Below are 144179 nucleotides of genomic sequence, written 5' to 3'. Positions count from 1 at the left end.
AAATAAGTGTCCAAATTATAGGGGTTTAACAAAACTTTGAACTATTTGATGTTTATCATTAATGTTTCACACATTTCAGTAAAATCAAATCAGACTAATTCATTGTTCATACTCTCAGAAGATACTGGGATCTAAAAATAATTGAATTCTTTGCTTGCAAAGATATTCCCTTATTTATAACTGGAATTACAATGTATAGAAACTCAGTAGAGATAATTAATGGGAGATAAAGGATTCTTTAAAAAAAATGTTCAATTAAGTGGAAATGTCATATAAAAGAAAGGCACAATATGAAAGTAAAAAAAGAAATCTAGCACACTGAGAGAAGACAAGGGACCAAGAAATGTTCAAAGAATGTCTGAGCGCTTAACCTCCCTGACCTCAGCATAGCAGAGAAGAAAATAAAAGTTATTTAACATTTCTTGGGCTTCAGAATGTATTGTAAGTTGAAGGAACAACAAGATAAATTATTTAGACTGTTTCAACTGAGATTGGCAAAATCCCAACCTGTCATAAACAGGGTTTAAAAAGCTTGATACACCATAAATAATTTATAGTTTCTAAACCAGAAAAGTTCTAAATTTGAAACCCTGCATTGAATAGAAGACTCTATACCAACCACAGGGCACTCATCTCCCTTCAGGAGCTGACTGAGATACTTTATAAAAGGTCACTACCATAAAGAAAAGCACAATATTACATCTTTTATTTCCTATTTTCAAAAATATAAACCAAATACAGGATATTTAAGAGAGATGTCACAGCAATTTTTAAGTAAAGAACAACAACATGAATGCCTTTTTATTTTTACAGGAGGATCAGGTAAATTCCATATTTACTCAAGTTCCATATCATAAAATATACCATGATATAATGTGCCTTTAAATTGAACCAAGAATTATAAACCCCTTGTGAAGAAATGAGTGAGAATATTTCTATATTTTTATAAGAATTCTTTATCTTTTACACTTGCTTTCCCACAACTAATTTGACACAGTTTTTTAACAACCTGCCTTTATCAAATGTACGCAAAGCATTCAGCTAGCTTTGCGTACATTTCTCTTTCTTCCCTCATTCAAGTTTCATTGGTTTACATAACAATTCACTTAGATTACATGATAAAAATAACAAGTGTAACTGAGAAACAGGTTTAGAAACAAGCACATTTCATCTTCTGGAAGCATACAACAACACATCAGGACCCCTGGTGAGAGCTGATCTGCACTGGCATAGCCATGGCATCTCACGAGTATCAGTCAAAATGTTTTGCAAGGGAAATAGAGGGCATTGGTCAACGTAGTAAGTCTATTAAATGGAGGTCAGATAAGAACACTTCCACAATATAATAAGCAAACAGCTACTATCTGTGGAGTGTTCGCTAAGGACCCTGGCACGATGCCAAGTGCTTTACCTACCATCCATCTGATTTAAATATTTCAGCAGACAGTGAGACACGCATTCTACATGATAATGTCCCTAACACACAGATTAACTAAATTTTTTTTCAAGAGTGATAAAGTAGACTCTCTAGAGATCCTTTTCATTTCAACCCTTCATAATTTGGCCCCAAATGAACCAACCAATCTTATCTTCCACTACTTTCCCATTTGACCTGCTATTCCAACAAGAACGTCTAGCCATCATCCCCATAACGGAACGGTGCCCTGCAGCAAAATGTTTAATAGAGCTTTGAACTCACTGCGGGGGTTGTCGCCATAACTTAATGCTTACTGGCAATGTGGCCATGGCTAAGTTGCTCATCCTTTTTAACAGTTTCCTTATCTGTAAAGCACCGGGGATAATACAATAATGAGGATAATATAACACCGACCTCATAACAGATATCACCTATAAGGTAGCTCAATGGCTGATACATAGTGTTCAATAAATGTTGCCTATTATTATTGTTTTGTAATAGTATTAATTATAAAGAAGTTTGAGAACTGATAGGCACTTTCTTTTAATATTTTCTGCTACTTAAAATAGGAGGACTGGTCATCAAAAAATCTAGAAACAATAAATGCTGGAGAGGGTGTGGAGAAAAGGGAACACTCTTGCACTGCTGGTGGGAATGTGAATTGGTTCAGCCACTATGGAGAACAGTATGGAGGTTCCTTAAAAAACTACAAATAGAACTACCATATGACCCAGCAATCCCACTACTGGGCATATACCCTGAGAAAACCAAAATTCAAAAAGAGTCATGTACCAAAATGTTCATTGCAGCTCTATGTACAATAGCCCAGAGATGGAAACAACCTAAGTGCCCATCATCGGATGAATGGATAAAGAAGATGTGGCACATATATACAATGGAATATTACTCAGCCATAAAAAGAAACCAAATTGAGCTATTTGTAATGAGGTGGATAGACCTAGAGTCTGTCATACAGAGTGAAGTAAGTCAGAAAGAAAAAGACAAATACCGTATGCTAACACATATATATGGAATTTAAGAAAAAAAAAAATGTCATGAAGAACCTAGGGGTAAAGCAGGAATAAAGACGCAGACCTCCTAGAGAACGGACTTGAGGTTATGGGGAGGGGGAAGGGTGAGCTGTGACAGGGCGAGAGAGAGTCATGGGCATATACACACTAACAAACGTAGTAAGGTAGATAGCTAGTGGGAAGCAGCCGCATGGCACGGGGATATTGGCTCGGTGCTTTGTGACGGCCTGGAGGGGTGGGATGGGGAGGGTGGGAGCGAGGGAGACGCAAGAGGGAGGACATATGGGAACATATGTTTATGTATGACTGATTCACTTTGTTATAAAGCAGAAACTAACACACCATTGTAAAGCAATTATACCCCAATAAAGATGTTAAAAAAAAAAAAAAATAGGAGGACTGGGACTTCCCTGGTGGTGCAGTGGTTAAGAATCTGCCTGCCAATGCAGGGGACACGGATTTGAGCCCTGGTCCAGGAAGATCCCACATGCCGCAGAGCAACTAAGCCCATGTGCCACACCTACTGAGCCTGTGCTCTAGAGCCCGCGAGCCACAACTACTGAAGCCCACGCGCCTAGAGCCGGTGCTCCGCAACAAGAGAAGCCACCGCAATGAGAAGCTCGCGCACCGCAACGAAGAGTAGCCCCCTCTCACCGCAACTAGAGAAAGCCCGTGTGCAGCAACGAAGACCCAATGCAGCCAAAAATAAATAAATAGATAAGTAAATACATTTTATAAAATAAAAATATAGGAGGACTTTGAATGACTACTTAGTGTTTTTCTTTTACGTAATACATATTTTTAAAAATATTTCCAAACCTCAGACTAATTTATAGTACTCCCAGAGATATATAAGATAGATAAGAGATACTAAAGTTAAAATATACATTTTTGGAGTTTGGAGATTTTGGAATCTGACATAAGGCATCAATATTTTGCCTAGTGTCAAGTAAACAATAATCAAAAATAGTCAACAGGGTAAAGTATTTCTATGTGCTTAACACTGTGTTTTATATGGACTACCTCTCTCAATCTCCAGAAAACAATGAAGTAAGCATTACTATTATTATCCTTTTTTCCATGTGAAGAAAACGAAGCTTACAGCACTCAGTAACTTGCCCAAAGTCACAAAGCTGGGGACTGGTGGAGTAAGGATTTGAACTCAGTCTCATGCCAAAGCCAAAGTTTTAAATGTCTGTGCTACACTGCCACAATTCTTCACTGTTGAAGGTCAAAAATGGCAAGGGCTCACAAGGTGAGATTAGAGAACTTCCAGACCACGGTTGAAGGTTGCAGAGTCCTACTGATAATGTTCCCTCTGTCCCTACTCCAAATGCGCTTGTCAGGGATATGGGTGATTCTGCGGTGTACTGGGAGGAGAAAGGACCTGTGAGTACTTGGGAAGTAACTGAAATTTGGGATTTGTACAATCTTTGTGAAAGCTCTTCTCTCTGAGAGAGTATTTTTCAGGACAATGCCTGATTCTCATGGCTTGAGGGATGCTAAGAACTATTAAAATTTCCTAATACTCTGAGAGCAAATATCCTGTACTGTAGCATATAGTGTTGGGGACAGAGGTAGGAAGTGGGTCCTGATTAGCTAACAATTATTAAGTTTTTCATTAAAATTATTATTGTGGTTTTGGTACTACAACTATTGTTCCCACTACCACTCTGGGATCCTTATTCATGCCATCTCTTCCCCACTCCCAATCCCTGACATCTCCTATGACTTAGATAAATCTATCTAAATATACCCAGTCCCACCCCAGGCAATTTTCCTAACCATACTAGCTCATCACGATTGCTCCTGGATGTGAATTCTTACAGCAGTTATTGTCCCCATCACTTTTCACATTACTGGCCATTTTTTATGCACACTTGACTTATCTCTACTTACACAGAGATTATAAATTCTTTGAGAACTACACTATGTCCTGCATGTCTCATGATCCTCAGTGTCTTCCTTGTGAGAGACATTCATCCAAATTACATTGATTTTCTACTTAAAGGAAACATAACCACAGCATAGCAGCACTGAGAAATCAACATACCAAAGAGGAGAAAAGGTGGTTGTACCCCTTGTGACGAACAGGTGAGGAATAGGGGTGAACTTGTTCGCTGGAAGGATCTAGGATATCACTCTGAAGTCCTGAGAGAATAAATGTCAGTTTCCCCATTCTTAACACAAACAACCAATCCCAAAATGAATAAACAGAAGAAACTAAGCCTTGACTATTCTCTAATTTATTAATGCTGGAGACCCTTTGGCACAGTGTGGATCAGGGAGTCCACAGCCTGCATATGAGGCAGGACTCATATTACTGAAGAGCCCCTGTCTGCAAAACACAATGTCAAATAAACCAAGGCTCAAACATGTTCACTTATTTTTCTGGTTAGTATCAGACTTTAATTGAGAATATGAGTCTCATTTCTTGCATTGACTCTCATTAAAGGACATACAAATGATTATCAAAAAAAGGTTCTATTTTCATTGTATAAAACTTGATTCATTATGACAAAATCTAGGGTACCATTAAAGCCAATTTTGAATTATTTAAAATAGAATCAAGCTAATAACGTTCTGCCACATGTCCCCTTTTCCCTTACCTAGGACCTTGATATTTCAATGAAAGATACAGTTTTAAGATATACTTTTTGAAAATAAATATTTTACTGCTTTGTTTTTCCTCTAAACCTTAAAGGAAAAGATTGCTAGGATATTTTAGTTCTCATATGATAGCAAATAAGTTTTTCCCATCTTTTAAAAATTCCAAGATATACTGAAGTATCTGAATAATTTTCTAAATGATGAAATGTGCTGGAAAAGGAAATTATAAGAATTACACCATGGAAAGCATGATAACCAAGAGGAAGAATGGAAAAGAGTAATCCATTTTCGGGACTTCCCTGGTGGTCCAGTAAGACTCCGCACTCCCAATGCAGGGGAACCAGGTTCGATCCCTGGTCGGGGAGCTAGATCTCACATGCATGCCACAACTAAGAGTTCGCATGCCGCAACTAAAGATCCCGTGTGCCGCAACGAAGACCCAGCACAGCCAAATATAAATAATAAATAAGCAATCCATTTTCATGTATAGCAAAAGATACAAATTCCTAATGTCAATGTTTAAGACAGCCATTTCGGTGGTAAACCTATCTTTAAGACAAATTTATTTTAACTATTATCTTTAATTAAGAAAATGTAAATTTTTGGGACTTCCCTCATGGTCCAGCAGTTAAGACTCAGTGCTCCCAATGCAGGGGGCCCAGGTTCGATCCCTGGTCAGGGGACTAGATCCCAAATGCCCAACTAAAGATAAAGAGCCCACATGCCGCAAATAAAAGATCCCACATGCTGCAACTAAAAGATCCCACACGCCACAACTAAGACCCGGTGCAGCCAAATAAATAAAAATAAAATAAATATAAAATATAAAATTTTTTTAAAAAGAAAAATTAAACTTTTCATTGAAAAATATGCACTGAGAACACTCTTAAGGGATTTCTGAGAGGTACTCAGTGAAGGCTCACACAGCTTATATCTTTGAGTCATTCTCAATACCTTTCTTTCCCTCATTGCAGCCCATCAGCCAATCATCAGCAAGCCCGCTGCTCTCCCTACATCCACATCGTCTCTACCCATTTCTCCCCATCTCCACTACCTCTTCCTTATTCCAAGTCACTACCATCCCTTATACTGGACTAATAACATTTCTTCTTTTTAAACATTTTTTTTCTACTTGGCTGTTGGTGTTTATATTTTCTTTTTTTATATTTTCTCTATTTTTAAAATTTTGTGTCTTGAACATATATTATTTAATAACCACAAAACATGAAGAAATTATATATTTAAAATGTATGTTATATAAGACATATTTTATATTTATTATATAAACCTAATATATATTATGAGATAAAGATTTAGCACTGGATGAACACTTTTATATCACCCTAATTTATCCACTCCACCAATACTGTCCTTATCAAGGTCACAAATGACCTCCACATTACCAAATCCAGTGGTCAATTCTCAGGCTTCATCTTACTTGATCTACTGTTAGCATTTAACACTCTCTCTTCCTTGAAACATTTTCTTCTTTTGACTCCCAGCACAGTCTCCCTGATTTTCCTCTTACTTCCCTGGCTGCCTCTTCTCAGACTTCTTCACTGTGTCCTCCTCTCCTCCCTAACCTTCACAGTACCCCAGGACTCAATCCTTCACTGCTTCTTCACTCCCTAAGTGTCACACTTTTAAGATCTGATAGCTTCTTAAAGTAGATCTCCTGCCCAGACCTCTCTCTTCAAAATGCCCTTCTTACAGCCAACTCTCTACCTATCCTCCACACTTAGATGTTTTAGGCATCCCAAACTTTCCACATTCAAAACTGAACCGCGGCTCCGCCCTTTAAAACTGGCTCCTCCCCCTTAACTGTTCATCATCCAAACTGTCAGTAGATACTGCTGACATTACTTTCAAAATGTATCCAGAATCTGGGACATCTTTTTTACCACCTCGATTATTATTATTCTGATCCAAGACAATATCTTCTCTTAATTACTGATTATCCTCCTAACACATGCAGAGTTTTAAAAGTTAGATTAGACTTACAACAAAAACCAGCAGTCTACTATCCCCACTATCAACTGCCACACTGAAGAGGCAATTGCTTTCAGTCCGTTTAATTTTTCCTTCTAGTATTTGTTGTCATATTTTTAAACAATGCACTTCTTGTTTGTTAGCTTTAGCTATCTATTTACTTACTAGAAGAAAATTATTTTAATCATTTATAAGTCACTTCTATTTCCCATGCCATATTATAAATATAGTTTTTGGTATAAATACTGTGTTTATGCTATTGTGATTTTGTAAATCTTGTCCACAACTGAGCCATGTTGTGAACTACGATGATGTTTCCTTTCTTGAATACCTTGTTCACCCTGAGTCAGTTGACTCACTTTATCAGTGGATATTTGCATTAATTAATCTCTAAACGCACAGCCCAAAATGTGAATTTCCCTTCCAACAGATTCAAACACATCAGATCATCTCCGAATTTCCTTTTGTCTTTCTTGGAGAGATTACTCCTGAAACCTTTTATTTAGCACTTATCCAGTCTGGCCGCTCCCTACGCTGGCAGCACATCTGTCTGTGATCCATTGGTTTTCTATCACCTTCATCCAGGGAACTACCTTAGCCTCATATCAAATTTGGAACCCTTGTTTCCAGGACCCCATACCATCTTCCTGGTTTACACCTTTATTTGTTTTGGTGAAAATTTCCTAGTAAATTTCTAAGAAAGAATGCATCAGAGGCAAATGTTTTGAGACCCTGCCTTCAGAAATATCTTTATTCTACCTTTGTACTTCATTGATAGTTTGACTGAACGTAGAATTCCAAGAAATGTCCTGTCTCTATTTTTGCTCTACTTTCCAGAAATTTCTCAACCCTTCTAATACTCATAATGATTTTTTTAAATTTTTGTTCCAATTTCTTTTCCAAGGGCTCTTTTTATTCTCCAAAAATACTTTATCTCTAGTATCCCTTTGTTTTTGAGATGCAATATCTTCTGTGGCACTTATTGCTAGTTAAATAATATCTGATTCCCCTCTTCTTGCAGACCCAGGGAGGATTTCACTTTCCTGCCTCCTGAAGTTGGCATGGACATAAGTCTTACTTTGGCCAAATGATTTGAGAGAAAATGACTCGTCATTTCTAGATAGAAGTATTTAAATGCTGTGCTCAAATCTCCAGCCTCTCTTTCTTATTATGGTGGAATGTGTATTGATGGTGAAAGCAAGTATTGATAAGAAGACCAAGGCAGCTTGGAATACTGAGCCAATACATAGAAAACAGCAACCCAGGAGAAAAGTGTGGACCTGCAGCAGACATTGCATGAGCAGGGAAAAAAGCTTAGTTGTATTTAGGCACCCAAATTTGGGGGTTTTTTGTTAACAGTGTACATATTTGGTACCACAAGTGGGGCACTACCATAACAATAAATATCTAATATGTAACACTGGCTTAGTGGTTGGATAGCAAGTGGTAAAGAAACTGGTATCAGAGGCAATAAAGATGGTGATTCATGCTATGTGGTTTCAAAATATTTGTACAACTATGAATTGAGAGACAGATTGTGTTATCAATGATCCTGTAGTTCCAAAGGTGGCAGTAGGAAAAAGAGAACTGAATTTTGTGATAGGTTTCTGTGGGCAATGTTTGACAAGATATTATATGAAATAGATGAGATCAGAAAAGAACTGTCCAGGCTTCAAGTAGGAATGAAAAAGATAAAAGAAAATGTGTCCAGAAATTTGAAGACATGTTAGGTTAGAAGAGATAACTGATTGTCAAACACATTCAAATATAAAATTGAGAAAGTCTTAAAATAAGGAAAGCTCATTAAAATTCAATATTAAGCAAGGATCAAAGTAATAATATAGTTGTAATAACCATTAACAAAACCTCTGAGTAGTTTAAATGTTATCAGGTCACCCAGTATATTCTTTCAATTGGATAAAAAGCATAAGAGGATGCTAAATGGTGCCTCTCGCTAAAATCTAATCGACACAAAATCTTGAGCTGCTATATTTCCTCAGAGATGAATGCTCCAATTTCCTGCCTGGGGAGAATAAGCCTGTCTAGGAGTAATCTCCGCTGAGGGAGGAAGGGAGAGGGCTGGAAGCTTTACCATTCAACATGAACACTTTCATTTAATCTCACTGTTCTTCAAGATGACACCCAAAGCTCCAGAGAATAAGCCTCCATTCTCCTGCTCAATACATATAATGTAGCTATTGTCATCTCCCATTCCATTGGGTTTTTTTTCCCTGTCTGAGTTCATTCCTTTTTGTCCCTTCTCTATCATTTTAGTGAAGTTATAGGAGGGAACAAAGGTAAACGTAAGTATCCAATCTACCATATTTAACTGGAAGTTAATGCTACAATCCCCCTTACCTGATCTCCCAACTTCCTCTCCAGTGTCCTATAAATCATTCTCAGTACAGCCAGAATGATCCTTTAAAACATAGTCCATGTTTCCTTATATTAAATCCTCTAATGGATTTCCACTGCATTAGAATAAAATTCAAACCCCTAATCATGGTCCATAAGTCCACACATGATCTGAACCACATCACTTGTCCCCTAATTCTCTATGTTTAAGCCACTCTAGATTTTTGTATGTTCCTTGAACATGCCAAGATCATTTCTACCTTAGGGCCTTTTATTTTGCTGATCCTTATAGGAATCTTCTGTCCCTAAGTTTGCAGAAGGTCAGTTATTTTCATTTAGTTCTCAGCTCAAATATGACCTCTTCAGGGATGTTCCTAACCACAGAGGACTCAACCTACAACAGCCTAACTCCACCTACTCCCAGTCTCTATACATCACATCCCCTTCTTTCATTTTTTCATAATATTTATAATTCTATTAATTATCCCATTAATATATGTTACATATACATTACCTGTGTCTCCCTCCAGTCAAACACTTTCCAAAAGAATATGAACTTAAGAAACCTCATTTGTCTCATTCATCATTTACTTACCTAATATGGAATATTACCTGGCAAGATTAGGGACCCAGTATATTTTTAAATGAATAAATACATGAGTGAACAAATCATTTCTATATTATGTTCTAAATTGGAATTGTTTATGTGCTTCATTCATCATTTAACTCTGTCAATTTGAACTTAAAAAATGTGTCAGAATATTTCTCCTTTATAGATGTGATTTAAAAAGTAGCTTGTGGAAGACTCCTGTTGAGAACAGCAAGAAACATGGGATAAAGTACTACTACTTCTACTACTATCACTATACTACTACTACTAATAATAATAATAATAATCAGAGAGCCATAGAGACAGTAATTGAAGGAGCAAGATCACAGATACAAAAGAACCAGAGGTGAGTAAGCCAACATTCTGTGAGTTAATTTTCCCTTGAAGTATTTGCCAACTGGAGATTAATGATTGCAAAATTAGAGATCAGTATTCCTATCAGAGAAAAAAAAACCTTATAAGTGGTAGAGAAGCCAGCAGAGCTTTTAGCAATACTATTGCAGACAGAAAGAAATGTAGAACACCAGAAACAGTAAGTATGAAGAAAAATATAAATGAATACTGATTGTACTAAACAATAATAATGATGTCTTGTAAAGGTTTAGGTATATGTAGAATTAAAATGACTGACAAAAATAACATAAATGGCAGGAGTAGGGAAGTAAAGTAGTTAAGGTGTTCTAAGTAGTCTACATGTCTGGGAAGTGGAAAATTGCAAATATATTTGATTCTGTTAAGTAATGAATGCATATTTTAAATGCTAGACTAACCACTGAAGGAACATTAAAAAGAATGTATAACTAAAAAGCTGATTGGGAGAAACAGAATAATTTTTAAAACTTGATTAATCCAAAAGAAGATAGGAAAGTAAAAAAATGATAAAAACAAGTAGAAAATTAAAAAATAACTAAGATTGTATATACAAACCCAAGTAAAGCAGTAATCACATAAAGTGTAATTGGACTAACAGTCCAATTAACAGTAATATTATCAGACTGGAATTTTAAAATGCTGATTACAAGAGTCACACTTTAAATATAAGAACACAGAGGTTGAAAAGAAAGGATGGAAAAAACATGCAAACATGAACCAAGGAAAAGTTAGTGTAGCTATTCTAATATGACAAAGTATTCTTGAAGACACTAAGTATTTCTAAAGATAGGGACCAATATTTCATAATGATTAAATGATCAATTTACCCAGAACATGTAGCAATTTTAAATTTATATGCACTCAATAATGCAGCTTCGAATATATAAAAGAAATGTGCATGAGTGGGAGACTTTAATATACATCTTTTAATAACTGATAAATGAATTAGGCAAAAAAACTGTGAAGATTTGACAGGCTATATTATATATATATGTGTATACATATATATATATATACACATATACATATATATACACATATAATATACATACATACATTCCTGCCCCCAAGAATGTCAAAATGTACATTTTTTTTCAAGAATAGTGGGACATTTATCAAAATAAAATGCATGTTGAGCCATAAAGCAAATCTCAACAAAATTAAAGGATTGAGATCTTTCAGAGTATCTTCTCTGGCCACAATGGAATTAAGCAGAATTCAATAACAAAAAGAAACCAGAAAATCTCCACATTCTTAAAAATTAAGGAATAGACTTCTCTAGTCCATGAATCAAAGAAACTAGCAAGACTAATGAGAAAAAAAAAATATTAGGAAGTTTCAAAGAGGCAATATCAGAAATGTGGTGGAGGACACCACCAGAGATCATACAGATATTGAAAGAGATGAGAGGATTTTATTACCAAAAAACCCCACAAAACTCTATATACATCAATTTGAGAATTTAGATGTCGATGGATTCCTAGAAAAGCTTAATTCAGCAAAAAATAGAGAAGTCTGAATTTTCTTGTATTTTTAAATATATTAAGTCTGTAGTTTAAAACCTTCACACAAAGAAATCTCTAGGCTTATATGACATCACCAGAGGAAGAAACAACTTTGTTCTCACACAAACTCTTCCAGAAGTTAAAAAAGAGGAAACACTCTCAACTCATTTCACTAGGTCACTCACTATAAAGCAAAATTTAATGGGCAATACAAGTTAGGAAAATAATAAGCTAACCTCTACTGAGCTTGGATGCAAATTCCCTAAGCAAAATAACAGCAAATCTAACACAGCAACATATAAAAAGGATACTACATATCATGACTCTAGGAATTATTCCAGAAAGATGAGATTATTTAACATTTGAAAATCAGTGTAATTTTCCACAATAACAAAATAAAGGAGAAGAATCATATGAGCGGTTCAATAAATGCACAAAAACATTTGATAGGAGGGAAGTTCTTTAATCTGTTAATAAGCCTCTACAAAAACATTATAGCAAATATTGTTTCTGTTGGTGAATTATTGAAAGTTTTTTCTCTAAGATCAGGAATGAGAAATAGGTGGTCCTATCACTACTTCTATCCAACTTTTATCCTGGAGCTTCTAAAAAATGCAATAGAAAAGAAAATAAATAAGGGTTGGAAAGGAAGAAAAATAACTGTCATTTTAAAATGTTTTAATTGTGCATTTTGGAAATCCAAAAATTTCTACCAACTTTGAGAATTAATAAACGAATTTTGCAAGTCCAAGGATATAACGTCAATATTTAAAACAACTGTATCTTTCTGTACAACAACAAACATAAAAAAATAAAATTTTGAAATTATACTAACAGAATTGCATCAAAAACTAGGACAATTTACATCTGTACTTCCAAAAAAAGGAGTCTTGATACCTTGCTCACACCACATCCAAAAATCTATTACAGATGAATTCAAGATTTAAATGTGAAAGGTAGGCTATAAAACTTCTGGAATAAAGACTAGAAGAAACTCTTCATAAACTTGGGGTAGGCAAAAATTTCTTAAACAGGCCCCCCCAAATGATAACCAGAGAGGAAAAAAATGGTACAATTGTATACATTAAAATTTTAAAAGTTCATTCAACTTAAGACACCAAAAAGAGAATGAAAAGGCAAACCACAACGGGGTGAAGATAATTGCCATACATATTTCTAACAAAGGACGTGTATCCAAAGTATGAAATCTGCATCAGTATCTATACCTATATCTGTATCTCTTCATTCAAATCAGTAATACAAAGGCGCAACTCATTACAAAAATGGGCCCAAAAACTTCATAAAAGAGGTATCTAGGGAATTCCCTGGCGGTCCAGTGGTTAGGGTTCCACACTTCCACTTCAGGGGGCACGAGTTCGATCCCTGATCCCTGGTCAGAAAACCAAGATCAGGTATGCCGCCCTGCGTAGCCAAAGAAAAATAAAACATAAAAAAAGAGGTATCTAAACTGCCAATTAGCGTGAAAAAATGTTGAACTCCATTAATTATCAGGAAAATAAGATTAACCCACAATAGAATAACACTACACAACCACCAGAATGTCTAAAATTCAAAGTGGCAGAACACATTGAGGTTTTAATGAAGATATGGATCATATGTTGCTGTGATGAGTGTAAATTGATATAATCACTTTGGAAAATGGTAGTCTTTACTAAAGCTGAATAGAAACATGACTCCTAGGTGTATACACCTAACAGAAATGCATGCAAATATTCACCAAAAGATATGCAAAAGAGTGTTCATAGCAGCACTACTCACAATAGCTAAAATACAAATCAACCCAAATTTCTATCAACAGTAGAACAGATAAATAGGTTATGGCGTATCATACAATGGAATACTGTACTATATAGTGATGAGAATGAACAAAGAATAGTGGTTATCACTACAGAGGGGTTAATGATTAGAATGGTGCATGAGGGGCTTCTGGGTGCCTTTGGTAGTTTCTTGATGTGGTTAATGGGTCCATTCAAAAACTTTGTGAAAAAGCAAAGTTTACAGATATACACCTATAATTTGTGCACTTTATTATAGTTCAATAAACATTTTACTTTTTTAAAAAGTTTGTGAGATAGCTATATGGGAAGAGTCAACAAATTTCTGGGACTGATCCAGTGCTTTCTGGTACTGATCCAGTGCTTACTGGTTCCAAGGATCCTAAAACACCTCAGTAAATTAAATTATATTAAATTATAAGATTGTTTTAACTCTTTACTTGGGGAATGGACACCACTAGTCCAGATGAGGAAAGGCTGGATTTTCTAGATTAGAACTTTCATCCTGGAAAGTCATTGCAGAATGAGGCTGCACCTAAACTATCTGGTCAGCTGACTCACAAAGCATTACACAAGGTATCAACTGGGTTATAAGTGAGTTAAGTGCTTTGGGCAAGACATAACTGAAGGGGCAGGAAGACACACTGGGAAATTTGAGATTATGACCTAGAATGGGAGAGGATATGTAGATTTTGCTGGTTTTCTTGACATATGTGTTCTTGTGTGTTGTAGAATCCTACCGGCTCTTTCCTGAATAAAGTTACATTTTAGGTGGAAATTAGAAAATAAAGATAGCTTTTAAATTTTTTAAATAGAAAAACTGCATTTTGTTAAGAATTACCCTTAAAAGTCCTTTAAAATGGTGAAACATTGGAGACCCATGGGCCTTCTCTAAATCTAACAGTCTGGGTTTTTTTTCTAGTATTGGAACATATTGTTCTTTCTTTGACTGAGAACCTGATGAATGTACTGGCTACCATGTAGGGGATTATGGTATCTAAAAATTCATAACTTTAAATATTAGAATAATACTATCAAGGCAAGGGGCCCGGAGAAACTGAGCTAGAAGGAAGGAACAGGAGATTAATGGTTCACATAAGACACTCACTCTGGAATAATCTCCAGCTCAGTGCATATGGTTTAATTCATATTAACTAAATGTGCATAATATGAGATTCTACAATATTTGAATATGGAGTAAAATCCTCTTCTCAAGGACATCCTGACAGTTTTTCAAGGTAGGTGGGAATACATTATTATTGGAAAAATTATCTGTTCTTTCTCTTAAGCACAATTATTCTAATTCTCTATAATGTTTTTTCATTTGGTTTGGGAGATACTAGTGCTAAGTGTGACCTTGGCAAGATACTTTACTTCATCACCTGTATAGTACAGATAACAGTTCCTGTTTCAGAGGATTGCTATAGCTTAAAAGGGCACCTAGCAAAGAGTAAGTTCAATGTAAGTATTTATTACATAAATAAGTAAATAAAACTGCTGATTCTTCTGCTATGAATACTTTAAACATGTAACTTGAGAATAAGACATTCACAGTAAGAATTTAAAAACCTTTTACCTCCTCTATATTAATGTCTCCTTATTACTTTATATCATAATAAATCCAATACAATAAGATTTCTTTCTGAACACTCTATTCTTCATCCACATTTGAGCAAATGTCTTAAGCTGCTTTAGCATTCCCCTCTGAAGAACAGGCCTTAGCACAGCTCTAAGAAATTCATCTGGTCCAAGCCCTCAGGCTTGGGACAAAGGCCTTTTCCCAGACTCATCACAATGGAGTGTCCTGCTGAATTAATTGTCCCTGTGAGTCATCTCTGCATGGAACCATGAGACAAAGTCACCTTATTTGTAAAGCACCACCTACCAGGCCCTTCAAAGTACTGAGGAAAATCCATAATAAATAATAAAACACACAGAATAGGCCAAAATTAGCTCTCAACAATATACATTTCCTGCTGATCTGAATAACAAAGGAGGGAAGAAAGCATCTTATAGTATATACCAATACCACATTATTATAGAAATTTCATTAAAAAATTGTATGTATTAAGTTTCACCAAAATTGATGACTTACATTTTATAAATGCAAAGCAAATAGAATTATTCTAAAATAACTTAATGGCTAGATGGTATTCTATAGTTGCTTATGATTGTTTTCTTTTCCCTTTTATTTTGTTTATTCTGTGTTTCTGCTTTGGACTGAACTGTGTCCCCACATACATACACAAATTCATATGTTGAAGCCCTAACTCTCAATGTGATGATATTAGGAATGGGGCCTTTGGGAATTAGGTTTAGATAGTCATGAGGGTGGGGTTCTCATGATGGGATTAGTGCCCTTATAAGAAGAGACACCAAAGAGCTTTCTCTCCCTCTCTCTCTCTCTCCCCCATGTGAAGATTAGGTTCAAGGCAGCCATCTGCAAACCAGGAAGAGAATCCTCACCAGAACCTGACAGTGATGGCACTCTAATCTTGGATTTCTAGCCTCCAGGACTGTGATAAAATACATGTCTGTTGTCTAAGCCACGCAGTCTATGGTATTTTGTATGGCAGCCAGAGCTGCCTACGACACTATGTATTTCTATATTATAGTGTTTCAAAACATTCCCCTTTGAGTCTCAACTCTTTTGTTTCCTGGTTTTAGGACCATGAACAAGGCATCTTAACTTCCTTTAGATTCAATTTTTTTATCTGTTTAACACTGAGTATGTTTGTTCTGCCTTCCCCACAGAGTTTTCAGAATGAAATGAAGTATAAGAAAATGCTTATGAAAACTGAATAAAATGTTTTCTAAAGCTATTTCCAACTCAGAACTAATGCAAATAGGAATAATGTTAAAATAATTTGATTTTTAAAATTTCATTGACATTTGTAGCATTTACTGTAAGATATTAAATTATGTATTTATATAATTTTTAATTGGTATTTTATATGTAATCCGAATAACCCTAGAGTACATCCATCGCAGATCCTGAGAAGGATCGCTTTCACAGTTTACCTCCAAGTTGTTGGACCATTTGTTCTATCTGCATAGGATAGAACACAGGTCCTATGTGGCAGGACCATAGCTCTCCCTCCTGCATCTTTCTAGGAGAGCTGAAAGGGAGTCCTCATCAACTCTTCCTGCCACGGTTGTACTCTGTTCGTACTGCCTGTCTAAACCTCTGGCAACATAATACGGTTGTGGATGTCATACCAAGGTCACTGTCATGTGCTGAATTGCGTTCCTCCCAAATTCATGTTGAAGTCCTAACCCTTGGTATCTCAGAATGTGACTGTTTGAAGACAGGGCCTTTAAAGAGCTAATTAAGCTAAAATGAGGTCATATGGGTGGGCCCTAATCCAATATGACTGGTGTGCTTATAAGAAGTAGAGAGTAGGACACAGACACTGCATACACATAGAGCAAAGACCATGTAAAGACACAGGGAGAAGACGGTCATCCGCAAGCCAAGGAGAAAACAAACCTACCCACACCTTGATCATGGACATCCATGAGAAATAAACTTTGGTTGTTTAAGCCAACCAGTCTGTGTTTTTTCTGTTGTTGTTGTTATGGCAGTCCTAGCAGACTAACATGGTCACCCTCAGTGTGGTCCTGACCCAAGCTTGGTCTCAAGTGTTTTTCTGCACTTTTCCTTCTCCACTTCTGCTGATCTAAACCCCCACCTTCTGCAGCACACTATCTGATCTCTCTCCAACCCTCCGTTCCTAATGCCCAGCTCTTGCAGAGGGCCTCTAAGAACACAATTCCCTCTTTTCAACACCTAGCACACTCCATAGGATACATAGAGGCTTTCAATAGGCAGTCACAGGGGATTGGAGTCAGAGATGTCACAAAGAGCAGCTTCACAATTTATCCTGAATTACAGCTGCTTTTTAACCCTCAGAACCTGTAAAGCTTGATCAGGCTCCTTAGACCCAGGTGTAAGATTCTTCTTTCAGAGTGTCCTTTGCCCTCCCCTGCAATCGGTTTTCTGTCTACTCAGCCTCTTTCACTGGACATGTCTGTAGACAGCTGGATCTCTCTCATGGCCAGGATCCAAGTTTGTTCACATAGAGCTCCTGAACCCCCATGAAAATCAGGGATAAGACTGGGTATCTATTTCAGGGTCTTCAAACGTTCTGATATTTAAGATTGTTTGTCCAGACAATCCCGAAAACCTCTGGGGTAGATTCCTCATAAGGCTCTAGGAGAGACCCAGCTCTGTCTCAGCTGAGAAACCCTATCAGACTAATATTCCATACAAGAATTTTATTGTCACAAGAATTTTACATAGAGAGAGAGAATAAATATGAGAGAGAGAGAGAATAAATATATCTAGAAAATATCTCTATTGGAGAGCTTAAAATTTCATAGAATTATATTTTTATATCTTTTGTGTTTGTGTTTTGTATGGCAGCCAGAGCTGACTACGACACTATGTATTTCTATATTAAAGTGTTTCAAAACATTCCCTGGTCATAGGAAAGATTATGAAAAGAATATATTGGTGCTTAATGTTATTTGAAGAGAACTAACCTTATGAAAACAGAAAATTCACCTCACAAGTTCTAATTTACACTGTCACAGCAGCACCTTGTAAACCTTTTAAAATGTATCTAACATCTCCCAATAAAAATCTCACAGGGAACAAGAATACTGTTCAAAGAAACTATATTTTTAAAATAATTCAAAACATTCTTTGTAATAAGAGGTCATTCCATAGTTTCATGTTAAAAATCTAAGCACCCAAAGAATTTAAGGGAAGAGCAGACTTAAGACCTGAACTCCATAGAGATGCACGCAGAGCAGTGATGGTTTTACACCTGCTATAATAGGATCCAATCTTCTGGGGATGTAGGATCCACAGCCATCTGCTCATCAGAAAGGAGTCTTGTGCACAGAGGTTAACTTCTCTACCCCAGTCTTTATGAATTAATTCTACATCAGCATAAAACTTCCTTTTTTATTTCTTTTTTGGCAGCATCACTCTAATGCACAGTCGGCTGAGGATGGCAAGAAGCCAAAATATTAGTGAAAAGAAAGAAAATTGAGGCCGCCAGGTTCTTTATATTCACAAACACAAAATTTTCCTTAAAAACAATGATACAGAAGAAAAATTGCCAATATGCACATGAATGAGATTGGGATGGAGGGAAGGAAAGGAGAGGAAAAGGAAGAGGAGAGGAGACTTTCCCTATGAATGTCTGACCCAATTTCTTGGGGAAATTTTAATGTAGTCAGTGCAACATACCCCACAGTTACCAGAGGCTATATATATACCAACTGCCTTGAGGGGTATTATCAAACCATGCAAATGTCCAAAGTCAGCTCTTCCTCTAGCCTTTGTCTTCCTGCTTAACATGTCCTGTTTCTAGAAGTTAGATTATAAATTCACACATGAAAGTTCACATGCTTCAAAAAATAATATGTACTCTTCTAGCTTTTTACCCTTAGCATGTCAATTAATAGTGCATTTAGGAGATCAACTAATTGCCATTGGACAAGGTGAGAGCACTTACTCTGACATCCAAGCTACAAAATAGATCTATTATTTTTTTTATTTTTATTTTTTATTTATTTATTTTATTTTTGGCTGTGTTGGGTCTTCATTTCTGTGCGAGGGCTTTCTCTAGTTGTGGCAAATGGGGGCCACTCTTCATCGCGGTGCACAGGCCTCTCGCTATCGCGGCCTCTCTTGTTGCGGAGCACAGGCTCCAGACGCGCAGGCTCAGTAGTTGTGGCTCACGGGCCTAGTTGCTCCGCGGCACGTGGGATCTTCCCAGACCAGGGCGCGAACCCATGTCCCCTGCATTAGCAGGCAGATTCTCAACCACTGCGCCACCAGGGAAGCCCAAAGTAGATATCTTATTAAAGTATGTGTTAACCAAAACACAGAGCTACAGAGAAAGGGAGCTGATACACATAAGGCTTGAGCTGTCAGAAGGTTATCACTGACCTGTATGGGTTGTTAGTGGCAGGTCCCAGTCCAGAAAGTACCTAAAAAAAAAAGATTAAGAACCAATAAGCCAAAAAGAAGGGGGAAAGGGGTAGAGAAGGAGGGTGTGTGTGCACATAAGCATACACATGTGTGTGAGGCATGGAGAGACAGAGGGGGGAAATCCATGTCTGTGCCTACAATAGAGACAGTGAACATAAAATGAGGAGCTGGATATGAAAGACAAATGTCTGTTTTGCAGAGGGGTAGCCCTGATTCTTACTTTCAGAAATAATTTATTATGTGCGTCTGTCACAAATATTCTGGAAAAAAGCCCTAAGCCATAATTTTCACAGAGTAATATTCCCATGGTGGGAGATCTTGGTGAAAACTAAAAGAGCATCAGGTTAATCAATGAAAGGAATAAGGAATTTTACATATTTTTTTTAAAAGATGGTTCCTCTTGTTAAATTTTCTGTACTAGAAGCTGCAGCATGAATTTGTCCTTGGCATTAGAATACATTACAGCTCATCTCTTCCTAGGAGAACTGTATTCCTGTCCACTGTGCTCAGCAGGGGTAAACTGGGAACAGCTTATCAGATTATACAGTATTACAAACTGCACTCTGCTCTCATCTGATTGCTTTTCAATCAGAACCTCGCATCTTCTGCCAGATATAAATTATCTTATATAAAAGAGCTTCTGAATACAAAGTCAATGAGGTTTTTTTTTTTTCTGGAGGTAATGCAATCCTTATTTAATTATGAAACCCAAACTTGCTCACTGTAGTCTGCATGGACAAGTGTATGCCGTGTTTCTGTAATACAAATGATACAAGTACAAAAATATATGACCCTCCTACTGAACAGCAAGATAATCTAATGTAGTTCCGCCCTAAATTGGAATAATGTGCCATAGTGTACTTTTTACCTATTCCAAATCATAGTGTAATTACAAACATAGTTTCTAGCTCAATTCCCAAGAGTGATGGAGAAAATATAATATTGGTGTGTGTATGGGTACATGGAAGGGGAATTGTGTTGGGGAGAGAAAGGAAAAGGGAATGGACAATGGACAACAGAAAATAAAACATTGCTTCCCTAATCTCCAAGCTGTGGTTGGGAAATATCTCCAAGAGTTTTGAAACTGATTCAGTGGTCAAGTAGCCTGGGTTCAAAATCAGCTCTAGGACTAATTTACTCTGAGGTCTCTGGAAAAATAACTTCACATCTTTAAGACTCAAGATTCTCAGCCATAAAAAATAATAAAGGCTGGATTTTGTTATATCCAGGAATTTTATTATTATTTTCAGATAAACTGTGTATATTGTGTACAAGGCACAACTGTGATCTCTACTTGTTTGCCGTATTTTTAAACACTGGCTAAAATGTAAACTTAAATAGAAAGGACAAATTTAATAAAATTAGATGCCTCAAATCATTTTTGAAAAGCATCAGTTTCATTATTCAACAACTACTCATTGAGTGCCTACCATGTGCCAAGCATGGTACAGTACACTAAATTGTAAATAAATGAATAAATGGGTGGTCAGATAAACACCAAGTGGGAAAGAAGGGAGGCAGGAAGTCAGCTAGTTGCTTAGTTGAATTCTCAGGCCTATAACAAATCACAGTATGGAGAGAAAGTGAGCACTGCATTCATTAGAACAGAGCTTCCCCAAATAAGTATAGCACTGATCAAATATGCTGTAATATGACTTTAGGTGACATACAAAGGAATCATTTTATATTAATAATTATAATATTTATAATAGCCATTAAAATTAAAAGTATTTTATATATTATTGATTATATTATTATATAATCTATTATATATATTATTGATTAAGATAAGGTAACATAAAATAAGTGAGTTGAATTAAGGTCAATTTAAAAAATTACTATTTAATACTATAACTGTTAGGTGTAGAAAGCAAAAATCATGAAGATGGCATTAAAATGACTGAACATGAAAAAATATGAGGACAAGATAAACCTCTGATATTTTGCTGCGATTCTCTTGAATTCATAGTCCCTGTTATGATTCTATGATTTTTTAATTATCAGACTAGAGAAGAGCAGCTCATCTCTAGACCAAGGGATTAAAAATTACACACACACACACACACACACACACACACACACACACACCATAGGCCAGTGTTCTCTCAACAGATGGACTCTCAGTTATCAAAGTGTGGACAGCGGAGAACCCTAAGAACTTCATGGGGGCAAAATGGTGCTAAAATAAGGGATATGATAAAAACCACCACCATTTATTGAACATCTTCTCTGTGCTATGCTTTGTACTTAACATTATTTCTAATCTTTATAATGACTCTGAGAGCTAGGGTTTGGGTTTTCTTGTTTTCCAACTTTACCTATAAGAAAACTGAGAGTGATAGATTTTAAGATGTTTTCTTAAGATAGCATTGAGGACACAGTAAATAAATTGACTCAATAAATGAATTAAGCTCTTATCACATTGTTAATAAAATAACTTTTAGTTTCTGTTAGTGGTATACTTTACTACTTTAAATCAACTGTTTATAAAGAACAACATTTCTGTCTAAAATTTGTGTCTGTCTATGAAATAAAGCCAACTTATCAGAGGATATAGAAACATAAGAGCATTTGGCGCTTACAAATGTGAATGGAAGAATGCATGTTCTACTAAAGAGAATATTCTCCCCAGAGATATTTGAGAGGAAAACAGGAAGCTGGAGCAATGAGGCACTGATTTTAGATAACTGGAAAAAGTCCAAGCTCCTTCTTGATCTATCAGGCTCTAGACCATGAAGGACATCTATTCACTAGGGTGCCTCAAGCTCAGAAATGACTCCTGAGAATTCTGTTTTGGATTTCAGGCTGCTTGTCTATTTTACTTATACTTCTAAAATTACTTGGAACACATGTACTTAATCTAGCAAAAATAATTCTTTAAGCATAATGCAAATAGAATTATTGACAATCTGGTCTATAATACCAGATGATCTTAACCTTAGTAATAGCAGGTAGGAGAGAAAACAGGAAACAAAAAGTGTTTAAGTTTTTCTTTAGATTAATTTTAGACTTTGTTAGAAGACAAAGCTTATACATTGATCTTAGGTGTGTGAAAAAAAATTTAGGGTAACTTCCATAAGAAGACAAATGGAGCATGTAACTTTCAAATAGCCGAAGGAAGTTTTTCTAAAAGGTGTAAATAAAACACAATTAATCCACAAAAGGCAGACAGAGAAATAAGAAGGAAAAAAGAAAACAGAAACACAAAATAAGATGACATTAATAAGTCCAAAATGAAAGGACTCAATTCCTTAGATAAAGGGACAGAGACCACATGGGGAAGCCCACATAGACTGGAACTGAGTCTCCACCAGTCTTTAGTCAACATCAACTGGCAGACACGTGAGTGAACAAGCCTGCATATGTTTCTAGCATCTAGCCTTTGAGTCTTCCAGACACCATGAGCAGACATAACTATGTCCACTGTGCCCTATCCAAATTCCTGATCCAGAGGACCCATTTGTATAATAAATGGTGTTTAATGTCACTAAATTTTGGGGAAAAAATGTATTATGTAGCCATAGTAATGAAATACACAGACACATACATAAAGAGAAAGTACTAATGATAAAGCAAATGGGTTCAAATATAAAGTATTAATGAAGCCTGGTAAAGGGTATATGGGAGTGATTTTTACTGTTCTTGTGACTTTCTAGAAATCTGAATTTATATCAAAATTTAAAGTTACTGAGAGAGAAAAAGAGACAGAGAAAGAGAGATAAGAGAGACATACAGAGAAGAAATAGAAGGTATAGATAATAGAAAGAAAAGATGTAGCTTGTGTCTGGAATTTTTTTTTAATGTAGAAGATACAGGTGCAGGAAGGACAACATAGGCAAGGTAAATAAAAAGAAATCCGCTTGACATATTAGAGGGAAACAGCAGAATTAAAGACAAAAAAAAATCTTAAAAGCAGCCAGAAAGAAAAGCACAGAAAGGAATGACAATTAAACTGACAGGAGGTTTCTAAACAGAAGCAATGGAAGTCAGAGATAATGAAATTGTATCTTCAAGGTGTTGGGGGGAAAAAACACAAAACACTTAGCTAGACATTTGTACCCAGTTTAAGAATGAGGGAGAGAACTTCCCTGGTTGCGTGGTGGTTAAGAATCCGCCTGCCAATGCAGGGGACACGAGTTCGAGCCCTGGTCTGGGAAGATCCCACATGCCGCGGAGCAAATGGGCCTGTGAGCCACACTACAGAGCCCGCGCCACACAACTACTGAAGCCTGCATGCTCTAGGGCCCGCGTGCAACAACTACTGAGCCTGTGTGCTGCAACTACGAAAGCCCGTGCGCCTAGAGCCCATGCTCTCAACAAGAGAAGCCACCGCAATGAGAAGCCTGCTCACCGCAACAGAGAGTAGCTCCTGCTCACCGCAACTAGAGAAAGCCCACGCACAGCAACAAAGACCCACCGCAGCCATAAATAAATAAATAAAATTTGGGTTCCCTGTGTTTATTAAAAAAAAAGAATGAGAGAGAAATTAAGTATACCCTTACTAAAGAAAATTCTAAAAGATGTACTTCCAGAAGAAAAATGTTCCCAGACGAAGGTATGAAAGGAATGGTGAACAGAGAAAGTGCTGAGCATGTAGAAGACTGTGGTGGCCATGGTGAAGAACTATACAGCGTCCCTTCCAGAAAAGGGCTGGTTGCTCCAACAGCTGGAGAGCTGTCAGCAGACATCCTTCATCTATCGGCCCCTCCAGGGAGGGTCCCAGTCAAAGAGAAGCACCTTACTCAAGGACAAAGGGCAGCCCACATCTGATGGTTGGTCAAAGCAGGGATATAGAGGCTTAGCCATTTTGGACAAAGTTGGGACAATCCTGGCAGGCTGTTTAACTCCCAGTGGGGTCAACCAAGGCTGTCATTAGAGCTGCACTGCGGCTCAACTGCCCCCTCTTGTCCTTCCTGCTTCCTTTCCCTCCCCCTCCTGCAGGTGTTGATCCTGAGGGCACTTGCTAATAAGGACCCTTCACTCTAAGGGAAGAAGGAGGAAAGGAAGGATGAAAGAAAGGGAGGGAAGGGGAGAGAGAAAAAGAGAGGAAAAGAAAGGAAGGAAGGAAGGAAGGAAGGAAGGAAGGAAGGGAGGGAGGGAGGGAGGGAAGGAGGGAGGGAGGGAGGGAGGGAAGGAGGGAGGGAGGGAGGGAGGGAAGGAGGGAGGGAGGGAGGGAGGGAGGGGAAGGAAGGGAGAAAGAAAGGGAGAAAGGGAGGGTGGGAGGGAGGGAGGAAGAAAGAAAGAAAGAAAGAAGAGAGAGAGGAAGGAAGAAAGAAATAGAGAGGAAGAAAGGAAGCAAGGAAGGAAACAGAAATCATATTTAGAAGTGAATGAAAAATAAGAGCACTGCATATCAAAATCTGTGAGATGTAAGCCAAAGTAATAATATGAGGAAGATACTTAGCCTCACTTGTACTTGTTGGAAATCAAGAAAATGTGGACATATATACACTACCAAATGTAAAATAGATAGCTAGTGGGAAGCAGCCACATAGCACTGGGAGATCAGCTCGGTGCTCTGTGACCACCTAGAGGGGTGGGATAGAGAGGGTGGGAGGGAAACGCAAGAGTGAGGAGATATGGGGATATATGTATATGTATAGCTGATTCACTTTATTATAAAGCAGAAACTAACACACCATTGTAAAGCAATTATACTCCAATAAAGATGTTTAAAAAAAAAAGAAAAATGTGAATTAATATTAAAACTCCAATAGCTACTAACAAGAAGTTCCAACAAAAGTAAAAAATGAATTAATAAATATAAAAATAGAAATAAAAATAATACTTTCACCATTATAACCAAAAGCCACCTTTTTAAAAAGGTGAATAAAATAAAATTTTAAAATCTTTGTAGTTATGATCAAAATAATGGCATAAATGCAAAAGGAAATATAACTACGGATATAGAAAATATACTTGAAATAGTAATAAAATACTTTGTACCATCACTTTATTGTAATCAATTTGATCATCTATGCTTGAATAATTGAATGAATACACATTGTGAAAATTATTCCAACCCAATAAAGAAATTCTGAATAGGCCAATAATCCTAGAATAAACTATAAAAGTGGTCAAATGTCTGTCACTTAAGAAGGATAACATTCAGATAGTTTTACCAAACCTTCAATAAATAATTACTATATATAAGTTTTCCTTTCCAGAGCATAAAATAAATAGATTTTTAAAGCACTTTTTGAGACATTCTACAAAGGAATCATTACTGTGATGCTAAGATCGAACAAGATCAAAAAAGGAAAGCTAACTTAAGGACCTCGGTGCAATGTGATAAATTATTAGGAAATTAAATCCAAAAGTGTAGATTAAAAAAAAAAAAAATCTATCTTGACCATTTGGGTTTTATCCCAGAAATGCTAGGGTGGTTCAACTTAACAAGTCTATTGTTGTAATTCATTATATTATCATATTATAGGGTCCAAAATGTAATCATGAATCATGTAATCATGTCAAGAAAATCATGTCATATACATATATATGAAACTGGAAATGTAATGATAATCATTACAAGCATTCTAATTAAAGTCAAGAATAAAGCATGAATGTCATCTAGCAATCTTGCTTTACAGACTGTACTGGAAGCTGTCAATGCAATAATTTAAAAAAAAAGACACTGTGAAAAAGAGACAAACATCGTTATTTATGGAGGAAATAACTGATTCTCAGAAGGTCAACTGAGAAATAATTAGCACTAATAAGAGTTCTGTAGGGGGCCAATACAAGATCAAAATGCAAACACTAATAATAGATCTCTAATATACCAGCAATGATCAATTATAAAATAACACAGAAAAGTTGATTCTACTAACAAGACAAAATAAGATACCTAAAAAGATTCTAATAAGAAATATAAAGACATATCACATCACTTTTATATTTACCTCTTTATTCCATCTAAAATTTATTTTTTAGTATGATATGAAGTTAACATCTAACTTTTCTTTACAATTGGATATCCAGTTGCATCAAAAACATAAATGGATTGATATGTGCAAAACTGTTAAATGGAAAGACTCATAATGTCTTAAATATGTAATGTCTCACCTAATCAATGTAACAACTGACACAATAGCAATTGACCCAAAGAGAAAGGTTAACATATTTGAATATAAAAATATGTAACTTCTGTCCAAAACAGGACACAAAATTTTTTTACATAGACAAAGAAAATATATATACTATAAAAATATATATACTATATATAAAATGCAAAAAATTAAAATCTAAGTATAAAAAGAATTCCTACAAATCAATAAGTAAAAGACAAAAAAACCCTCAATATATAAAGGGACAAAGAGAGGAATAAGCAATTCTTAGAGGAAAAAAGATAAATAGAAGTTAAGTTTCTGAACCTCACCAGTAATCAGAAAAATATAAATTAAAACTATAAGGAAATAAAAATTTTCACCCAACCAATTGGCATAAAATAAAATATTAATATGATTTGGCTTTGAGAAGAGTGTTGGGAATGGACATGCTTTGTCAAAATACAAACATGTAATGGCTTTTTGGAGGTGATGTTAGCTGCATCTATCAATGCTAAATACATGCATACATTTTGATACAGTGATTCCAATTTTAGGCATCTATTCTAGAAAAAATAGCCATGAATGTGCTCTATTCCTGTATCAGTTGTAACAGTGAAAAACAAGAAAAGTCCTAAAGGGTCACCAATAATGCAATAATTAAATCATAGTAATACCATGAATTGCTTCGCAGGAATTAAAAAGAACGAAGGAAGATCTATACACACTTGTATGTGTGATCTTCAAAATACTTTTAAGTGAAAAAAGCAGTCAACAGAATACTTACAAATGGATCCTACACATGACCTCCGAAAACAATATATTTGTCCATATGCATGCAAATATGTGTAAATGAATAGAAAATAGAATGAAAAAATGTATACCACACTGCTAACAGTGTTTACTTCTGGGGAAGAAAATGGGATTTGGGCAGGGGGAAAAATCCTTAACCCCTTAATTCCTTTTCTCATATTGTTGAAAAATTTAACCATGGGAATTTATTTATTCGTTGTTCAAGTTTTTTAAAAAAAAGCTTTTTAACTATGTAATACTTGATTTGTGTCTTATTTAGCATATTTCATTGGTACATTTCCCTTTGAGTAACTTCTTCAGCTCAAATGATTTCTTTGAACTATAAAATGTACTTCTTCGGGGCTTCCCTGGTGGCGCAGTGGTTGAGAGTCCGCCTGCCGATGCAGGGGACAAGGTTTCGTGCCCCGGTCTGGGAAGATCCCATATGCCGCGGAGCGGCTGGGCCCGTGAGCCATGGCCGCTGAGCCTGCGCGTCCAGACCCTATGCTCCGCAACGGGAGAGGCCACAACAGTGAGAGGCCCGCGTACCACAAAAGAAAAAAAAAGTACTTCTTCCAAGTAAAGAATACAAGCAAACCCATTTGATTTTTTTTCTTATTTTGGCATTCTTTCACAATGCTAACCCACAAATTAAATTTACCAACTGACTTGAATATCAATCTAATGTTGTGTTTCATAAAGCAAAGAGATAAATAAAGAATATGGAGCTATTAAATTACAACAGAACCTCAGTTTGATTAAAGATTTGAAAACACTAGTTCTACAATTTCAGTAGTGTGACTGCTATACTGACTTCATTATTTTTTTTCCCTGCTGCGTTGGGTCTTTGTTGCTGGCTTTCCCTAGTTGCGGCGAGCAGGGGCTACTCTTAGTATCGGTGTGTAGGCTTCTCGTTGCGGTGGCTCCTCTTGTTGCAGAGCACTGGCTCTAGGCGTGTGGGCTTCAGTACTTGTGGTGTACAGGCTCAGTAGTTATGGCTCGTGGGCTCTAGAGCGCAGGCTCAGTAGTTGTGGTGCACAGGCTTGGTTGCTCCATGGCATGTGGGATCTTCCCGGACCAGGGCTCGAACCCATGTCCCCTGCATTGGCAGGCAGATTCTTAACCACTGCGCCACCAGGCAAGCCCCTATACTGACTTTTGAACATCTTAGTAGTCAGTACTTTATAGTAGAAAAGGCTCAGCATTTAAGGTCAGAAGATCTTAATTGTATGAGTTTGAGTACATTAGCTTTCTTTATGTTCTTACCAATTGTACTTCCTAATTGTACTAATATGGGTAAGTTATTCAATATTTCTTATGTTCATTCATTTTATTCTATAAAGTGGGAAGAATAACACTAATATCTCTCCTGACACACTTGATTTGAGGACTAAATGAGGCCCCATGGTCATCTGTAAAGCACTACTACAAACCTATTATTATATAGTAGTATTTCTTCCAGGTGAAATGGTGTGCAAAGACCAAAACAAAAACACAAAGAACTTTCACTATAGATAGATTATAATCATTCTAAAATGCAACATTTGTGCTGCTCCTTGTAATACTATATAAAAGAAATAGTCATCCTGTCTGGTTTTGCTTCTATTACTACTTGCTAATGTGTAAAAAAGTGTTAAACACAACGCACATTATTTAGTGTTCTTTCTAAATGAGATCTGTTGTACTTAAAGAGAATTCAGAGAATTTACAAGATATTCTTAAAATTACCCTCGTTCAGTAGTGTACCACATCACAGCACAAGGGGGCAGTATTTCTTTTTAAAAAATCCCTTTGTCAAATGCATAATGTATGTAATTCACTGAGGTGGTGCCACGGAACATCTTTTAATAATATGTCAAGATTAAAACAATTTAGCATCCATGTCAACTGTAACTCATAGCCATTAGGAAAAAAAAATCATAGTACTGGGACTTCCCTGGTGGCGCAGTGGTTAAGAATCCGCCTGCCAATGCAGGGGGACACGGGTTTTAGCCCTGGTCGGGTAAGATCCCACATGCCACGGAGCAACTAAGCCTGTGCGCCACAACTACTGAGCCAGCACTTTAGAGCCCACGAGCCACAACTACTGAGCCCATGTGCCACAACTACTGAAGCCCACGTGCCTAGAGCCCATGCTCCGCAACAAGAGAAGTCACTGCAATGAGAAGCCCGCACCCTGCAATGAAGAGTAGCCCCTGCTCGCTGCAACTAGAGAAAGTCCACGCGCAGCAACGAGGACCCAACATAGCCAAAAATAAATAAATAAATTTATTTTTTAAAAAAATCATAGGGCTTCCCTGGTGGCGCAGTGGTTGAGAGTCCGCCTGCCGATGCAGGGGACACGGGTTCGTGCCCCGGTCTGGGAAGATCCCACATGCCGCGGAGCGGCTTGTCCCGTGAGCCATGGCCGCTGAGCCTGCGCGTCTGGAGCCTGTGCTCCGCAACGGGAGTACCGCAAAAAAAAAAAAAAAAAAAAAAATCATAGTACTACATTTCCGGAAATACTTGAATAATTCCTAAAACAAAAAGTTCGTGGGTTAACACAGATGTAGAGATGAAGTGTCTGCCAACCAGAGTAGAAAGAACAGATGTGTAGTTCTAGTCCCAGCCACTCAAGCTGCCTTTATTCTAGAAGCAGATTAGAGAGCACATTGCTGTTTTAGCAGCAGCAGCAATTAGTAGGTGCAAAAGAAACAAAATCAAGTGTTACTTATCACCCTAATATGGTCCATTTGGGAAATATCAAGTAAACTAAATGGCTTTTTCCATGGAAACACATAGCAAGAATTATTACAAAGAATTCTCTACCCCATGCTTAAAGAATTGACTTATATGAACTTCAGTTTAATATATACAAGTAGCAAAGATATATAGTCCAGGGCTTCTTTTTATGGTGGGGTCTAATGGCTTTTTATTCATGGGTCAAGTCATAGGTCAATAGGAATAACCTTCCTAATGGGCTGAAAAAGTAAAACATAACACTACAGCATGGGCTGAAACTACTAATGGGCTGAAATGATTCTAAATATAGGTCAAATGGCAGAGGAGACCAGCCTCCTCAAGGCCAGTGGTGTTATTAACATCTGTGGAGTACTCACAGGCCAGGCTATCTTAAACTTCAGTTAGTTCATTTAATCTTCACATCAAGACTGGTACAGGTACTTAGGTTAAATAAATAGCAAGGAGTGGGCTGGAGCCAAAAATAAACCCAGAAGGTCTAAGTCCCCAGCCTGTGCACTTAATCTGCATAATACACTGCTTTTCACAAGGCTGAGTTCTGAACTAGCATTCAGGCTGCCTGAATTTCAGTCTTCCACTGACACTACACCTGTGATACTGGGCCTCCCCCAACCCACCACCACTAACCACCCACTACCTGTCACCTCCATAAATAAAGGAACTAGACTAGGTAATGTACAAGGCTTTTCTTTGGCTCATAATTCATGACAACGTTATGAAAGCAGCTATTAATTTGATGCAAAATGTAGGATCTTGTATTTTTGGTGCCTGCCTTCTGGGATCACTGATAGCAGCAAAGAAAATTTGTTTTTCTAATTTCTCAGTCAAGGGCAAATGATGTTACCAGTTTACTTGTTTAAATAAATTTATGGCTATCTCTTATCTACTCTTTATCTGTAAACAGGTTTTGACACAGAGGGCTATATGTGAACACTGTATATCTATAATTAAATGAGGACTGGGGGGTACTCACATCAAGAATGTAAAAAGGGCACCAAATATCGAAGTTCTGGGCAGTAAATATGAACTTCACCTACTATACTTCACAACTCTGACTTTACCTGGCTCCAGTCCTTCCACTGGGATTTAAACAATGTGACAGCTTTGAGAAGCTAAGCATAACATAACAGAAATCACATGAGCTTTAAAGATCTACTGACTGCAATTGCTGAACTTTTCATTAAAATTCCCAGAAATGTAATGCAAAACACGGAGATCCTATTAGGTAACCTTAAAATCATTTTAAGAGGTCTCTAGATATTCTAATAGAATATCAATTCAGCATTCAATTACGCTGTTTCACAATCATCATAAATATTAAAATTGTTTCTTAAAAGCATAATTTCAAACTGGCCATTTTTATAAATTGAAGGAAATACGTCTTTTAAAGCATTTTTCAACTGTGAGTATCTTAAGTCCTTTGAGATTTTCAAATATGAAGTCAATTTATTTCTGCTATATTCTTGTTCAGGCTGATGTTGCCAGAGGCTTATTGGAAAAAAATATTATTTTCAAATATAAAAAATTTAGAGCTCAAGTGAATATCAAAACTGCTAAATTTTCAGATTTGAAAAAAAATGCCAGAAGCTAAAAAATCCAGAGAGTAGCTTTCTAATAAAATTTAAAATCTTTAGTATTTAGTACTTTACTTATTAAACAGCAATATCATCCTTGGAGACTTTATGATTCCTGATTCATGAATTAATTTTGTCTTTTTCCCCCATAATGTGCGTGCTGTGGAGACAACTATAAATTTGGGGGAATAAGCATCATTAAAGCTGAATAATACTCCCTTTCTATCTTCTTAATAATTCATTTGTTGGGACTTTCCTGGTGGTGCAGTCGTTAAGAATCTGCCTGCTAATACAGGGGACACGGGTTCGAGCCCTGGCCCGGGAAGATCCCACTTGCCGCAGAGCAACTAAGCCTGCGAGCCACAACTACTGAGCCTACGCTCTAGAGACTGCAAGCCACAACTACTGAGCCCACGTGCCACAACTACTGAGGCCTGCGTGCCTAGAGCCTGTGCTCCGCAACAAGAGAAGCCACAACGAGAAGCCTGCCCACCGCAACAAAGAGTAGCCCCTGCTCACCACAATTAGAAAACCTGCACAGCAATGAAGACCCAACGCAGCCAAAAATTAATTAATTCTTTAAAAAAATTCATTTCTTGTTGTCTGGTACCCACACAAATCAGGAACTCAGTTCCTGACAGTTCTAAGGACTAAAAACATTCTTTCAGAGGCTATGCATTGCTGATAGAAATTTTGCCATTCAGCTTACCTTGTATTTTCCTACCTGGAAGTAAAGAAGTTGGCGTGGTATCTATAACATAAAAACTGAAAGAACTTTATATCATTACCATTATAATCTTGTGATAATCCTACAAATGTTTGGGATAGTGAACATAATTCTAATTATCTTAAAGACTTACATATGAATCAATGTATTTTTAAGAGTAATAGAGAACAAAAATAATAGTCAAAACTTCATAGAATTCTTCTTTGAAATCCACTCAAGTCTAATAATTCTCAAAAGGCACATTAGATCAGACCAAAAAGCTTCTTCCAGAGTCGTAAACTAAACTAGAAAACAGGATTTCGGACAGTAATAACATAATGAGCAAACCAGCTCTATTTGTGCCAGAATTAATTGAAAAAGTTGTTTGGATTGATTCTTGATTTAAGCTACATTTAAACAAAAAAAGCAAAACTATATCTAGTCAAGAGTACTCAACTTTAACAAACTTCAAAAGCCATTTTGAATTTTATTACCTTATTCTCAATCTGTAGATTATTGCTATATTTTTTCTTAAGCTGCCATGTTTAAGAGGAGAAGAGGAAACTACCATTTATTATGTTCCAGTAAAGTGTCTTTAGAGACTGTGAATTATCTTATTTAACCCTTGTAATTTCTCTGGAAAGAATACAATATTTTCCAGAGAGTGCAGCCAAGGACCTTCAGATTTGAAAATAATGATGCTATGCTATTTATCAATATGCCCAAAAAGACTGACCTGGGAGCAACAGTCTTTCCACAGCATATTTCTAATCTCTTTATGTGGAAAAATGGTTGAACTAAGTGATTAATTTGGACTTTAGAAGCCACAGGATTGGCCCTCAAGAGCTGGCCGTTCAACAAATGTGTATTGAGGGCTCACAGAGGCCTTGGCTGGAACTGAGTCCCTGATTTTAAAGGGCTGAAAACTTAGGACTTGTATAGAGAGTTACTTAAGAGCTAAGCACTAATTTATGTTTCCATAAAAATCTGCTCTTGTGCTCTTTCTAACCCAAACTTCTCCCAAGTGCCTTGTTAATATAGGTAACTAGAACAAATCCCAGCAATGCTTCTGGTCTTTGATGACATCTACTAGATCTCTTACATACCAATATGAAGGGCCCTCTTTTTGAGCATGGTGCTATGCTTTAATGATTGCAGCAGCTCTTGGACCTCTTCCCCAGTTACAGGATAGCAGGATCCAGTTATATGAAACCTAGCCTAGCCTTTCTGGACTAACTGCAAGAAGGCTTATGCTGCTGCTGGTACTACACAATGTGGAGATTACATGTAATGATGACTCTGCGGTACCATTTGAGGGATACCAGAATAGGTCCCTTTCCAGTTCCCAAAGAACTCCTGGATTTGCTTTTAACAGTGCTTGCAACTGCAGTCATAGTCATTCTTTCACCAGATCCAGAACAGAGATGCCCAATACATGGAAGATGTGTGCCTACTCGTTTCCCCTGTGTAAGAGCAGGCATCAATTATTAATCACAACATCTCTTCAGCACCCTGGGGTGCTTCCCAAAACAGCATTACGATCCATCTACCGAAGAAGGCTCATAGGCACATCCCTCTTTTAGAGACTGTTTCTAGGTGCCACCTACCTAGCAGTCCTGGCTGAAAAAGCCCTCTTAAAATCCAAATATCTAAATTCAAAAGGGAATTGCCATGGTAGATTCCAATAGATTCTGTTGCCAATTAGAGTAAGAGGTCTTTGTTCCAGCTGACCCTGGACCAGCACACACAATAAGCAGAGACCTGAAATGCACTCCCAGACCAGGTCTACTGCCTTCCTCAGGCATCTAGAACTCCAATTTAACTTACTCCTAATTCAGGAGCTTGATGTGAAGACTGGTCCTGGGGCAACTGGGGGTGGGGGGCAAAGGTCAACCTGAGAACAAATTCCAGTGAGCACAATGGAATTCAGCACAAGGAGCAGCAGACCCCACTTGTAAAAGGCAAAGAAAGAAATCTCCTTTGCTATAGAAATTAGGCAATGAATTGTAAACAGTCCCCACCCTCATTCCACCCTACCCTCGAGGCAAGAAAACCTCTAATCCATCTATATAAAAATGTTAAAATTGTAAAATTTCTTCTTTACTTTGTTTAGGACTAAAATTTTGATTAGAAAGCCATGAGATTTTTGCAGAACCACTTGCAATTCCCCCTAATAGAAATCTCCACATAAGGAAAGGCAAACAAAAAAACAGCGTATGAAAATCTGCAGTAAATGAAAATCCAAATTTGCCATTTTGATCACCTCTCCTAATCTTTCCTCCATACTCTCTGCTCCAGCAACATTGTACTCCTTGTTGTGCTTTGAAAATAACAGGACTTCCCTGGTGGTGCAGTGGTTAAGAATCCGCCTGCCAATGCAGGGGACATGGGTTCAAGCCCTGGTCCGGGAAGATTCCCACATGCAGCGGAGCAACTAAGCCCGTGCGCCACAACTACTGAAGCACACGCGCGCGCGTCTAGAGCCCATGCTCCGCAACAAGAGAAGCCACTGCAATGAGAAGCCCGCGCATTGCAACGAAAAGTGGCCCCCGCTCGCTGAAACTAGAGAAAGCTCGCGCAAAGCAACGAAGACCCAACATAGCCAAAAATAAATAAATACATGTATCAAAAAAAAAGAAAAAGAAAAGAAAAGAAACCTTCCTGCTAGGGGGCTTTGCACTCTGGGTGTTCCTCTGCAAGCCAGCTCTCTCTCCAGCTATCCACATGGCCCACTGCTTCACCTCCTTTCTGCCTTTGCTCAAATATATCACCTTCTCAAAGAAGCTTTTTAAAATTGTAATCTATTTGCCAATTGCAGCCCCACCTGGCACCCACAATTCCCCCCTACTCTGCTCTATTTTTTCATGGTATTTATCATGTTATATTAAACTATAAGATTTATTTGTTTACAATTGTGCAGAAAATTGTTCACATAGAACATCTGATGTTTGTCTTCAAAAGGGCCTGCTTAGGGGGCTGGTTTTTGGCTGGGCCTGGGAAGTTGGATTTTAGAATGTTCCCTATTTTACTTACTGATAAGTTTGGTTGCCTAGGCTACAGGCAAACCTCAGAGACATTGCGAGTTAAGTTCCAGACCACAGCAATAAAGTAAGTATCACAAAAAAGTGAGTCACAAGAATATTTTGGTTTGCCAGTGCATACAAAAGTTATGTTTACACTATACTGTACTCTATTAAGTGTGCAATAGCATTATGTCTAAAGAAAAGTGCATACTTTAAAAATTTCTTATTGCTAAAAATGCTAACCATTATCTAAGCCTTCAGCAAGCTATAATCTTTTTGCAATAAAAGCATCAAAGATTACTGACCACAGATCACCATAATAAATATAATAATGAAAAAGTCTGAAATAGTGGATATTTACCAAAATGCGACACAGAGACATGAACTGAACAAATATTGTTGGGAAAATGAGGCTAATAGACTTGTTCCACACAAGGTTGCCACAAACCTTCAATTTGTAAAACACACAATATCTGCAAAGAGCAATAAAGTGAAGCACAATGAAACAAGGTCTGCCTATATTTGTGAAAACAGCATGATTTACAATGAAACACCTTCTTTCCTTCTGGGAGTCTGGAATTTTGGCAATATGCAGCTGGTTTCATAGACAGAGAACGCCTATATGACTGGCCCCTAATTAAAACTCTGGACTCTAAGTCTCAAGCAGGCTTCCCTGAGCAGAAACAATGCCATTGCACACGTGTTGTTTCATTTGATCGCTGGAAGAAGCAAGTTTTCTGTGACATACCAACCCCCGGGTGAGAGAACTTTGGAAGGCTGTGCCTGGACCCCTCCAGACTCTGCCTGATGAGTCTTTCCCCCTACAGAGGGGGGAAAGAGCTGTGAGTACAACTACCTCTGAGTCCAGTGAGTCTTCCCAGCAAGTCACCAAACATGTGAATGATCATGTGACCTTCAAAAAATTATGTTCACTGTTGATCATATGTCCTCTCCCACTAGAATATAAGCTCCCCAAGGCCAGGGATTTAAAAATCCCTTCAGCTCATTGATATATCGTATATCAGTATAAGACCTCTTTAGCACACTAATACATGCCCGGTGCCTAGAACAATGCCTGCCACATAATGGGTATTCAGTAAATACTTGTTGAATGAATGAGGGATAAAGCAAATGTGGTCCTATGAAACAGATTTTTTAAATAACTAAAATATCAATTTATATTGTCAAAGATCTTTAAGAGAACATTGCATCTATAAAGAGAGAACACTCTGCTTGCTATCAGGAAAAACCACTTTTCTATGAAAGGAAGGAGCTGAATTACAAACATTATGTGGACAGCAAACAGCAGACTGCATACTGCAGAAATATCACAATGTGAATAACACTCAAGAAATTCTCCTCAAACTCAGAAGAAAAGGATAAGGAGGTAAACAGGGTAAGTGAAAATGAATTTAAATGTCAACAGTCAAAATTATAAACACCCAAGGAGGAGAAATCAAGTTACCTACACTACATACAGGAGGCTTGCAATAAGTAATTGTTGAATGAATTGAATGAAATAGGAATCATATTGGTATCAATATAACCTTTTCAAATATAAAAATAATTGAAGCATTTTAGGTAAAAGATAGTGACATAATAATTCAACAGACAGTGAGAGATCATATTTAAGGGCAACAAAAAGACATTCCCAGATATCCCTTAATACAGAAAATATAACAAATATTAACTTTTCCTAAAACATTCACTCAAGGAAATAATCCTGGTGACTAAAATCAAACAAATAACAAATTCAAGCAGCAAAATAACCAGCACCATATGAAATCATAAAATTAAAAAATAAGCTTTTCTATTAAATTAAGAATCAAGATAGGGATTTAGTTATCACAACTTTATTTAATAGAGTTTTGGTCACGCTTTCCCTTATCTTTGTGGGTTCTGCGACAAGAGAACAAAATGAGGCCCATGTACCATATGACTTAAATAACTAGAAGTTACAAATCAAGCTATTAATGGACATATATACACTACCAAATGTAAAATAGATAGCTAGTGGGAAGCAGCCACATAGCACAGGGAGATCAGCTCAGTGCTTTGTGACCACCTAGAGGGGTGGGGTAGGGAGGGTGGGAGGGAGACGCAAGAGGGAGGAGATATGGGGATATATGTTTATGTATAGCTGATTCACTTTGTTATAAAGCAGAAACTAACACACCATTGTAAAGCATTTATACTCCAATAAAGATGTTTTTTTAAAAAATCAAGCTATCAGAACACAGTCAGTATATAAAAATCTGTTGCTTTCCTATAATCATAACAAACTACCAGAAAGAGAAATTAAGAAAACAATCCCATTTACAATTGCATCAAAAAGAATTAAATGCCTAGGAATAAATTTAACCAAGGAGGTGAAAGAGCTATATTCTGAAAACTATGAGTCATTGTTGAAAGAAACTGAAGGAGACAAATAAATGGAAAGACATATCATGCTCATGGATTGCAAGAATATTGTTAAGATGCCCATACTACCCAAAGCAATCTACAGATTCAATGCAATCCCTACCAAAATTCTGATGGCATTTTTCACAGAAATAGAACAAATAATCCTAAAATTTGTATGAAACCACACAAGATCCCAAATAGCCAAAGCAATCTTGAGAAAGAAAAACAAAGCTGAAAGCATCACTCTCTGATTTCAAACTGTATTAGAAAGCTGAAGTAATCAAAACAGCATGGTATAAGCATAAAAACAGACACATAGATCAATGGAACAGAATAAAGAACCCAGAAATAAACCCATCCATATATAATCAACTAATTCATGACAATAAAGAAGCCAAGCATACACAATGGAGAAAGAACAGTCTCTTCACTAATGGTGTTCGGAAAAACTGGACAACCAAATGCAAAAGAATGAAACTGGACCACTATCCTACACCATACACAAAAATTAACTCAAAATGGATTAAAGACTTGAATGTTAAGGACCTGAAATCATAAACTCCTAGAAGAAAATATAGGCAGTAAGCTCCTTGACATCAGTCTTGGCAATGATTTTTTTGGATTTGACACCAAAAGCAAAGGCAAAAATGTAAACAAGTGGGACTACATCAAACTAAAAAGCCTTCTTCACATTAAGGAAACCATTAACACAATGAAAAGGTAATCTACTGAATAGGAGAAAAAAATTGCGAATCATGTATCTGATAAGGGGTTAATATCTAAAATATATAAAGAATTCCTAAAAACTGAATAGCAAAAAGAAACAATGCCATTAAAAAGTGGGCAGAGAAGGCTTCCCTGGTGGCGCAGTGGTTGAGAGTCCGCCTGCCAATGCAGCGGACACGGGTTCGTGCCCCGGTCCGGGAAGGTCCCACATGCCGCGGAGCGTCTAGGCCCGTGAGCCATGGCCGCTGAGCCTGCGCGTCCGGAGCCTGTGCTCCGCAATGGGAGAGGCCACAACAGTGAGAGGCCCGCGTACCGCAAAAAAAAAAAAAAAAAGTGTTTAGAGAGATCTTAATAAACATTTTTCCAAATGAGACATATAGATGGTCAACGGGTACATGAAAACATGCTCAGCATCGCTAATCATCAGAGAAATGCAAATCAAAACCACAATGATATAGCACCTCACACCTGTTAGAATAGCTATCATCAAACAGACAAGAAATAACAAGCGTTGGCAAGGATGTGGAGATACAGGCACACTTGTACACTCTTGGTGGGAATGTAAATTGGTGTAGCCACCATGGAAAACAGTATGAAGGTTCCCCAAAAATTAACAATGGAACTACCATATGATCCAGCAATTCTACTTCTGAGTATTTATCTGAAGAAAATTAAAACACTAACTTGAAAAGATATATGCACCTCCATGTTCACTGCAGCATTGTTTACCATAGCCAAGATATGGAAACAAGTGTCCATAGATGGATGAATGGATACAGAAAATGCATTTTATATATATATATATATACATATACACACACACATATATACACAATGGTGTATATACATTCAGCCTTAAAAAAGAAGGAGATCTTGCCATCTGTGACAGCATGGATAGACCTTCAGGGCATTATGTTAAGTGAAATAAGTCAGACAGAAAAAAGACAAATACCATATGATCTCACTTATATATGGAATCAAAAAAAAACCCAAAAAACCCAAGCTCATACATACAGAGAACAGACTGGTGGTTGCCAGAGGAAGGGGGTGGGACAAATGAGAAAAGAGGGTCAAAAGGCACAAAATTCCGTTTATAAAATAAATAAGTCACAGATATGTAATGGACAGCATGGTGACTATACTTAACAATACTGTACTGCATATTTGAAAGTTACTAAGAGAGTAGATCTTAAAACTTATCACAATTTTTTTATAACTATCATGAACTAAGAATGCTGCCTGCCATATCAGTAAACAAAGGCAGACATCCAGCCATCACATTACAGCTGCCCTCACCTCCAGCAGTGAGCCCTGAGGGAACTCAGGACAGAAACAAAGAATGCCGCCATCTAGCAGTCAACTGCTGCAGCCACCACCCCCCCTTATCCTGAGGAGACTCTGGATAAGAAAACATAGGATACAGGCCCCAGGTAGCTAAGGTGCATATCAAAGGAATGATTTCAGTGAACCTAGACTCTCACATCTTCCCATACATAGAAAAGTGCTAAATTCCCTAACTTGAGATATCAGATTTTCTTTTATTAACAGTAATTTTTTGACAGTTCCAGCTACCTGGGGTTTTTTTTTGGTAAAAACTCTTATATATCCTGGCTTCTCCCCCACCCCTTCCTCTTCAGAGCAGTCTCTCAGAATTATCTGAGATGCTGTATCCTGGGCTTAACTTCTCAGTTTTGTCCACTGAATAACAAACATAACTCTCAACTTTTAGGTTGTGCATTTTTTTTTCTGTCGACACTATATATGGTGACAATGATAACTAGACCTATTGTGGTGATCATTTCCCAATGTATAAAAATATAAAATCATTATGTCATACATCTGAAACTAATATGTTATACGTCAATGATATCTCAATAAAAAAAACATTTTTAATAAAAAAATAAAAATCAGGCTAAAAAGCTGTCAATTAAAATTTGTTCTATCCCGTAACTTGACATAGGTGTGTGAGGTCACTGTCTTAGGATGCTTCTGACAGGGACAGAGTAAAGGGACAAAGTAGGTGATTAAATAGTTAATCCCACTAAGGGATCATACGTAAAGAAAAAAGTATTGGAGACCCCTGTAAGTTAATTATCACTCAAGAAAGCAGGTTTGCTTAACCACAAAACCAAGAAGGCTTGCTTAGCAATAAAATCATGCAACAGAAACGTGAGACACGAGCCAAAACAATAAAACAATGGTGGAATGAGACCTACATCCTACGCAGTGAGCTAAGTAAGTTAATGATTGCTAGGACATGCCCCTCTACGCACACTAAAAACAAAAATATACAGAAAAGGTGACTTTATACTGAAACCTAATATGACTTACCATACTTTAGTATATGTTACTGCCTTTTTCCTCATTTCCATTGTGCCATGACAGGCCCAGTTTGACCATGTACAGACAAGAAAACTCCCCTGCCCAATGTGGAGGAGGAACTGATGATGGAAGCTTGACATGTACCCAAGAATGAGGAAGAAGGTGATCTTCTACTCCCCACTTTTCCTTTGATTATAAAACTGTAGCCCACTATGTTCTTGGGGCAGCACCCTCTTGCCTTCCCGCGTGTAAACCTCACAAGCGTCCTATTCTAATAAATCACTTCTTATCTATCACTCTGCCTCTCACTGAATTCTTTCTGTGCTGAGACATAAAGAACCAGAGCTCCTCAGAGCCCTCCGAGATGCATTTCTGCGGTTTCACTTCCCACACAGCATTAGAGTCCATGTATTGAAGGAGACACATGGGTGCATCCATAATCTAGAATCTGTTTCTTGGTTCCACCCATCCACTTACCAGCCCTGATTTCAAAAAATTTTTCAACTATGTAAAGCAATGATTTTATATAACTTAAAAGTCATCAAGGGCTTCCCTGATGGCGCAGTGGTTGAGAGTCCGCCTGCCGACGCAAGGGACGCGGGTTCGTGCCCCGGTCCGGGACGATCCCACATGCCCCGGAGCGGCTTGGCCGTGAGCCGTGGCCGCTGAGCCTGCGCGTCCGGAGCCTGTGCTCCGCAACGGGAGAGGCCACAACAGTGAGAGGCCCGCATACCGCAAAAAAAAAAAGTCATCAAAATATCAAAGACAGCTAGATTTTTATATTAGTGCACCTATCTTAGTATTCTGTCGATGGGATGGAGACATATGAGTAGAAAATAAAAATATACACAATTTATAAATCATTATAGATTTATTCCATAAATCCATTCTCTTAGTTCATTTCAAAGAAATCACAAATTATATTGTTATGGTCAAGACTTTCACATAATTTGTATTCTATTGATAGTAACACAACGTGGACAACCTTCCTTGACTCACTGTAAATTTCAGATAATTTTTTTCACAATTTCAATTTTGAGAAACTTCATTTTGCCATGACAGTAGCAACTGGAAATGTAAATAAAAATCTTAAACCAATGTTTGGATTCAGAAATGTCCATAAAGTCCCTATATTATGTTCCAATATTATAATGGGTTACATATTATAAATTATCATTACAGAAAATATTACAAAATATTTATTTTCATGTCAGTTTATGATACTTATATTGCAATTTTCACCATCATTAAAACAACATCAGATCCACAGAGTAATGTAAAGAATTGTATTCGTTTTCATACATTATATTCATATTTACATATATACAAAATTTAGAGTAATAAGAATTGTTTAATATTGCAAAATATTTCTCAGTTGCCAAGTGTATCTGTGGCAAAGGTTGTGCTAATCTATAAGCACCTCCAGAACTGTGAGTAGAACATGAAGAAAAGCAAGAAAACAGATGCTTACAAAATCCTATTCTATCCATGCTATTATGACAGAAAGGATTTTTTTGAGTTAATGAATATGTCTTTTCTATGACCCAAGCACTTACATGGTTCAAAGATTCCTTGCATTTCAAAACAGAGCCCATCACCAATGTCGGCAGAGGCACAATCCACAAACATTCACACTGGCACAATCTCCAAAATATTTTATTGGTTTTTGTTTCAAGGACACTGGGCAAGAGCTGGGGAGAAGCATTTCTTTTGGATCCTGAACAGTGTTAGTCAGAAAAGTGGATGTTTAAGGTTACAGGCTGTACTATATCAGGATTGAGTATACAATCTCAAACGGCAGTGACACTCATAAGCTCTTTAATAAATTTATTTTTGTATTTTCCTGAGATATGTGGAGCCCTATAAAGTATGAATTTCAATCAGAGGGCCTCCTTGTCAGTGCTAACCAATGTATCCAGTCTTCAAAACATATAAGTTATAAATTTTGGAAAGAAGAAAGTGTAACTCTGAATGTCTTCACCTGATTGTCTACAAAATACAATTGTACTGGTGAAAAGGCTATGGGAACTAATTTTATCAATAACCTGTCCAGTTATAAACATGTTTTGAAAAGCACTACATAAATACTAACATCAACAAAAAATAAGAAAAATACATGCCGCTAAGACAACGAAAAGCTGTTAAGACAATGAAACCTCCCTAAACACATGTGAATAATATGAAGAGACTTATGTGAACAAAACTATAAAACACCACTAAAAGAGGACTTAAATGAATGGAGAAATAAACCATGATCTTAAATAGTGTACTAGATCATTATATTTTCAACTTGGTTAAGCTAGAGCTATGTTCCCAGATGCCTCATCTCTGTACGGTCCTGAGTTAGAATTGGCCAAAGGAAATATTTGAATGGGAATTGGGAGGTAGAAGTGAAGCAGCAGCTATTGCTAATAATGGTTATTTGCAGTGACAGATACAGTGGTTTGAGTTCCAGCTTGTCCTCCCTCTCTTTTGTTCCATGTCCAGCACTTCTTCCTGACTGCTGTCCATGCTAACCAACATGGGTTCCAGCCCATTACCAGACACCATCAAATTCTCCCCTCCCTGGATGTACATGTTGCCCCTTCCACCAAGAGGTGGAATTTGTTTCTCCTCCCCTTGAAACTAGGCTAGACTTGTGACTTGACTTGACTAATAGAATGCAGTAGAAGTGAAACTGTGCAGCCCTGAGCCCAGGTTTTAAGGCACCTGCGGCTTCCACCTTTGCACGCTTAGAAGCATGCTGCCATACTGGAAGGAAGTCCAAGCTATCTACCTGGTGTGAAAGGCGATGTGGAGAAGACCTGAGGCATCCAAGCAACAGGGAGCACTAAGTTTCCAAACATGTGAGAGACCTTCTCAGACTTTCTAGCCCAGTTGCAGCAGATCTCCTAGTTGAATAGGACAACATAAGCAACCTCAACCTATACTACATGGAACGGAAGAACTGCCCAACTCAACCTAATCGACCTACCAAATTGTGAGAAATATTGTTCCTGTTTCAAAGCACTAAGTTTTATGGTGGCTTGTTGCACAGCAATAGGTAACTGAGACAGAGGGGGAAACTTACACTGCAAAGATGACAGTGTTATTCTTTTCTCCTCACCTCCTTCGGGCCTTAATAAAAGCATCTTAAGGTCATCTTTATGAATATTGTGATAATACCCAATAATTTTTTAAAACCTAAAATAATGAGGGAACACTTGCCCTACCAAACATTGAAGTATCCCTAAACTTTAGTAATCAGAAAAGAATAGCAGCTATCATTTACTGAAGGCTTACACTGTCTTAGGCATTGTTCAAAGTATTGTCATGACAAATAAATAATGCTATTATACTTCATGCTTCCAGATGAAAATCTGAAAGTAATTTTCTAAGCTTTTATAGTAATATTTATAGGGCATTAATGTTAAACCAGAATAATAGGAAAGATACACAATAAAGCTACACATGTATTAAGTTAGGCCAGGTCAGACTGTCTGAGGTCATTAAGACGAATTACGTATATAAAAACATTGGGCCTGTCCATGCATTGTATTGAATACATAATCATTGGAACTGAAAACCCTTCAGCCTTCTGAAAATTCTCCTAAGGCATCTGAGACAACCATGACTCTCACCTAAGGGAAAAAGGTCAGGAGAAAAGAATGTATACTCCATGATTTCAGGCACTCTGTCGTCTTGATCTGTACAACTGGGTGTAGCAGGGAAAGAATCATCAGGGGAGGGTCAAGTAAGGTCTCTGCTTAGCACATAAACTTTGCTTTGGGAGGAAAACCCATTACTTGGGGCAAAGAGCAGATCTCCTTCATTTACAAATTAAAGCTGAAAAAAAAAACCAACCTTTGAGATCAAAGAGTAATACCTTCAATTCACAGATGAAGGAACTGACACCCAGTGGCTAATATGATTTGCTCAGGGTCAGGTATTGGTGCCAGAGCTGTTTCCCAGACCCTAAGTCCTACTCTACTCCAGAGTAATTCTTTCCCTGTATCCTTTCCACACCAAATCCACTTGAGAAGCACTCTCTTCAGCTCCAATCCCTTCACTTTTATGAACTGACAGCAACTCAAAGAAGGAAGAGAGCCAAGGCAGTGTCTGTCTTGTTCCCCTGTGTCTCAGCATCTGGCACCATCCCTCTCCACAGAGCACACTGAAGGAGCATTGATCAAGGGAAGAAAGGAAAATGCACACTAGCCAACAGTTATCTCCACCTCTCCTTGGCAAAGGCAAGCTACAGTATTTATAAAAGTAATTTTGTTGAATATATCAATCATCTATTAGCACACAAGTAGTGATTTCTACCTACGTTAATGAGCTCTAAGACAAAATAATCTTATCCTTTGAAACCAAAGATTTATTTTTCCAGCATAATTGTGTTTTGCTTTCATAATGAATATAGTCATTAAATAGGAAGAGTTGATTCTTTTCATTTATCACCAAGAGGGCAAGATGTTTACTTATAATTAATGATCAGGATGCTATAAGGTGGGCAGCCTGCACTTTGCCTGAAGTGCCATTTCATCCGCAGGAATGTGACTCTCAGTTCATGAAGCCACAATAAAACCATATGTTTCTTTATTTAAAGACAATTGCTCACCAAAGGCCATGCCATGATAAAATTGAAATTCAGAAGAGATCAGAATGTATGACTAATGAAAGAGTGCTTCAGGATCATGGGTTTTTACAACATCACATCAAAGAAAATTCGCCCTGAAGCCTTCAGACTGGTTGAAATACATACAATGTCAAAATATTTTCTTCTTCAAATAACTCTTAAACTAAAGAATTCATTGTATGCTGCTCGTGTTTTTAGAAATTGTTCTATCCTCAGCATCCCAGTGTCCTTCCAGTAGAGAGTCATGGATATTCCCTCACCTCCTCAGCATTCTGGGCAGAGATCATCCACCAGTATTTCTCCTCAGTGGCACTTGTACAAATTGGCTGGGAAGATTCTTTGTTATTCAGGAATTTCCCATCAACTGCTGTCCACTAGATATCTACAGCATGTCCAGTCATAGAAACAACTAAAAACATACTCATTTTTCTCCACTTAGTCCACCAGGTTACACCTGGGTTTCCCCTGCCAGCACACCATGGTCTGGGGGCTCTCTCAATGCAGTCAGTTGGGGCCAACATAGGGCTCACCTCATTTATTCCTGTTTCTCAGGGATTAGTGTCCTTCATCATCTGATGTCTTGAAAACCATTGTTTTATATATTTTGTCCAGTTTCTTATTTGTTTCAGCAAAGCAAAAGTCAGCACTCAGTTTTTTTTTTAAGCTTAATGTGGAGGTGAATATGATTCTGACTTTTTCTTTTTTTAACAAGATCCAAACTTTGATGCGGATAAGAAACAAAGGCGATCTGAGGGAGTGTCTGAAGGGAAGACAGCATTGGTGGAAACCAAGAACAGCAAGGCATCAGACATTAATCTACTCTATCTTCCAATGTTTCCTAGGGATGGCCTGGGGAAAAGATTTCAAGAAACTCTAGACTCTAGGGATATGTCTAGGCTTATATTTATGATTCAGCATTTATAACAATAAAAAAGCAACTCCTCACTCTGGCCTATGATTACACAACCTGGCCTATGATACACAAATAAGAAGCTTACATAAAGTCACTTTCCTTATGACTGGTGTTCTGTAAGCTGTCCTTAGGTCTACACTTGCTGATGGGCAGCTCTTTGCAAGGCATCTGTACTCCAACACGGAGATAAGGCCAGCAGCTCCCACAATAGACAGAATCTATAGGCACCCCTGTGTTCTACATCCCTACTATCCCCTCCACCAATCCTCCTCAGTCTCATTCAGTCTCATTCGGAGCACATAATAGCTATCTGACTGAACAAAATCAAGCCCTGAAGGATGTCTGTCATTCTAACCTACACAGTCTTTTACATCTCTTGAAGAATGAGGCAGCTATGTGGATGAGTTTGGGCAAACCTAACAATTTTCAAAAAGATATTCTTCCTTTGCAATGAGCAGAGAAGGCACTTACTGAAGTTTTTAATTCTTGAGAGCAATTTCCCAGTAATAAGAAACATAGTATTATTTGCATGTCCAGTGATGTTTTCTTTATAGAGGTACCAGGACCCTGGCCTAAACACATGGTACGTTAGATGGAAAACCTTTGGTAAAATAATAGTCACCAATTCATTCCAATGAGATGTGAGTCTTCTCTAGTGCCTGCCCATGGTTAAAATGAACCAATCCTTATCTCTTTATCTGAATCAGAACTAGATTTCTGTCATCCTAATGTTAATCCATGCAAACCTCACAGATGTTATTTGAATGAATGGAAACTGTCAGTGTGGCTCCGTTTAAACAGCATGTTGCTTGTACTTTTATGCATGACAGAGCAGGGCTGAAATGTGGCAGGTGTGGATATGCCAGATGACACACTGAGTCAGACTGCGCTCAGAGGGATGAGTCTGATGATGCAAACCATTTAGAGGGAGGAAAAAATACCAAATAATAGATATATTCTCCTAAAAGCACAGCCTCAATTACTGACTTAGAAGAGAAAAAATAAAGTAATGGTTAAGAACTGGGTTGATACAGAAAGTCCACTAGGAAACAACATAATATAATGAGATCTAGTCTGCTGTTCACCCAAGGAGAATGTCAGTGCTTAAGATATCATTTCTATACGAAGGGGCTTTATGTGTGGTCTTGCATGTAAAGGGTTAATGCTACTGCCATACCATCTACATACTTCAGTCCAAGTTCATGTCCAGAATAAAATGTACAGGCACAGTTCACTCTTCACATTCTTAGCCATACCCAACTACAGTCTCTGATAGTGTTTACCCAGAAGTCTGAGTTCAGAAATTACTAAAACAATCATAACCAGGACACGAAGTACAAAAAGAATCTCCTTGATGCTTGTAAATTTAGTTTGATGCTAAAGGTATGGTGTTTGGCAAACCAGTGGACCCTCCAAGTAGCATATACTCTCCAAATCCCTACTGGGTTAGCTAGTCCAAGCTACAAGATGTGCCTCAATTTCTCACTCAGTACTCTACTCTGTTATTAGGGCTGTTTTGTTTAATAAGGATTGTGATCCTGGTTAATTATTTGAAACTGCTCATTTATGGAGACATTGAGCCCTGTCCCCTGTAGTCTCAGCTGCAATCTGGAGTCTGATTTGGAATAATGTGATGATCTGGAGAATTTGTTATGATGCCTCCCTAGCTTTGCATGTCAGCATTGCCTAAATTCTCTTACTTCTATCTACCATCTTCCAGACTGGGCCACCATCGGGCCAAAGTTGACTCTGGGCATTATTGCTGATTATCCAACTTGAAGGCAAACCTTAGAGAAAAGGTTCCTATCACTATGTCCACAGAACTCTGGATAACACATGGATGAGTTTCTGACAATCCATGAACCCTCAACATTAATTTTATTACAGATAGTTTTTGATATATGCAAATGAATTTTCTTCCAAGTTTCAAAGGATCTATAGCCCAGAAGAAGCTTAAGATCCACCATCCAGAAGAGAGGTCCATTCTTCCTCTTCTGGTCCCTCATAGTTTTAGTTTCTTCCTTCTCCCTACCAATAAGCACCACTGAAATCCTGAGAAGTACAATGAATGAGCCAGACAGAACTATAACTACTTCAGAGCAGGTTTTACAGGTCAACTACGGCATTCCAAAATGTCCTCTTTACTCCAATTTTTTATTCACATTTCCCAGTTGTGATTAAGAAAAATTAGCAACTTCTATTACTTAATGATACAATATTCTAAGACAGCTCCTTAATGGATATTTAATTGATTTTCATCCAATTAAAACATTCATTCAAATTGCACAGGATGCCAGTGGAGGGTATCAGTTTCCAAGAATATTCTCTGCCACAAGTTTTATGTTTCTTTTCCTTCGCTTTACCGTTCCTACTGTTTTGATTAAGCTATCATAGTTTAAAGGGGTAAAAATCCAAACTTAATCACAGCTGACACTGAAGAACTTAAACGCATGCTAATTAGCTTCTTTATTTGAATAGCCATTCTCATACTGAGTTTGTGATCTTCTGAAATAAAAGCTCTCCTATCAAATCACAATTCATGGCTTGTCTCATTTTTTACTGATTTCTGTTTTTTTCTGCCACGTTTTTTATTACAGTAAAATACACATAACTAAAATTTACTATCTTGACCATTTTTCAGTTCTTACTGGTTTCTATAGGATATCATTCACAGGTACAAAAAAACACACTATTTTCCATTAGATTTCATTTTCACCTCAAACAATAAAGCTGTTGATTTATTTTTATCTGACATTTTTCTTCAGTCTGTGTCCAGCTCTCCCCCAGTCCTCCCCGGAGATGAAGTTAACACAGCTCCCTGCTTTGTTGATTCTGCAGGGAAATTACCAAGGAAGAGAAAAATTCTTCTTTTTAACCCCTTCTAAGTTCTTTTATTTTCTTTCAGTTTTTGATTCTTTATAGCCAGAGAGTCAAACTATCCACAGAATCTACCAGTAAAATCCAGCAGCGAAAAGAAAATAGACTGCATTGCTAGTAATGAGGCTGAGGTTTGAAATTCCTTACAATAATACTTTTCTGTTTCATCAAAAATTATAGGCAATGCATTAAGGTAAGACATATGTATTTGAAATCCTAATTAATAAATATTGCCTTTTCATTTAAATTAAATTTAAAACTACAACTTTCAACAAATGAATTTCTTCTCAATTGAGCAATTTTTGCTGGAGGAAAAAAAATACAAAGGTCAGGGGTATGTGGTCGCGTGTATCAGAATTTTGCTCTATTTTGTTATTATTGATTTTTCAAAAGAATAATAAATATAGACACATATATTTATACTCCTGTAGGGAACTGTTCAGCATTTTGGCATGAACACTGTCAGTACAGAGCAAAATGGAGGCTTCTGAGGTAAACAGTGGTGGGGAATGCAAGTCTCTGGAGCTAGCTTTAGAAATGAAGCTTTAAAAAAATTAAAAACAAAACAAATAAAACACAGAGCTTCAGAGCAACCCCCTCCCCCTCTCCCCAAGATCTGGCCATAAAAGACCTCACCCTACATAAGTCCTGGGAAGAAGTAAGAACATACCTCCCCATACTCCATTTCCAGCTATGGAATTGTAATGAGGATCATAAATGTCTTCAAGATTGGGCAACTACGTAAGTAACTGAAGGTGTTGTGTATTTAGTAACAGGGAGTGGTGGAAACAGTGGCACACTAAAGACTCCACACCTGAAAGCCTTCAAATTTAAAGAAAAACAGTGAAACACCATGTTGGCCAATGAAAATACATCAACAGAGTAAACTCAGCTGTGGTTCCATCAGTTGGCTCCCTAAGGTTTCTCTTCACACTCCCAAATCCCAGTTTCTGATGCAGTTATCATGGCCTGGGGAGGGGCTCCAACAGAATATAGCCTGATGGGGATTTGGGGAACTGGAGTCAGGGGTTCCTGGGAGTGAGGATAAATAAGGCCACCATCTTGGCCAATGCCCAGTGAACAAAGAGTATCACCTGCCATATCAGTAAACAAAGGATGCTGCGGCCATCAAGCCATTAGTCATTGCAGCCACCCTGCCTGTGAATGCACCCTGAGGGGATTCAGAATGGAGAAAAGCAGGATACTGGCCCTAGATATCAAAGGGTACATATCAAAGGAATGAATTCAATGAGCCCAGACTCTTGCATCTTCCCATATATAGACAGAAAAGCACTAAACTCATTAACTTGAGAGGTCTCTTTTCCGTTAATTAACAGTAATCTTTTGACTTCCGACTAACTGGGTTTTTTTGCAAAAACTCCTATATATGGCTCCTCCCTTACATCTTCAGAGCAGTCCCCCAGAGCTATCTGAGAGGCACAGGGCCTAAGTCCTCAGCAAGTCTCAAATGAAACATAATTCTCAACTTTTAGGTTGTGCTTTTTTTTTTTTTCCGTCAACAGCCCTGTCACCACCTTCCTTACCTCCTAAAAGCCTCAAGAATCAGCCAAGCTACTTCTATTTTAGTACCACATCTTTTGTGTGTGTCTAGGGCCCTTCTCTGGACAAATGAGAAACATAGTGATCTTACAGCATTTACCCTATTCTCTTGGCCTTAAGCAAGTATGGACCTATTTTTGTGGTTTTTCTCACAGTTCTACTTTTAAAGTTAACGACAAAATGTTATTTAAAGATAAAATGTGACTTTCACAATGTATATGTATATCAAATCACCCTGAGGTACACTTTAAATGTCTTACAATTTTATCATTTATACATCAATAAAACTGAAAAAAAAATGAATGAATAAAAATGTGACTTAGAAGATTGATTACTATGTATCCAGTTTTTAAATTCATCCTTCTGCTTCAATTCTGGTAGAAAAGATAGGTACCACCTCTCACGGGTCAGAATGGCCATCATTAAAAAGTCTACAAATAACAAATGCTGGAGAGGGTGTGGCGAAAAAGGGAACCCTCCTACACTGTTGGTGGGAATGTAAATTGGTGCAGCCACTACAGAAAACAGTATGGAGGTTCCTGAAAAAACTAAAAATAGAGTTGCCACATGATCCAGCAATCCCACTCCTGGGCATATATCCAGACAAAACTCTAATTTGAAAAGATACATGCACCCCGATGTTCACTGCAGCACTATTTACAATAGCCAAGACATGAAAGCAACCTAGATGTCCCTCGACAGATGAATGGATAAAGAAGATGTGCCATATATATATATGTGTGTATATATATTATATATATAATGGAATACTACTCAGCCATAAAAAAGAATGAAATAGTGCCATTTGCGGCAACATGGATGGACCTAGAGTTAGAGATTATCATACTAAATGAAGTAAGTCAGAAAGAGAAAGAAAATACCATATGATGTCACTTATATGTGGAATCAAAAATATGACACAAATGAGCTTATCTACAAAACAGAAACAGATTCACAGACATAGAGAACGGACTTGTTGTTGCCAAGGGGTGGGAGGTAGGGGATGGACTGGGAGTTTAGGACTAGCAGATGCAAACTATTATATATAGAATGGATAAACAAGATCCTACTATATAGCACAGGGAACTATATTCAGTATCCTGTGATAAACCATAATGGAAAAGAATATGAAAAAGAATGTGTGTGTGTGTGTGTGTGTGTGTGTGTGTGTATCTGAATCACATTGCTGTACAGTAAAAATTAACACAACATTGTAAAGCAACTATACTTCAATAAAATACATTTTAAAAAGAAAAGATAAAGATGATATAAGTGATAGGGCAGGTTTATGTAGTAAAATTTGCCTTGTGTTCAGAAGAATCCTGAAGCATTTCATAAGAGTACATGGGGCACAGTCTCTTAGTAGGAAGCTGAACAGGGAAAGGGGTATATTGGGGGAAATGGTGGAAAATATTCAAACAATCTGAGATTAGCCCTGAGGCTGAGAGAGGAGAAGGGTAGAAAGGAGAACAGCAGCTGCTCCGTGGCTTATAGCCTTATTCTCCCCACCTCTCTTCAACCTTTACCCTCCTGTTTCTGTAGAATCTATATTAAAAGATAGTGAGAGAATGAGCAGTGGATGAGATGGTTTTGAGGAAGCAAGAGGAAAGGAAACACACAAGGGTGAGAAGATCCTAGGCTGAAGTAGATAGAAGGAAGGGTGCAGCCTGAGGCCGGGGGACCATGTCTGTGTGGCCATTCTGATGAATGGGAGATCCATCATCTGTTTGGGCCAAATGTCAGCCAAGCAAGTCTTTCATGGTCTCTCACCTGTATTCATGGTGGGTGCTCTGTAAACATCATAGCAGTGATGTGAACTAAGCATTTCCAAAGAAATATCCACGGTTAGCCACTATTTTACCGACAGTTTCATCCTACTTCCTGCCTTAATAGCATAATTTCAGTGTCATATAATACTAAACTCAAACAACTGAGAAAAATATTTTAAATATTCACTTGGTTTCAAATACAAGGCTGGGTGTGTGTGTGATTTCTGCCTGGTTTATGTTACTGAAGTCAAGAAGAAAACTTTTCTATATTCTTTAAAACAAAAACAATTAAATAATGAAATTAACTGAAAGGCAAAAATTCTGTTAACCAATGAACAAATGAATCCAGAAAAAAGAAGAGAAAGGGAGGGCAGAAGTTGGTCTCTAGTATTCATTTTTGTAAAACTAACCAAAACATATTAACTGGAATCTGTGACCTTCACTATTTCAATGGGGAAAAAAGAAGTCAACATCTCAAATTGACAATTTTGTTTGGAAGCCTCTCTTAGCAATTTTTAACTTGGTTGGTACAAATGTTTTGTGCCGATTAAAACTGTGCAATACCCTCACAGATTAAAATATTCTCAGCAATTATATCTTCCTGGAAAAAAATTTTTTTTTTCTGTTGGGAAATGTTCCCAAGATTTCTTTCTTTTAACCTGAATCAGACTAACTTCATAAATTATGGTGGGGAAATTCCCTTAGCCACAAGTTTTTAAGAGAATAAATAAAGCATAGAGAATAATAAAGCATAAAATAATAAACTGTTAAGTAGTAGCCATGGTGTAGTGGAAAGAGAACTAGTCCAGTCAGGAAGGTTGAACACTGCCATTTTGAGACCTCAGGCAAGTCTCTTAACCTGGCTGAGACTCAATTTTCTCATATATAACATAATACTACTATGATTTGCTGAAATCATAATATGGGGGAAATATATCACCCCCAAATTGCTGTTTCAACTTCTGAAACAACTTTCTCCTCTCAGTTTCTATGGCAATAGAGATATGGCCTTGCAGAGGCCTCCCTTGATGTCTTCTAAGTCTAAGAAGGGGAAGACCTTCTCTGGATCAGGGCTAAAACCAGATCCTCCAGTATTCAATATTGTCATCATTGTGGGGAAGGGCTGGGAGAGAAGAGAGGGTTGAGAGAGGGAAAAGGGTACGATTTTTAAAGGGGATCAAAGTTCTTTCTCTCCATTTGATCTTTACAAGGAGAAACAAAGGGATTACAAATCAAGCCAGAGGAATCAGGTCTCTCTTTACTCCTCCTGAAAGAACAAAATCAAGAGAGACAATGGGAAGCTTGGGAGTGGGAGATGGAGGAAAGCTCAGGCCTAAATCCATCCTTCACCTTAATCTAGCATAAAAATAAGCCCTCAGATCTTGGATATGGGGAAACAGGAATGAAATATGAGGAGGTGCAGGGGTTGAAGATTTGCCACGACTTGTTCTTGATGTTCTAAGCATGGTCCTAAGTGACTCAAAGGGCATTTGAGATTTTTAGGTTGAAGATTTGGCTCTAATTTGCTCAGTAAAAAGGTTCAAGCTTTGAAGTCATGCAAGATCTGGAATTGGCTCCCTTCTCTCTTCCTTCCTCACTTCTTCTTCCAAAACATACACACATATAATACTATATTTCCACATACACTTCCTGTGATAATCTTGAACTCCTTCAGTCTTAATGTAAGTTAGGACTTCGGGGGCAATGCCCAGGAGCCTGGTCTTTCATTCCTTGGGGCCTCTAGATTTGGGACAACCTGATCTAACAAGAGTTTGGGGCTTTAGGAACAGAGCTCTAAGGATTATTTTTACCTCCATGATGAATACCACCTCTTTGGTGCACTCAGAGTCCCCAAAAGGATACTCCCTTCTAGAACTGTTGCTTCAGTTGGGGCACTAAAAGTGTTTATAAAAAATTATTAAGTTTCTAAAGGCTTATTTCTCAAACCAAGGAGTCCTGTGAGCAACTTAAAGTGAGGGTTCCATAGAATCTCTGCATTCCCAAGCAGTGATTCTGAATAACTCTTGGAATGGTATGGGAGGTACAGGGAGTGCTCACTTGGATCATTAAAAGTGATAAATGCCCACCATTACTTGCTGTAATGGGTTGATGCAATCTGAGAAAGTAATCCCAAAATAATAAATGGTGTTATTTAAAAATTAATTAGCTAATACATAACATTTTGAAAGTTTTCTTTGGAACCCTCCAAATATCATTTACTCTGCACTCTGTCTCTTTATGAAGCCCCCTCAGCACTCAAATTCCCCTTAGTGTCTCCCGGTGGGCTGGGTACTCCCATGTAGTATCCTCCTCTGACTGGCCCATCCCAAGCAGGACCTCATTAACTAGGTCCTTACTTCATACTAGCTTCTAATCAAAACTTAACTTGTCGGGCTTCCCTGGTGGCGCAGTGGTTCAGAGTCTGATGCAGGGGTTCGTGCCCCGGTCTGGGAAGATCCCACATGCCGCGGAGCGGCTAGGCCCATGAGCCATGGCCGCTGAGCCTGCGCGTCTGGAGCCTGTGCTCCGCAACGGGAGAGGCCACAGCAGTGAGAGGCCCGCATACCGCAAAAAAAATAAAAATAAAAAAAATAAAACTTAACTTGTCATATAGTCTACTCTTACTGTACTCTCTTCCTTTTTTAGCTTTAAAAACTGTTTATTACCAAGAACTTAAAGTCTGTTAAGCATTATTAGTCATTGCTTCTAGTTACATTATTAAATGTTAATATATTAAGAATAAATTCATAAGATCCACAGTAATTTTTCCACAAAACCTTTTGCCAGAATTAGTGATGAAGCAATCTTCAGCAATATCCCCACTTCAAATGCCTCAAAGCTTCTGGCTTCATGGCACAATACCTTGGTAAGGGCACACAGTAAGGCCACCATGGAATGATGCCTTGAATTCACCCTTTTTTCCTAGTATAAGCAGATGGAACATTTTATGGATAGAATTAAATGATCACAGAAATATAATTACATTCTGCATTTTTTTCTTCTCTTTCCAAAAACTTCTGGTGATCCAGACTTTTGTTTCAGGCTACCTCTGACTATGGTTATCTAAGGGGACCAGAGTTCTACCCTAAAGACAGAGAAGACTAATCTGGATGCCCAGACTTGGGTCTTGTAGTAATTTTAAAGGATTCTTATAAAAGAGATATCTATATCTAATTCATCTGGGGAGAAAAGTGGGAAAAGATTCAGGATGGAAGCCTTGTCTAGGAATAAAGGGTTCATTCAACCAGGATTGTTTTCATTATTGTATCTCTTGAGAATCTAATTACAGCAAAAGTGACTAGAAGGTATGTGGGTTTGATGGAAGCAAAAAAGGTTTTTGAGTGAAGTACCCTGTTTTTTTTCCCCCTAACTATAAATTACATTGTTCTGTAACTGTTTCTTTCTCCTTTCTTATTTTGTTGCTTCCACACACAATACCTAAGCAAGAAATCAGTCTCTCTTTTTATCCCAGTTCACAAATTGAATTTCTCCTTGTTTTAGTTTTAGATAAGCTAAAAAAAACCTTTCTACTTCTCTTCTTTTTGCAACCAGAATTCTGCCCCCCAAACCTGTGTGACCACGGGAAATAAGATCACTGGAAATCCAGAGGTTCCAGTACCAAATAATCTTCACAAAATAAATTTATAACTGTTGAAACATCCAGACCTTGTCAGTGGAGACCTTTCAGCTTGTGCTATTTCACATAATGGTAAAAGACTAGACCCGTCCCGCTAAGATCAGGAATTAGACAAAAATGGCCTCTTTCAGTACATTTGAGATTGTAGTAGAGGTTCAAGCCTGGACAATTAGGCAAGAAAAAGAAATAAAAGACTCCAGATTGAAAAGGAAGAAGTAAAACTATCTCTATTCACAGATGACTTGATACTGTATACAGGAAATCCTAAGGAATCCACTAAAAAACTATTAGAACTGAAGAATAAATTCAGCAAGATTGCAGGATACAAGGTCAATATATTAAAATTAATTGTATTTCTATACACTAGCAATAAACAGTCTGAAAATAAAAATAAGAAAACTACTCCCCTCACAATAGCATTAAAAAGAATAAAATACTTAGGAATAAAATTAATAAAAGTGCAAAACTTACATATTTGAAACCTACAAAACATTATTGAAAGAAATTAAAGAAGATCTAAATAAATGGAAAAAAATCCATGATCATGGATTGGAAGATTTAATATTGTTAAGAGGCAATACTCCCCAAATTGATCTACAGATTCAACACAATGCCTATAAGAATCTCAACTGACTTTATTGTGGAAATTGACAGACTGATTCTAATATTTATATGGAATTGCATGGGGCCCAGAACAGATAAAACAATCTTGAAAAAAAAAGCAAAGTAAGAGGACTTATACTTCCCTATTTTGAAACTTACTACAAAGCAGAAGTAATCAAGACTGTGTGGTACTGGCAAAAAGATAGATATAAAGGTGAAGGGAATAGCGTTGACAGCCAAGAAATAAAATCACATGTTTATGGCTAACTGCTTTTGCATAAGGGTGCCAAGACCATTTAATGGGGAGTCTTTCAACAGATGGTGCTGAAATTACTGGGTAGACAAATGCAAAAGATAGAGGCTGAACTCTTTCCTTTCTCCACACCATATTAAAAAATTAACTCAAAATAAATCAAAGGCATAATTATAAGAGCTAAAACTATAAAACTCTTAGAAGAAACCAAAGGGTAAGTCTCATGACCTTGGATTTGACAAAAAAATTCTCAGATGTGATAATAAAAGCACAAGCAGCAAAAGGAAAAATAGATAAACTGAAATTCAACAGAATCAGAAACATTTGTGCTTCAAAGGATACCACTGAGAAAATAAAAAGACAAGCTACAAAATAGGGGAAAATATTTGCAAATCATATATCTGATAAGGGACTTGTATCCCAAATACAAAAAGAACTTTTACAACTCAATAATAAAAAGGCAAATTTTTTTAAATAGGCAAAAGATTTGAATAAATATTTCTCCAAGGAAGATATACAAATGTCCAATAAACACATAAAAAGATGCTCAACACCATTAGTCATCAGAGAAATGTAAATTAAAACCACAATGAGATACCACTTCATACCTACTAAGAGGTTAAAATCAAAAGTCAGATAATAACAAGTGTTGACAGGGATGTGGAGAAATTAGAACCCTCATACACTTCTGGTAAGGATGCAAAATGATGCAGCCACTTTGGAAAAGAGTCTAGCAGTTCCTCAAACATTTAAGCACAGAGTTACCATATGACCCAGCAATTCCACTCCTTGTATATACCCAAAAGAATTGAAAATAGGATTCAAATAAATAGTTATACACAAATATTTAAGTAACAATGTTCACAATAGGCAAAAGGCAGAAATAATCCACATGGCCATCAATGGATGAATATAGAAAGACAAAGTTTGATATATCCATACAGTTGATGTATTTATTCAACCACAACAAATGATGAACTGCAGATACATGCTACAATATGGATGACCTTGAATACATTATGCTGAGTAACATCTAGCACTCCAACTTTTAAAACTCCCAGCTGAGGGACAAGCCCCTAAAACACCTAGCTCTGAAAGCCACTAAGGCTAGCATCCATGAGACCCACAAGACTATAGCAAACAAAGAAGCAGTTCGTAACTGGCTGTTCCCCAGGGATCAGCACAGAGGAAGCAGGCAAAAAATGCCCGTCTCCCATTCTTTCCCTGGAAGGGGTTTATCTGCATACTTTAAAAAGCTGTTGCCTGACAGCCAGGCTTCTAATTTATTATGAATCTAGGGGCTGGCTGTGATCATCTCCAGAGACTGGGAAAGCTGGCAGATAGCTCTCCCACTTTCTCTCTCCAGTCTGCTCCAAGTCACCAGTATCTCCCTGGAAGAAGCTTGTACATATGTCTGAATTCCAGCTTTTACAGATGCCACTTGAGGGATGGGTTCCCAGATCACCTGGCACTCATAGCCAATGGGGCTTCCATTCACAAGTTCCATAGAACTGTAGCAAACAAAGAAGAGTTTTTAACTAGCTATCCCCCTAGAGCTCATCTAATCTCCCAGTTTTTCCTGAAAGGGATTTACATACCTAATTTAAAAGCAGTTGCCTGAGGGTCAGGTTTCTAACTTTAGTATAGATCTTAGGCCTGGCTGATCTTAGGCCTTTCCTCAAAGACTGGGGAAGCTGGCAGACATCTCCTGCCTTCTCCCTACATCCTGCTCCAACAATAAAACCAAGTTGCTAGTATCTTCCTGGAAAGAGCTTATACACACATATGGCACCCAAGCTTTTTTATCTGCTGCCGGGAGATGGGCCTCCAGATTGTTTGGCTCTGATAGCCAATGGGGTTTGCATTCACTAGTCCCACAGTAGCAAACAAAGAAATAGTTCTTAATGGGCAGAGGACCACCCCGTCTCCTTGACTATACAACCAGGCCCAGCACAGATAGAGCAGACAAAAACACCTATTTCCCAGTTTCTCCCTGGAAGGGACATAAGTACGTACTTTCCCAGCTGCTGCCTGAAGGTCCATGTTCTAATCAGCCTACATCTAGGTGCCAACTGTGATCCTCCCCTTTGGGACACTGATAGGTCTTGGCACATTTTCAACTACGGGGAGGCAACAAGAATAAAGAAGGCAGCTTGGATAATCAAAATGGTGTGAGAGAAAAACAAGAGCTTGGCTGGACTGATTAATAAGGTTGATCTCCTATACAAGGCCACTACATCAAGACTGGAAGAAAAAGCTATTTTATCTAGTGTACAGAAACCAACACAGAGAGTCAAGGAAAAAGAAGAAACAGAGGAATATGTTCCAAACAAAAGAACATGATAAAACTCCAGAAACAGATCTTAATAAAATGGAGATAAGTGATTAACCAGATAAAGAGTTCAAAACACTGGTCATAAAGCTGCTCCCTAAGGTCAGAAGAACAATTCAGTGAGAATTCAGTAAGTAGATTAAAAAATATAATAGAGTACCAATAAGAAATCACAGAGCTGAAGAATATAATAATTGAATTGAAAATTTCAATAGAGAAGTTCAGTGGCAGACTAGATGAAGCAGAAGAAAGGATCAGCAAAGTCAAAGACAGGGCAGTGGAATTCATCCAATTAGAGGAGCAAACAGATAAAAGAATGTAAAAAATTGACAATAGCTTAAGGGACTTATGCGACACCATCAAGTGGACCAATATTCACATTATAGTGGTAACAGAAGGAGAAGAGGGAGAGATAAAGGGGCAGAAAGCTTATTCAAGGAAATAATGGCCAAAAACTTCCCTAATCTGGGGAAAGAAACAGACATTCAGATCCAGGAAGCTCAGAGAGTTCAAAATAAGAAGAATCCAAAGAGATCCACACTGAGACACATTAGAATTAAAATGTCAAAAGTTAAACAGAAGGAGAGAATCTTAAAAGCAGCAAGAGAAAAGTAAATTGTTATGTACAGGGGACCCCCCCCCCCACCATAAGATAATCGGCAGATTTTTCAGCAGAAACTTTGCAGGTCAGAACAGAGTGAGATGATATATTCAAAGTATTGGAAAAGAAAAAAAACTGTCAACCAAGAATACTCTACCTGGCAAAGTTGTCCTATAGAATTGAAGGAGAAATAATGAGTTCCCCAGACTAACAAAAGGTGACAGAGTTTATCACCACTAGACCAGCCTTACAAGAAATGCTAAAGTGACTTCCTCAAGCTGAAACAAACAGATGCTAATTAGTTACACGAAAACATGAAAGATTAAACTCAATGGTAAGGATACTATTTAGTTATTAAAATATTCTAATATTGTAATAGGTAGGTAAATCATTTATAACTCTAGTATGAAGGTTACAGGACAAAAGTATTTAAAAATGACTGCAACTACAATAATTTGTTAATGGATACAGAATATAAAAAGATCAAAAACATAAAATGGGTGGGTGTAAAAATGTAGAGCTTTCATATGCATTCGAAGCTAAATTGTTATCAGCTTAAAATAGACTGCTAAAAATATAATATTTTAATGTAAGCTTTATGGTAACCACAAAGCAAAAGTCATAGTAAATACACAAAAGATAAAAGAGAAAGAAATCAAAGCATACCATTAGAGAAAATCATCAATCCACAAAGGAAGAGAGGAAGAAAAAAACAAAGGATTTACAAAACAACCAGAAAACAACAACATGGAAATAGTAAGCCCATACCTGTCAACAATTACTTTAAATAAAAATGGACTAATATTCTCCAAGAAAAATATATAGAGTGGCTGAATGAATTGAAAAAAAATAAAATAAGATCCAACTATATGCTGTCTACAAGAGATTCACTTCAGGTTTAAGGACATTCAGAGCCTGAAACTGAAAGGATGGAAAAAGATATTTCAAGAGAAAGCAGGGGTAGCTATTCTCATATCAGACAAACTAGACTTTAAGCCAAAGACTGCAACAAGAGACAAAGAAGGTCATCATATACAGATAAAGGGGTCAATTCATTAGTAAGTATTTATGTACCCAACATAGAAGCATCTAAATATATTAAGCATATATTAACAGATATTAAGGGAGAAATAGACAGTAATAAAATAATAGCAAGGGACATCAATACTCCACTTTCTAAAATGGATAGATCATCCAAACAAAAAATCAACAAGTAAACATTAGAGTTAAACTACACATTAGATCAGATGAACCTAACACACATACACAGAACATTCCAACCACTAACAGTACAATATACCTTCTCTCAAGCACATTTGGAATATTACCTAGGATGGATCATAGGTTAGGCCTATCTAAAAGGTAGACTTACCAAGAAAAAAAGAAAGAGGATTCAAATACATACAATTAGAAATGAAAGAGTACAAATCACAACCAACCACCACAGAAATACAAAGTGTCAGAGGAGTATCAGAAGAGACTACTATGAAAAATTATACACCAACAAATTAGACAACACATTGGAAATGGATTAATTCCAGAATTTACAACCTACCAAGACTGAATCATGAAGAAATAGAAAATCTGAATAAACTGATTACCAGGAAAAAGATTGGATCAGTAATCAAAAACCTCCCAACAAAGACAAATCCAGCACCAGGTGGCTTCACTGGGTGAATTCTACCACATATTTAAAGAACAGCAACAAAGACCCAACACAGCCAAAAATGAATGAATAAATAAATATATATATATATACACACACACACACACACACACATACATATATATATATATATATATATAAATATAATATAAAGGAAACAAAAGAGACATGACAACTGAAAGCAATGTGTTATCTAGGATTTCCTTTTGCCACTGAGGACTCGTAAATTGGCAAAATTTGCCTAAGGTCTGTAGATTAGGTCATAGTATTCCATCAGTGTTAATTTCCTGATTTTAACTGTGCTGTGGTTATGTAAGAGAATGTCTTTGCTTTTAGAAAATAAATGTTAAAGTATTTAAAGGTAAGGAGACATTTTTACTGCTTCCTTACAATCTCGTATGTGTGTATATATATATATAATATATTATATATATATATATATACACACACACACACACTCATGTATGAGAGTGGATATGTGGGGGGAGATTGAGGGGGAGGAAGAGAGACAGAGACAGAGAAAGCGAGAGAAAGAGAATGATAAAGCAGATGTGGTAAAATGTTAAATTCAGGAAATCTTGCTTAAGGGTATAAGAATTCATTGTGTATTCTTATAATTTTCCTGTAAGCCTGAAAGTATATTTACTTAAAATTAAAGTAAAATAAAATTTCAGAATCCATAAATAGCAGCAATAATGAAGATGTTTCTATTAAAATATTCAATTTGCTTAAAATGCATATGTCATTTTTTGGCTACTGCTTCAAGGTTTAATTATTATTTTTGGAATGCATGATTTGATATCTTATAAATATGTGCATGTAAGAAGAACATCAACTATTTAAAATACAAATGCTCTTTTTTTTTCTCAGGAAGCCAGAAAAACAGATACATAGACACAGTCCTAGAGTGTGAAAAGTGAAAATTTTGTGCTTAATTCATGAAATCTGAGGTTTTTAAATATTCCACCCATACTTCCAGAAAATCAACTGAGAGCTTTTTAGAGATAATGTTGACAATTTTAAGAAACCAATCCATTAAAAAAAAAATTCAAATTTCCTAGGACCTAGGGCCCTGCAAATGTGCAAGAGTCTCACCCAGAGCATATTTCCTGGAGGAAATAGAAAGCATAGGGGGGAAAAAAACCCAAAAAACTTGAGACATCATTTCACATTCAGGAGAGAAGAATCTCTTTTGTTGAAGAGAAAAAAGGAACATTTGTTTAGTAATTTTCCTGATACAGTGTCCTAATTTTGTAACTAGTTGGCCATTTTTAGTTAGCACTGGAATGGAATAGTGCCAGCTACTGTTTTAGGTGGTTGTAGTGAACACTGTTGATAACTTGACCATATCCCCTAGTCTCTGCAGAGGTTACCTGCAGTTTGATGGACACTTACCCTAATCGCTCTCTAGCATAAGGATTCTTTGCCTGAAAACTTTCTCTGGCTGCAGGAGCAAGCTTGGCTGGAATGCCAGGCTGGCCATAAGAAGTCAACTTCCCCAGGAGCAGCTCCCAGTCAACGAAGGACCACTGTCCTGTTAGGGGCAATTCCTAGGTATGCTCTCCATGCTGTCCAATATGGCTACTAGCAAATGTAACTACTGAGCACCTGAAAGTAGCTGGTCCAAACAGATACGCATCTTAAGTGAAACATACACATTGCACTGCAAAAACATAGTATGAAAAAAAGGATAAACTATCTCATTAATATTTTTATTGATTATATATTGAAATTATATTTTAGACATATTTTGTTAAGTAAAATATAACATCAAAATTAATTTTATTTAATTTTTAAAATTTTACTTATTAGAAAGTTTAAAATTACATATGTGGCTTACATTACATTTCTGTGGGACAACATTGTATATAGGATCTCCAGCAGAAATGAGCTGCAATTGCCCCCAGGAACAGCCTGATCATTTTGATTCAATATTTTCCTCACTTTCCTCCATCCTAAAAAACATTAATTTAGGAATTGTGAGAGAGATTCTAAAGAGGTTTTTTTGGATGGAATTTGGTGAAGGTAAAATCAGATTGAAATTTGTGCCTGTTGTTCTAGGGGTGGCAGAAAATTTATATTTGGGAAAAGGCAGGTCTTTGGTAAAATACATTTTTATGGACCTTTGTGTTGTACAAAGCAAAGAAGAAAGTGGAAACGGAGATACTTGAGACAACGAGAAAGGAAGTGCTCTGTTTTCTTTGTGGGCATGTTGTTTTCTCTGCAGAGATTATGATGTGTTCGCTGGTTTTTGCTTTCTCTTGAGAAAGTTAGAGATAGAGTGGATGTAGGCCCTGGACCCTGAGAAGAAGGGCAAGATTGAGGGGATATCCACCTGGAGAAAATGAGTCAAGCCCCAGATCATGGTAGCAAGGCAGAGTAAAGGACAGAGTCAGCTTGCCAAGGAGCCCCTTTGGAAGGGCATGACTAACAGATTCCAGGAGAAATGGCACTCAATGCTTTGTCTTAGGCTTTCCTTTTCTAATTGTATTATCTACCCATATATGCGTCAGTGAAGTTTTACAAAATGCCACAGCTGTGCTTTGAACAATTAAGGATTAGGAGCCATGTCTGTCTTTGGGGCATAACTAGAATGGGAAGAAAATAGCAACTAGATGAAGTGCTTATAAGATGGCAATAGTCAGTGAGCAGAAAAGCCTGAAGCAGTCATTTTATGGAGAAAAGTGAACAACAACCACCTAGTAAGAACATGCTCATGTTTATTGAGCCAGACACACTTGGACTAACACGTTCTAAGTATTTTCACAGATTATCTCATTTTGTTCTCACAATAACCATATGACATGAGTCACATTATCACTGCTTCATAGGTAGGAAAACTAAGGTACAGAGATGCTTAAGTAACTTGATTGAGATCCAACAGCTACCAAGTGGCAGAGGCAAGGTACAAATTCTGGCAGTCACCTTTGCTTCAGGGCCAGTCACCTTAACCACTATGATATCCTGTCCCTTGTGACAGGTTTATGGAACAAGGACCTATTCTCTGGGGATTTCCGAAAGTCAGATGGGAAACCTGATAAAAGACACTGTATGTCAGGCCTTTTGCAGAGGTTCTCAACTAGCTTTTAAAAACTCAGCTTTGACAAAAGCTCTCAACTAGATAGAAGATTTGAAAGTAGAGAAAATATTTCACAAACTTCATATTTCTCACAGTACCTCTTACTGTAACCTGTGCTTGGTAATAATTCCTATTTATTGATCAAACATACCAGTATGAGAAATGTCCTTTATTTCTTTTTATCCCTAAATGTCTCAATATGTTGAACACTGACTTTTCAACCATCCAGTCAGCATTTTCCTTAGCACAGGTTTGACTGTATGATAGAATACTTATAGTATTCAAAAATAGTGTTAACTAATTTGCTGACTACAGATATGCAACTTTTAAAATACTGCCAAGTGGTATTAAATACTAACGCAGTCTAAACCTAAACTCCAGGCAGTGAAATCCCCATTATTGCTTTTTCAGGGTACTGTCATTTTATTTAATCCAAGGATTACAGAACACATGCTGCAGGATTCAATAAGATTGTAGAGACCTTCCCTCTGCATAATATAGTCTGGTCATTTTCCTTCACTGAATTGCTTATTCAAATGTCCATAATTTTCACCAGATTGCTTATTCAAAGAATTAGAAAACAAAGACCTTTCTATCGATAACATGTGATGCCTGATTGAAGAAAGAGAAAGCTCAGCACTCGCTCCACTCTTCCTTCCCGGGACCTGCTCTTTCCCTAATGATTTTCCCAGTTATTTGGTCTCCATCCCAAACTTTCTGTTTCCATAAGGTTCTAGGCTTTTGGAAACCAAATTGGGAAGACCAGCAGGCCTCAGCGTCCCATGTGGCCGTATCTCCCTCTGGAGGAATGAGCAAAGGAAACCAATTACTTGCATGGGAGAAAGGAAAAGGAAATCCCTAGGAGGAAAGATGGTCACTATTTCAAAAGTGTGTAAGGCACCACATTTGGCATTTTACATACATTATCTTAGTCATTCTCAAATAACGTAGGCCAAATATATGTTCTTTATTGTATTGTTTAATGTTGTAAATGCTATTATTCATCCTCATTTTAGAGTGAAGGAAACTGAAGGTAGGTTGGGTTACTTAGCAGTATGATAAACCAGCCTCTCAGATGACCTCCTGGTCTTCATGTCCTTGGGTCATCCCCTCCCCCTGAGTGTGGAATGATCCTAGTGACTTGATTCTAACAAAAGGAATAGACAAAATGATGAGATGTCACTTTCAAGATTAGACTGTGCCCTCTCTGATGCCTTCTCACTTGTTCGCTCTGATGGAAGCCAGGTGCCATATTGTGAGCTGCCCTATGGAGAGGTCCACATCAGTGGCAAGGAACTGATGTCTCCGGCCAATGGACAGCAAGGACATGAGGCACCAACAGCTATGTGAGTGAGCATGTAAGTGGATCCTCTCCCAGTTGGCCTCTGAGATGACTGAAGCCCTGACCAGCACCTTGGCTGAAACCTTGTGAGGGACCCTGAACCCCAGGACTAGGCTAAGCTGCCTTGATTCCTAACTCCCAGAAAATGTGAGATAATAAGTGTACTTTTTAAGCACTAAGCTTTAGAGTAATTTGTTATGTGACAATAAATAATACATCTGGTAAATTTAGACTTGGCCGATCTGGCTCTGGACATCATATTTTAGCCAGTATGCTCTACTGCTCCCTGGTACTTGGGATTGGTTCTCTCGGCATCCCTCTCAGAGGCCAGCATTTGCAGCCAGGCTCAGTGTGCTCCTTCCTGCTGCCCAATGGCCCCCAGGTAGTGCTGAGATTCCAGCACAAAGCACAGGCCATAATCAACTCCTTCTCTTAAACTAAAGAAGAGTCTGTGTCCTCTCGCTTGCACCAGAAAGTCATTATCGATCAGTCCTGTTGGGTTATGACTCAAAAATACCCACTCTTATTACCATTTCATGAATTTCTCTGCGTTTCTCTACTTTCTCTTTTTCCACTGCTTCTATGCTACTTTTTGTTCTTCTTTACTCTTAGAACCAATTTTCCTCTGCATCTCCACTTTCTCCTGTAAACAGTTTTCGCCTGCCTCTGCTTTCACTTACAGAAAAAGGCACAATTTGCCTTCTGGAAACTTTAACATTTGTCTAAAAAGGACAGCTTTCTGGAAACATCATCAGAAAGAAAAACACAGGTGGGGGGGTATGGGCAAGAGAACCCTCTTCTTTAGTGGATTTTTGTTCCCACCCACTTCCCATATCAAAACCACCCCTGTGGCAGTTAAAAGCTGTTGGTCACCCCAATTAAAGTGTTTTTGTAGAAACTGTCAGAAATAGTTCCAAGAGCACTTTTAAGTTATTACATGTGGGTTACATAAGCACAAGAGGCTTATTAAAACTTTCAGAATATGATATGAATTGAGTCACACAACAGTGGTTCAAAGCTTTGGCTTTTTAGTGTGACTAACATGATCATCTGAGAATGAGGCACTCTGGACAAAAACATATCTTAAAGAAAATCAGTTAAAGAATATCTTTTGTTCCTTCCACGAATCTATACTCCCACCTTTTAAAAATATGGCTATAATTACTTTGCATTTGGATTAACTCTGTTTTAAGTAGAGCTGTAACAGGACCAATCACGTTACAAATATGGGAAGGAAAAGTAATTCTTTATTTGCTTCAAACTAATCCTACCTTCCTCAAGAGCTCTCCCCACTGGATTGTGTGCAGAAACCAAACCAAACTGTTAAGCCACTCCTCTAAACCCAAACGGATAGTATGATTTAACCTCCCCCTCTCTGTGTTTCTCATGATAACTCAAGTGGTATGCTGGGGAGACAGTTCTTCCTAGAGCTCTGCAAACATTTAGCACCCCTGCCCCTCTTCATCCCTACTTCCTTCTTCTACAAAATGCCAAAGCAGCCTCTCCTGGCACGACAAACTTCACCACCCTTACACATTTCCAAACAGCCCCTTGCAGGTAAGTATGGCCCACGTCCCCCCCCCAAAAAAAAAAAAGAAAGAAAGAAAAAAAAAGAAACCTAAATAATGCTCGTGTATTTAGGTAAATCTTTTAGCATGCCAGATCCATCCCTCCCCAACCTCCTCTCCAAGGTGGCATCTGGTCTTTATAGGAAAAAGGATTAGTGAGGATCCTTAGATTAGTGCAATGTTCCCAGGTTCTCTGGTCTCCAAGACAATGGTCATTACTCAGCTGGCTGGCCTTCACAGCTAAAGTCAACAGCTGGTGCCATTCATGAGCTGATCTTGACATATAAAGTTAACCCTGGTTGATACACAATTAAATGAGACTTATTCTCAAATGTGACACTTCAGGTGTGACTTTTGCACCACTGATTTGTCCAATTACACCCTGGTAAAAAGGAGAAAATATTCTTATTGAAGAAAAGTTATGAAAGTAAGGAGCCTCAGTGAAAATATCTGTTTCTCAATGTTTATGTATCAGTAAGAATCAAATCCCAAAGGCAGAGTTTATTAAATTGAAGATTTGAAATAGCTTCAGAAGAAAAGGAAAAGGCTTTTTCATATATCTACAAAAAATAGAACATTAAAATAATACCAAAAATATTCTGAATAAACTACCACATTAAAATTTCCCTTAATAGTTTCTTAAGTCCACTGAAATTAATTCGTATTTCATTGGGCCTTGGATCAAGTAGTTAGTTTTGTTGAAGTATGTCTGCTTTTGGACAGAAAAGAGTCCTGGGAATCCTGACTTGGTACACTGTACAGTCTAAAAGTTTCCTAAGCAATTTTACCTTGGAAGATTGTACCCAAGACTCTGTTCTTTGAATAACCATAGTTCAGAGTACCTAGTGCAATCTTGAGGGCTCTGAGACAGTTTTTTTTGTTAATGACACAATCACTAGCCTGTTGCCTAAACTAGAGTCTCAGGCAAGCTTCAGAGAGAAGCAGAAACCTGTTTAATAATGAGACTGAATTGCTGTGGTCAATTTAGTACAGTACCAATAATATCAAAATGAAGGAGAGTAAAATTCTCTATTAGCTATTTTGTAAGGATTTAATCAATGTTTCCCATGAACTAAGAACCTACTATGAGGGCAAATTTCCAGGTCTTTCCCTTAAAAGCTACAATCTCTGAAATGCTTACATGAACTTAACTCAGGGAAGGCTGAGATCTCTTCTGATTTGTCAGTTCCTCCAATGCAATTCTTATAATAGCAGTGAGCTAATTAAGAAATACAGAATATGCCAAACAAACCTAATTATTTCTAGTGCTAGTACCTATTGTGGCAGATACAGAAATGCAACCTTCAGATGTTCAGATCCTTCTTCAAGAAAGAACTTGTGGCCTCCAGCTATTAACTCCTTCAGGTCCAATTGGCCTCAGCTTCTGAGTCCAGGTCATGCTCTTCTTGAGGTGGCCTCAGCCAAACACCAAGCAAGATGTGCTACACGATCTAGACTTTCATCCAATGCAAGACTCTTCTAAGAGCTAATCCTCACTCTGGGCCTCTCTGTTGGGCTTTCAGGTACTTTGTCAGATCTGCATTATGGTCTGTTGACTCTTTCTGCTCAATACTTTTTCCTGCTCTTTCCTTTCACAGGTGTTACTCCCCAACAAACCTTTATTCTCCTGTCTCCATCTCAAAGGCCACTTCTCAGAGGACCCAACTGACACAGTGGTTCCAGGAAAGACCCAAAAAAGCAAGTGATAAGTTAGGAGCTTAAAACTGGATCCCTCACTTCTTGACTGGCAAAGAAAAGCCCATCTCAGGTGGTATATGGGGAACAATTAGTACGTGGCACAATATGGGAGTGTGATTGCTAAAACTTTTCACTGATAGAGAGCACTGGCATATAATACTAGATAGGTAGAGTTTACTGACTTTGGGGCACTCTCTTGGAATATAGAATTAAACACTCTGGAAAGAATCTGAGTGGGCAGAGTGAATGTGCTGGTAGGGTGATTCCCAGACATCTGGAGGAAGTAATGGCTCATGGTGAGAGAAATGAAATGCCTGAATTGCCATAGCTGACCCTGGAGAAAAGACACAAAAAGCTCAGGAAAGTGGACATGCTGGGAGTAAATATATTATGTGCAGCCAGAAAACCTACCACAAATTTATTTTGCACAGGAGGACCAGAGGACATATCATTCCTCAAGGCCAACAGGAATGTGCTAGTAAGAGGGGCACCAGCATCACACAGAAAGACATCCAATGCTGACTCCTCAAGGGCTGACTACAGGAGAGCCTGCCATGGAGCTTGGTTTATTAGTAGCAGTGAGGATATTGGGGCCCTGAAGCAATAGAGGATGAGCAACACTTAACCCCCAGAAGCTAGGAGGTCATAATTATAGTGACCAGAATACAGGAGCAGCAGCCCAGAGGGAGTTGTGAAGATGGCTGACAGAATAGGGTGTCACTAGGGGCAAAATATATGGGCAGCCAATGAGACTGTTGCTCACTATACATGATTAAAAGAAGAAGGAATGGATGAGCAGGAGGCTGAAGGTGGTTGCCCCAATAAAAAGTCACCATCTCTTGCCCAGTGCCTGAACCTGTACCAGTTTTCAAACCATTGGCTGAAGACTTAGCTGGGTCTCAGGAAGAAGCACCCTGAAACACCATATCAAGTATATATTGTAGAGATTCTCCTGACCCTTTCCCAAAGGGACCCACTTGCACTTAGTTGAATGACTGTACACAGGGAAAGGGGAGTATCCACATATTTGAGCACTATTAGATGCAAGTCAGAGTTGACATTGATACCTGAAGATCTGAAGCAACATCATGGCTCTGCTATCGGAACAGAGGTATATGGAGGCCAGGTAATAAATGGAGTTATGGCCAGAGTCTGGCCCACAATGGTCCCCTGGATTCACAGATTAACTTGGTAGTCCTTTACCTAGTCTCAAGTGTATAATTGGGATTGACAGACTTCACAGTTGGAGCCATTTCCATATATTGTCCTTGGCCTGTGGAGTGAGAGGTATCATAGTGGGGGAAAGTCAAGCAGAAGTCTTTGAACCTGTCTCTCCCAGACAAGAGAGCAAATCTAAAGCATTAAATCACAATGCCTGGGGTATGGTGGAGATAAAGGATACAGGAGTAATAGTTCCCAGCATATCTCCATTTAATTTGACAGTCTGGTGCCTGCAGAAACCAGATGAATTAGCAGAATGACTGTAGACTACTGCAAGTTCAACCAAGAAGCAGCCCCAGTTGCAGCTGCCATGCCAAGCATAGTATCATGGCTAAAGCAGGATAATAGGACCTCAGGTACATGGTATGTAGCCATTGATTTGGAGTAAGCACTCTTTTCTATCCCAGTCAAGAAAGACAATTAGAAATAGTTAATGTCCACATGAAATAAACTGACAACAACATGCACTGACACTCTAGCCCCAGGGCTATGTTAACTCTCCTCTTTCATAATACAGTCCAGAGAGATCTAGATCATCTGGAAATTTTGTCGAAGGTCATATAGATCCATTATAACAATGACATCATGCTGATCAAACAGGTTGAGCAAGAGGTGGATAGCATGCTGGAGGAAATGTACCCTATGAAAGATCAGGGACCTGTCCCCTCGTTAGAGGTTTTAGAGTGCAGTGCTCTGGGAAGTGATAGAACATCCTCTTCAAAGTAAAAGACAAATTGCTGCCTCTTGCATCCCCTACAAGAAGGAAGAAAGCACACAGCCAAGAGGATGCTTTGGGTTCTGTAAACAACGTACTCCAGACCTAGGAATATATTTCTGGCCTATAATACCAAGTGCAACCTGGCACAAGAAAGGGCTCTGCACCAGGTATGAGCTATAGTGCAAGCAGCCTTGATACTTGGGCTAAAGGATCTGGCAGATCCTATGGTGTTAGAGTTGTCAGTTTTGGGAAAAGATGCAGTATGGAGTTTATGGAAATCTTAGTAGGAGAATCACAGTTCAGGTTCATAGGGTTCTGGATCAAGGTTGTACAACTTTTGAAAAATAGCTCTCGGCATGCTACTGCTAAAAAGGGAACGATTGATCACGAGACACTTAGTGGTACAAAATGAAACGTGTCTTACTGAACCCACCATGTCATAAATTCTGGGGGCCCAGTCACAAGATGAAAGCATTATATTTGAGACAAAGCATGAAGAAGACCAGACATAGTGCAGACCTTGACATCACCCATCACAGTTTTATCGATACTCTTCTCTCAGCTCATATTGATGGCCATGTGGGGTAGGAGGTGGGGTCTTGAACAACAAGCTGAAGGAAGAAAAAAGGGCCAAACGTAGTTCACAGGCGGGTTGGCTAAGTATGTGGATGAAGGCTTAAACTGGACAACAGCTACATTAAAGCCTTAGTCAGGAAGAGCCCTGAAGACAGAGGAGAGGTAAAATCTTCCTAATGGGCAGAGCTTTGGGTGGTATACATGGTATGGAGGGAAAAGTGGCCTGGCTTTCGAATATTATCTAATAGGCAATGGCAAATAGCCTGGCTGGCTGGTCAGAGGTCTGAAAAGAAAGAGATTTAGAAGGTTGCAGACAAGGAGGTCTTAGAGGCTTAGAGATATGTGGATATAAATACTGGTGTGGGCAAAAAGTGTGAAGATCTTTTTGTCGCATGTCAATGTCCACCAGAAAGTATACATTATAGAAGAAGAACTAAACAGCCAAGTAGACAAAATTACTCAGCTAGTTGATGTTAGCCTGTCTTTGTTAGTGGCCACCCCAGTGCTGGCATAATGGACACATGAATGAAATGGCCACGGTGACAAGAATGGAGTCTATGAAATGGGCCTATCAGCATGGAGCCCACTTACCAGAGCTGAGCTGCCTACTGCCTCATCTGAAAATTCAACCTGCCAGCAGGAGAGACCAATGCTGAGCTCCTAATATGTCATCACTCCTACTCAAGTAGCCCTTGGCAGCAAGTTGACTACATTGAGGTCATTCCATCCTGGAAGGTGCAGCATAGGAATAGATTACTTATTTGGGGTATGCATTTGCAGCCCACCAATCTTCACCGAGCACAACCATCTGGGGACTTACACAATGCCTGATCCACAGGGACGGAATACAATACAATACAGCATCCAAACAGGGAAATCAGTTTACAGGAACTGATTTACAGTTTTCAGGTGCAGGAAGGTGCCTGTGGCCATGGGTTCCACTGGTTGCACCACATGCTGCACGTCCCAGAATCTGGTGGCCTAGTATAGCACTGGAATAGTCTGCTCAGGGTGAAGTTCAAGTACTTTCTAAAAGACAATACTCTGCAAGAATGAGGTGCTGTTCCCCAGGATGCAGTAGACCTCGATATGGCTCAGGATCCCAGACAGAAACAATAAGTGGGGCCATAAACAATGGCTTCAAACAGGAATAGCCCCATTTACCATCATTCCCAATGACCCACTAAGGGACATAGTACTTCCCATTCCTGCAACTCTGAACTTTGTGAATTAGAGGTTCTAGTCCCCAAAGGTGGTATATTCTTGCTAGGGGACACAGGAAGGGTCCCACTGAACTAAGCTTCATCTGCTGCCTAGGAACTTTGGAATTCTTGAGTTCAGGAACAAGTAGGCAAGGAGTCAACACCCTGTCAGGGAAGCTAACTCATCACCAGGAGGAGGCAGGCTTGATGTTATTCGACGGAGGCAAGTAGGAATACACTTGGTACTCAGGTGATCCACTTGTACACCTCTACCTTCTCCAATAGTGACTGTAAATGGACAAGTGCAGCAACACCTGCCTGAGAAGGGGATTGTTACCAGGGGCTCAAATTTCTCAGGAATCAGGGTTTTCATACCACAAGTTTAATTATTGAGACCAGCAGAAGTGGTAGCTGAGAGAGAGAGGAAAATTTAGGATGAACTGTGGAGGAGAGAGTCAATGAGTTCAGTTGTGGCTCAAGACCAACTGCAAAGATGGGGACTGTAGTTTGTCCCACTAACTTCTGTCTTTGAAGTTTCTCTTCAGGAAGACAACAGTTCCCTGAATGTGTAGGGAGAGTGAATCTACATGGTGCAATGGGTGGACTGTGACAGACACAGAGATGTGCTGCTCAGATACCTCTTCAATAAATGGCCTTTTGCCTGGTTACAAGGAGTGTGGTTAGGTGACAGCCTTTAACTGTTACCACTTTCAAGTTCACCTCAGGTTTTGAGTTGAGGCCACACGCTTCTCGGGGAGGCTCTGGCCAATGACCAAGCAAGACAGTGTTGTAAAGGTCTCACCATTGTATCCCAGGGAGGGACTTCATCTTTGCTCTGGAGCTACCCCTACCCCATCTAGTTTTCTCCCTTTTCTTTTCATCTTTTTTACATTCTTAATTTTATCACTGTTTACTTCCTTGAGGACCCAAAAGACAAACCTAGTCTCTCCCAGTTCCACCCAGCCCCGCTAGGTTCAACTCCAACTTTCCTATTTCTGTTGACAATTGTAGAGGTGGTATTGTGCTTTTTTCAGGTGTGGATACAAATGCTTACCAGATTCATCTCCTATTATTACAACTAAAATCTATCCACTTAAATATTTTAAGACACCAAAATGCACCTTAAGCTATGGCCAAATATCTTACATATGAAAAAGGATAGATAATGCTATCATATGGTAGGAATTATCACAAATGCACCAAGCATATCAAAACTAATTCAGTCTTAAAACTATTCTGTGGGGTGGGTACTATTATCAGTCCTATCTAACGAATCAGGAAATGGGCACACAGTGTGAAGTAACCTGCCTAAGGTCAATCGTCCATGAATATATCAATAGATTCATGATTTAAACATAAGTTGTGCTCCAGTGTCTTTATCCGTAATCACTTTACTCTTCTGACTCTAGGAAGGGTTTAGCAGTACCCTAACATTGTAATAAATCAGTGTTTCAAGCAACCAGGACTGGTTTATACACTTGTTTTGAGGAACATAAAGATACAGTTGTTTTAGGAAAAGAGTTTCCAAAACAGTAACAAGCAGTTAACTTTTAGGTTTTGTTACTGTTGAAAAGTAATGTTTAAGAAAATACTTCGACGGATTACCTCTGATTTGCGTACAGACTGCTGTTTCCAAGTCGGTCAGGCAATCTCCTTCTCCTCAGCATATCTCGCCAGCTGGTACCTTAACCTAAAATAGAGGCACCATCTTCTCTACAGAATTAGTTTCTCCTCATTACTTCACTCTGTGGTCCAATATTCTCCCATTCACTTGGGCTGGAAATCTTGGAATTTAGTAGGCACTTAACATGTGGTAACATTTTTGCTTTTTTTGGTTCCTGGTTTAACTATTGTAAAAAGTCTGAAGAAGGTGTCTGCTCTCCTTAAGATTTTCACGGAAAAGTGACTACACTAAGGTCTACTTTCTTGCCAACTGCTGAGAAATAATTATAGATTAAAGTAAATTTTAAAAACTCTTAAACACAACCGGGTTTCTCGCGGGCCTCCAGCACGCTCTCTCGGGCGCTTATCCGGAAGAACCACAATTCCCGTCGTGCTTTGCTGCCTTCTCAGCCTACAATTGAGCACGTAATTTCCGTCCTCATTGGCGGTGGGTTCTGGATTTTGTAGTTTGTGTCAACTTCTCTTTTTTCGGCGTCTTGGGAAGGGAAAAATGTGGCCGGATCGACGGCTCTGTATCTGGTATTACAAGATGGTACTTTAAATAAATTAATAGGATAAGGTATCAAAGTCAGTTTAGCGTCAGGTTTTTATGTATTTCACGTTCCGCCTTCCTCTTACCGCCGGGCCGGGAAGGGGAAGTGACGTGCGTCCGGTGTAATGGCGGCGCGGTGGAGCGCCAGGTAATTACCGAACTCCGTAGACTAGCTACAGGCAGCGAACTGAAGTGGGGGTGGTGGGTTGCCAGACCGGGTGGGAAGTGAAGGGGAACCAGGAGTGGGTGCGGACTCGCTGGTACGGCCGTGGGCGACTCTGGGGTGCGCTTGGGTCTCCCGCCGCGCGTTGGCCCATGAGGTTGGGCTGTGAGTGTCGGTCGGGCCGAGGAGTCCCAGCGGGTCGGGTGGGGAGGGGGCAGCGGTGAACTCCCGCCCCGCCTGTGCGGACAGAGTAGCTTCCTCGAGAGGTTCCTGGGCCTGTCTCTCCGCAGTGGCTTTATTGTGGAATCCAGCACCAGCGCTGGTACTCTCGCCTTTCGTGTGCGTGTGTTTTGGGCGCGGATCACTTAGAGCCTCCCGAGTTGTTTGGGCTTCCCAAGGCCCTTTTCTTAGTGCCCCGGCCTCGGGCCACGGTTGTGGGATCCATGAATGGTAGTTAATTTAAAAACAGTGGAAGTTTCACTCTCATTTCTCTTTGCGGCGTAATGTGACTGATTCTTTAAAATTTCATTAGTCGTTTCTTTTTCATTCATTTGCCGCGTAATTTTTGACGCTTACTAGTATTTATTACTGGAGACTGTTCGTTCCTCATTACATGTGTTCTTCCTCTGTCACCCTTTATCCTTCCATAACCTGAACTACCACCAATAAGGTGATAACTCTCAAACTTGGGTCTCCAGTCTCCACATCTCTATCGAGCTCCAATCCTATAGTACGTACATTTGCACGTAACGGTAATATAATATCATAGTTAATTTTACTGACTCCAACTGCAATCATCAGTTTACCGATTTTCGCTTAATTCTTAAAACAATTCTTTGAGATAAATGGAGAACGAAAAAAATGGGGAAAGCCTATTCCAGATGCAAGAATTAAGTGATTGAAAGTGTGGTAAGAGTTTGCTTTTTTAGGTTTCCACAGACTAGGAATAACAGATAGAGAAACAAGCAAACTTGGGCTTCAGAAAACCAGTTAACTGGCCTCCTCCTTATCTGTATTTAAACTTGTTTTAGGATTGTCAGTTCACCTCAGTTAACATCCTACTGTGGAAAAGTGGATTTAGAATTGGCATTAAAAGTGTGATCTTGATTACAAGAAGCGTCTAGTATCTGTAGGAGGAGGAGGAGGCCTACTTGAATTGGTACTGGATGAAAGACTAGTAAACCAAAGATTCCAGTCTTGTTTCAGAACTTATTAGGTCTGTCACTTGGGGCAGATTACCTAACATCTCTAGTCTCAGCTTCTTCGTCTAAAAATTACAGGTTGTTTTGAAGTTGAAGAAAAATAATGCATGTAAGGCACTGAGACTTCAGAGGCCAAGAACCTTTAATATCCTGCCTGACCGAGTGGTTCTGAAAATGTGGTGTCCTGAATCAGGAGAATTAGTAGCGTCAGTATCTCCATGGAACTTGTTAGAAATGTAAATTACTGAGCTTCACCCCAATCCTGTTGAATCAGAAGCTGGGGAATGAGGGACCCTTCACTCTCTTTTTTGCCAGAGCATTTCCAAGATTCTCATGCCAGTTAGTTTGAGAGCCACTGTTCTAGCCCATCTCCTAGGTATCGGCTGTGGTTCACCCCTACTCCCAGAATCAGGTTTGCTGCCTTCTTTGCTCCAAAGTGTTTGATCTGTGGCCAGCCAGTATTTCCCTTATTATGCCGCCACATCCTTCCTCATGTTGCATAGCTTAGTTCCAATCACTTCTGGAGTTCTGACACTTCCTAGATTGCTCAACTGTCTTTCCTAAACCAGTCTTCTTAGCTCTGTCCTTTTTCCCAGCTGCTGCATTGTTAGAGGTTAAGTCTCCTCCCTGATGATTGTGCATTGCCAAGAGTTCTGCAGTGGCTCCTTGTATCTGAGACCACCTAAGAGTGTACAGAGTGATACATTGTGTATTTATAATGCCCATGCCTTAACTTGAACATTATTTTCTGTTTATGGTTCACTTGTATTTGGACTGAATCTTGTACTACCTGGTATATCCTTAACTTGATATAAGTCATGACTGGCCTAGAGCTAGTTCAAGAAAGAAGTGGCTATTGGTAATATAGCTGATCCCACTAATGACTTGGAGGGCTTCCTTGCTGCAGTTCTCTACTTCTCTGTTTAAATCTGAGAATCCTAGCGTGGGAGGATAATGGAACAAAAAGGCCTCTGACGTATTAGCGTTAGCAAACTTCCAGACGTAATAAACCTGTAGCCTGAATATTTTATCTCAGTATATACATTTCCCAAGTGGACATTGGAAGAGACATTTCAAGGCCTACAACAGAGTACAAACTTTCAAAGCATTTTCTTCAGAAATAATATATCTGGAGAGGAAGCAATGATTAAAGTAAGCCTTTGCTATTTGTAACTAAGTTAATAAATCTTTGCCAGTGAACAGATACCAAAAAGATGGTGTGGGCTGCCTTGGCCTGGGGACATAAGGGCTCCTGGAATTATCGAATAGTTTGGCTAATTGGAGGGAGAGACCCAGTGGAGGTTCATGTTTAACTTGACTTTGATCCTAACTCATAAATGGATCAGACTAGAATTCAGTACTTCCATCTCAAAAGCTACTCTCTGAGTCCTTTCCTGAATTAGTTTACCAGGACAGCTTTCTTCTAAACCTGGGGACAGGAGCCTCTGGAGTAGAATGTAGTGCTGTGTGTCTAGGGGATAGTTCATAAACTTCTCTGTGGAGGACACGGCATCCAAGTTTTCTTTAAAACTTAGAATGTGATTTACTAAATGGCGCTTTCATTAAATCTTCAGCAAGCCCACTTATAAAGCTGTGCAGTGAGAGTTGGTGAACATATCCGGCCCATATACTTAGTTAGGCAAGCTGATGAACAGATTTGGGGTGAGGGGAGACAAAGTGGTATGAATGTTTGAAAGCATGCAGCATCCTCAATAATTAGACTTGTTTTGGTAAGTTGAAGTAACTGCACCTCCAGGATCAGATTTCCTCTTGCAGTGCCTTCAAAGGAACTGGGTTTTTTTGTTTTGTTTTTTTTTTTTGTTCTTGTTTCTTTTTTTCATGGCAATAGGGAGGTATATTCAAGCTGCTCTCCAGGTTAATGTGGGATGAAGACAGATAAGGAATGGCACCTGATAGGACTGTCATGACGCAATTGATGACATATAGCTTGGCTGTTCCTAGAAATAGGAGTTGATATGTGGGACAAGGCTGCTGTGGTATTCCTTGGTAAAGAAGTTGTCAAAATATCATTATAGGGAGTTAAGAAATAGGAGCAATAATCAAAAGTCCACACACCTCTTTTTATATTTGATATTAGAATTGGAACCTATTAAGTAGCAGGCACTGTCCTAAGTTCTGGATATATAACAGTGACCAAGAACTTCAAGGATCCAGTGTTCTTCTACAAGGTCTTTCATCTCTCTGAGTCCTTACTGATGCTGTCTCATTGCTGGAATGACCTTTTCTCCCTTTCCTACTTGTCCTTCAAAATTCAGCTTCTAAACCCATTTCTTTCTATATGCCCCAGACCCACCTAGTTGCACTTCCTTTTTTCCAGTAGTATTGAGTTTATAACCTTGCTATAGCACTTCTCTGCTCTGCCTGATGATAGGAACTCTCATCTCTCAGACCTCAATGCCTCCTGTGCAGCTTAACATATATCTCCCCTCACTATACAACAGACAATGCCTTTAACCCTCTATTCTTAATTTGTTTCCGAAGAATAGGGGGTAAGGTAAGAAAGTAGAAAAAGACCATCTGGCTTTTTCTCTTAACCTTATACTTCCTCATTTTCTCAGCAAGTGCTTTTCTGAACCACTTTTTTTTTTTTAGGAGTTTGTAAGCTTTTTGTCTTTTTTAACTTTTATTGGAGTATAGTTGATTTACAGTGTTGTGTTAGTTTCTGCTGTACAGCAAAGTGAATCAGTTATACATATATCCACTCTTTTTAGATTCTGTTCCCATATAGGTCATTACAGAGTGAACCACTTTTTAATATAATTATCAATTATGGCACCAGCCTCATTATTATTATTTTTTTAGTTCTGTTTTCTCATCTGTACAAAATTTTTCAGTTTTTATGACCTCACAAAGGAGACTCCCCTGCACAAATACAAACTTTAAGACAAAATGAAAAAGGAGCTATTCAGTGGGTGATTAGAAGCACTAGAGCTACTTCTTTGCCATAAGATATATATTAAGTAAAGTGGTGAGGGTTGTGATATAGGTTTGAAATGTAAGGTTTTGTCTCTTTGTTATCTTGAAAATGGGTATAAATTGAGCTTAATCACAGACCAGTAAAACCCATAATGGTAATATTTGTCCAGTGAATGAGGTGCTGGGGTTAATGAGGAAAGTTAAAATTCTTTTGCCAGCCAGTTGAGCTGTGAACCAAGTGAAGTGTGGGGAAACTGAGGCGAGACGAGGTGGGCTTGTGGGAGGTGGGGTCAAGTACAAGTGATTGAGGGTACAGTAGCAGTAACGATGTCCCTTAGGATTTATTTTATTCAGCAATTAGAGGGACTGCTACCCCAAGAACTCTTTTCTGTCAAAGAGTAATATAAGGATATAGATTGTTGATACACTGAGACAGAATTTTCATTTTTGAAATTTAGAAGGAAATTTAGAAAGTGTGGAATGGTTGAATATATCATAGTGAGATTTTATTTTTTAACATCTTTTTTTTTGTGTGTGTGGTACGCAGGCCTCTCAGTGTTGTGGCCTCTCCCGTTGTGGAGCACAGGCTCCGGACGCGCAGGCCCAGCGGCCATGGCTCACAGGCCTAGCTGCTCCGCGGCATGTGGGATCTTCCCGGAGCGGGGCATGAACCCGTGTCCCCTGCATTGGCAGGCGGACTCTCAACCACTGCACCACTGAAGCCCTTTTTTTAACATCTTGATTAGAGTATAATTGCTTTAAAGTGTTGTGTTAGTTTCTGCTGTATAACAAAGTGAATCAGCTATATGCATACGTATATCGCCATATCCCCTCCCTCTTGCGTCTCCCTCCCACCCTCCCTATGCCACCCCGCTAGGTGGTCAAAAAGCACCAAACTGATCTCCCTGTGCTATGCAGCTGCTTCTCACTAGCTATCTATTTGACCTTTGGTAGTGTATATATGTCAGTGCTACTCTCTAACTTCATCCCAGCTTACCCTTCCCCCTCCCCGTGTCCTCAAGTCCATTCTCTACGTCTGTGTCTTTATTCCTGTCCTGCCCCAGGTTCATCAGACGCTTTTTTTTTTTTTAGATTCCATATATATGTGTTACCCTACAGTATTTGTTTTTCTCTTTCTGACTTACTTCACTCTGTATGACAGACTCTGGGTCCATCCACCTCACTACAAATAACTCAATTTCGTTTCTTTTGATGGCTGAGTAATATTCCATTGTCTATATGTGCCACATCTTCTTTATCCATTCATCTGTCGATGGACACTTAGGTTGCTTCCGTGTCCTGGCTGTTGTAAAGAGAGCTGCAGTGAACATTGTGATACATGACTCTTTTTGCATTATGGTTTTCTTAGGGTATATGCCCAGTAGTGGGATTGCTGGGTCATATGGTAGTTCTATTTTTAGTTTTTTAAGGACCCTCCATACTGTTCTCCATAATGGCTGTATCAATTTACATTCCCACCAACAGGGCAAGAGGGTTCCCTTTTCTCCACACCCTCTCCAGCGTTTATTGTTTGTAGATTTTTTTTTGATGATGGCCATTCTGACCAGTGTGAGGTGATACCTCATTGTAGTTTTGATTTGTATTTCTCTAGTGATTGGTGATGTTGAGCATCTTTTCATGTGTTTGTTGGCAATCTGTATATCTTTTTTGGAGAAATATCTATTTAGGTCTTCTGCCCATTTTTGGATTGGGTTGTTTGTTTTTCTGATATTGAGCTGTATGAGCTGCTTGTATATTTTGGAGACTAATCCCTTGTCCATTGCTTCGTTTGCAAATATTTTCTCCCAATCTGAGGGTTGTCCTTTCGACTTGTTTATGGTTTCCTTTGCTGTGCAAAAACTTTTAAGTTTCATTAGGCCCCATTTGTTTATTTTTGTTTTTACTTTCATTTCTCTAGGAGGTGGGTCAAAAAGGATCTTGCTGTGATTTATGTCATAGAGTGTTCTGCCTATGTTTTCTTCTAAGAGTTTTATAGTGTCTGGCCTTACATTTAGGTCTTTAATCCATTTTGAGTTTATTTTTGTGTATTATGTTAGAGAGTGTTCTAATTTCATTCTTTTACATGTAGCTGTCCAGTTTTCCCAGCACCACTTATTGAAGAGGCTGTCTTTTCTCCATTGTATACTTTTGCCTCCTTTATCAAAGATAAGGTGACCATATGTGCGTGGGTTTATCTCTGGGCTTTCTGTCCTGTTCCATTGATCTATATTTCTGTTTTTGTGCCAGTACCATACTGTCCTGATTACTGTAGCTTTGTAGTATAGTCTGACGCCTGGGAGCCTGATTCCTACAGTTCTGGTTTTCTTTCTCAAGATTGCTTTGACTATTTGGGATTTTTTTGTGTTTCCATACAAATTGTGCAATTTTTTTGTTCTAGTTCTGTGAAAAATGCCGTTGGTAGTTTGATAGGGATTGCACTGAATCTGTAGATTGCTTTGGGTAGTATAGTCATTTTCACAAAGTTGATTCTTCCAGTCCAAGAACATAGTATATCTCTCCATCTGTTTGTATCATCTTTAATTTCTTTCATCAGTGTCTTATGAGTTTCTGCATACAGGTCTTTTGTTCCCTTAGGTAGGTTTATTCCTAGGTATTTTATTCTTTTTGTTGCAGTGGTCAATGGGAGTGTTTCCTTAATTTCTCTGTCAGATTTTTCATCATTAGAGTATAGGAATGCAAGAGATTTCTGTGCATTAATTTTGTATCCTGCTACTTTACCAAATTCATTGATTAGCTCTAGTAGTTTTCTGGTAGCATCTTTAGGATTCTTTATGTATGGTATCATGTCATCTGCAAACAGTGACAGTTTTACTTCTTCTTTTCCGATTTGGATTCCTTTTATTTCTTTTTCTTCTCTGATTGCCATGGCTAAAACTTACAAAACTATGTTGAATAATAGTGGTGAGAGTGGGCAACCTTGTTCATGATCTGAGGGGAAATGGTTTCAGTTTTTCACCATTGAGAATGATGTTGGCTGTGGGTTTTTCATATTATGTTGAGGTAGGTTCCCTCTATGCCAACTTTCTGAGAGAGTTTTTATCATAAATGGGTGTTGAAGTTTGTCAAAAGCTTTTTCTGCATCTGTTGAGATTATCATATGGTTTTTCTCCTTCAGTTTGTTAATATGGTGTATCACATTGATTGATTTGCGTATATTGAAGAATCCTTGCATTCCTGGGATAAACCCCACTTCGTCATGGTGTATGATACTTTTAATGTGCTGTTGGATTCTGTTTACTAGTATTTTGTTGAGGATTTTTGCATCTATGTTTATCAGAGATATTGGCCTATAGTTTTCTTTTTTTGTGACATCTTTGTTTCGTTTCGGTATCGAGGTGATGGTGGCCTCGTAGAATGAGTTAGGGAGTATTCCTCCTTCTGCTATATTTTGGAAGAGTTTGAGAAGGATAGGTGTTAGCTCTTCTCTAAATGTTTGATAGTATTTGTCTGTGAAGCCATCTGGTCCTGGGCTTTTGTTTGCTGGAAGAATTTTAATCACAGTTTCAATTTCAGTGCTTGTGATTGGTCTATTTATATTTTCTGTTTCTTCCTGGTTCAGTCTGGGAAGATTGTGCTTTTCTAAGAATTTGTCCATTTCTTCCAGGTTGTCCATTTTGTTGGCATATAGTTGCTTGTAGTAATCTCTCATGATCCTTTGTATTTCTGCAGTGTCAGTTGTTACTTCACCTTTTTCATTTCTAATTCTGTTGATTTGAGTCTTCTCCCTTTTTTTCTTGATGAGTCTGACTAATGATTTATCAATTTTGTTTATCTTCTCAAAATACCAGCTTTTAGTTTTATTGATCTTGCTATTGTTTCTCTCATATCTTTTTCTATTTCTGATCTGATCTTTATGATTTCTTTCCTTCTGCTAACTTTGGGGTTTTTTTGTTCTTCTTTCTCTAATTGCTTTAGGTGTAAGGTTAGGTTGTTTATTTGAGATGTTTCTTGTTTCTTGACGTAGGATTGTATTGCTATAAACTTACCTCTTAGAACTGCTTTTGCTACATCCCATAGGTTTTATGTTATCATATTTTCATTGTCATTTGTTTGTAGGTATTTTTTGATTTCCTCTTTGATTTCTTCAGTGAGCTCTTGGTTATTTAGTAGTGTATTGTTTAGCCCTCATGTGTTTGTATTTTTTACAGTTTTTATCATAGTGAGATGTACTTTTAATTTAAGGCCTGATTTCTCTGTGGGTAGCTTTGCAGATATTTAAATGATCTTTTTACCCTGCATGGGTAGAATGCAGTGGAACCCTACAGGTTAGTAGTATGCATATATTTTTTAGAGGCAAGTTGGGCAAGTTCTTATAGCCAAGAGATGAAGACCTTGTGAGAAATCTTGTTAGGTCAAAACCGACTTGCCTTCTTCTAAAATGAAATGAGGATTATCTTATTATGGGATCTTCCCTAAATGGAGCATTCCCCCTACTTTCTCTTGTATACAGTGGCAGAGAGAATGGGGAGATTTGATTTTATCTCCTATTAACTGAGAAAGCAAAATCAGTGGGATTTGATGACTGACTGGGAGTGAGGAAAAGGAAACTGTGACTTGGCTAGCTTTACAGTTAATATCTTAGAGGAAGTGCTGGTTTGAGGAGAGGAGGAAATGAGTTCCAGTTTGGACTCCCCTAGTTCAGAGGGCCTTTGGGACATCCACATGGAGGTTTCTATAGGCATTTGGCGATAAAGATTTGGAACACTGTAGAAAAGATTGAGCTGGAATAAAGTCATTCTTATGACTATGAGTTGAAGATGTGAGGGTGGAGATGGTCTTCCAGAAAGAATATGGAGAAAGAAAAGATAAGCACTATTCATTTGTTCATTTAACAAATATTGAGACTTCTGTTTTGGGATTACAGCAATGAACAAAACAGATAAAAATCCATGAGCAAAGATTAAACTCTATGGGATAGTAAAACGTTAGAGGGGTGGACAGAAGAAGAGACATACAAGAGCAACACCAGATGAACTTGGCACCCCCGTAAGTTGAGAAGTGAGAACTTCAAGAAGGGGGTTAGCAGTACCAAGTGCTAGAAACAACATCATAAAATAAGGAAGTGGCCCCTGGATTTAGCAACAAGGAAGTCATTATGTAACCTTGACAAGTACTATGTAATAGTGGGAGTGGAAAACCAGATTGTGGTGCGTAAGAGGGCTTAATGGGAGATTAAGAATTAGAGGCAGCCAGTGTGGACTCATCTACCAAAAAAACCTGGTTGTGTAGAGAAAGAGACTGGAAGTAGAAAGGGGGTAGGATCCAGGGCATTTGCCCCATAAATGACATAATTTATATTTAAATGAATCAGTAAAGAAGTTCAACATATAGAATTTTTCTTTAAAACCAATTCATGTGGAAATCAATACTATAAATCAAGAAATAGCTGATAGAAATTTGGAAACACAAAAATTGACAACTTCCCTGCTGTCATAGAGCCTGCATTCTGGTGAAAAGCAGCACATAACAGGATGGATCTTCCTATGTACCAACAAAAGAATGCTACTTAAAAAGTGTTTAAGTAGTATATCCAAATGATCATATCACTTTAATGTCTTTGGTAACTTAAACACAGACTAATTTGGACTGGTTTCATCGTGTAGGAAATGAATGGGGGGGTAATACCTCCTCCCAGTTTATAATGAGTAATTTTCAATATGAATATTGGTATTACTGATTCCTTAAAATGATAAGAACTTTTAGATTTTTGTCATTTTTTTAACTCATCTGAGTCTCACTGTCTTAAGATGTTCCCAAGTTGGTCCTGTCTCCCCTACATAGGGTCAGAGACCAGTCAAGGGTTTTTATATTGTTTATTCCTCATCACTTAAAAACCCAAACAATATCCAATACTATCTGCACAGTTTTTAACCCTGTACTTCAACATGGTAACCTTCAGTTATTCAAATGGTTATGCATCAGAGTGCATACCTGATGTACAATGGTGTACCAGGAAGCAAACAGGGAGGACAGGTCTGCAGTTCTTTATTTGTAATTCTGATTTGATGTTCAGAATTTTGTTCAGATTATAGAGAAGAAATACAGTGCAGATATATTTATTAAGTAGTTCCCCTTTGGGGATCCAGGGCAACATCCTGTAATCAAATACATGTAATATTTCCACAGTGCATCAAGTGAAGAATCACATTACGTCTCAAGTTAGTGCATGTCAAATTTTGCTGCCAAATGAGTTTGGCACAAGCTAAAGAAAAATCTGAATTTCAAGGCTTTTCAGATTTCAGAATTGCAGATAAGGGATTGTCACCCTGGTGACTTTTCCTAAAAAGTTTTGGCCCTTTTATTTTCTTGAAATTGTGAACCTGTGCTGAATTCAAATTACAGTATCATTTTTTTCTTATGTGGCATATCATGGGGCAAATTTCTCACTAATATGTATATATCCAAAAATACAGCAAGAAAAACTAAGGAATCACTTTTCTTAAACAATGGAGTTTTCCTTCAGTACAAATAGGGAAAAGCCATATCAATTTTGTCATTAATGCTTAAGAACTGTGGCCAGGGAACTCCCTGGTGGTCCAGTGGTTAGGACTCTGCACTTTCACTGTGGAGGGCGTGGGTTCAATCCCTGGTGGGGAAACTAATATCCCACAAGCCATGCTGTGCGGCCAAAAAAAAAAAAAAAAAAAAACAAAGAACTGTGACCCATCTGTTACTCCTATCTGTTCCCTGAACAGGAAAATCACTATTTGGAAGGATCAGGAGCTTGGGTCCTATTAGTAGATTTTCCCGAGGATACCATCGCCTTTTTTTATTAAGAACAGATTTAAACTAGCTTTTATTTTGAATACTATTTAATATTCTATTTCCTCCACTGGGCAACTAACGTTTGTTTTTAACTCTGTTATAATGTTTGGAGTTTGCCACACCTGCTGTTACTATTTAGAATGCAGAAGAGCAAACTAAAGGAAATCCACTTCTTTGACTTTTTTTTTTTAATTTAATTTATTTTTGGCTGCAGTAGGTCTTCCTTACTGCGCGCAGGCTTTCTCTAGTTGTGGCGAGTGGGGGCTACTCTTTGTTGTGGTGCATGGGCTTCTCATTGCAGTGGCTTCTCTTGTTGTGGGACACGGGCTCTAGGTGCACAGGCTTCAGTAGTTGTGGCTCACGGGCTCTAGAGCGCAGGCTCAGTAGTTGTGGCACACGGGCTTAGTTGATACGAGGCATGTGGGATCTTCCTGGACCAGGGCTCAAACCCGTGTCCCCTGCACTGGCAGGCAGATTCTTAACCACTGCACCACCAGGGAAGTCCTTCTTTGACTTCTTTTAACAATTTTAGGACAGTATGCTTCCACAAGTTCCTCCAACATAGGTTGAGGACACCTAAGGGACAATGATAGATGTGTTATACCGAAATGATTGAGAAAGCATTGCGTTTCAGCCATTACTTGAATATTTTCTCATTTTCTGAATATTTGAGATAACTGTGGAATTTATAATTTCAGAGTTTCCAGTTAACAGTCTAAAGCATTTCTTACAAATCTTATTGAATATTTTGCTCTCTGATGCTTGCTGAAGCTACATCTTATTATAAAATATCCTTCTTGCTCAGGAGAGCAGGTGTGGTTTTGCTGAGTTGCTTACTTGTGACAAGGAGAGAGAAATTTAATAATTCATCATAAAATCCACACAGTGATGCTAAGAAGAGCAGTGAGAGCTATAAACTCTAGATAAATTGCTCTCATTGCAGGAATTTCCAATTAGTCCAAGTATCAAGCATGCACATGTTGAACTCTCATTATTTCCCTACAGGCATATTCTATATAAATGTGGATGATGATAGTACCTCATGCATTTTTTGTTAGAACTGGGTAGCAGTCTGCAGTATTGTCAATTTCACACTTACCTTTTGGGAGGTAGAAATGTAACAGGTTGTACTTGATTGCCAGAAAAATGTTTGATGATGATGGTTAAACGGAAGAAAGGTGAAAGATGACACTGATCAGAAAAGTCATTAAATTTAAATGGATGAGATAATTTGAAATAAAAGGCATTAAAAATTGCCCTGTGTCTGTGTGTAGGTAGGTTGAGAAGAGAAACCAGGTTTAAGACCCAAGAGGGATAGTCAAGGAAAATACTAGGTCTTGCACAATAGAGTCAAGTGATTTATTTTTTCATATTGTACCTACCTGGTCACAGTGAATTCTAGGTATGCAAATTAAACAAAGGAATCCTTAAAATTATTCATGTTTAAAAAGAAGTAGTGCCTCATTATATTAACATCAAAAGCTTTACTATCTGGAACTTTAGAAGAATGGATCAGTTTAGAAAAGAAAAATTTTCTGGATAATAGAGATCATATCTGTTTACATTTTATAATTTACCAATTTGGCATCAATTTATTAATGTTGGCATTTTCATTGGGATACAATATCAGATGGTTTTAGCATCAGATAAACTTTTTTGAATTTTAATGCTGTTTACTAGCTGTGATTTACTGTACACATTGCTTCAACTCTGTACCTCAATTCTCTCACTGAAAAATAAGACTTAAAAAATCACGAAAGCAGGGTAATCATGAAGGTTGAATTAAGAATATATAAATGAAGTGCCTGGCATAGTGTCTTTGTGGCTATAATAATGTATTATTATTTGTTATTCTTGTTATTGTTATCTTACTCTAAATTACATGTTTCTGACTTCTAACACAGGAAATGTAATTAGTTCATCTCTGGATATCTCAGAAACATCATTGTAATGTGCTATAGAATCTGTTAGTGTGGATGGCAAATTAGTTTGTTGGGGGCTACTGTATACATTGGCATTTCTTCCATTGGCTGGTTTTGAATGGTGTTGGGCCGCCTGCGTACACCATTGCACTATTCCTATCAGCTTTGGGACACTGATCATCGTATTATTTTAAATATTTATTTATTTATTTATTTGGCTGCACCGGGTCTTAGTTGCAGCACGCGGGATCTTCATTGCGACATGCGAGATCTTTTTTCAGTTGCGGCATGCGGGCTCTTAGTTGTGGCATGTGGGCTCTTAGTTGTGGCATGTGGGATCTAGTTCCCCAACCAGGGATTGAACCCAGGCCCTCTGCATTGGGAACACGGAGTCTTAACCGCTGGACCACCAGGGCAGTCCCATCATCGTATTATTTTAAAATGACTTGTCTCATTGGAGAACTGTAATATAGTTGAGGAAAATGCTATTTTAAAGTTTGTATATTATTGGCACTAAAGCTTAAACTATCTCCTTTATTATCAATTTGGGCACACTATATAGGTAACAGCTGATTTTGAAATGAGTCTTATTTCGGGTACATGCTAAGATAAGTTCTCTTGGGTAGAAAATATGTATCTAAGGATTTAAGTAATTCTGAGAGTCCAGATCCCACCCTTTTCTCATTCTTCTACCCAGAAAACCATGATGTGAATATAAAAATTGTCAGCAAGTTCACAGTCTTAGTGGACTAGAAAGTGTTTTCTTCCATTATTTTGTCTCCCATGAAGAGAAAAGACCTTCAGTCCATCTCCTTTTTTAGAAGAAAGGCTCCATAGAGGAGTTAGTGCTGAATTCAAGTTAGCATGAGTCCTGCTATATAAAGAAATCCCATTTTAGAGTAGGGCAAATTGTTCAACTTCGGATCTAAGCAAGGTCTACATATTACATATGTTAAGTCTGTTAGGCCTCTTTTATTCTTTAACAGCTGTGCCATTCGTTTCCTTTTTTGTCCCCCATGCTATTGAATTGTTGGAGAAAGTGCTTCAGTTGTCTTGTATGTTAAAGCCCATCAATGAAAAATCCCCAGTAACGTACCTAGTAGTCATCAGATGGTCTTGGCAGGAATTTGTAGACTAGAGAAAATTTGTGAACTAAAGAGTTGCTGGAACAGTAAGTGGTCGTATCTTTAGAACGCGCGAGTCCATGCGGACACCATTTTGTGTGGGTTAGATGGGTCTGGACTAACCAGAAATAAGAATTTGACCCTAAATAATCCATGTTGTATATCATGACTTAGATTGGTTTAATTTTTCTCTTTTGCAAATGAGTGGAAATCCATTTTACAAATTGTGGTTTTTGTTGTCAATTGTCAGTTGTCAATTCTTGGCTGTCATCAAGGCAGTTTTTTTGTTTTGTTTTTTTCATTTTATTAATACCCCTTCTGGTTACTCAATCTAAGCTGAAGGATAGACTGTTATCTTCTGGAGATGTAATCAATCCCTATCTGCACTGTTATTCAGTGGGTCATGATTGTATATCAAGTTTGTGATGGTAGTAGTATCTCTAGTGCCAGGTTTTTCTTGTTGTTTATGTAAAATGATCATTTGGCATCATAGTAGCTGCAGAGCAGCATTTAAGACTCTGGAGATCACACATTGATGATTGCAACATAGACAAACTCTAAGATAAGCATTATTATATTATCCCTTATTTTCCATAATCTGAATCTGCCATGGAAAATAACCAAACAACTCTTCCCGTTAATTTGGATATGAGTTTTTTTTTTTAACTTTGCCAGTATCTGAAGAATTAATTAGTATCCTATCTGGAGATTGTCAAAAAACAAGGATCTTGGGAGTACCATGACTGAAAGGCCCCAGTGTCTGCTAACATTTAGAATTGTGTTGTTCAGTATGGTAACCAGTAGCCACATGTGGCTATTCATGTTTAAATATAAACTTAATTAAAATTAAATAAAATTAATTTTCTCAGTCCCACTAGGTACATTTGAAGTGCTCAGTAGCCACACGTGACTATTGTATTGGTATGGTGGCTACTGACAGGGCAGAATATGAACCTTTCCATCAGTGCAGAAAGTTCTGTTATACAGTGCTGATTTAGAAGTGTTAGCCAGCAGAGAGGGAAAAAAATAACCAAGAGGATCAAGGACAAAAATATGCAAAGAAGTGCATGACAGTCACTGCTGTCTAGCATCAGGGGAAGGAGGCCCTTGTTCTGTCTTCAGTGTTTTCTCCTTCAGGATCAGAAAAGTCCTGGAAATCAGTCACAGGTGATGATGGCAGCATATCCATCAGCATATTCCCTGAAAAAAGTAAAGAGTACTAGGTAGAGGCTTTTACTTGGATTCTTTTGAGGTTCCTTCTGGACGATTCAATTCCTGAGGCTCATTCATAGAGGAGTGAATGTAAGGAATGAGCAAAAACTATTAATTTATATAAAAACATTATTAGAGGAGAGTGGAATCCTTTATTGAGGTATAATACAGTATCATCCTGGGAGTAAGAACAAATTATGGATAGTAAGGACATTGAGAGTTCTCTAGACTTTTAATTTTTATATAAAGTATGTTCCAGATCTCACCAATTAATAAGCATATTTAAGCCTACAGGCAAAATAAAATTTATAGAATTTATTTCAGTCTATGTATATGAATTTTTTTTAACTTGAGAAGTTCATTGAAACATTTATTGTTATCAGATACATATCTCGTATATATAGGAAGACTGAACTCAATGCAGGTTTTTTTCCTCTTCTTTTCCTCTCTCAATTTTTCATGTTTTGTTTTCATTTTAAGGATAATAAAAGTGTTTTATGAACATATTTAATCATCTGGATGACTGCATTTCAGTGCTTAAATTTGTGTTTGTGATCATGTTATAGTAGATAGTGTTACTTTAATTATCATGGCTGATTTTTTTTTTTTTTTTTTTTTTTTTTTTTTTTTAGGGCTGCATTAGGTCTTCGTTGCTGCGCGCCGGCTTTCTCTAGTTGTGGCGAAGCTTTCTCTAGTTGTGGCGAGCGGGGGCTACTCTTTGTTGTGGTGCACAGGCTTCTCATTGCGGTGGCTTCTCTTGTTGCGGAGCACGGGCTCTAGGCATGCAGGCTCAGTAGTTGCAGCACGTGGGCTCAGTAGTTGTGGCACACGGGCTTAGTTGCTCTGAGGCATATGGGATCTTCCCAGAACAGGGATCTAACGCATGTCCCCTGCGTTGGCAGGCAGACTCTTAACCACTGCGCCACCAGGGAAGTCCCATGACTGATATCTTAAGCTCCAGAAAACCTGCGCTGTGGTCATCAGTGCATTATGAGTGAGAATTTTCTCCCTATAAATTGTGCCCAGAATTTCTCAGATTTAAAAAGCACTGATACTGATTTTTTTTTTACATGCATGTATGTGCTTCTTACCAGTGAGTTAAGGATTAATATTTGGAATTTATGTTTCCCTTTCCAAATGATTTATGACTAAGTTCGTCATTATAAAGTAGGTAAGCTGTGGAGTCTCTGTATTTTACCTTAAGTGGCTCATGGTTTAAGACAAATTGAGAACCAGTTTCTCATCCAGAATTGGAAAGCTGAGCAGTCTTGAGGAAGAGTTGAATGTTGGAATTACCTTGGGGATGCTTTCATAAAACCAGCGTGCCTAGGTATTCCCCCCACCCCCACATACGTATCTTCTGCTGTGGTAAGTCAGGTGGGCCCCAGTAGATGTACACGTAATTTTCTGATCATGCAAGTTTTCTTACTTCAAATTATTTTTAACATAGTGACTTAGGGATCTGGTTTTACAATATTAAGTAATGATCTGAAACTGGTGTGTGTGAAAAAAGCCCAACCAGCCACTTGGCTTTATTAGTAGCTTAGTGCTTTGCTTATCATTATAGATATACTTTTTATAAGCAGAACATAAGCTCCATGTGGGCAGGGGATTTTGTTATGGTTGTTCATTGCTGTCTACCCAGTTCCTAGAAAAATGCCTGACAAAATAATAGAAGTGTAATAAATATTTGTTGTTGTTGAGCAAGTATATGTATAAATAATACTAGGTGATAAGGATATGCTAGACTATAACAATTGTGCTAGTAGAAGTAAAAAACAAAAATACCATTGCCTTTGAGCAAAAGTTAGTTGAGTAAAATTTTGAGTTTTATAGCTCTATACATTTATAGCCATAAAAACAGGATCTTTGAAAAGAATCATGTGATTTGTGTATGGCACATACACATTGTGTAAGTCATCTTGAGGCAACTGGGACATAAAATCCATCCAAGACAAGGTGCCTTCAGGGTTGTATCACCTGAGGTGAGGGAGGAGTAGCTTCTGTTTTTTAATTAAAAATGTTTGTGCATTAATATTTGATATAATTAATAGAGTTAGATTTAGGTTTGCCATCTTATTTTATTTCATTTTGTCCCCTTTGTTTTTTGTTCTTCTGTTCCTTCTCTCCTGCCTTTATAAGTTAAATATTTTTCTTAATTCCATTTTAATTTGTCTGTAGAGTTTTTAGCTATATTTATTTATGTTATTTTTTTGGTCATTGCTCTAGAGAACACGCTATATAGCCTTAACTTTTCACAGGCCTCTTAGAGTTCATATTGTTCTGCTTCAGAAAAAAATGCAGAAACCTTGCCTCATGTAGGTCCATTTTAGTCCATATATATCCCATCTGCATACACTATGCCCTCTCAAGACATTGTACTTTTTGCTTTAAAACAAACCTGTGTATTTTAGATAAAGGAAAAAGTTGTCATTTATATTTCTCGAGAAAGTTACCATTTCCAGTGTTATTCATTCCTTTTTGAAAATCCAGACTTCCATCTCCTATCATTTCCAATAAGCCTGAGGAGCTTCCTTTAGCATTTCTTATAGTGCAGGTCTGCTGGTGATACATTCTCTTGGTTTCTCTTCGTTGTTTTTGTTTGCTTTGTTCAATCAGTAAATGTTTTTATTTCATCTTCATTCTTAAGATTATTTTTGCTGGAATTCTAGGTTAATTCAGTTTCTTACTCTTTCAGCACTTTAAAAATTATTCTGCTGTCTTCTGGTCGCCTTAGTTCCTGATAAGAAGTCATCAGTAATTTGAATTATTTCCTTTTACATAATGTGTTGTTTTTTTCCTCTTGCTGCTTTCAGGATTTTCTCTTTATCTTTGATTTTCAGCAACATTGTTTCTCACATATATCAAACAGGCCAAAAATAAATAAATAACAACTTCATAGATGGGAAAAAAGGAAAAAAAAGAAACCTTTTATCTTTGGCCTTTTTAACTGTCTCATACAAACCAACTTCTTACAGTACAGCTAAGTACATACACAAAAAGGTTACTGGAATGCTCGGACTAAGATTTTTTGTTGTGGTGGTTTTTGTTTTTTTTACAAGGTTTTTTTTCTCCTTTGAAATTATAATGAACATGATCACACCACAAGTAAAGTCAGAAGTAGGACAGAGAATGCTCTGAAGGCTGGTTTGGTCATCTGAGATCATTAAAAATGGCTGACCCCCTAACAATATGTACAAAAATATAAAATGTAAATAAAAAATACAAATTTTCCTTTTTAAGTACTTTAAGAAAAAAGTCAGGGCCTTGGAAGTTTTGGTTCTTTTTTCTCCCCTGTTGCAAATTTGCATTGTGGTTAACTACTGACTACTATATATGACTATGTGTATAAGTGTGGTTTTCTTTATGTGTATCCTGCCGGGGATTCTCCAAGCTTTGTGAATCTGTAAATTTGTGCCTTTCACCAAATTTGGAGAAATTTTGGCTGTAATTTCCTGAAATATTTTTTCTATCCCATTCTTTCTCTCTTTCCTTCTTGGACTTTAATTACACATGCACTAGGCCTTTTGATAATTGTCCCACATGTCCCTGATACTGTTCATTAAATTTCTTTATCTGTTCTTTAGATTGGATAATTTCTAATGATCTTACATCAAGCTTACTGGCTTTCCTTTGTCTCCATTTTGAATTTTTTGCTTCATATATTTTTTAGTTCTAGGATTTCAGTTTGGTTCATTTTTTGTTTTGGGTTTTTGGGGTTTTTTTTTTCTTCCTGAAATTTTCTATATTTTTATTCCTTGCAAGCATGTTTTCCTTTGCACTTTTGAGTATGCTTTAAAAACCTCGTATACTAGTTTCAGCATTTGGGTTGGTGTCTCAGTGTTGGTTTCCTTTGATTGTCTTTTTTCTTAAGATTGGGCCACAGTTTTCTGATAAGTTGAGTTATTTTTTAATTGTATCCTGGACATTTTACTATTATGTTAAGGCTTTCGATTCTGGTGCATTCCTCTGAGGAATAGTGACCCTTCAGGCAATTAATTTGATTAGGCTTAAATTGCAAATTCTGTCTCTTACGCAGTTGTTCACATCTCAGTTCAGTCCTGTGATCCTGAGTAGGACACTATTTAGTACATGTATTGGTTCAGCGGTGGTCAGAGATTTGGGAGAGTATATCTAGCCCGTGGGGCTTCCTTTCTTTGGCTCTCTCCACTTTGGGAGCCGCTGAGCAATGATGTGCTTTAGATTGCAGTTATATTTTATAGATTGACAAATTAATCTGGTGTATATTATTTTTACTAACCTAGATAGCATGCTAACCATTGTAATGGAAATTTTTCTTGACTTAGTGATTTGTGTACATCCCCATCTGCATTAAATGATAGCAACTCTGTATCACTTTATAGTATCTAGATTATTTGTGTTTGTGGTCCAGTGAAAAGAATACTTAATTGGGTGTCCTTAAGCTAGGTTTCTAGTCCACCACTAGCTTGTTTTATAGCTTAGGACATTATTATAGCTTAGGACATTGAAATGATTTATCTGACCGTCAGTGTTCTTATCCTTAAAAAGAAGGAATTGGACCAGATAATCTGTAACATCCTTTCTCACATTCAAATTAGAAATTTTCTTAATTGTATTCGGTTATTTTGGTACTGAGCACAGTTTTTTCTCTATATTCTCACTTCTTTTAATTTTTAAATTTTTTTATGTTTCATTTTACTTTTCTGATTTAGTTACCTTATACCATACCATAAACTATAAACTATTTAGATATGCAATTCCAGTAAAATACTTGAATGGTAGTTGTGTGCGAACATAACTATCAGTTCAGCATTTTTCAAAATTACTAAATTTTACTTAATAGATGGCTACTGAAAGACATTTTATTTAGCATCTAACATTGATGACTAGGTTTACTGTGACCAAATATTAGTTCTCATATGTGCACGTATCTGAGGCCCTGTGCCTTTAATAGATCATTATTAAGACTTGATTATTCTGGTTTAACACCTTATATTTCCATGTGGTGTATATTTCTGAATGATCATTACTACAAGAACACTGGCTATTTCATTCTTAGTTTAAATCGAAACATTGGATGTTTTGTATTAGAATACTTTACGGTGTTTAATAAGCCTTTGTTGTTATTGCTCTTTTGTTCTGAGTCTTTTCTACTAATACATGTTTTTTATACATTGTTATATGGAACTATTTAAAGAGTTTTTGAATTTACATTTAATTATTGATTATATCTTTCCCTATTAAGAAAAATAAGGTAGTCAAATGTCCATTGTGTGGAAATAGTATGTTGTTATTTTACACACATTTTATAAGTGTTAACAAAGGTTCCTTTGGCATATTTTATAGGTGTCATTTGCAGACAGTAAAACTAAACTGTCAAGGAATTCATACCGTTCGGTACTTGTTATTTGGACCAGCTTAAGGAGTCTTTGACAGATCAACTGGCAACAGAAAATGAAAAGTAGCGTGGCACAAATAAAGGTAAGTGTTTGAAACTTATAATAAAGAACATAAACTTGTAGTCAATTATCTACCCTTAAACCAAAATGCATTTATATAATTAGGACATTAGAACCAGACAGTAGAATTGCATCATACACACATTTAACTTAACACAATTTCAAATGTAGATACTTGGCCAGATGTGCAGGTGGGCAGTTGAGAGAACATACAGGGTGTGTGTGTGTGTTAATCAAGAAAGTGCATGTGAGTGAACACATGCAAAAGAAAAATAAACAGCGAGAAATTCCACCATTCTTCTCAAAGGCTCAGATCCTCTCTTGATATTCCGAGACCTCATCTCTAAGGTTCAGGAGGCTTTAGCTGAGGATCCCTTATTTTTCTATTGAGCCTTCCTGTAGCTTCCTTTGCCAGCTGGAAGCAAGCTCCCTAACTCTTCCAGCCCCTCCTCCCTCTGGCTCTTGAAGACTTGTTCCCTGAGCCTAATGGATGCTCAGAGCCGCTGAACATAGGCTGTCTGCTCCACTCACCTGCGTGAGCATGAAATGGAAGATGAGTATCTTCTTCCTTAGTTGGTCACAGTTCCTACATGTCTGTCTACAAGTGAACCTCTTGTTGCATATTGCATATGCATAAATGAGCTCCTTATTCTGTGTTGTACTTTAGACATTATACATTCATTTATTCAGCAGATATTCACTGAATTCTTACTATGTCCCAGTACTTTGGGTAAAATGGTGAATAAAACAAGAATCCTTGGTCTTGCGGAGTTTGCATTCTAGTGGGGGAGAAAGAAAAATCATAAACTTAATACGTAAGTGAATTATATAGTATATTAGGGTGTTAAATGCTAGACTTGCGCTATGGAGAAAAGAAGTAGGGTAAGGTTGATGAGTAGCATTGGAATGATGTAATTTTTCATAGGGAGGGCCCAGTGAAAATGGGCCTTTTTGAGCACACACTTGAAGGAGATGAGGGAGTGAACCACATAGATGTCTGGGAGAAGAGTGTGCCAAGCAGAGGGAACAACAGAGGCAAAGGTGAAGAGTCTAGTGTGGCTGGAGCAGGTTCTGAGAAAAGTAGAATAGTAGAGGAGGTCAGAGCAGTCACAGGAACCAGTAACTCCATCTGCTTCAGAACTGTTCCTCTGCCTGTGAGCGGACTTGGCAGGAGAGCAAGCCACTCTACTTCCTTTTCTTTTCAGCTGCACAGATCTGCTAGCCAATCTGTGTAGTCCACAGATCTGTTGATACAAGCAGGCACATCACTTCCTGGGTCTTGGAGTCAGTAAAGGGAAAGGTGGATTTTTATTTGATTGTAAAGACCGGCACTTGTCCCTTGCCCTCCTCCACCACCTCTGCACCCCTAAACCTACTTTAAAGAGTGTGAGTAGATGGGAGCTCCTTAACAGCAGGTACCAGGTACCAGGCCTGGGATGTGGTAAATGCTTAATAAACTGAATTGATATGCTTACAGGCCAAGGCAGACTCTGCTGCCATCTCTTTGAACTTCTTTTGAGTGTGAGAAGACACTCTCCAGCCTCCCTCCTAGGTAGACATGCAGGCTGTGCTTGCATCGCTCCTTTGGCAGGGGGTTCACTGTCCCTGAAGCTGGCCCCATCTGTCAGTAGATACTTTCATATAGTGTTCTGAAATTTGCCTCTTTGGGACTTGTACTGATTGGTCCAATGACAGTTAATTAAACAATTAATTGTGGGCCGAGTAGGTGGCAGACTCTGTGTTAGGAGCTGGGGACATAAGGAGAAAGGAGACCTTGTGGGGAACTGGCTCTTGACTGAGCCGTGTTAGGTAAGAGCACAGAGATTTAGACTCTGTACCATTTACACAAAAGGAGAAGTGTTTGGTCTTTCTCAGAATTCTTGTCCTGCTTCTCTTAGACTGTGCTTCTCCACGTTTCCCTCTTGTGGTCCTCTGGGGCATTCCCCCAGCTTAGGAAGGGATGTCCTCAATCAGCAAGCCCTTCACATTTAGTGGCTCAGCCCTCCAGCCAGTTCTCAGTTTAGTTTGTCTCCTTCTCTCCATCTTGTTGGCTATAAGCAGGTCCACTAGCTGGTTTGGGCCCATTCTTACCTCAGGTGAAGCTCAGATCCTCTCTTGATATTCTGAGACCTCATCTCTAAGGTTCAGGAGGCTTTAGCTGAGGATCCCTTATTTTTCTATTGAGCCTTCCCGTAACTTCCTTTGCCAGCTGGAAGCAAGCTCCCTAACTCTTCCAGCCCCTCCTCCCTCTGGCTCTTGAAGACTTGTTCCCTGAGCCTAATGGATGCTCAGAGCCTCTGAACACAGGCTGTCTGCTCCACTCACCTCCCCATATTGCTCTCTACATCGTCAGAGACTACAGGTGACTGCACTGTGTACCATATTTGCTTCGCTGAATGAACAATTTAGAGAATTTTTAAAGGTAATTTAAACAATATGTTACTTTCAACTACTGCTCTTAGAATCTAAACTCTATGATAAGGGAAATAGGGAAATTAGGTTATTATTATTTGGATCACACTTCGAAATTGTTTTGCACTTAGTAAAACCTACCGAAGCCCAGTTCAGGTTTCCCTTTACTCACTGTCACCCTCAGTACTCTGTACCACAGTGCTTATTCCTACTCAAGATCTCCTGTTAGCACTGACTAGTGTGCCAGTCATTTGTTAACTTGATCATATTTACAAAATCCTGATTCACGATCTCGGTATTTTTGGTTTCTCCCTCTTACCCACAACAGATATTGTGTAGGCGTGTTAAAAATCATTAGCACAGAATTGAGGCCTGCTCCCTAATGTAGTCAAAATAATTGTCATACCTTGTAAAAGAAAAAGTAGACAGTGCAATTTTATTGTTCTTTCTCTCTCCCCTCCCCTCCCTCCTTCCCCTTCTCCCCCTTCTCTGTCTCTCTCATATATACTCTGATGTGTTTAATTGTAGAAATCTTTATAACCATCTCTCTCCCATAAGATCTCAAGTTCCTTGAAGGTTTTTCCTATCTTTTGTATCCCCCAGAGTGTCTAGGCAGGAAGGGCTGTGTCTTATAATAAATAAGTAAATATTGTGTTTAGCGTTACCATGAATTGAATGAATCTTGTGCTCTATATTTGGTTTAGAATCTAGATGTCAAGTGTTATGAAAACCTATATCATATATATTGAACAGTTCTATTTAATTTAATGCTGCCCAGTGAAATAATTTTTAAAAGTTATACACATTGGAAACAGGATTTTAAGATGTTTGCATTCAGTGTGAAATACAGCCAGACTGGCTTCTTTAAATTATAAATTTGATCACATGTTTATTCACCAACATGCATTAGTCTAATTAGTGTATGCTATTCAAAAAATTCAATACTTAAGAAGATTGTATTGGCAATTTACTTGTGATAATGTTATACTCACACTGCTGGTAATTAGATAGTCATAACATAAGAGGAAGTTGGAGCTTGTTTACGTTTCTTTGCAGTATAATTTTCAATTTTTAAATGTATTTTTTTGCCATTAAGGAGGGAAGCATGTAAGTATGTGGAACAAGTTAGTCATTATTTGAATTATTTTTTCTTAGATTTCAAGATAAAGATACTTTGAAAACATACTGTTTTTCCTTTCTTACAGTTCAGTTAATTAAAATTACTTTAATTCTTAAAAATAAGCTTGTCAATATGAATGTTTTTATACCAGTGGTTTAAAAAATTTACCTATTTATAGAGATAAATATTTTGGCTTCTTAACTATATTTGGACTTTTAAATTAGGATATGTTCTTAAACTGGATGGTTCATATCTCTGTCTCAGTGTGACATATCTTCAATCTCATGTTACATTGAAGTTACTTATTTGTATGTCTGTTATTTTTCAAAGGATTTGGCTTAGGAGCTATATTTTACAAGTCATATTTTTTAAATCCTTACAGCCTACCATATTACCATACATGCCATATCAGACACTCAAATATTGTTTGCTGAAAACAAAAATGAATTTTCATAAATACATTGGAGTCAGTTTCTTCTAGCTATTTATTTTATCCAGAGTTAGTAACCTGGACTAATGTTGTGTTTCTGTAAGCTAATGGAGATAAGAAAGTAAGTTCAGTGTTATAAAAGACTTGGGCATAACTACAGAAGTGAGCTCTTGCTAGAAAATCTCTGGCCCTTGGTCATGTTTTTCACCAAAGGAAAGCTTTGGTCTTGGTTTTCACCAGGAAAGGCCTTTATAAAAATGATGTTCTAGGGGCTTCCCTGGTGGCGCAGTGGTTAAGAATCCACCTGCCAATGCAGGGGACACGGGTTCAAGCCCTGGTCTGCAAAGATCCCACGTGCCATGGAGCAACTAAGCCCGTGTGCCACAACTACTGAGCCTGCATTCTAGAGCCTGTGAGCCACAGCTACTGAAGCCCGCGCACCTAGAGCCTGTGCTCCGCAACAAGAGAAGCCACGAAGCCTGCGCACCGCAACAGAGTAGCCCCCTCTCGCCGCAACTAGAGAAAAGCCCCATGCATAGCAACGAAGACCCAACGCAGCCAAAAATAAATAAAATAAATTAATAAAAAAAAATTATGTTCTGTAAATTTATATATTATTACATAGGAATAAAATATTAACTAAGTGGCATCAAAAATTAGAGAATTTTCTTCTACCTTGAGTTTTTTTGTTAAAAACAGTATTTGATCTATAGTGAAAACCACAAACATTTACCTTGGATGACCTGAAAATTTTGTTTTATCTTATATACTATTTAGGTAATACAAATTATTCTTATGGTTAAAAAAATATTTTGAAATAATTTTTTAAAGCACTTCCAACTTTCCAAGATACATTTGTCATTGTCTATATGTTTTTTAACAGAATTTTTAAATGCCCCCTTCCCCTCTTTTGTTCCTTTGAAAGCATTCTTCTAGTCATGACAGAAGGGAAAACTATAATTCATATCAGAGGACCTCCTCTCCAGAAGACAGGTAAACAGTTTTATGTGTTCCAAATACCATTTAAATTTTTTATAATGAGTTTAAGAAATTATCTAACTCTTAGATTTATAATTTTAGGGTAAGCAACTTCTTTTTGATGGTTTTACAGGCAATATTATTGAGTGAGCTTGAGAACAGATCATCCTTGAATGGCCGTTCTAGGAATTTCTAGTAAATAATTCTAGATTTTATGAAATTTTTTAGGTGAAAGGGAATAATTTTAATATCTCAGATACTAAATAGAATGAAAGTTTATAAAATGGAAAGGTGAGTTGAAATCACATTATTTTGAAGTGCTTTTACTGTTAATACTATCCTTTATATTTACATAGCTCTTTATATAAGTTTTCAAAATGTTTTTATATATATCTTACCATAATTATGTTAAGATCAAAGATCCAGAAATATTACCATTAATGTTCATCATGCATTCATAGTAGGACTTTAGTTATTTCACTTAGTAAGCTATAACCATTAAAAATAACTTGTGAAAGGAAACCATCCTCTAACCTTTGTTTCATTTGTCTAATTTCTTATTCCCTATGTACTTTGTTCATATTCCACTCTGCTGTCTCTAAAAACCTTTGCTTTATGGGCATCACGTTAATCACTGTGGTATGCATCTACGATCACCTCCTCCCTATATATATATATTTTTAAATCTCTCTACAGACATACACACATGTACGTGTGTGTGTATAAACTAATTGTAGATATGTATATAAAACATGGATTATGTTACTGTGTCTATTTATCGTGTGTGTATGTATTTAACTTCTCTTAAGGTTCTCTGATTTTATTACTTCTAAGATTCAAATAGCAGATTTATACTGTCTATCCCTGTTTGCTAATAATTTCAATCCATTCTCACAGATATCTAATAATATAATTTCAAGAATAGCAGCTGATAAAAATAGTGTTTTGGAGTAGAGTTAAACTGGTCTTTATGGAGGCCAACCAATGACACTAATGTCATTTGTTCAGTACTTTGGTAAAATGAGCCGACTCAGCAAAAGGAATCATTTGGAGGATAGCCTTTTTCATGTTAAACTATATATGATATGCAGATATATATCTTTTACTAAGGACAGTACGAATCAGGGTGTCAAGTTTGGTTAAGTGAATTCCAGGAGTTGTTTTGTTGCACACCAGCTGAAAGCTTTTATAATCATGACTAAATGAATAGGTGTCAACAAAATAAGCTGTTTGTTAAAATCCACTTGATAAGACTTTGTTCAGTCATAGAGTTATGTTGCCATTACCAATATATGACTTTCCTAAGTATAACATCATTATTTTCAACTTAAAACTTTGGTTTTCTTCTTTTATGTGTTAGATACACGGAACAAGAAAGATCCCCTCGGGATAGAGATTACTTTGATTACAGCAGGTCAGACTACGAGCATTCAAGAAGAGGACGTTCTTATGATGATAGCATGGAGTCACGGTTAGTATTGGATATTTTAACTATAGAAACATATATTTGTTTAAATTTTCTTTATGCTTAATAATAATCGCAGCTAGTATTAAATGGATGTTTTTAGGAGCTAAGCTTTCTAACAAGGACTTAATGTGAATTAACTCCTAATTGCAGTAAATATATGTCTCTTATAGATGAAGAAAATGAGACTTAGAGAAGTTAAGTCATTTGTTTGTGTTTTAGAAGTGTATCAGTGGCAAGTCCTGGTCTGTCTGACTAGAGCCCAAGCTTTTATTCATTATACTGTACTACATGAGGAATTGGCTTATGTGAGTTTTTGAGATTGTTTACTGAATGAAAGCCATTTATATTATATGACATAGAGTGATCTTAATTTACTTTCCTACATAATGGCAGAGGGACATTGAGAATGAAGTTACCAGTCTGCAGTTTTTATCTAAGTGTAAATTATTCTTACTTGAGTCTTGAAGAACTTGATTTCCCACCTTATTAGTCATCCAGTTTCAAAAACTTGCCTACCATGTTTTATTGTTCACCTAGTTCTATATCCTTTTTGATGTCTCTCTCACATTATCCACTCTATGACTACTGAGACTATAACCCACTAGAATTTTGATCACATTTCTCCGCAGTTTGGAGTAGAGAAATAATATCTCCAGTTTGGACATATTAAACACGTTATTTGATATCTGCAGCCAAAATTTCCTTCTCACTACTTACTTTCTAATATGTAACCAATCCTTAAATGTCAGATTAACCTCAAAAGCCAGGTTCTTCTGCTGTTACCCTAATGACACCTTAATAAGAGCAGCTACTACCACCATAATTGGTGAGCTAGGCATTCCTATACCTTCTCAAATACTGTCAAAATTCTTACACACTAGGTACTGTATCTCACAATTTAACATGTAAGGGATTGGGGTCTGAACTGATTAACTAACCTGAGGTTGCCATTACCCATCTAGTAGATGATGAAACTGAGATTTGAGCTCAATTCTGGCTCCAAAACCCATGTTTATTTCCATATGCCCTAACTGTATTACTTCACTCTAACTCTGTGTTTGGTCCACTGTATGTATATAAAGTCTCACTTGTTCCACACAGTCACACTGTGAAGAAAGCAGGTTGTGTATTATGCAGAATATAAAGGCTGTAGTACAAAAACACTTGAAGAGAAATACTTCTGTTTAGACTCAGAAGAATATTACTTCTGCACTCTAAAGGAACAAACACTATAATCATGTAAGGACATGATTTTACCAGCCAGTGAGAGTCTTACCTGGCGTTTCTCAGAAGAATCATAACCAGTGTCAGTAAATCCCTTCTGTTGCTATTCTCTTGGAACATTTTACATCTACAGTAAGAAGCAACTCAATTACAAATCTCTGGCTAGATTTCAGAGGACCTGCCTTTGACTAATTGGGGTTTCTGTTTGGAACCACTTTTTCCCCCCACTGTTCATGTTGTCTTAGTAGGTACAGACTCTGTCTTCATGGGGCAGTCACTCAGGTCTCTTTATACTTCGGTTTTAAAGAGTTCCTCCACAGCTGCCTGGGTAGGTGACTGCTTCTGTCTCTCTATTTATTAAGACATATTATCTCAAATATACCCTCTAGATTTAGCTAAAATCTATTGAGTGGTTTCCTGGTAATGCAGTGATAATATGAAACTTGTTTTTATTTATTGTATTCATATAACTCATGGTTGCACAAAGCATGAGCAGAATAATCTGACTTTCCAGGCAGTATAAGTAAAAAACAGCCAAGTGGACAAACTCTTCTCTGGGGAAAGATAGCAAAAAGCAAGGCAAAGCATTATTTCTTGCTCATTCTTGATAGTTTGGGAACATTAAATACCCTAATCATTTTAAAAGTGCTAACTTAAAAAGGGATAGTCACCTGCATTAATAGGGAAAAGTTATTGTGCTAGAAAATGGTTTATTTTTTCACATTGTCTCAACCAGAAGCTTCTGATATTTTGAGATTTATAATAAATTACGAGTTCTATCAAGACAATTTCAAATGTTACAGTTTATTATAACATTCTTACTCCTAAATTGCCATTATTGGAGATAAACTCTGGTTTCTCCTTTATACAACTTATCATGTACATCACAGGCCAATTTGTCATCTTAAAATACTATTTTCACATCACTCTTCCACTCAGAAACTAATATTAAAGATTCCTCATCAGTTCCAGGATAAACAACCTAAAGTCTTTGCTTGTCTTTTAAGATTTCATAGTCTGACTTGAACTTACCTTTCCAACTACTGTTATATATGATTCGTTATTGTTTCTACTTATTCTGGCCCAAATATCCTTGCTCAGCTTTTCAGTAGTTATTCTGTCTTCTACTAGTTGCAGAATGCCATCCTCCATTCCCCCTCCCACCTTCCTACCTTGCCCCCAATGTAAATCCTGTTAAGCCTTGATGACCTAGTTTGTTACATTTTCTCTGTGAGGCACTTCCTTAACCACTTTTCCTTGTCTGAATTTGTGGCCCCCAAATAGTCTCACTCATTTGGTATGCAGTTCATTTAAGAATGTAATTTGTATTGTCTTTTCTCCATTAAAAAAATATATTACAGAAGTAGAGACCGAGAAAAACGCAGAGAAAGAGATGTGGATCGGAAAAGGTCCCGGAAATCTCCATCTCCTGGGAGAAGAAGCCCAGAACCATTGGTAACCCAGAGTTCCTCTGCTCAGGATGAACCTACTGCAAAGAAGAAGAAAGAGGAGGTGGATCCTCTTCTTACTCGCACTGGTGGAGCATATATTCCTCCTGCAAAGCTCAGGATGATGCAAGAACAGATTACAGATAAAAACAGGCATGTCAATATCACTAAGTATACAAGGAAGTGATACCCTCATTTTAAAAAATCATCTGTGCTCTAATTAACCTTGGCTGCTGAGAATTTGCATGAGTCCACAATGATAGAGACTTCAAATTAGACTTCTTTCCTTCCTACCTTCAGAAGCTCCACTGGAGCTCTGCTTACTATTTTCCCTGACATTAGCTCATAAGCTCTTTACTTTTTGCATGAATGAATGGAAAAGTTTGAGGAAAGATCGCTTATCTTTTTTTTCTTTCCTGGTTTCAAGCTATTCCTTTTGTAGTTGCATGCATGCCTATTAGTAATGTCCATTCTTCGTCGATAATCAAGAGTAATATTGATATTTCAGAACTAAAATGGATCTTTCCAGTTGTACCAAACCAGGAGTTGGCAGACTTTTCCATAAAAGGCCAGATAATATCAATAAGTATTTTAGGCTTTGTGTATAAGGCCAGATAGTAAATATTTTAGGCTTTGTGCATTATTCTGTCTGTTATAGCTACTCCGCTTCACCATTGTAGTGAATACAGTCATAGATAAAATATGTAAACAATTGAGAATGGCTTTGTTCCAATAAAGCTTTATTTGCAAAAAAACAGGCTGTAGGCTAAATTTGGCTCATGGGTGTAGTTTGCCAACCCCTGTACTAAACTCTGAAACAGTTGACAGTTTTCTCTTTTCCCTCCTTTTCTTAGACCATAACATCTTAGACTATAGTTTTTTGCTACACTAAGGCAAACAATCAAAATTCATATATGACCATTCACCCTTTAAGTACCTTTTCTTCCCTTTGCAAAATAATTGGGATGAAGAGGAACTATGTAGGAAAGTGCAGCTGAGTTTTTCAAGGTCTTTTTCTCTAGTGGAATGAGATAACCAGGAAAACTGTGGTCCAAGATTGAAGTGATCACTCAATTGCCAGGTAGTCAGGAAAAAGATTGGGATAGAAGATAGCTATGCTTTAAGAAAAACAGATTCCAGGTGAGTCAAGAAAATCTTCCCACATCTTTCTTGGGTATTTTCTTGGCAACTTGAAAGTACTTGAGAACCTTATATAAATGAAATCTAAATTTGTTGCAAGAATTAGCTTGAAGTAGAAATGTCATTTATATAAAGTATAAATATTTGAAATAAAGTTTAAAAAATTTATGAGCTAGAAGGGAGACATTTAAATGACATTAAATTTAAAACTAATAAGTAAGTTTTTCTCTATGCGTCATATTCTGGCACTTGGTAGTGATGCCTGGAGTGGTATGTTGAGAAGGGATTGGGAAATGCTTTCTGTGGTTTGTGGGAGCTTCATGATCATGTCAGAATTCTGCTCTTACTGGAGGCAGTAGTGACGGCATTAGTGAGAAGTGCAAATCCAGTCCAAAGCAATCCTAATTGTAAAAGACCGGGTACATTGTTGTTAATCCCCAAGTCTGGCTTCCTTATAAAGGGGGCAGAGAAGAGTCCACAGTATATGCAATTTTAAACAGATTCTTGGAAGATAATTTTATATACAGTTGAACTCTGCTTATAGGCTATAAAAGGGACAGGAGAAGTAGAAGTGTAGTCTTTGCTTTCAGTAGATACTAAATCAGGTTAAGTGTAGGTTTCCTAATTAAGAAATACAAGTGTACTTAATTATCATCTGTTGACCAAAGTTTAATAGGAGAGTTTGTGATTATGTATCAGCAATATCTTATTGATCAGGCTAATTGTTAAGCCATAGATCTTATTACTCTAGACAGCAGCATACTAAACGGTTGGGGTTAGGGGGCCGGAGGAGTCTTCCACCTTGGATGCAGGCAGTAAAGGAGTCTGTAATCTATAGAGAATTCAGCAACAGTAATGAAATTAACTGCAAGTCAGTCTGCTTTTTATCTTCAGTGTCTGCTGAGGACAATGTCAGTGATAAAATACTCTTCCTCACCACCTCTCCTTGGTATACCTGGTATACCACTCCAGAACAGGGATTCTTTCTTTTTTCTCTTTTTTTTTCTTTTTTTCCATTGAAGTATGGTTGATTAAATATAAATTGTGTTAGTTTCAGGTATACAGCAAAGTGATTCAGTTATATATTCTTTTTCAGATTCTTCTCCATTATATATTACAAATTAGTGAATATAGTTCCCTGTGCTATACAGTAAATCCTTGTTATCTATTTAATATACAGTAGTATGTATCTGTTAATCCCATAATCCTAATTTATCTGTTTCCCGCCTTCCCCTTGGTAAACATAAGTGTGTTTTCTATGTCTGTGAATCTGTTTCTGTTTTGTAGATAAGTTTATTTGCATTATTTTTTAGATTCCACATATAAGTGATATCATAATATTATGATACTATGATAATATCTTATTTGTCCTTCTCAGTCTGACTTACTTCACTTAGTATAATAATCTCTAGGTCCATCCATGTTGCTGCAAATGGCAATGTTTCATTCTTTTTTATGGCTGAGTAATATTCCATGGTATAGATATACTACATCTTTTTTATACATTCATCTGTGGATGGACACTTAGGTTGCTTCCATGTCTTGACTATTGTAAATAGTGCTGCTATGAACATTGGGGTGCATGTATCTTTTCGAATTAGAGTTTTCATCTTTTCTGTATATATGTCCAGGAGTGGGATTGCTGGATCATGTGGTAACTCCGTTTTTAGTTTTTTAAGGAACTTCCATACTGTTCTCCATAGTGGCTGTACCAGTTTACATTCCCATCAGCATGTAGGAGGGTTCAGAACAGGGATTCTTAACCTACAAACTTTCAAGAGGTCCATGGATAGAATTCAGATAGTCCATGAATGTGAATGGGAAGAAAATTGCATCTTTTAAAATTGATCTAATTTAGCATTTCTTTCTATCAGGAATGTAGGCAACAGACCATGATATTAATAGACTATTTGTTGCAAATACCTCAAAATACTGTTTATGCTACTTGCAAATTAAAGAAGTTATCATGCCTATCACCACTTCTTGTTATTAATGTGTTAAGAAGCACATAGAATACTATATCAAACTTCTGTTCTTTTCATGCTTTGAAAACTCTTTCAATATGATTGGTATCCTTTGTAATCCTATGTATTTATATATATTATTCTAAGAAGTTCATTCCCTTCACCAGACTGCCAGAGAAGTATAAGGAAAAAGAAAAGTTAAGACTTTCTTCAGTTGAAATCATATTCCACAGAGAAATAGTTATAAAAAACATAGAATTTTAGAGCTTTGAAAGACCCTTAGATATTACCAAGTTCATTGTAAAGAAACCCAGTTAGACTAAATAATTTACCTAAGCTCTAAGTTAAAAAACAGTGTAGCCATCTAAGATTCAGCTGATAAACCTGTGGGTACTGCCTAAATATAGAGATGTTCTTTAAGATACTTTGAACAGTCTTGCAGCCCCATGATTTCGTATGACTCTCCCTTTTTCTGTAATTAATACTGTTTCTTTATGGTTTACAACACTTAATTTTGTTTTCTTGTCATGCTTTTGAGAAGGGACATAATAATAATTTCTTTTTCATGGCTTATATTTAGGTATTTCATATTGTAATTTAAAATAAGAAATAGTTGCTTTTATTTTAAAACATTTCCTTTGAAGACAAGTTTAAGTAAATTGTTATAATGTAAAATAAGCATGTACTGAATCTAACTAATAAATATTATAAACTACAGTATTCATGGACATAAGAACAAAATGTTATCCTTACATATCCTTGTATTACTTTATTATGTTATTAAAAGGAATTAGTCTGTACCTGAGTATCACATGTACAGAGAGTAAAATATGGTTTAGGATATAATCTGTGTATCTACATGGTCATATATTTTACTGCACTTTGGGGTCACTTTGTGAAAATGTTGAAAGTAAAGGAACGCTAAGTATTTTTTATGTTATTATAATCTCTTGGTATTGTAATTGTTGAGTAAGTTTTCCTCTTTATTAAAATCAATTCTTTTTAGCTTAGCATACCAGAGGATGAGCTGGGAAGCCCTAAAGAAGTCCATCAATGGTCTGATCAACAAAGTCAACATTTCCAATATTGGTATTATTATTCAAGAACTTCTTCAAGAAAATATAGTTAGAGGAAGGTAAGCATCAGCTATTTTATTTGTAGTATTTCATAGTACTTTTTCAAAGGAACATAATATCTACATGAATAATAATCATTGATTTATTATGCTACTTCATTTCAAAGGAAGTTTCAAGGAATATTTAAAATGCAGTTCCTGTAAAAATGTAAGCTACTAACAGATAACATACTCCACTGTTAGAGATTATGTGGAATTTTTACTTTTTAAGAAGCTTTGATGTCACATAATGATTTTTACACGTATATTTGTTTACTGAATACTTCCAATAATTTTAAACTCATGAGTAATAATAAACATATAATTTTTTTATATATACGTAAAGTGCTACCTCAGACCAGTTTAATTTCTGATGAAAGCAAAGTGGGAATGTGAACGAAATGAGAAAGATTAGTAATAAATTTTAGAAAAGCAGAAGGGAATAACAACCATTTTCTGTGTGGTTTTTAAGTAGTTGTGATATTTTAAAGGGTCAGGAAATAGACATATTCTGTATTCTATTTATTATTTTAAAATCTGAGGGCTGTTTTCCCATGTCATTTCATAGGACCTTGATTCATCATCTCAAAACATTGGGGATATAAAGTAAGGTGTAGCAGGTTGTGGGAGTTAGTAAGGTGACCAGGAGGCAGCCACTGTCCTCCGAGGTAGGGAAGAGCTCTCACATTTTACTCAGAAAGAACAGACTCAGAGAAGGGTAGATTAAGATCTTACAGTTTATAAGCTGAATTCTCTTTTCTCATTTTCTATTGTAGTGATTCAGATGTCATACCTAAACCTGATAATTATAAAGACATTGTTTTTGTGCCTTTTGACAATCCAATAATTATTTGTCATTACATTTCTAAAAATAACTCTTCATTTAGCCCACTTTGTATCTCTCCTCTTATCAAATATATGTAGAAACATGCCCATTTCAAAATGAGTTAGAAGGTAGAACCTTTTATTTTCCTGTCCTTGATTTAGCGTTATTTTTGCAGTGCTTTGATTATGTCTTTATCTCTCTTAGGAGAATTCCATATTTCCACTTTTATTTTCAAGAACAATAGACATACACCTATCTTTAAAGATGGAAACTGCCCAGATTTGTCTTTAATCCCAGAATTAACTTATACGAATGATGGGCCCATAGTGGAAATTTTACTTTAAGTTCAGTACTTTTGAAGCAGGTTTTTCTCCCTTTATTTTTTTGATAAAGTTAAGCAAATTAATACAAGAAGTTAAAAACTCAAATTCATGATTAGGTGTAATGAACAGGAGCTGGAAAAGAGAAATTATACTTAGAAAAATTTTTGAAAACAATATTGTATTAAATCTGTCTATTTTATATATATACAAATTGAAAATTGTTTCCTCAAAACCAGTTTTTATTTATTAGTAAGATAAACTCTTCCCCTAGATAAGAGCGGTGAAAATTTAGTCCTGATTTAGCTTTTATGATGATTTACAGAGGAGTAGTATAGCTGGATTTTAACTGAGTTTTTTTTCCTTCTAATTAAACTGGTAATTATTATTGACTCCCTTTCTTTTATCTTTTAATCAGAGGCCTGCTATCCAGATCTGTTTTGCAAGCACAGAGTGCTTCTCCAATCTTCACCCATGTTTATGCAGCATTAGTGGCAATTATCAACTCAAAATTTCCACAAATTGGAGAATTAATCCTCAAAAGGTTAATTCTTAATTTTCGAAAAGGCTATCGGAGAAATGATAAGGTATGTATAATGGACTTGTAAGTAGGCTGCTACACATGGCAGACTAATAAACCAGTATCAACTGTAGTGAGCAATGTTGATTTCTATGTAGAAATTCTTTTTAAAATTGCATGTTTCATGAGAACTTTTTTCTAGTAAATATTCCTGGCCTCTGATAATGAGCAGCAAAAATGATGGCTGTTAACTGTTGAATTATAACTGTTGATCCAGAAATGGCACCTTTTCATATGTATTAGTTTTTATCTTATAACTTTCTTACAAGTTAAAATTACCTTGCGTGTTACATATTTTAAGGAGAGTATGTAAGTGAACTGTAGACTCTGTAGATAAATGAAAATTGGTTTTAGTTTATAGATTAACTTTGTCCCTACTTTCTCTTTTCAGCCACTTTGTCTGACAGCTTCAAAATTTGTGGCACATCTTATTAACCAAAATGTGGTAAGTAATTAATTTCAAAATTTGGTTCCATTCAGTGGCATTAGACCACAGGCTTGATGCCACTTCAGTGACATCTTTGTTTTGATTTATAGTCCTTTGGAAAAGTGTGTTGAATATTTTAATTTTAGAACTATAATAAGTGCATTTTTTAATATAAAGAGGAACCCAGAACAAGTGTTTTATCAAATTTATCTAACTCTTAATACTGTACATGGTTACTTTACTACATATTTTTCCTTCAAAGAGTGTAATGTGTTGGGTTTTTCTTTTTCTTTTTTTTTTTTTTACTTATTTACTTATTTATTTTTGGCTGCATTGGATCTTTGTTGCTGCACGCGGGCTTTCTCTAGTTGCAGCAAGTGCGGGCTACTCTTCGTTGCGGTGCGTGGGCTTCTCACTGCAGTGTCTTTTCTTGTTGCGGAGCACGGGCTGTAGTTGCACGGGCTTCAGTAGTTGTGGCTCGCGGGCTCTAGAGCGCAGGCGCAGTAGTTGTGGTGCACCGGCTTAGTTGATCCGTGGCATGTGGGATCTTCCCGGACCAGGGATTGAACCTGTGTCCCCTGCATTGGCAGGCGGATTCTTGTCCACTGTGCCACCAGGGAAGCCCGTGTAATGTGTTTTTATTTAAAAAGTTGCTATTTCTTCTTTTCCCTGTACCTAAGTGTTCATGAAAACCTAATAGCTGATATTCTTTAAAAAGAATGCTGTTTCCCACAACTGCATAGTATATGTGTATATTCATATATATAACTACATAGTATATGCATATATTCATATATTCTTAGAATCAGTTTATAAAATATTGTAGATTAAATAATTTTAATCTATTTTAAATGCAGAAATTTATCATTTTATTATTTAGTTTTTGTTTTTATTTTCTTCCACTGTTTGAGTTTTGATTTAGCTCCATTTTAAACGTGAAAATAGTAAAATTGCTCTTGTTCATACTCACAGTTTTCCTTCAGATATATACTGTTGTTTTTAAACTTATATCTATACATAAGGAAGAATTTTGAAGTCACACTTAATCTTATTTCTCTAACATTTAATAATATTTTAGTTTTTTCCTATATGAAATTCTTTCCACTATTCACTTTAAGAAACCTTTTAGATTTTAACCTAGTCATATTATTACAGTGATAATTTTCTACTTAAGACCATGGAAACTTAATTTCACATGTCTGTAAACCTAATTTCATAATCTGTAACAGCACAGATATTATGTTTCAGTTTTTGAATGTATATTACACTTATATTGGAGATATTTTTGGCATTGACATAAACCAGTTAAAATGATAAATATTTTAAATCTTCCAAACTGTGGTACTGGGCAATGTTTTCTTGTCCCTAACGTAAGACTTCAACCTCGCCTGCCTTTCCAAAATAAAAGCAGTATGTAATTTTGATGTTGTGCTAAATGTAAGAGGATATTTTCCTGTGTTGAGATTTGGATTTTGTTTCTCTCCATCTCAAATAAGAGTCTAGTTTTAAAAAGGCATATATATGGTCTTTTGAACATGCTTCCTAAGTCCATTTTCTTTTACAGCAAAGCTTGTCAGTAGACCTTTATTCCCTCTCTACCTGGCATTGTTTATAAAATTCTAAATTTTGACCATGGCCAGTGTAGAGTTTGATTTAATTAAAAATAGGAGTATTCAAAACTGTTGTTGTATGCTATAAATTACTGGAAAGATATTTTCTGAGAAAATCAGTATTCATGTAACTTAAGAACTATTTGCTAACAGTTGCTGAGAGAATGAATTGGGAAATGGATATAGAGTTGTGGTCATGGAGAAGGATATAAAAAGAATCATGTTACTGTTCTTCATATAGTAATTATGAAAATATCTCAGATTAAAAATTAGTAAATGACTTTTTAACTTATATTTTGAGGTTAATTATGGCATTTCCCATAGCTAATATATATTTCCTATATAGAGAGTATAAGGAGAATATTTCTTCTGGAGATAAATCATATAATTGTATTCAGTGTAGTAAATTAAGACTTTTGGAAAAGTCCTCAGAAAATTCTTAACAGATGCATAATGGAAGTGAAAGAAAAATTGTATCCCATATTTGGAGTATTTTTATGTACATTATAAATCTTTGCTCATCATCATCTAGCAAAAGCTAGATTTACTAATTTTTAAAATGACCGTCAGTAGTAGATTAATATATGTAAAAGCATTTTCTCTATTCTATGTGTCTTCATTCTGTTCAAGGCTCATGAAGTTTTATGCTTAGAAATGCTCACTTTGCTCCTGGAAAGACCAACAGATGATAGTGTTGAAGTAGCTATTGGTTTTCTTAAGGAATGTGGTCTCAAATTAACACAAGTGTCACCAAGAGGAATCAATGGTAAGTATTTATCCTTGGTTTGATATTGAGCTTTTATTTGAGTATTGTAATATGTATTGCTTAGTTTATTTTCTTTCGGCTTAACTTTAGCTATATTTGAACGTCTTCGAAACATTCTCCATGAGTCTGAAATTGACAAAAGAGTTCAGTATATGATTGAAGTGATGTTTGCTGTAAGGAAGGATGGATTCAAGGACCACCCTGTTGTTCTAGAAGGACTTGACTTAGTGGAAGAAGATGATCAGTTCACCCATATGCTCCCTCTGGAAGATGACTATAATCCAGAAGATGTTCTTAGTAAGTCAGGGGTAGGCGTTGGGAAGTGGAGTACAAACAAATGTAAATACAGAAAATAAACACTAACTTAACTTTTAATTTTTTTTTGAGATGTTTTCAAGATGGATCCTAATTTTATGGAGAATGAAGAGAAGTACAAAGCTATTAAGAAGGGTATGTAGAATTTTACAAAATAATTTCCTTTGGATAAGTAGAAGCAATTTATGTAATTATGTAATACTGATAGAATGGTATAGATCACTGACTGCCACCTATTGAAATATTTGCTCTGTGAAGCCATTCTCTTCACTGTTTGCCCATGCATTATTTTTCTCTCTAGTGCTTATCCATGGTATTAGTTCATTCTAAATTATTTAATTTTCCCTCTCCTCTTTCTATTTAATTATTCAGCTCTTAAGCTTCATCCCTCTTAAGAAATATTCATGTATTACCAATGGCCTTTATTTAACTTAAATTGCCACCCAATTTAATATTCAATTCAGTGCTGTACTTTATTATAAAGTTCTATACTTCATTATTTGTTGAGGGCAGGTTGATATTTTTCTGATAAAATCAGTCACAGTGCTAGATATGGTATTGGTATTTAATATACTTAATAAATGGATAAATTGATTATTTTATCATTTGTACATCATTAGTATATTATAAGCACTAACTTTGTACAGATACTGGTTTGTATTTTGTTTTTGCCATTACTAGCTTAGTCACCTAGAACAAATTGCTTGTTTGATGCAATGTTACTTGTTTGTGTAAGGATAAATAAAACACAGTGTTTTATATTGCCACAGAGCATGTATTTAGACACTGGTACTGGGTGTTTTTTTTGGTTTTTTTTCATGTGTGTCATTATTTTTCTTCTAAAGCTAATATCCAGAGCTACTTATATCATTCTATTATATTCTGTTACATAATTATATATATTATTTTATATATTATAATTATATAATAATTTCATCGGTTTTTTTACCTTGAGTTGTGATTTTACCTGACAAATACTTGCAGCTCTGAAAGCTCCTAGGAAGAGAGAGCAGAGACGTAGAACTCTTGTCATTGCTGCGTTCTATGCTTTAGTGATGCTTAGAAGTGAAATGTTGACGGGTAAAGGTGTAAGAAGCTTCCAGTTTTATACGTTATCCTAAAAATCTGGTACAGCAAATATGTTTCTCTCTTTAGTTGCTGTTTTCCTAGGGGGGGTTTCACTGCAACAGCCAGATTCCTTTTTCTCTAATAAATTTAGTTTTCAAACATGCAGAAACCCCTTAAACCCATTTTCTTCTTTTCTTATGAACTTCTTTTTCTACTGTCTCCCTAAAAGACAGCAAATGATTTTGTGGAATTCTTATTATACCTGGTATGGTTTTGTTTATTTATTTTTTTTTTTTGAACTTGGAAATTCCCCATCCATTTCTTTGGGCTCTTGGCAGTTGGCCAAGAAAGTTGTACTTTTCTTTATTACAACATTTCTTAAACTCTGTGGTCTCAAGATCCCTTTACACTCTTCAAAATTGTTGAGGACTCCAAAGAGCTTTTGTTTATGTGAGTTGTATCTATTGACATTTACTTATTAGAAATTAAAACTGATAACATAAAAAATATTAGATGATTTCGAAATAATAATAAACATAGTACATATTTGCCTGTTACATGTTTTTATGAAAATAACTACAAAAAGAAATTTAAGAAAAAGAATAGCATGTTTTATATATTTTGTGCAGTTTAATGTTTGGCCTAATAGGAAACAGTTGGATTCTCATATTGTTTCTGATTTCAATCTGTTGCAGTAGGTTGTTTTGATTGAAATATGTGATGGAAATTTAGCCTAACCACAGATACGTCGTTGGAAAAGGAGGAGTATTTTAATAGCCTTTTCAGAATTATAATTGTGTATATTTCTCTTTAATACTATTCCAATCAATATTTAGTAGCTTCTTAATGATTTAATTGCATTGTGAAACCTGAAACAATATCCACAAATTTTCATACTTTGTTAACATTAAAATCCATTGGCCTGTCACTTTGAATGGATCTTTTACTCATGCGTGATTTCATAACATGTTGCATTGGTCATTTGGAAAATACTGATTCACTGAATTATTCACATCTTCCAAGTATTAACTTGTTAACATTTTCAAAATTGACACATTAATACAATGTCAAGAAATCACATTTATTCATATTACCACCTATCTTATCAGAAAAGTCTAAGTATTGGGAAGCTGTCAAGCTCACAGGGATGGATACAAGTTTTCCAATATTCTAATTTCCTCTTGAAAACTCTTAATTTGATCATGGTGGCAAATACCTGAAAATACCTATGTTCATTTTCCTTGAAATGATAGTCTCACTTTGTTTATATTTGAGAAAATGTCTGGTAAATACCTAACAACTCTAGTTTGTCTGCCATTCTTTCAAGTAAAAATGAAAAATATGGCTAATTCATCTTGCAACTCAGTCACACAAGTGCTTTTCCTTGAGATAGCCACCACCGTTGTACATTTGTCTTTAACAGAAGTGCTATATATAAACTCCATATTTTCTTACTCAGACTATTATAAATGCCAATACTCAAGGGCTAAGATTTAACAAAATTAATAATTTTATATTTTTTCTTCAAGGGCATTCTTAAATGAAACTGTGTGTGTGTGTGTGTGTGTGTGTGTGTGTGTGTGTGTGTGTGTGTGTGTTTCCCCCTACTACAATAGTGTGGCAGTAAAGAATACAATGACTGCTAGTGCAGTTCAATACCTTGATTTTGCTCAAGATGCAGCAAGTTTTAACCCTTCTTGCTTTTGCATCATCATTTCAGATGTCAGCACAGTGAAAAGGCAGGTAATATCTTGGTATTATTATGAAAATAGTTTGACCTCACAGACTACCTGACAAGTCTCAGTGATTCCCCCCAGGACTCACAGACCATGCTTGGAAACCACTGCTTTATTCAGTTAATAAAATCCAGTTGTCATGGCCTAAGTGATTTCAGTAAGTAGATCTTAAAGTGAAGAGATAAGGAGAGGATGATGTAAATGACTAGACAATCCATTTGACCTTAATTCTTTCAGAAAATGTTCTAGAGTTGGCATTAAAAAATGGCTGCAGCAGGAAGTGGGCACAGCTTTAGTAATTAGCACCTTAGAGTGACCCAGGTGTACTTGTGTTTTAGGTCTTACAGCATTTGGGAAAACAGCAGGAGTGCCTGTCTTCCTACTATTGAATACTAAACAGTTTCCTCTTTTAAAGGTCTGTCTAAGCCACTTTATGTCATAATAAACTAGACACTTAAGATCACTTCTTGAAGTCACAATTTGTTAGAAGTATTCTCAAGGAGACTTGTGTGCCAGCTAAGGCCTGAATGACAACTCTCCATTTTTGTAAAATGATTTGTTTCTCACAGTAGGAAGTTCTCTGCTAACATTAAGTATTACATGTGGCTCCTGATGTATATTACTTGGTTAAATATAAGGAAATTAGAATTTTCCTAAAACTTAGTTGACCCCCAAACTATATTAAGTCCTGTCTGATTATAATAAAAATGCAAAAGTGAATTGTTGTCTAGGTTTGTAAAATCTTTGTCAGACAGATAGAGCACATACCATTGGGCAAAATACGATTCTGGTTTTTGTCATTTATTACTATTAACATGATGACAGGCCTTATGTAGTCTCTTATTTACATCACTGTTTTCGCCCAGTTCTTAATGTGACATGTATTTTAAGAAATGATATTCCAATGAAGTGCTCATCTTACCAGTTTTTCTTAAAGGCCTTTAAACCTCCATTTCTATTGTACATATGCAAAGTCTATGGATTGTAATGTTCTATTTAATAAGTATATATTTTAATAAAAATCTCACCACTATTTATGTAAAGTGAATGCTAAATTACACAATTTTTTCTTCTCCCTTCTTTGTCTTTCAAAAAACATTCTTAGCCTAAATTCTTGTTTTCTATAGCTAGCCTTAGCTTCTTATGATAAATTATCTTCTTTCTGATGATGAACTAATATTTTGACTCCGATATGCTAACTTCTCTTCCTAATTTATTGTTCCAGTGCTCTTGCTCTTTTGGAAAACCTTCATCTGCTTTTTCTTTGTTCTTCTCATCCCTTGCTTGTTTCATGGCCACTTTCTATCTGGCAGAAGAATTACACATATGGCTTTCTCTAGTCAAATTAGTTACAATGCTCTGTGAACACTCAGGCAATAACAGACGGCCTGTGTGATCATCTTCACTGGTTGATAAACTGTTACACCACTGTGGGTTGCAGTGAACTGAGAATTATCTTCTTGGAATGAGATGCATTTATATCCCTTGCTCATTCATATTTTCTAAACCTACTTTTTTCTTTTAGAAATTCTTGATGAAGGAGATAGTGACTCAAACACAGACCAAGATGCTGGGAGTAGTGAAGAGGAGGAGGAAGAAGAGGAGGAAGAGGGAGAAGAAGATGAAGAAGGTAAAAGTATAGCTTATTCAAATGAAACTGTAAAATACTCCCAAGGTAATCTGCTGTACTCCTCTACAACAGTGGCTCTTAATCTGTGGAGGGTTGCAAGCGATGCTGCTGGCATCTAATGGGTGAAGGCTAGAGATGCTGTGAAACATCCTGTGAGTCATAAGACTGCCCCCCACAGCAAAGTATCAGTATTGGCAAGGTTGGAAGACCCTGCTCGGAAAGTATTAAACAAGGAAATTCATTTTTTAATATCAACATAATTTTAACTTGACATTTTATGACTTTGGTTATAAACTCTGAAAAGGGTACATTCATGTTGAGGGCATGTGATTTATGTTACCCTGACATGAATGTAACAGATGAGAGTGACTAGATATTTGCTCTTTATGTTGGAAAAATAGAGTGGAGAGGCCCAAAGCTATACTTGAACAGAAGCAGGCATGATGTTCTTCCTCTTCAGCTTTGATTATATTATTTCACAGGAAAATAAGCTCAGAACTTTACTTTGGTTAAGTCTCAGTTAAAACATCAGAACATAACACTGGTCAATATTTACTTACGTTACATATTTGAAAATATTAAAAGTATATCTTTCCCTTTTAGGGCGTAATGTTCTGTCTTAGAGTATAGTAGCTCTTCTACAACATAGTTTATAAAAATGAGTTTGATTTTTTCCAATGTCTTCCTCATTTAAAACATCTCCTAACCATGTACTACATTTATTTAACTTTAGCATTTCTTTGTTTTAATGTGAAAATACTATTCAAATAAAAACTATTAAATGTTTATAAGGAAAGTTTTCATGCATTAGGTAAGAGAAAATTTTAACAAATATTCATATTACTGTTGGACCCATTAAACCTGTCATGATGATCCAGTGTTCTCTGAAACTGAATTTCTACCCATAAGTTACAGTTCTTTCAAATTATCAAGGTAACGGTTTGTAAATATGAAAATAATGTTTTACCAAACAACAGCATGAGTGCAGCCTTTTATAATGTCTAAATGAGCAGGTGACACAGAAACAAAAATAGTTTTCCTGGCTTGGTTCTGGACTTCTTTGAGGTGAATAAACTTATTAAAATACTCTAAGATACGGCAAAAGCCTAGAAATAGTTACTTTGAATTCTGGAAATACTTATACTGTAGAAGAGAGTGTTATTAAACTCATAGATTCTAAATAGATTATGAAAATATTATACAGGGATACATTTTCAGTTCACATTTATTTGTGTAGTTTTATAATTTTGTTATGTTTAATTTCAGGACAAACGGTGACTATTCATGACAAAACAGAAATTAATCTAGTCTCATTTCGTCGTACAATTTATCTTGCTATTCAGTCAAGGTAAGGTACTGTAGATCAGTTCATCCTTATTTTTGACAGGGGATGGGCAAGCAGATGGGATTTTTAGAATCTGTTAACAGAAAACTAGACACTATTGCAGGGAGTCTCAAACTACTTGCCTCTACCCCCATCCCAAGCCCCAGTTAATAGATTCCTGCTGTTGGTTCTTCACTTCAAGAGCAAATTGTCTTTACTTATCTGTTGCGTAATTAAATGTTTTTCTTTTTAAAGCTATGTCATTTCTTATGTTTAAATATCACTAATAACCTGAAAACAATTCTACATTACAGAGTTAGCACAGTGTTTAATTGTGTAGTGGAAGTTTAATGTTTTATTTTTTTAATTTGGTTTCTAACTCTGGCTCTAAGCAGAGAAACACTGTTATGATGACGTTTGCACACTTGACTTGTTGTGCAAATGGAAATGAATATGAACAGAAGTAGGAATTAGGAAGGTTTTAAGGACCTTTGAAGTAATGTTAAGCAAGAACTACTATGATGTCATGAAAACAACCTATTCCCTTTGAAGGCAGTGACTTTGGTTTTAAAGAGAAATAAATGAAAATATTAAATGCTTAGTACATCTGTTGTTTCGAATGGTAATCAGCCTATTGATTTAGTGGGCACCGTGTATATTTTACAGTGGAGAAGGAATATTTTCTCTGTTTTGTTTTGTTACTAGGTTTTGTATATTTCCATTTAGTATGATGTAATAGCAAAAATGATTCATAAGTAGGAGTCGTCTTGTTTTCAGTCTGTCTGAAAACTTTTTGGCTTAGATTCGTCTTCAAAAAGAGAAATGTTAAACAGCAAAACATTGCTAAGAAATTTTTTTGCTTTACCCTTACATGTTTCTTTGCCTTTCACATGAAAGGAAAACCTATTAAATGTTTTTTTATACAAACTTAAAAGTGAGAAATTTTTGTTTTAAGTAGCTATTCTTAGAGTTTGACCTTTTATTTGTTTGTCCTTTTTTTTAGAAATTCAATAGTAATCAGTTGTAAAGAGCAGATTCACTGCTTTAATATTGCTATTAACACTAACTTTGAAGAGTCACAGTGGAGCTCTTTGAATTATTATTTAAAAGAAACTTTGTTTTTTAAGCGATCTAACCTTGATAACCTCTGAATCACACAAAAAGATTTGAAAAACTAAAACATTAGACAAGTGACAGCCACTATTATATAGTGGCACCAATTCTAGTAACAGTACAATAAGTACTGTCTTATGTGTTATTTGTTAAGAGTCTCAACCCCTAAATGCCTAGTAAAAAGAATTTTAGGAAGTAAACACAACTTTGATAAAAAGGTGTTTAAAGGACTTGGTTGGGAGACTCATGTAATGGGATTATAAAATGTAAAAACGTTACGAAACAAATATTATTCTAGATGAATAAGTAATGTTGGTCATTAAAACAGCTAAAGTGGTTTACTTTATCTTTTTAAAGCAACAGTACTTAGTAGTAATGATGAGTTCAGTTAGATACACGGAAAGATTACTGGTGGAAATTTAAATTGGTGCATTCTTTATGGAAAGCCTTTTGGCAGCATGAATCAGTGGCTTAGTTTGATTGCCATTTGACCCTTCTTTTTCATTGTTTCTCAAAGAAATACATATTGACGGAGAATTATACACAGAATTGTTCAAAGCAAAAAGAGAGGGGGAGAGAGAGAGAGAGAATCTTATTGCCCAGTATGAATAATCAAAATGTTCAATTTATACCACCATTGAAAATTAGGTTAATGGAGCATTGGTACTGATGTGGGCAAGTGGTCTGATTTATTGTTAGGTGGGGATAAAAACTAATAATATAGACTATATAATACCATGCTGGTAGCATTATCTTAAGTATACAAATAGGAAGGCAGATTCTAGAAATAATACATTAACATAACACCAGTGGTTATCTTGAGAGGAGGTTGGATTATTTATATAAACTGTTCACTTTTGGAAATCTTCTGAACAAAACCAAGTTCTGGCAACTGAACTATTTGGGGATTTTATTTTTTTACTTTCTTTCCTTTTAGACTTGTTGACTGACCTCAACGGTACTCTGATCTTAATGTTCTGGCTCCTTAAGCAGTCTTCTTTTATTTGTGGAAACATAAAACAACACAACTAGCTTTGCTATTAAAAATTAGACTTTCCTGGTTGTTCTTGCTTTTAAGTGATGTTGAAGCTGTAGCATCAGAGGGAGGTGGGACTTTAATGTCCTCAACAATTTGAAGTTTCTTAAATTGGAGACATCAACAAACCATTTGTAAGCACGGCTTGAAAACTGGCATCATGTAAAGTCTTTTTTCTTTCCCCTTCCCTCAGTCACTATTAATTTGTGTTAAACCTGGAATTCATTTGGTTTAAAATATCAAGCAAATTTAATTCATTTAATATTTACATTTAGTGCAGCTTCAAAACAGTCATGGTAAGTAGTCACCAAATACTTCTAAAGTAAAACAGGAACAAGGGAAATAGACAGTCATACCTTCTCCCTTATTCTTCACTTACTAGATAAAAGGAAAGTTGTAAAAATTTCCATGACCTACTTGACTTGTTTTTCAGAAATTACAGGATTTTCTTCCTGAGTACTAATTCTTTTTTTTTTTGAATAAAAACTAGAAAATATCACATCTTTTAAAATACTTTTTGGTATTGCTATATTATTGAAATTTATCAACTCCAGTCAACTATTTTAATCTTAGAGCTAGATATTGTTTAATATTATTTGTTGTGAAAGCTCTTTCTTGATAGCTTTCTTTTTTTCTTTTTAGTTTTTTTGAAATTCCATTCTACCATCTTGAATTATTACCCCTTTTGTGTTTATGAAACCCAATCAGTAACAGAAGCTGAGGAATAGAGATGAAGTATAAAACTAAATTCATAATTATATTTCAGTGGGTGATTATTTTACACTGCTGTTATCAAAAGATATTAGCATTATTCCTGAATCAAGTTCACACTGAGTTTGATAATTCTCTTAAGTGAAGCATATTGAAGATATTTTTCATGTAATTTATATAAGTGTTGTATAAAAACATTTTTTTCTTTGTAAGTGATTTTGGTTATGTACTGTTTTTATACTTAGTTTTTATATAATGTACAGTAGAAGCCCTGTGTTTGGGTATGAATCAAGATAACTTGTAAAGGTGGTGATTAAGCACTGGATGTCATGCTGGGCTCCTGGAACATCTTTTACCTCTTCCTGACTTGGATCAGGAGAAGTGGAAATATTTAGCAGTGTAATAAAAATTTGCTTGCTTTCTGTGTCTATGGATTTGCACATTCTGGACATTGTATGTAAATGGAATTATACTGTATGTGGTCTTTATGTCTGACTTCTTTCACTTAGCATAAGTCAAAGTCCATCCATTTTATACTGTAGTATGTATCAGTACTTCATTCCTTGCAGAGTTAAGAACTATGTCTTTTTTATATATACAATACAGTGATATGAAATTATAGTAAAAAAATATTTAAAACAATTATTAAAGTAAGATTTTTATATATGAAAGAGTGCTACAGTTTAAATATGCTGCAGGTTTTTAACCTAATTATTGTGACCATTTTATCTCTACAGTTTAGATTTTGAAGAGTGTGCTCACAAATTGCTGAAAATGGAGTTTCCTGAGGGTCAAACAGTAAGTTAATACTTTTTTTCCTTTAGGAAATATATACTGGTTATAAAAATGGTTAAGACAGTTAATAGGTTTCATGAATTGAAACAGTAACTCAGTACTGAATACTCATTTTTTTAAATGTAGGTTTTCTAAAATTTTAAAGTAACTCAAAACTTAGGAGTTCTGAGGTGCTTCATATATGCTACTCATTCCAGTGACTTAAATTGGCTGTTTGATTTGGCTTTGGGAAAAGGAGGAAGTCTCTCTGAACCACCACACTTTACACAAATTTCTGAGTGGTTGCCTATAAATCAAATGGTGGCTTAAATACAATAGGAAGTTTGTTCTCTAATGAATTACCTGGTTCGTCTACTTTATGCACTAAAACGTTCTTTTGTCATAGAAGTTGTGAAGATCACCATACATGTTGTTACATTACTTTAATTGCATACAGAAGAATCTGTACCATTTTTTTCATGCATTAATTCATTTAACAAAATGTATTCAGCATATATTGTATGTCAGGCACTCTGCAAGGTGTCAGGGATTCAGCTGGCCATAAAGTACATTTTAGCCCCCTCTTAGCCCATTAGTCTTATAACTAGTTAGTAAACGTCAGTATTCAAAGTATCATAGAACCCTAATACCAAGGATAATAAAGACTAGATGGGTGTTTTTTTCTAGTTGTATTCTTATGTATATTATTCCCTGTCCATCTGGATTTTAGATCCTTGGAACCTGAGCCAAGGCTTTCAAGGTTTTGTTTTTCACACCTTCCTTTACATGTAGTAGACAGGTGCAGAGTGAATGTATCAGCTCTACTAGGCTGTTTGGTTTCTAGTTCTTCTAAAAGATCTTCTTGACTATCTGAGCTAAGTTAACGTTAAGTGGAGGTCCTTTGTCTTAAGGCTTTAAATATGTTCTGTTACAGGGATGGGCACACTGTGGCCCAGGCTCACTGCCCATTTTTGTAAATAAAGTTTTATTGGAGTGCAGCTGTGCCCATTGGTTGATGTATTGTGTATGGCTGCTTTTGCCCTATAGCAGCAGAATTGACTAGTTGCAACAGAGACTATATAGCCACTAAAGCCTAAAATATTTACTGTCTGGCCTTTTTTTTTTTTTTTTTTTTTTTTTCGGCGGTACGTGGTCCTCTCACTGTTGTGGCCTCTCCCGTTGCAGAGCACAGGCTCTGGACATGCAGGCTCAGCGGCCATGGCTCACGGGCCTAGCTGCTCCGCGGCATGTGGGATTTTCCCGGACCGGGGCATGAACCCGTGTCACCTGCATCGGCAGGTGGACTCTCAACCACTGCACCACCAGAGAAACCCTACTCTCTGGCTTTTTACAGAAAAAGTTTCCCAGCCTTTGTTCAAGAATATAGATTAGTTCTTGAAATGCCATGGGATGGAATTTTGAAAAGAGATTATTCTTTTCAAATTTAAAAAATTATATTTTCCCTCTTAAAGTTTATTTATTGGTATATTAATAATAGTGTACCTATTTGTATTATGGTTCACTTGATGTGTTGTCATTGGAAGGGAATAAATTAGTGAATTAACCTTTAAAATTATAATTGAAACTGAAGTTATAGTATGATCTTGTCACATTATTTGAGGAGTACAATTAAGTCATTATAAATTTTATTAATATTAATCCAGAGGATAGTTGTTCTAGAACTTAACTTCAACATATTTTGATAACATTTGGAAGAGTGTCTTAGTGCATCTATTTTTGTGCACTCAAAAGACTCTCCTAAAATCACTATGATATTTAATTAAAATGTTAAAGTATTTAATTATTTTATGCCACAGGGAATAACTGTTGTAATTGCACTTAGTCTAAGGAAGAAAGTAATTTGTTTTTCAGGTAGTGCTGACTTTATTAGCAATGCTATCAGCATATTACCATGTTATATTGTTTAAAACCTGATTACCTGTTAGGTTATTGTAAAATACAGTGTTGGTAGAGGAAGTTGAAAATGTATTTTAGTATATCAAATTAACATTATATGGCAGAACTCAGAAAAGCCTCATTTAAGTTTTTAGTACTATATTAAATTTTGACAAGTACATCTCTTCAGAACTTAGACATTTATAAACATTTTAATTGACACAACTCGTGACTAATTTTTTAAAAAATTATAATAATCTAGTTATATAATTACATCTAAAAATAATCTTATATTGTGAAGGGAGGCCTTTGAGTAGATAGTTTTATAAGTGAATTATCAGCTTCTAGAACAGCACTGTCCAATAGAACTTTCTGCAGTGATGAAAATATTCATATTCTGCACTGTTTAGTACAGTGGCCACTATACTCGTCACATGTCGCTTTTGAGTACTTAAAGTGTGACTGAGAAACTAAAATTTGATGTAATGTTAAGCAATTTAAATTTAAATAGCTATGTGTTGCTAGGGCCTACCATACTGGACAGCACAGTTTTAGAGTGTCTGTTCTGTGCTTCTTCAGGGTCCCCTTGCTTCCTCTTGCACATAGATATTTGCAGTAAATGCATATTGACCTCATTTTTTAAATAATTTACAATAATTGCTTAGGTTGTATCTTAGTAATTATTATATCAAGTGACAAAATGTTACAAAATGTTATCAAGAGACAAAAGTGTCAAAATTCTTAATTGAAGATATAAAGGTAAAATTAAAGTAAAAATGAACTGAAATGTATACATTATATTTTATAAGCTTGGTTTCTGTTTATGGAAAGCAAATACATTGCAGTTACTGTATTTAAAAAAACTAATTTTAAACTTTCTGATAAGAAATGTTTTGTTGAGAAATATATTTAGTTAATTCTACAGCAGTACTCAGGGTTAGGGGTAGGGTTATGCCTTTTTTCATTTTGTCTTCATTGATTTGTCCATATTTCCTGAGTTTCTTCACTTATGAAATTTCTGTAATCAACACATATTTCATTAAGGTTATTTCAGGAATTAGTAAATAATATTTATTTGTTATTAGTCATTTGTGATGATGGTATTTCCTGATCCTGGATTTATTCTTGCATTTCTTAGTTCAACAGAATTTTCACAAAGGAGTTTTCAAGGCCCATAAATAACTGATTGGACAGTGTGTTATTATAGCAGTTATGAAATGATTCCATCTATTTATAGAGATTCATCTATTGACAGATCTATATGTATAACATTTATTTTGAGGCTAAAAAACTTAGCCACAAAGGTCTTTTTTTGTTGTTGCTCTTTTAAATATATTTTCTTCTTTATCAGCCAGAGGGTCATTTACATTAACATTGAAGCTGTGCCCATGTATGCTTCTGTAAAGACTCACCATGTTCTGCCTTCTCCATACTAACAAAATATATTCCTTCATAATTGGGTTTAAATCTTTGGAAGATGTATAACTGAATTGTTATATGTCATATTGGTGATCTATATTTAAAAGACTTCTGTGTAGAATCTTTTTAGAATACAGTATATTCAGTCTCTTTTTGATGTATCTGTTTCCTATACTAGGTTTTCATGAAGTGGTTCATACTTATATGAATTTAGAATTTTATAATCAATCTAATTAGCATAAATGACTATGGAATTTCTGTCAGGCAAACAGAAGACTTTAAAAAAACTATAGGCTTGAATAGATTGAATTTTTTGTTTTGTCTGCACAACTAAAGTTCACAGAGTTTTGTGTTTTTAAAACCTTATTTAAAAATTCAGGCTGTCTCTATCATATTGATAAATTATCATATAGCATGGATTCACTGTGTTTTGAATCATTAATGTAATTGTTCTCCAAATAGAAAGAACTGTGCAACATGATACTTGACTGCTGTGCCCAACAAAGGACATATGAGAAATTTTTTGGCTTATTAGCTGGGGTGAGTTCCAACCTCATTTTTCTTGTTGGATTTTGATGAAATCACAAGGGTAATTCTTAACATGAGTATTGCGAATTAATGTGTCTGCTTTGTTGCCTGGTCTAGTAACATATCTTTGCTGAAAGCAAATTGTTCTTCCCTTCCACAGGTTTCCCACTCTGCAGCTTCCTCCTTTCCCACTTCATTTTTGTAGTGCCTTAATATTACGTATTACTCTTCCAGAACTTTGAGAAATTCCACATGCTTTGTAAAATTTCCCAAAGAGGACAGTTAAATGCTGTCTTTTCAAAATTTCACAGCAGTTTCTGAAGTCAAGTACATGCTCAGGCAGCACAAATAAAGCATGAGCTAAAATAATTTTTTGAGTCCAAACTCAACCCACAGAGAAGTATATTTATCTTATACAAATGTGTGTGTCTGTGGTCAGCTACATGTATAACTTTGTTTTAGCATATAAATCCCAGGTAGATAGGGGTGATATATATTAACTTCTTTTTTGAGCATCCCATTATACAGCACAAGAAGATTGAGTGATATGATATACAAATATTTATTAACTTTTGATTGAATAAAATTAGTATTTAATATGCTCATAATGGTATTGACATTTTTATTTTTAATTTATTAGCGATTTTGCATGCTAAAAAAAGAATACATGGAATCCTTTGAAAGTATATTCAAAGAACAATATGATACCATCCATCGCTTGGAAACAAACAAATTGAGAAATGTTGCTAAGATGTTTGCTCACCTCTTATACACCGATTCACTTCCATGGAGCGTAAGTAGATAGGTCAATATTTGTACTTCTTTCCTAATCCCCTGTTATTTTGAAATAGATATTAAGTATAGCACAGCCATACTTTTCCTATGTAGGAAATGTACTTTAAAATGAAATGTTGAGGGCTTCCCTGGTGGCGCAGTGGTTGAGAGTCCGCCTGCCGATGCAGGGGATATGGGTTCGTGCCCCGGTCCAGGAAGATCCCACATGCCGCGGAGCGGCTAGGCCCAAGAGCCATGGCCGCTGAGCCTGCGCGTCCGGAGCCTGTGCTCCGCAACGGGAGAGGCCACAACAGTGAGAGGCCCGCGTACCGCAAAAAAAAAAAAAAAGAAATGTGGAGCAAACTTTTACTATAATGGCAGTCTTTGAGGTTATGTTCATATAACATGGGATCAAAAAACTAAGTAGGGACTCCCCTGGTGCTGCAGTGGTTAAGAATCCGCCTGCCAATGCAGGGGACACAGGTTCGATCCCTGGTCTAGGAAGGTCCCACATGCCGCTGAGCAATCAAGCCTGTGCTCCACAGCTACTGAGCCCGCACGCCTAGAGTCCATGCTCCGCAACAAGAGAAGCCACCTCAATGGGAAGCCCACGCATCGCAACGAAGAGTAGCCCCCACTCGCCACAACTAGAGAAAGCCCGCACACAAGAACGAAGACCCAATGCAGCCAAAAATAAATCGATTAATTAATTATTTTAAAAAAAGAAAAGCTAAGTAAATAATGTGTGAGTGTAAGAAATACTATCCTGGATGATATTAACAGTCCAAACATTACAGTTCTTTCTGATAGTGATGGCCAGGAGTGTTTTCAGAGAAAATGTAGATTTTCATCTTCTCTGTATACACACGTGTGTGCACACTCATATTCACATACACCAATAGTCTGGTGGCATATGAGCCTCTGAGTTACTGCCTGTTTCCTGACGGAGTAACTGTCAATAGTTCCTCTGGTAAGGATATAAGAGAAATGACTGTTCTGGCAAGATGTATTTTTCTTAGCAGGCATTGAAGTTGGGTAAGTGATAGGGAGGAAGTTCTGTAGTCATAGTTAGAACAAGGAAAGATACTCTCGATGGGGAAATGTACACTGTGTTGGAATTTGAACTGCATTCATTAAGCTGGCACTTAATTGTACAATTACTATTCATTCAACAGCCATTTGTTTAGTCACCAACTCTGTGCCCAGAAAGAGACACTGGGCATCCAAAATGAATTGTATATGGTCCCTGCTTTCAAGAAGCTTAGTACCATAAAACAGAAGAGGTAAGATGCCCAAGGTAATAATGCAAAATACAAAGTAGTAGGTTAGGCTGAAGGAACTGAAAAATCGGAAAGAAATTATATCCAAGATGGAAGAAAAAAGAGAATCATATTGTAGAATACCACAACCCAGTGGTAGAATGAAGCAGCATCATTGAGCTTATAAATGTTGGATAGAGTTTTGTAATACTTTAAGTACTAAGTGTGTCCAGCTACTTTAATAGGCATTTATAAGCTAACCCAGCAGGCTAATCATAACTTTTACTTTGTTTTTACTCCCTTCTCTGGGAAAATGAAATCAAAGTTTTAAACAATTGAAATAAGTGAGCTCCTGGAACACATCCATAAAAAACTGGAGGTTGCTTTTATTTTTATTTACCCTAAAATTTCTCTCTGTGAGCTTCAGTAAGCCCAATCTTAACTATTCAGAACAAGCCATCACTCTTCGTCTTTACTCGTCTTGTGTACTCTAGTCCTGGACAAAACTGTAGCTTGATGCTTTAAGTGGCATTTTTCCCCATACCCTCTTACACCCATGTTTTGATGAGTGAGTTTTAGGAGCTAATAATCTTAGCATTAGATGCTCAAGACAATATTCCTTCCTGCTATAAAAAGCACATTACTCAGGAAAGAGAATGAACTCTATTTCTGTAGCATCTTAACATTTTGGAAATTTGTATAGAGAAGCAGTCTTAAACTTTCCCAAGTAATAATGCGTATCAGCATAAGGGAAGATATTTAGAGATAATTCTAACTGCAGATGAGAGCAAATCATTAATTTCAAGGGACACTATAAGTTACAGATATTGGTCACTTTGTCTCATCTTTTGAACACCAAGATAAAATTATCGTTTTCTAATTTTAATTTTCAGGTTCTTGAATGCATAAAGCTGAGTGAAGAAACTACTACATCATCCAGTAGAATTTTTGTGAAAATATTTTTCCAAGAACTGTGTGAATACATGGGTCTTCCTAAACTTAATGGAAGATTAAAGGATGAGTAAGTTTATTATTAAGCACTCTTTATTCTTACTGCCCTCGGAGGTTTTCCCCTACTTTAGCAGCCGTAAGTTCACCCTTAGTTGTAAAAATACAAGTTAAGTCCTTAGGACATTCTTTGTCCGTTACACTGTTCTGACTCTGATGCTCTGTGTGGCACAGGACAACGTGAAACTTAATGATCAATTAGTTCAAGTAGAGAAAATGCAGAATTAACGCCTCTTTTAGTTTAGTTAGAACATACAAAAATTTTTTTTGCATGCTCACTGGAGTTTCCCAGTAATGAGTATTTGTAGTTTTATTTTCATTTTTACCCTAATATTGAGCCAAAGAATGATAATTTTTTTATTATCAGTGGATGATTGTGAACATATACCAGTGAATATCAGTCCTGTAACTGTTGAAATTATTACACCGAACTAGGGCTTTGTTCCAGGACTATTATGGAATCCCTGTCCCAGCTTCCTTACTTCCTATGTATTCAGATTGCCCATTGCCATGCACATTGGCTTCTACTCCATTCACACTCCTGAAATCCTTTCAGATTTTTTTCAGTGACCACCTGCCTAGTCCCGCAGTCTTTCTCAGTCCTCATGCCTCGTGACCTCGTGGTCTCACTTACACCGTTGACCACTTGCTCATGAGCTCACTTTCTTATTCTGCCTTGCTCCCCCCAACCTCTCTCTCCTCTTCAGCCTGCCTCTCCGGTGTTCGCTAAAGGTCTGTCCTGGATTCTGCATGCTCTGGGCGGGTCCATCCACTTCTCTTAGCTTCGTATACTTACTTATTGGTCCTTACCTACTTTGCCAGGCTCACATACTCCCTCCCCAGCAAGCCGCACTGCGGCTGCACTGCACCAACGCTGCGCAGCTGGTTAAGCAAGTCCGGCTCATTCATGCCTCCTTACCTCTGTTTCCAGAGCTAGGAATTCCTTCTCTTGTTCTATCCAGCAAACTCGTATTAATCGTTCCTCTTACATTAAGTTACCTTTTTCTATGAAGAATGGTTTTTCCTAACTCTGCAGCTTAGTGCATTGAATGTAGCACTCAAAACCACATGTCCCGGGCTTCCCTGGTGGCGCAGTGGTTGGGAGTCCGCCTGCCGATGCAGGGGACGCAGGTTCGTTCCCCCGTCCGGGAAGATCCCACATGCCACGGAGCGGCTGGGCCCGTGAGCCATGGCCGCTGAGCCTGCGTGTCCGGAGCCTGTGCTCCGCAACGGGAGAGGCCACAACAGTGAGAGGCCCGTGTAACGCAAAAAAAAAAACAAAAACACATGTCCAAAACCACATTATATTGTTAATGTTTCTCTATTTTTCCCCCTGCCTAGAAACAGTGATTCCTACAGTCTTCATCCTTGATTTCTCTTTTGTTGACTGCTCTTCCCCTCCTCCAGTACCTTCCACAGTGCTGTGTATACAGGCGTGTTTGCATGTACAACAGAGGAGGCTTGTTTGGTTTTGTTTTTTTACTTTTCTGTACATATACTCACATATAATAAATATACATATGTATATGTAGGTTTATATGTGTTATATACGTATATCTATTCTGAGTGTTGTGTGTGTATATGAAAGTTTTAAAAACCTCCTCTTGTATAATTCTAGAAATCAATTTAATTTTTTTTTTATTTGACTGCTCCTCATGGCTTGTGGGATCTTAGTTCCCCAACCAGGACCCATGACAGTGAAAGCACTGAGTGCTAACCACTGGACTGCCAGGAAAATCCCTAGAAATTAATTTTAGTAAATTATGACTTGACCCTACTCATTTAGATAGCATGCAGCCTGACCAGATGAATGATTTTTAAATCACTTGTATTTCATTTACTAATTTAATATATAGAATATCTGAAAAATGACTATATAAGGATTTTGCCTTTTTATATTTAAGCAATCTGTTCTCTTTTGTTCATTTTTCTTTTTCCTTTTTAGAACTCTGCAGCCATTCTTTGAAGGATTATTACCCCGAGATAACCCAAGAAACACTCGATTTGCCATCAACTTCTTTACTTCTATAGGTCTTGGAGGTTTAACGTAAGAATTATTATCAGAATTTTATTCAATTTACAGAATTATTTCACAGTTGCCTTCAAGGCAGAATCTAACAGAGATTATGTTTCTTATTAGGGATGAATTACGTGAGCATCTCAAAAATATACCAAAGGTCATCGTGGCACAAAAACCAGATGTTGAGCCAAATAAATCCCCCGCCTCCTCTTCCTCCCCTGAGTCCTCCTCCTCTGAGTCTGACTCCTCTGCCTCTGATTCGGACAGCAGCGACAGCAGTTCAGAGTCTTCTAGTGGAGAAAGCGCTTCATCCACCAGTAGTCAGAGCTCAGCCTCAGGTACTGAAACTGATGTATAGTTGATCGTGCTCTTTTCTAACAAGTGTATTGCTGGTGGTGTTTACAAGGGAAGAGAATAATTTGATTGCTTATTTATTTTAGAGTTCATTTGTTTAAAAGCCACAGTTAATAATATAAATGATCATCTATCACTGTTGCAGTCTATACTGAATTCAGCATTTATAATGCTAAGATTATCTTTTGGAATCCTCTTCAACGAAATGAAGATATTCCATTGGCAAATATTTATTTGAGTGCTGACTGAAATGCCATTCATAATGTCTGTAATCTACTTTACAGGAGCTTTCCTGATGGTTATATTTTAAAGAAAATTTAATTTTTTACTTTTAATAGTGAAGCTTTATATTAGTAATTGACGCATACCACACATTCAGTGCACACATTTTAAGTGAACAGCTGTATAAATTTTCATAAACAGACCACATCCGTGTAGCCAGGACCCAGAACGAGAACAACCAGTACCCCAGAAATCTTCCTTTTTCCCTCTTGTACTTACTACCACTCCTCCCATCCACTGCCTCATGGCAGCTCCTGTTCTGATTTGTAATTCTATAAATTAGTTTTGTCTGCTTTAAACTTTAGAATTATATATTATGAACTTCTTTATGTTTGGTTTATCTTTCAACTTTATGTTTGTGAGATACGTCCATACTATTGCATTTAGTTATAGTTCATTCATTCTCATTGCTGTATAGTTTTTCACTATGCAGATATTCCACAGTATATTTAACATTTGTCCTTTTTACTCAGCGGAAATTTAAATTTATAAGTAGTGTTGCCATGAATGCTCTCTTACATATCTTTTGGCGACATACATATATATATATATGCACATTTCTGTTGGATATGTACCTAGAGGTGGAATCACTGGGCTGTAGGGTGTGTGTAGATACTCCCAAACAGCCTTCCAAGTGGTTATTCTAGTTTACACTCCCACCAGCCATGTATGAGAGTTCCCATAGCTCCCATCTTCACTAACACTTTAACTGACTGTCTTTTTCATTTTAGCCATTTTGGTGGGTGTGTAATGGTACTGCATTGTGGCTTTAATTTTCATTTCCTTGATCAGTAGTGAAGTTGAGCATCGTTTTCTGTATTATCTGCCATTTGGATATTTTCTTTTTGTTAAGTGGCTGTTCAGAATTTTTGCCTCCTCCCCCCCTTTTCATTAAGTTGGCCTTTCTGTTGATTTGTAAGTGCCTTTATGTATTTCAGATATGTATTTTTTGTCACATGTATGTATTGCAAGTAACTAGTCCTGTTCTTATCTCTCGAGCCCTGCAAGGCTGCCAGAGCTCTGCTGGTCTATGTCCCTCAGCAGCAGCCCTGAATCAGCAGATACTCGCAGGGAGAAAGTGACATTACCTTACCTCTCTGTGGTTCTGCCTTCTCTTGAGTCTTGGCCCTTCTAGTCCTAGTTTTTTTTGCCAGCTCTCTGGTGTCTTTATTTTTTAGTTTTTATCTTGAACTAATTTTTGACTTATAAGAAAGTTGCAAAAATAGTACAGAGAATTTCCATATAGTCTTCACCCAACTTCCCCTAATGTTAGCATCTTCCATAACTGTAGTTCACTTATCAAAACCAGGAGATTAACATCAGGAAAATACTATTCACCAAACAATAGGTCTTATTTGAATTTCACTAGTTTTCCCACTAATGTTCTTTTTCTTTTTCCAGGTCCCTCCTTGCCTTTAATTGTATTTCTCTTTAATCTTCTACAACCTGTGGTAGTTCTTCTCAGGCTTTCCTTGTTTTGAATGGCGTTGACCCTTTTTAAGTCCTCTGGTCACTTATTCTGCAGAATGTCCCGCAGTATGGAGATCTGTCTGATGTTTTCTCATGATTAGAATGAGGTTATTCATTTTTAGCCAGAATACCATAGAAACGATATGTTGTTCTTACTGTGCCTTATTGAGGAGTTGATAATACTGATATTGGTGACATTAAGTTTGACCACTTGGTTAAGGTGGTATCTATTGGGTTTTTTCATGGAAACTGTTTTTCTTTATAAATTAATATCTTGTAGGGAGATAATTCAGTACTATGCAAATCTCCTCTTTCTCCTCTAACTTTTGGTCTTCTATTTTCACATCCATCTGTGGATCTTATCTGCAACACTTACTACTGTAGTGTTTGCCAAATGGTGGTTTCCCTGTTTGTCTCTTTTTCCACATTTGGTAATTGAATTTCTCCTGTAAGAAAGAGTTGTGCCCTCCTCCATTTATTTATTAATTCAACTATATATTTATATCAGTGTGGATTCATGAATATTTATCTTATTCTATGGGTTAAAGTCCAATGCTGTCATTTATTTTCTTGTTCAGATCATTTCAACTTTGTCAATTAGGAGTTCCTTCAAGTTGACTCCAGTGCTCTTTTGACATACTCCCATCCCTTTTTTTGAGCACTTCCTTATAGCATCTTAAGTTGCTCCAGATCTTTAGTGCCTTTCAAGAGAAGATGTTAAAATTTTATCTGGCATTTCTAGTTGTTTTCAGCAGCATTACTAGTCTTTCACAATTTTGTCTGTCCTCCTTGGGAAGGGGAAGTGCTATAGTAAAGGATTTTTTCAAATATGCCATTTTCTGAAAAGGTCTATGTTGTTTTCCCCAGGGCCAATTCTGCTTCTTTCATCATAGTATCTTAGTTTGAATAAGAGATACTCTGATTGTCCAAAATGCATGTCATTTCTTGTATCTTTCAATGCGTATTTCAGAGAGGCAGCACTTTTCCCCACAGCCTTATTAGTAGGTTGGAAGGCTAGTCTTTACATGCTTGTTTCACTTCAAAGTGTTTTACATACTAAGTGGCATGCAGAATTAGGGGACTTTCAGTGTTTTATATTATTAGAGCAAGATTCCATTTGCTCACAGGAAATTTTATTCTTGAATTGAAATACACTAACATTGTTCATTTACCATTCACCTCTAAAGAATTTGTTATTTCATGGTATCTGTTTTGAGAACAGATGATAACACAGCATGAACTGCTGCAATAAGGAAGCTTGCTGATTCAGAATTAATTTGCCTCATCATACTGTTTCAGTAGAGAGCTTTCAGTTTTATCAGTAAAATATTAAATAGCATAAAAGCAATATGAACTTACCCCAAATTAGAAAATTTTAAAGCAAACACCAAGGAGAGAGAAGAGTGCATATTATTATAGGGCTCAGGTTTTAGTGTCAAGAAGCACCAAGAGTGGCATACACCAGGGTCAGAGAGACGTCGATTCTGCACGGAGCCAGATGGTTTCTGCTTGGGTAGCTGCAGCTCAGCTGAGCTGCTTGATAGGAACCAGAGAAATAGGTCCTTAGTGGCAAACCAACTGACTGTGCCGGGGTAGGCATTTGGCAGGAGAAACAGAGGCTGGTACACTGACGTTTGGGTGGAGGTAGGACAAGGGTAGGCAACTTTCCACCATATTTCCTTCTTTTTGTATGTATTTATATGAACTTGACAGAAACTGTGGTCATCTCAGTACCCTTGATTATGTACCCAAACTAAATAACACAGATATCGTGATTGAATGTGTTTTATAGCTTAAAATGGTAAGATATTTCATTGTAATTAATATTTATATTTGTGATCATATCAATAAAATTAAAAGTTTCAAGGCCTTCTTAGAAGAGTTTTCTCAGAAATCAAGCCTTTGTGGCTCTCATAAAGCCTATGATTATATCTCAATATAGCTTCTCTTTGCTAGTACAGTTAGTACTTCTCTGATAGCAGAACTATCATTTCTGTAGGCAGAGGTTTTCATTTGAAAAATACATATTCATATCATTACACAAACCCAGTCATCCCGCTCAGCCCACCTCTTAGGAAGTGATGTTGCTGGCATGTATGATCATTGCATTTTAATTATGTACGAGATCTGACATAATATTTCATATGACATAATGCATGTGGGCTAGAGTTTATGTTTTGGATAAAATTTGTGAGTGGAAATGTACCACTTTAGTCACTTCATTAAAACTTTTACATTTGCTATAGTTTACTTAAAGTTCTTGTTTACTCTTTTGAGTTAAGGGTCAAAGCAGTACTTCAGTAAATATATTGTATATTCTTAAAAATTACACTATTTGTATAATGTTCTGTCATCAGACTTTGCATTCAATCGATTTGGCTCTGCATCCAGTTTGTCTGAATTAGTAAACCTGTAATGCATCAATAAGTGTGATTTTTCAGTTGTGAAATTAAGACTAAAATGAAAGCTAACTATATTTCATTTTACACATGCAGATAAAGATGTAAGAAAGAAGGGGCAAGGGAACCACAGAAGGAAAGAAGTAAATAAATTGATCAGGAAACAACACACGAATGATAGGAAACAAGAAGAAAGGAGACCAGAGCAACGGCACCAGGAAACGAGGACCGAGAGAGAAAGGAGGTCAGAGAAACCCAGAGACAGAGATTCAAAAGATCCCGTAACAAAGTACACTTCAGACAGAGGGCTTCCTTCTGAGCGAAACAGCTACAGCAGAGCCATGAAGGACAGAGACCAAGAAATGTACATGGATTTGGAACATAATCTTGGGGATCCCAGAAAGAAAAGAGGAGAGAGAAGAAATTCTTTCTCTGAAAATGAGCACAAATACAGAAATAAGGACAGTGAGAATTTTAGAAGAAAGGATAGGTCCAAGTCAAGAGAAAAGGATAAAAAACATTCAGCCTCTAGAAGTGATGAAGATAGGTATCAGAATGGTGCTGAGAGACGATGGGAAAAATCTAGCCGATACTCTGAACAATCCAGAGAATCAAAGAAAAATCAGGACCAGCGAAGAGAAAAGTCTCCAACAAAGCAAAAAAAATAATTCTGCAAAATTACAGAAACTGAACATGCCTTATATTCAGTTGAAACAAATTATTTTTTACATTGATTGACAAACTTTGTAGCTTGTATAAAGTACTGGTTTGTATTTGTACATTTAAAAAATGTTTTCATTTAAAAAAATGTTTTGTAATTGATACTTCTCAAGGCCCTCCACATAAAATTATTTGAAAAGTTTCACCAGAGAGGGATGTAATTCTTGCCCATATTTTGTTAATAAAATGATCAAATGCTCATTGAATCAGTGATTGTTTTCCATTGACAAAATTTTTTTTCTGATAATAATGTTTCCAATTGTTTATAGAATTATTATAATAAATTGTTAGTGACTTTTTATTTGTAACTGAAGACCAAAATAGATGAACCATTTCAGGTTAACATTTTTGCTTTGTTAATGAGATGCTATGAACCTTTCTTAGGAGTCACGCTTTTTTTAAAGTAGAGGAATTATTTTAATTTTCATATTATGTCTTGAACAAAATAGGTATGTGTAGTTTTTTTCGGAAGTGTTTTGGTGAAGCTAGGTGTATGTTAGTCTTTAAACAGATACACAGCTATCTGATTTATAATTAGGACTTCTCTCGATAACATCTCTTTCTGGACTGTTAGATGAACGTTTAATTGAAATTCTTTGTGATTAGTGCTTTTTCTCAGCCTTGAAGTTATATCACTGTTGGTAAGTTAATATGTATTTAATTTTTAATTTGGATTAATAGATAACCAGAAAACATACAGTCATGAGAAGTGTGGGCAAGACTAACTGTGAAATAATTCTAGTTTTTTTTATAAGAATTTTAAGGGTTTCTATCATTGTAACTCTCACCAGTTAATATGTGACCGTATTAGTTTTACTTTTGAAATAAAATATTGCCTCTGAAATTTTAGATCTGCTGACAGACATTTAACCTTATTTACTAAATAGACTACTTGTACTTGTTCACCTTAAAAGTACATAAAATCCATTTTAGCCAGTATCCAGGTTCAAGAGTAATGGGACCACCATTTTAATGTTTCTCTTTGAGACGTACTCTGATTCAAAATGTCTTCTATTTTTGTTATTTAAAAACTTGAGTATAAGTAACAATAAAGTCCATGTCAGTAAAGAAATATTATGCTCTCCTCCTCCTCTTCCTGTGTCCCCCAAAGTATTAAATCGAACATGGCAGCTTGGAAAAATTCTTTTCAACACTTTCTCCATCTGTGGTGGTTGGAAGATGGTGAGTTGTGATTACAATGGACCGACACAGACATAGTACATTTCACAGAACTGTGAAGCTCAGCAAATTGGATTTAAGGAACACATAGGCTGTAAGCCCTAAAGGAAATAAATAAGCATTAATTTTTTTTTTAACTAAACATTGATCTTTAGAGGTGGTATCAAGGAAAAAACAGTGGACTAGAAATTTTATTTTCTTCACTTTAACCTTAGTTCATAATTTCTTTTCTAAATGTAAAAATGGGAAGCCATTCTTTTTATTGAGTACTTAAGACCTTAAAGAGTTATTAGTTTTTTTTTTAATGTATGTAACTTTTACAAGCTTCTATGTGCCCAAGTCTGTTCTAGGAATTAGAGGTAAAACAATGAAAGAAATAAAGTCTCAACTCTTATAGTTGGGAGAGAGAATGGTGAAAGACAATGAACAAGAAATGTAAGTGTACCCAGTGGTAATAAATGATGTGAAGAAGAGAGTGTGATAATGGAGGGGGGCGGGGGGTGATGATTTTACGTAGGAAGGACAGAGAAGATATCTCACAAGGTGGTGTTTGCTGTGGGAAGAACCAAGGCAGAAGGAACTGCTGAGGCATAGATATTTATTTATAATAAATATTGCCTGGAAAGTTTTGTTAACATTTCCTGTTGTACTTTTATTTTTAATTGTTAAAATTACTTATATTTTTTCTCTATAAGTATATATAGTTAAGTCTCTTTAATTGGAATCCCAATAACCTGATAACATAATCATTATCAACAGGTGATAATAGATATCATTCAACATGGATTGGATATGTTCCTGTATTTTAAAACAGGAAAGGAACTGCTAAGTGAATTAATAATATAGATAAAGTTGTAAGGAGGATGTTTAATATTCTTAAAATAACATACCATTGTTGCATACTGTTAACTGTTTCCTGTTGTACTTAATTCAGCTTTTTTTACTCTTCACGATTTTATTTACTCTTAGAAAAGCAGTTAACGGAACACTTAAGTAACTTCAAGCAGAAGTATTTAAAGTGTAAGGGAGTCATATCAGGACATAATACATAAGAGCCTGGGTGGGGAATTGCAGTATTTGCCTTTTTTTTTTTTTTTTTTAACATCTTTATTGGGGTATAATTGCTTTACAATGGTGTGTTAGTTTCTGCTTTATAACAAAGTGAATCAGTCATACATAAACATATGTTCCCATATGTCTTCCCTCTTGCGTCTCCCTCCCTCCCACCCTCCCTATCCCACCCCTCCAGGCTGTCACAAAGCACCGAGCCAATATCCCCGTGCCATGCGGCTGCTTCCCACTAGCTATCTACCTTACTACGTTTGTTAGTGTGTATATGCCCATGACTCTCTCTCGCCCTGTCACAGCTCACCCTTCCCCCTCCCCATAACCTCAAGTCCGTTCTTTAGGAGGTCTGCGTCTTTATTCCTGCTTTACCCCTAGGTTCTTCATGACATTTTTTTCTTAAATTCCATATATATGTGTTAGCATACGGTATTTGTCTTTTTCTTTCTGACTTCACTCTGTATGACAGACTCTAGGTCTATCCACCTCATTACAAATAGCTCAATTTCGTTTCTTTTTATGGCTGAGTAGTATTCCATTGTATATATGTGCCACATCTTCTTTATCCATTCATCCGATGATGGGCACTTAGGTTGTTTCCATCTCTGGGCTATTGTAAATAGAGCTGCAATGAACTATTTGCCTTCTTGATGCATTTCTATAGCGTCAAATATGTGTTCCCGTCCACTGCCTGCCACTGAGGCAGGTTTCTCACTTTCATCCTTTTTAATATGCAAACAAGAAGTATGTTTGCTATGTCTAATTTTTTACTTTTCAGGATTAGCATTTTGTAAGGATCACCTGAGTTCTAGATACTTTGCATGCGTTGCTCATTGTTTTTCAGTTTCGCAACTTCCTTGCCTCCAAGATTCTCTTCCCCCATCCCTACCTTTCACATCCTTAGCCACCCCCTCCTGTGGTCATCTCCTTCATGTTGACATCAAAATCCATACAAGCTCTAAAAACTCTCCTTTAAGCACTATACTTTGACCCCTGCCCATCCAGCTCATCTGCTTTAATGCTGCTATTCTAGCAACCTTTTTTTACTTCCATCACAACTTTAGAGCTATTGACTTTGTTCTAATGTTACCCCCTCCCTCATTTCTTCACTTCCTTGTTCTGTGGTCCATCATTTGATAGATGAACAAATGAATAAACTAATTTCCACAAAATAACCCTTTGAGAAGTGGTTTTGTCTTCCTGTATTGCAGAAGAAAAGAGTGAAATCCAGAGGTTAATTAGGTCAGGCCACAAAACTGGTATGTAGCAGGACCAGATTTTAACCCAGATAAGCTTTATTCCAGCTTGAGAGGAGTAATATTTGAGTACCAGCTCTGCCACCTACCAGCTATGTGGACTTGGGCAAATTATTTCATCTCTCCAACCTTCACATTCATCTTTAAAATTTAAAATGTTTACTGTGCCCACAGGGAACTATATTCAATATCCTGGGATAAACCATAATGAAAAAATATAAAAAAGAATGTATGTGTAAAACAGTCACTTTGCTGTACAGCAGAGATAACACAACACTGTAAATCAACTATACCTCAAAAATTTTTTTAAGTTTATGGTGCCCACCTTACACAGTTATAGTGATGATTAAATGAAATAAAGCAGTCAAAGGCCTGTAGTAATTCACAGCACAAAGTGGGCATTTAACAAATACCGGTTTTCTTTTTCCCCAGCATCTAGCAAAGACTTAGGAGAAAATTGAGGTTCGTTGACTGACTCATGATTGTTCTGTTATAAGTCATCTGTGATAGAGTGTTAAAAAAGGATTGTGTTAAAATAGCTACACAGAAAATTAATGGATTTTTCTAGAGTCAATGTGTGACAAAGAGTAATTCTCTATCATTTCTCTCCTATTATAGTACTTCTTTTCCAGATGTATGTATTCTTTTAATTTAAGCGGCCAGCTTCTTATACCCCTGATTTCACATTTCCCAAATGTGTTGTCAGAAAGGGGAAAAAAAGTTTTCGTTATCTCTGATAGTTATGAGTGAATTTTTTTTTATGAGGGAATTTTTTGTTCTTGATTTTAATACTTTGTTTATTCTACTGTCATTTTGACTCTACTGGTGTGGGGTTTTTTCCCCCTAATTCATGTCTACTTTATAATTATATGTTTTCATTCATCAAGATCTTTTAGAACCCTGATCCTTTTTTCCTAATCCTTTTCTCACTTTTTCCAATGTAGTCAGATGTCCTTTCTGACCTTTCACATTCTTTCATTCTGTTCCATGTTTATTCCACTGGATGTTTCTTCAGTCAAGCAAACTTTAATGCCCGCTGATATTTTAGGAGGGAACCCAGAGTGCCTGGTGTTCCCTTCCTGTGGACATCTCCGTGTGCACACTTCCAAACCCTAACTGAAACACTTCCACGTGGTTTTCCCGGCTCTCCTTATTCTGATCTCTTGTGTCCCCTCAGCCTTTCGGCCTTGGATATGTTCCACAACTTCTATTTATACCCACCCACATGTTTCTTTTTAAATGTCCTTAAAAACTTTTGAGCACATTACATATCTCCAGCTAGAACATATGTTTCTTGAAGTTAGTCCTATCTATGCATTGTATGTTTTCTAGAGATAAATGTGTGGACATCTTACCACTATGACTCACCCTCCTCACTGCGCAAGACCATGCTTTGTGGGGAGGGATGAAACTGTTGAGTTCACCTTAGGCCAACTTTGCACAGGTAGAAGAAGAACGGAGATACTCAGCTAGCCAAAGTCACATAGGGTGTGTATGTCTGTGTGTACGTACAGAAGAGCACAGGCTTTCTTTTAGAAAAAGACTCAGGTTCATATAGAGTAATTTATGACCATTTAAATTGAATACTATTTGGCTAACTGCACATGTAAGTCTAACTTTTTACCACTTGCTGGTTGTTGACCTTCATTCAGGCAGTCCTTTTTTTTTTAACTTTTCAGACAGGTCCTATAACCTCTATGTCTCAGTTTTCTCATCTGTAATATGGTTTAATAATTGAAACTCCCTCAAATAGTAAATGATCTCTGTGGCATGCTTAAAACAGTGCCTGGCAATAAGTGCTCATCGTTACAGTTTGTACTATCAGTGTACTGACATGGTACCACTAGACCAAGAACTGCAAACTCAAATACCTACAGGGGCCAGGTGGATCACACAGCTGAAACAATCAAATGCAGCGGTAAACTGGAGTCATTTAAAGGCAGCAATAGGTGCCCAGCTCCACCCAATTGTGCCGTAGGCTGAGGTTGACAAATCTGCCTGGTTTTCAAGAGGATTAAAGAATAAGAATTTGTATGTAGCTTTTGATTGTTTAATGTTGACAATGACTTTGAGTAAGTTTAAAACAGCCCAAAGTTTATTGAAGGTCCAAAGAAAGCAGTCTCTACAGGTAAATTAGCTTTCGAGTAGCTGGTTTGTGATTCCACTCTAAACCCTCAAAAACGATCTTTCACGTATTTTGAAATAACACTGTTATTATACAAAGAAGATCTTAGCTTTAGTTTCTGCTCTCATAATAGTGGGAGAATAGGCCCTTCATCTTTCTTGAGAAACCTCATTTACGTTGCTAATCTCAAAAATCCCCTCTAGCTAAGTTACTCCAAAATTTGTGTCAAGTTTCAGTTCTGCATTGCACTGGCCTATTCCCCATAATGTCATGGATCCAAAATACAATTCATTTTTCCTCAGATCTGCATCTTTTCCAACTTAACTGTGAGATGATTCCACCAATCTCCTGTCACTTTTGCATGTTCAGAGCTGTTCCCCTATCCTCAAATTGCCAAATTCTATCAATATTGCTTTTGGAAGTCTGCAAATATCCCTATCTTCCCACTCTGACACCACCATAGTCTTGGCCCTTTTTACATATGGCTGGACTTGGACAATAGCTTATTGGTCATCTACTGTGTGCCAGGTACTGTTCTGAGAATATAGCAAAGAGGACACACAAACAGGGGACCTGTTTTCAGTTGAGCCTAAATTTTTGTGGGAAAACAAGATCAAGTTTAAAAAATAAAAA

At 36.9% G+C, this 144179-nt stretch overlaps 1 protein-coding gene across 1 annotated transcript; it reads left to right on the top strand.

The window, feature by feature from the left end:
* The first annotated feature begins 75482 nt into the window (after window positions 1-75482).
* Window positions 75483-138127, top strand: CWC22 (CWC22 spliceosome associated protein homolog). The gene is made up of 20 exons (XM_004267382.3): window positions 75483-75619; window positions 96146-96280; window positions 101146-101213; window positions 102559-102669; window positions 105252-105491; window positions 109449-109577; window positions 111121-111289; window positions 111674-111727; window positions 113950-114085; window positions 114176-114382; window positions 114473-114535; window positions 118730-118834; window positions 120101-120182; window positions 123756-123816; window positions 127570-127647; window positions 128276-128428; window positions 130562-130689; window positions 132622-132723; window positions 132817-133034; window positions 137298-138127. Exons 2-20 carry the CDS (start codon window positions 96254-96256, stop codon window positions 137867-137869), a joined length of 2703 nt encoding a protein of 900 aa, XP_004267430.1. The 5' UTR covers window positions 75483-75619; window positions 96146-96253; the 3' UTR covers window positions 137870-138127.
* Window positions 138128-144179: the final 6052 nt, after the last annotated feature.

The sequence above is a fragment of the Orcinus orca genome, chromosome 7 (assembly GCF_937001465.1).
Source record: "Orcinus orca chromosome 7, mOrcOrc1.1, whole genome shotgun sequence".
NCBI lineage: Eukaryota > Metazoa > Chordata > Mammalia > Artiodactyla > Delphinidae > Orcinus > Orcinus orca.
The sequence above is the reverse complement of the archived record's forward strand: the minus strand, read 5'-3'. Positions and strand labels throughout refer to the sequence as shown.

Coding starts and splice junctions, on each gene's coding strand:
- CWC22 (XM_004267382.3), top strand. CDS start 96,254: ATGAAAAGTAGCGTGGCACAAATAAAG. Junction 114,086..114,175: donor GTCACCAAGAGGAATCAATG/GTAAGTATTTAT, acceptor GCTTAACTTTAG/CTATATTTGAACGTCTTCGA. Junction 133,035..137,297: donor TAGTCAGAGCTCAGCCTCAG/GTACTGAAACTG, acceptor TTACACATGCAG/ATAAAGATGTAAGAAAGAAG.